Here is a 144,179-nt window from a genome sequence, read left to right as displayed (position 1 = left end):
ATATGATTAGTATGCATATCCTGAAGGTGGAATGTGAAAAATGGTGTATGAACAGCTGATGTTTAAGAACATCGTCCAATTAAAATATACTCAAAATAGTCTTAAGACAAAACTGTTTTGAATCCCAGCACTGTTACTCTGTAGCTGTGAGCTTGGTAAGTTTGCAAATTTTGCTGAACCTCAGTGTCTTCATTTTGTAATGTAAGGATGCTTTCTACCTTACAGAGTTGTTGAGAGGAACCGAGCTACTGGATTTAAGTGTATTTTTATAATAAGCATAGTGTGTGCTTATTAAATGGTAAACATTGTATCTGATTCCTCTCCACTCTGTTTATTGTTGTTTATCTTAAGTAAAAATCTTGTAGCCACAAAGCAAGTAATCAGCATTCCTGTTCAACATTAGTGTCAGAAAATACTGGCACCCTTGAGAAATAGGGAATCTAATGAATAGGGCACTGTTTCGAGAATCAGGAGATCTGGCTTTCACCCTGGACTTACTGCAGCAAGTGACTTAACTTACAAAGAGACCATGAAAACAAACCTTATGCCTGAATAAATAAACCATCTCAACTCTTTTCCTTGATGTGTTTGATTGTCATGAGGTTGTTTTCAGAACTAGGAGACCGTGACTCGAGTTCAGTTCAGGTCAGCAAGCATTTTTTTTCTTAGCACGCAGTCTGTGTCAGGCACTGTGAGTTCTCAGATATGATAATAAACAAGGCAAACTCCCTGAGCTTTCATTCACTCATTCAGTAAATGTTTCCGGAGTACCTAGTAGGTAATAAAAACCTTGCAAGGGTTGGGAAGTCAAAGAAAAACAGTTACTGCCCTCATGGAAATTATAGGGACAATTATAGAGTGATGTATTACTAATTGTTAAGAATTAGCTCTATAATAAAGAAATTAAAAAGGTAGATAAAGGGCCTTCCCTGGTGGTCCTGTGGTTAAGATTTTGCGCTCCCAGTGCAGGGGGTGCAGTTTCGATCCCTGGTCAGGGAACTAGATCCCTTATGCCAGAACTAAGAGTATGCATGCCTCAACAAGAGATCACACATCTAGGGCAGAAGGTATGTGCATGTGTGTATTAGATTTTGTTAAGACAAAGAATGTGTATCACACAATTTTTAAATAATATATATACCTTTTTGTAGAGTCATTATAACAAATTGATTCTCACAGAATGATTTTGAAGATTTTTGCAAAATTCTTTTATGCAGGGCCAACCTATGATTGCAATTGGCAAATGAGTGTGGTTCCACCTGAATGTTGGTTAATATTTTCATTTAAGTTAACAATATAAAAGTGAAACAAGAAAGAGAAATGTCAAAACGTCATTTGTTTGTCAAAACTGATTGCCTTGATCAATGAGATAATAGTTTTCAAATATTTTTGGAAGACTATATCCTCAATTATTTTGTACTGTTCACAATCTAACCATTACAGACACATTACAGACACAATCTAACCATTGCAGACACTATACACTATCTAACCATTACAACACACCCTTAAATTTAATTTTATTACAGCACATTTTTAATTTATTTATGTGATTGCAGCCATAAAATTAAAAGACGCTTACTCCTTGGAAGGAAAGTTATGACCAACCTAGATAGCATATTGAAAAGCAGAGACATTACTTTGCCAACAAAGGTCCGTCTAGTCAAGGCTATGGTTTTTCCAGTGGTCATGGATGGATGTGAGAGTTGGACTGTGAAGAAAGCTGAGCGCCAAAGAATTGATGCTTTTGAAGTGTGGTGTTGGAGAAGACTCTTGAGAGTCCCTTGGACTGCAAGGAGATCCAACCAGTCCATTCTAAAGGAGATCAGTCCTGGGTGTTCATTGGAAGGACTGATGCTGAAGCTGAAACTCCAATATTTTGGCCACCTCATGCGAAGAGTTGACTCATTGGAAAAGACCCTGATGCTGGGAGGGATTGGGGGCAGGAGGAGAAGGGACGACAGAGGATGAGATGGCTGGATGGCATCACCGACTCGATGGACATGAGTTTGAGTGAACTCCGGGAGTTGGTGGTGGACAGGGAGGCCTGGTGTGCTGTGATTCATGGGGTCGCAAAGAGTCGGACATGACTGAGTGACTGAACTGAACTGAACTGAACTGAATTAATTATTAATATTTTCTCTATCACTTAAGTCTAGACAATGAAAATAACAATATAAATTCCTTATTTGTATCATTTTCTGATTTCTATGCTATAAATACTCCCACTATGACCACTTTTAAGCTGCTAATATAACTTCACTGAATATGGAGTTGGGAAGCATCACTGCATGCGTGTGTACACAGTCGTGTCTGGCTCTTTGCGACTCCATGGACTGTAGTCTTCCAGGCTCTTCTGTCCATGGAATTTTTCAGGTAAGAATACTGGAGTGGGTTGCCACTTCCTCCTCCAGGAGATCTTCCTGACCCAGGGATTGAACCTGCATCTCCTGAATCTCCTGCATTGGCAGGCAGATTCTTAACCACTGAGCCACCTGAGAAGCACATCATTAAAATAGATGTAAGACCACAAATAATGTGGTCTTATTATCTAATAAAATAATGTCAAGACCACAGATAATAAAAATTCACTAAAATCATGAGGAACTGATAAATTTTGAGTATTATATACTTTTAGTATAAATTATTTAATTGTAAGTTGTAAACTACAAGAAACATTGTAAGCTTATTTAATTTTTAGTAGTGATTAACAACTGGCTCACAAATTCCTGAACATAAAACATCTATTCTTGCAAGCCAGTATGAACTAGCTCCAGTACTGTTGGAGATGTTATAATATCTTGAAATATTAATACTTGTGCTTTTTTTCCTATACTTTCTTGTAGCTGATTATTTCCCTGTAACAGCCATGCTGCCTTGAGAAGAAGCATGACAATCATAGTTCAAAGGAGACAAAGGTTTTGGCTGTATATGTTAGATTGAACACATGTATTCACCACAGATTTCTCCTGAAATCCCCATAAAGGCATAAACCAAGAAGGACCAAGAGAATGGGAGAGGAGACAATATAACAAAATTTGCAGCATGGAAGCAGATGAATAACTCACAGCTAATATCCTAGTCAAGGGAAAGCTCAAATCTAAACTTGCAGAAGGGAAGGTACTAACAAGCTGATTCATGCTGTGAACTCTCAAAAAGCTCAAGAATTGGAAAATAAACTTGGAAGGAAACCCTGAGAAAGTAGGATCAAAAAATAAAAGTTTAAATTTAAGAAGATGGAAAGTGGAAAATAGATGAAAATCAAGAATTTCAGAAAGAAAAACACAGAAAAAACAGAGGGGAGGAGATTATCAAAGTCATAATTCAAGCAAGTTTTCCACAACTAAAAAGACATGACTTTCAAGAGTTAGAGAACTCACTAAGTGCTGAGCACAATAGCTTTAGGAAGAACATATTGAGGCATCTCATGAGAAGTTTTATTTACCAGGGACAAAAAGAAGTTCCTAAACATTTCCGAAGGGAAAGAGAGGCCATAAAGAGCTAGAATTAGGAAGGAATTGACTCTTTCACAAAGCTTCATCCAAGAAGACAATGGAGCAATGTCTCCAGAATTACAAGGAAAATGGAGTCAATCTAAAATTCTATATTCAGCCAGATTGTCAAGTGTGAGGATAAAGACATTTGCAAATGTTCGTGTTCTTTTTTTTTTTTTTTTTTGGCCGCACCTCGGGCTACTTACCTGATCAGGGATCAAATCCATACCCCCTGCAGTGAGAGTGCAGAATCTTGACTACTGGACCACCAGGGAAGTTACAGATATTTGTGCTCATACGGATTGTACTTAGTATGTACCTTTTGTCAGAATAAGCATGAGGGAGATCCAAGAGCAATAACTGCATAGTATTTCTAGAGAACAAACTGTTCATTTGGAGGGAGCAGGAAAGCAGAGGGATCCACCAGGGATGTTGCTGTCTAATGAATAAAAATAAAAATAACCTGATGTACTTGAACATCATGAAAGGAAATGTATAATTCTGGAGGAATTTTAGAGGATGTGTCAGTTATAGGAATATAGAAAACTCAGACAATAATAAAGATAGTTTTTAATTGCAGGAAAAATTAAAAAATTGTACAAGAAAGGAAGTGTAATTGTTTTGCATTGCTTGGTCATGTTGAGTTAATCAAAAGTTACGTATAGTATAATCATATAGGTAGAAATGAAGGAGGAAAAGAATGCATGTGAAGGTGTGAAGTAGGGCATGGGTGGGCAGTGTTACAAGAGAGCCTAATCTTCACCCTCCATAGTAGGAAGCTAAAAGATATGAAACTGAGCAATCTCAAAATAGCAGCAATGCAGGGATGTCACTGAGAAAGACAGAAGCAAATACTAGAAGAATATTCAGCTAATATAATGGAAAAAAATGTTGTATTTGAGAAGTGGTACTCAGGGTAGAAAAAGAGGAACAGTATACCACTTTTTCCCATTATGAGTCTTACAGTATTATTTAACTTTTAGAACTCTGTTCAAAGATAAACTATTGTTTTAAATAAAAGAACAACAAATACCTACTTTATTTTTTCCAAATAGTCCTTTGAAAAACAAAGAGAATGAAATGAGGAAAGTGATAGTGGTATATGAGGGAAAACTTCAGCCCTGATGGTTATATAGTTCTGGACAGTGGTAATTAGTATCAACAATAATCACGTGCATGCTCAGTTGCTCAACTGTGTCTGACTCTTTGTCAACCCATGGACTGTAGCCCACAAGGCTCCTGTGTCCACGGAATTATCTCTACAAGAATGCTAGAGTGGGTTGCTATTTCCTTCTCCAGGGTATCTTCCCAACCCAGGGATTGTACCTGTGTCTCCTGCATTGGATTCTCCTCAGTGGTAAAGTGGATTCTTTACCACTGAGCCACCTGGGAAGCCTAAAATAATCACACCCTTAACTTTTATAAAAGAAAAATTATAGGGAATTGAGGACACATAATAGGGGAACTCAATCCCATCCGGAGTTTGTGGAAGGTTTCCATGTAGAAGCTTACAGTTCAGCTTCTACATGGAAAGAAGAAGCTACATGGCAGCTTCTACATAATCTGCCAAGGAGACAGATTATGAACAGATAATTTCAACACAAGGCAGAAGTAGAAAGGACAGAAGTACACGTAGATGGGTTTAGAGCACAGAGGAGGGGATATAGCCCAGTCTAGATAGGTCAGCAAAAACTTGCTAGAGTGAAGAATGACTAAAGATATGCAGGAGGGTAATGAAGGCTATAAAACAACAGTCAACCTGAGCAACTCAGCTCTTTTTGTGTTTTATTTTTTTAACTTCCGTGGCAATATTTTAACAAAGAACTCCTCAACAAAGACAAACAGTGCTTTTTTCAAATCACTGTACATTTAATATTTCATTTAATCCTCAAAACAACTCAGTATGGCTGACAGATCATTTTTCAAAATGCTACTTGAGAAATAAAGATATGAAAGAAACCAGACACTGACTGACTGAGCCGCTTTTATACAGCTAGTTAGCTTTATATCTGAGATGAGAATTCAAGGTCAGATGAAAATTGTCTGGGGAATTCAAGGTGGTAGTTTCTTATAGTTACTGAAGGGTGAGCCCCCAAATTAGATTTTTAATATCTACAACATTCGTATCTCTCCCTGAACCTGTTGGGGTCACCAATGCCGCATGACCCTACTGAAGGATTAATTGTTCCAACCCTAATACTTTGGTGAGTTTTATTTCTAAATTAAAAATCGAGGTTTGTAATCTAGCAAAAGATGTTTTACTAGAATGCGTGAATTTATTTATAGGAAAAATCTTCAAGAAACATAAGTTAAAATCCAACAAAGGAATGACCTTTGCTATGGAAAAACAAAAGAAAAATCAGGTCTTTTCTGAAAAATCTGGGACACTGAATCATTAGCAATATGCTTCCCCCCTAGGGATATAGGTCACTTTCAATATTTGCCAAAGTGTTAGATCAGCCAGGCAGTAGAAAACATTTTTAAGCTTAGTAACTGAGCTGCTTCGACGTCTTTTGGTAAAAGTTTAAAACGTCTCTGGCCCCATTTTATAGAACATATATCTTTGGTATATGACATGTCTCCCTAACTATATTTGTGAGAGAATAACCATCTATTTAACAATTTTTATTTTGTATCTAGGGGCTTCCCTGGTGGCTCAGTGGTAAATAAACTGCTTACTAATGCAGCAGACACAGGGTCAATTCCTCTAGAGAAGGAAATGGCAACCCACTCCAGAATTTTTGCCTGAGATATCCCATGGACAGAGGAGCCTGGCAGGCTGCTGCTGCTGCTGCTAAGTCACTTCAGTCGTATCCGACTCTGTGCGACCCCATAGATGGCAGCCCACCAGGCTCCCCCTTCTCTGGGACTCTCCAGGCAAGAATACTGAAGTGGGTTGCCATTTCCTTCTCCAATGCATGAAAGTGAAAAGTGAAAGTGAAGTCGTTCAGTTTTGTCCTACTCTTAGTGACTCCATGGACTGCAGCCTACCAGGCTTCTTGGCCATGGGATTTTCCAGGCAAAAGTACCGGAGTGGGTTGCCATTGCCTTCTCCAAGGCTACAGTCTAGGGGTCTCAAAAGAGTCAGACACGACTCAGAGACCAAACAACAATAATTGTTCTTCTAGTAAGTGTACCATGTATAAGGTTGTTTTGTTGCAAAACTGCAGTGATTACAGCTCTCTAAGAGGGTTTGGGGAAAGAGGAGGAATTTGTAATCTGAATAGGAAAATCTTAATTATTCAACTGACTAAAAGTATGTCAGTCTTCTCTGCTTTGCAAATAAACTAGAAATCAGGGGCAAACTTAGATCAAGAACAAAACCTCAGAGATCTCTAGGCAAGAATACTAGAGACTGTAGCCATTCCCTTCTCCAGGGGATCTTCCCAACCCAGGGATCAAACTTGGATCTTCTACATGAAGGCAGATTCTTTACTGTCTGAGCCACCGGGAAAACCCAGTAACTAAGAAGACAGGCATTAAAAAAGAAACTGAAGCAAATTTGTTGTAGGGTGGAAAATGAGAAAACACAGATACTTTCTTTTTAAGAATTAAAAGCTACCTGAAATCCCACCAACCAGAGATAAGGATTATTAAAATTTTAAGAAACATCCTTCCATACTTTATATGTATATATCCATCTGTACAATAAAAACTATATATTCTGTTTTATAACTTGGAATGGAAATTTTAAATTTTTTAAAAAAATTAATTAATATATCATAAGCATATTTCTATGTCAAGTGCTGCTGCGGCTGCTAAGTCACTTCAGTTGTGTCCGACTCTGTGTGACCCCATAGACGGCAGCCCACCAGGCTCCCCTGTCCCCAGGATTCTCCAGGCAAGAACACTGGAGTGGGTTGCCATTTCCTTCTCCAATGCATGAAAGTGAAAAGTGAAAGTGAAGTCACTCAGTTGTGTCCGACCCTAGGCGATCCCATGGACTGCAGCCTTCCAGGCTCCTCCATCCAAGGGATTTTCCAGGCAAGAGTACTGGAGTGGGGTGCCATTGCCTTCTCACTGTGTCAAGTGAGAAACTAAAATGTCCTGTTAGTTATTACATAGTGTGTTATTAGATTAATTTATCAAATTTCCATAGAAAGATCTTTATTTGGGAATATCAGAAAATCTGAGTTTTGATGTATATAAATATTAAAATGGTAGACATTCTTATAACCAAAGTCTTTGGAATTTCTTGTTAGTTTCTGAAGATAACCTCAGAAATGGAATTGTAAGTTATATTGGTGAAGATTCTTTGGGTGCAAGTAATAGAAACCCAGGTAGAACTAACTTAAGGAAAAAGGAAGAATGCATTGACTCACATTCATTCAAGAATCTTTATGAAGTAGCAGAGCTTTTGTTCATTGGAAACTATGAGGATACGTTATTTATTTTCCAAGTTGGAAAACAGATCTGCTCAAAGAAAGCTATAGGAAATGTTTTTGTGTTTTTACAGTTCCCACTTCAGACTGTTCCTCATTTCTATACTCTGATGAGTAGTCAGCTAAACAACAAAGAGGAGCCCTGCCGATCTGCAGTGCACTCTCTCAGTGCAGCAAGCTCCTCTCTAGTGTGTTGGCGCTGAGAGTTCTAGCTGCCTTGTCCTCCCAGGACCCCAACTCCATCTTCTCAACTCAGAGAGATCGTGAGGCTCTCTGAGTTCCCCCTCTTTGCAATGCGGTACGAAAACTCTCCCAGTGTTAAAATGGGGTAATCATAGAGCTAATTTTGTTTGTTACCTCTCTCAGAAATCACATCGTTCTGTACTGTCTGATGTCCAATATCTAAAAACTGTTTTTTTTTTTTTCCCCTCATGTATTTTCTCTGTCTTTTAAATTGTTTCAGAAGGAAGGTAAATGTGGTCCCTGTCACTTGATCTTGGTCCAAAGTGAAGTATCTGTCTCAACAATGATTCTTGGCATGCCTGTCATGTGCCAGTCACTTGCAATCCTTCCTTTTATAGAGCAGTGATCAAACTACAGGAAAGTCAGAAGTTGGGATAGCTCCAAGGACCTCAAGACCCAAGCATATAAATGCTACCAGATTTTAAGATCTCTGTTTCTCTGTCTCTTTTTCCATTTTTGTGTCTCTGTATTTTTTTGCACAGTGATGTTAATCTTTGCTTCTATAGATGAAGTGAATTCATGAAGAGTACACAGACAAAGCAGCTTGTAATTTTATTCTTTCAAGCTTATCTTTTTTAGAAGAAGATGAATCTTTTTCTCAACTTCAGTTTCACAAATCTCTGGGAAGGAATGATGAGCCCATTCCTTGAATGAATCAGCAGGGCTGGGGAATTAGGAATTTAAACTGACCCAGTCTGCATCATGTGCCTACCTTTGTGCGCAGAGATCTGGAATTTTCAAATCATATACAATCACAGAGGAATTAAGTGAGCAGCCACTCCAATTTGCATCTAAAGTTCTGGGCATACTATTTTTGATACTTAAAGAACTACTTTGAAATAGTTTTAAACTTCATGACATTCACCACTGGTTAGTGTTAAGGCTCAGATGCTTGCCTAATATGTTGTGTAAAGAAGCTAAAGTAGAAGTGCATTCTCAGTCGCTTCAGTCCTGTCTGACTCTTTGTGACCCCATATACCATAGCCCACCAGTCTCCTCTGTCTGTGGGATTTTCCCAGCAAGAATACTGGAGTGGGCTGCTATGCCTCCTCCAGGGGATCTTCCCAACCACAGGCAATACAGCTCCCATCTCTTGCATATCATGCGTTGCCCGAATTCCCTGGAGCTGCGAGCCACTGGGAAAGCCCTAAGGTAGAAGTAGCCTTAATATTTAATTAATGAATATGGTTCAGACTAGCAGTATGTTATTTAAAAAAGCATATGAGGATCCAAAAGAACAAGAGAGAACATTAAAACGGCCAAGGAGACATTTAGAAACTACCAAAAAGGAACTTAATAATAAGTTTGGGAAATATTTTCTCATTCATTGAGCCATGGTCGAGAAATTCTTAAAATATCAAGGGTAGCTATGTCTCAGTCTGGAAGAGAAAAAACTTTAACCTTGGAGTCATTTTTGATTTGTCTCCCCACTCTTTACATTTTCAGCCAATTATTTATCCAGTCCTGTCAACCTTCACGGGCCTCTCATTATCCAAGTCACTCTCATCTCTCACTTGGACACTGGAAAGATCTTTTAGCCTCCTTATAAAGGAGGCTTGTGCTTGCTGCCCAGCATCAATTTCTGGTTTTTCTTGGTAGCAGGACTCTAAAATTTCCTTTGGGGAAAAAGAAATCTCTATCTCATTCTCAATCATGTAATTTGGGTGGGATTAACCTCATCTTCAGTTCCAGAAGTGGATTTTGGTTAGTTTAGCTACTCAGTGAATTCCTAATGATGTAGTGAATTCACTAATTCACCTATTCTTCTGACTATACTGATTATTTTAGGCAAAATGAGACACAATGACATGTTTGTTGGGGGCTTCTGGGAGCTAACTTCTATTTTTCCTTTGTTTCTGTATAAAAATGTCACTTTCTCATGAAAATTTCCCTAATCTCACAATTTACATTGTTCTCTCATGCTGTACACACCTATAATTATTTTTTATGATAAATATTGCTTTTGTAATTACTTATTTAAAGTTTACCTCTTTTTAAAGAATATCCTCTCCCTGGGTGCAGATCTTCCTATCATTGAAATATTCTCAGAGTCCAACACAAGACCTGAGACCATATACACAGTGAACAAATCAAAAGACCAAGAATGAACATGGAGCTCAGAACCTATAGAGAAGGTAAAAAATGTATTTTAAGAAGGAATGGGCAATCCACCAAATCTAGCTTAAATGTCAAACTAATATTCATAAATCTGAGTATCTTGGTTTAAATTCCAACTTAGATTGGGCTAAGAGAGGAAATGTGAAATCTTATCATGCCTTGCAAGTCAACTTTTGACTATACGTTCCTTATCTAATGTGCTCTGTGAACTCATCTGTGTCTATGCCTGTGCGTGTCATCATTTTGGAATTTTCTTATTCACTAATTCAACAAGTTTGTATTCATTATCTCCCCTACTTACACCTGTTATAGATGCTAGAGAGACGATAAATAAAATAAGATCCCATAAGAAATTTACAGTTTAATTAGAAAGGTAGATGTGTAAAAAAATTATAATATGACATTGTAATTGCTGAAAGAAGAGAATAGTGATTATGACTTGCTTCAAACATGAGGTGTTATTCATCAGAGGTCTTTCAGTTAGAAGTGACAGAATCCCAACTTCAAATAGCCTAAGCAGAAAAATGCAATCTACTGGCTTATGTAACTAAAAACTCCAGGGTTGGAACTGAACTGAGGAACTCAAATAATATTAGGGTTGGGCCTTTCCATTTCTGTCCGGATTTATTTCTTGCTGTTTGGGCCTCATCTTCTTCTTCTGAAGATGGATTCTGAGGTGGATTCTGTGGTGTACCATTCAGAAGCCACTTTTAGGATGGAAGTACTGGTTTCCCCCAGCTATGGGGAGTGTTGGTGTTGACGGCTTAAGGTTAATTGTCTCTCTCTGGGAATTGCCCTTGCACAAAGGAGGAACCTCACTCAGAGCGAGGGCTATGCTTCCTCCCTGGGAGTAGCTTGCATCCAAAAACTGACCAATGAGGAATACCAAAGCCTGGCCTCTTTCCTTTACCGAAGATATATCTGAAGACGCTTTAGAATTATCCATGTGGGAGGCTGAGAAGTTTGAGGAACTGAGATCTGACTTCTGGCAGATCTGTTCTATAAAGAAGAGATACTGAGTTTATTTGTAAAATTCTGGATAATAGGGTAGTACTGGAGAGAAGAGAAGAGGAGCAAATACAAAGTGAAATCAAAGATTATTCCAACTAAGACAAGACCGTGCACTTTGCCTCTGACTCCTCTTTAGGACTTAGCAGATCTCCATCAAGTATTTGAGTGCAAGTGTGTGTGTGTGTGTGTGTGTGTGTGCGTGTGTATGAAAGCAGTGAAGAGACTAGGCATCCTCCTCGGACTGCCTAGGATGGGGTAGAATACAGGTATATTTGTAAGTTTACAGACATAATCTGAGGAAATAAGTTCTACAACTTTGCAGAAACAGTGGGTAGGGCTATGAACACTATAGGTTATAAGGTTTAACTAGTGAATATCTGGATATATCTGCTACAGCAACAAATATTAGAGAATAGAGTATAACTTTATTCTCCAAACATTTGTGCAGGAACTAACACTAAAACTAATAAATGACAATATAATAAAATAAAGATAAAATGCTATGGAAATAGAAAGGTCTTGAGTAGCTAACTGATATAGTAAAGACAAATTTTGAACATCATCATTTAGTTTTACAATACAGAGAAAGACTAAGGGAAGAGTTAACTTTAGAAATAACCAGATCTAAATTTATTATAAAGAAATGAGATATCAAGAAAAATGGGAAATTCATTCTCCATGAAAATTTAAGACATAAATTATGTTCATCCATCTATCATGACATATATAAAATAATCAAAATTCTAGGCTCCAAAAAATATTTCCAAAATGATTTTCTTAAAAAATAAAGAAAAAAGAACCCTCAGAAGTACCCACTGAAGAAGGACCTCTACAAATTAATTTACAACTGTGGATTATAAACCCTACCAGAAGATAGACAAATACATTAGACAACTCCTGGAGAGCCATTTCTACCCTGTTACTGGGGTTGTTTGATTGTGTGACTTTATGCATAAAAGCACAAAACTGAACTGAAATAAAATAGCAAATTAAGAGAGCCATCTACTGGTAGCTCATTGAAATCTGTTTAATTTATCAGGTTTCTCTGACAAATAAATTTCCATAGGTGATACTGTGATTAACTTTCTGGCTAAATTCAATCTGACCAATATTTTTGCCATACTTTTTATGGAGGATATATTTAAATAATATCGTAGTTATAACTCGAAGCACATATATTCACGTGGAGGAGTTATTCTTTTACTGTTAGCCAACTAAACTATTACAGTAAGAATGGTAACAACAGGATATACGATGTTTAGTGATCTGTACAACATAAGAACAGAAAATGTATGTCTAGTATGGCAGAAACCATCACAATATTGTAAATTAATTATCCTCCAATTAAATAAATTTTACAAAAAAGAAAGAAAATGTGTCTCTAGCACTGTTCCATGTATCTTACTTACATTAATTCTTAAAACCCCCACAAAATCTTATAAATTAAGAGCTATTATTATTCTCATTTTGCAGGTGAAGAAACTGAACATAGAGAAGCTAGATATCTCCACCAAAAGTCAAGCAGCTAAGAAATTTCAGAGAGTAGATTAGAACTCAAAAATGTGGAACAGACTGGTTCCAAATAGGGAAAGGAGTATATCAAGGCTATATATTGTCATCCTGCTTATTTAACCTATATGCAGAGTACGTCATGAGAAACACTGGGCTGGATGAAGCACAAGCTGGAATCAAGATTGCTGGGAGAAATATCAATAAACTCAGATGTGCAGATGACACCACCCTTATGGCAGAAAGTGAAGAGGAACTAAAGAGCCTCTTGATGAAAGTGAAGGAAGAGACTGAAAAAGCTGGCTTAAAACAACATTCAGAAAACTAAGATCATGGTATCTGGTCCCATCACTTCATGGCAAATAGATGGGAAAACAAGGAAAACAGTGACAGACTTTATTTTTTGTGGGTGGCTCCAAAATCATTGCAGATGGTGACTGCAGCCATGAAATTAAAAGACGCTTGCTCCTTGGAAGGAAAGTTATGACAAAGCTAGACACGTATGGATGTGAGAGTTGGACTATAAAGAAAGCTGAGTGGGGAAGAATTGATGCTTTTGAACTGTGGTATTGGAGAAGACGCTTGAAGGTCCCTTGGACTGCAAGGAGATCCATCCAGTCCATCCTGAAGGAAATCAGTCCTGAATGTTCATTGGAAGGACTGATGCTGAAGCTGAAACTCCAGTACTTTGGCCATCTGATGTGAAGAGCTGACTCATTTGAAAAGACCCTAATGCTGGGAAAGATTGAAGGTGGAAGGAGAAGGGGATGACAGAGGATGAGATGGTTGGATGGCATCACTATGGACATGAGTTCGAGTAAACTCCGGGGGTTGGTGAGGCATGAAAGGTCGCAAAGTAGTTGGACATGATTGAGCCACTGAACTGAACTGAATTTGGCTGCAAAGTGTATACTCAACCATTAGCGTTGTTATGGTTTATAGAGATACTAAGTCAAATTTGAGAAAGTTACATTTACTTAGGATCACAGATGCAAATGTAGATAATTGTAGCAAAAATAATGTGGTAAGTTAATTAAACTATGTAAAGGATGCTCTAAGACCACAATGAAAAGGCACTTAGCTCAACGGGATGGAGGAAGAATGGGATAGTGTCTTAGCTTGTTTTCTTAGTCATGGGACCAAGCACATTAAAATGTAACTACTTGCTTACCTTTCTAGAGTGCAAAGTCCCTGAAGTCAGGGGCTATGTCTGCTTTCCTCACTCCTTTATTCCTCATATTGGGCATTACATATTTGTTTAATGAATGAATGCAACTCATTACTGTTGAGAAAAAATTTTGAGACACAGAGTGATGAAAGATGAGGCTGGAAGAAGTGCAAAGGCCATTCCTAGAGGCCTTGATACATTACCCTGTGCTGCTGTGCTTAGTTGCTCAGTTGTGTCTGACTTTTTGAGACCCTGTGGACTGTAGACAGCCAGGCTCCTCTGTCCATGGGGATTCTCCAGGCAAGAATACTGAAGTGGGTTGCTACATCCTCCTCTTGATACACAATCAGGTCAGTTCAGTTCAATCGGTCAGTCACCTCTGACTCTTTGTGACCCCATGGACTGCAGCTCGCCAGGCTTCCTTGTCCATCACCAACTCCTGGAGCTTGCTCAAACTCATGTCCATTGGAGTCAGTGATGCCATCCAAACATCTCACCCTCTGTTGTCCCCTTCTCTTCCTGCCTTCATCTTTCCAGCATCAGGGACTTTTCCAATGAGTCACTTGTTTGCATCAGATGGCCAAACTATCGGAGCTTCAGCTTCAGCATCAGTCCTTCCAATGATGTTTGACTCCTCAGTCATGTTCGATTTTTTGCAACCCCAAGGACTATACCCCACAGTAGTCTGCCTGTCTCCTCCGTCCATGAAATTGTCCAGGCAAGTATACTGGAGTGGGTAAACATTCCTTTCTCCAGGGGATCTTCTCGACTCATGGATTGAACCTGGGTCTACTGCATTGCAGGAAGATTCTTTACCATCTGAGCCACCAAGACTTAACTTGTTAATTTCTTCAAACAGAACACATTTCTCCTCTATCACCAAATCTGTTCCATTATCTATAGTCTTTTGTTGTTGCTGAGTTATGGTTCATATATTATTAAATTCATGCTTTTGAAGTATACAATTCAGCATTTTTTAAGTATATTCACAAAATTGTGTAACCATCATCACTAATTTTAGAATATTTCATCACTGCTCCTCCCAAAGGAAATCCCATATCAGTAGGCATTTACCATCTTATCCTTCCCTCCAGAATCTGGCAACCACTGCTTCAGTTCAATCTATATGGATTTGCCTATTTTGTACACTTCATAGAAATGAAACTATGCAGTACATAGCCTTTTGTGTCTGGCTTCTTTAATATAGTATGATGTTTTTAAAGTTATTGTTTATTATAGTATAATGTTTTCTAAGTTCATCTGTGTTGAAGTTTATATCAGTACTTCCTTCTCTTTTTGATGACTAAATACCATTCCATTGTAAGGATAGGTCACATTTCTTTATGTATTCAGCAATTGACAGGCATTTGGACTGTTTCCACCTTTTGGCTGGTATGAATAATGCTGGGACAAATATTTGCATATAAGTTTTTGTGTTATATGATATATGTTCTCTTTCTCGAGTGTGTATGTACCTGGGAATGTTATTGCTGGTTATGTGGTAATTCTATGTTCAACTTTTAGAGGAATTTATTTTCCAAAGCAGCTGCACCATTTTATATCCCCACCAGTGATACATAAGAGTTCTGATTTTCCAAATGCTTGTCAACAGTTGCTATTATTTCATTCTTTTTCACAGCTGAGTATATACACCACATCTTCTTTATTCGTTCTTCTGTCAGGGGACACTTAGGTTGCTTTCATGTCTTGACGATTGTAAATACTGCTGCAGTGAATGTTGTCATGTGTGTATCTTTAAATTTTAGTTTTGATCCAGAATGGGATTTCTGGATCATAAAGTAACTCGATTTTTACTTTTTTTTAAAGAACCTGCAAATTGTCCTTCCGAGTGGCTGTACCAATTTACATTCCCACTAACAGTGTATGAGGGTTCCCTTTTCTACCCATCCTCTTCAGCATTTATTACTTGTAGATTTTTTTGATGATAGCCATTCTGACTGGTGTGAGGTGATACCTCATTGTAGTTTTGATTTTTATTTCTCTAATAATCAGCAATGTTGGGTGTCTTTTCCTATGCCTATTGGCCATCTGTATGCCTTGTTTGGAAAAATGTCTGTTTGGACATTTTGCCCATTTTTTTGATTGGGTTTTTTTTTTTGTTTGTTTGTTTCTTTTAGAATATTGAGCTATATGAGCTATTTGTAAACACTTTTTGTGGTTAGGGTTTGCATTTCTTTGATGCTAGTGATGTTGAACGTTTCTTTGGAGAAACATCAGTTCAAATTCTTTGCCCATTTTAGGTTGGTTTGTCTTTTTATTTTTTAGTTCTTTGGGACACGACTGAAGCAACTTACCAGCATACTCTGGAGATAAGTCTTTTATCAGCAACATAATATGCTTATTTTGTCACTTTCTTAATGAAAATAAAAAACTTTTGAAGCAAAATACATTTAATTTTGATAAAGTTAAATTTAAAATCTTTTTCTTTAATCATTTATGCTTCTGTTATTGTATCTGAGAAACTTTTGCCTAACTTACAATCATGAAGATTTACTCTTGGGTTTTCTTCTGACAAATGTATTGTTTTAGCTCTTACATTAAAGTCTATGATCTATTTTGAGTTGATATTTGTGTAAGGCATGAGGTACAGGTCTAAACTGATAGCTTTGCATTTGGTCCCAGAACCACTGAAAGGGAATCCATGGTGGCTCAGGGGTAAAGAATCCACCAACAAAGTTGGAGGACTCACATTTCCCAAATTCAAAAGTTACTGAAAAGCTACAGTAGTCAAAGGCAGAGGTACTGGCTTAAGGATATATATATATAGAATTGCAAGTCCAGAAATACACCCCTATATTTATGGGCAATTGATACTTGACAAGGATGCCACCACAATTTACTGGGGAAATAATAATCTTTTTTAAAAATGGTGATAGAAAAACTAAATGCACATGCAGAAAAATGAAGTCATATCATATACCAAAAAGAACTCCAAATGGATCAATCAAAGACCTAAGTGTAAGGGCTAACACTACAATATTCTATCTTCCTATCTTGCCAAAAAATACTTTTATAGCAACAAATTAAAAAATTGTTTAAATTTATGGTTTTATCTGACTGAACGTCATCAAAATAGGAAAGATGATTGAATTTAATTATTACTGTACATGTTTGTATATTTTGTCAATGGATTGGCAATGTCTGGATTAGTAACAAAAAAAGATACGTATAACCCATAAATTATTGTTCAATCACTAAGTTGTGTCTGACTCTTTGCGACCCCATGGACTGCAGCACACCAGGCTTCCCTGTCCTTCACTATCTCCCAGAGTTTGCTCAAACTCATGTCCATTGTGTCAGTGATGCCATTCAATCATCTCATCCTCTGTCACCCCTTCTCCTCCTGCATAAATTATTGCATGATTTATTAGCTTGCTAGGACTGCCATAACAAAGTACAACAAAAATTGTGAATTAAACATTAGAAATTTATTGCCCCACAGTTCTTGAGGTCCATGATCAATGTGTTGGCAGGGCTACGCTCTTGATGATGGTGCTAGGAAAGGATCTGTTCCAGGTTTTTCTCCCAGCTTCCAGTAGTTCCTTGGCTTGTGACAGTATAACTCAGTCTTCAAATGGTGTTCTCCCTGTGTGAGTGTCTCTTTGTCCAAATTTCCCCCTTTTAAAAGATCATCAGTCCTATTGGATTAGTGATCCACCCTACTCCAGTGTGACTTCAGCTTAATTAATTAGATCTACAAGGACTCTATTTTCAAGTAAGATCATATGATGAAGCAATGGGGATCAGGACTTCAACAAATGACTTTCAGGAGGGACACAGTTCCATCAATAACAGATTTTTTTTCATAAGTTAATATTCTTGCTTTCATTTCAGCAAAATAATTAGTGATACTCACCATCACCAATCATAAAAGAAAAAAAAAAGACAAGGCACAGCAGGGTAAATAGTTTAAGATTGACTACTTTGAATAATTCCAGTGGGCTCTGGACTATAGACTTGGTCTCTAGTTGCCTGATACCCAGCCCTGGGATGATTTAGAGCAGGGGAGATACTGGTTTAGTGTGAGAGTTAGATAAGGAGATGGTTGAGGGTATAGACTCAGGATTGATTGGTTTGCACATTAAAGGCATGCTCAGTAGACAAATAGTTATTATCTGTAGGAATTAGCTAGCCTTTGGAGGAGTATTCTCTCCCTGGGTCCCCAAGTGCCAGAGCATCAAAAATATAGAAAATAGGGCCTGGGCTCTGCACTCAAGCAAGGCGATTGTGGCATCAGCTGGTTCTAGGCCATTTGAGCTCCAGTCAGGATGATCAAGGTTGTGGCAGTGACTGTCTGGGGAAGAAAGTCTGCATTAAATGCAATACTGATGACACCACTGGGGACCTTAAGCTGATCACAGCTCAAACTGGCACCTGTTGGAAAAAGATGGTATTGAAAAAATGGTACATAATTTTTAGAGACCATGTGTCTCTGGGGGACTATGAAACCCATTATAGGATGAACCTGGAGCTTTATTATCAATAGAGGAGAATTCCTCTTCCCTGCCCTTCCCTCTTTTCCCACATTCCTCCCCCTACCCCAACTAATATGAATGCTTGTTTTTGGAAACTCATGTTGATAAAAACTTAGAGACTGAAAAAAAAAAAAAGAATACAAAAAAAAAAAAAAAAAAAGCTAATACAAGATTTGACCTGTAATGATTGGATGCCAAAGAGGCAAACACAGAATCTAATAAAATATAGCTAGAACAACTTCATCCCTACTGGGAAGCTATAATCAAAAAATGAAAAATATTAAGTGGTGTAATACGTGTTGGAAAAGATGCAGAGAAGTGGGAACCTTCACACATTGCTGATGGAATATAAAATAGTACAGGTGCTGTGAAAGAGTTCTGCAATTTATCAAAAAGTAAAACAGAGTTATCATATGATCTAGTAATTCCACGACCACATATACACCCAACATAATCAAAAACAGGGATGTAAACAGATACTGTGTGCTAGTGTTCATTGCAGCATTACTCACATATCCAAAGAGTGTAAATAACCCAAGTGTCCATCAACAGATGAATGGGTAAACAAGTGGCATATTCTTACAATAGAATATTATTCAGCCATAAAAGGGATATAGTACTTATAAATGCTACATCATAAATGAACCTTTAAAACTATAGGCTAAGAGAAAAAAGCCAGACAAAAAGACCATATGTTTATGATTCCATTTATATGAATTAACCAGAAATAGCAAATCCATAGAAAGAGAAAGTATACTACTAGTTTCCAGGAACTAGTGGAAGGAGTAAAAGAGAATGACTGCTTAATCAATATGAGGTTTCCTTCAAGGGTGATAAAAACATTTTAGGACAAGATAGTAGTGACAGTTGCCCAACATTGTGAATTTACTAAACGGCACTGAATTGTATAATTTGAAATGGTTGAAATGATGAATTTCATGTTATCTGTATTTTACAACAACAACAACAAACATCACACACACACAAAAAGCCCATCTTCTGTTGGGTACTTCAGGTTTGAATGTGACAGTGAGAACTTTCAGTTCAGTTCAGTTCAGTCACTCAGTCGTGTCCTACTCTTTGTGACCCCATGAATCACAGCATGCCAGGCCTCCCTGTCCATCACCAACTCCCGGAGTTCACTCAGACTAACGGCCATCGAGTCAGTGATGCCATCCAGCCATCTCATCCTCTGGCGTCCCCTTCTCCTCCTGCCCCCAATCCCTCCCAGCATCAGAGTCTTTTCCAATGAGTCAACTCTTTGCATGAGGTGGTCAAAGTACAGGAGTTTCAGCTTTAGCATCATTCCTTCCAAAGAAATCCCAGGGCTGATCTCCTTCAGAATGGACTGGTTGGATCTCCTTGCAGTCCAAGGGACTCTCAAGAGTCTTCTCCAACACCACACTTCAAAAGCATCAATTCTTCAGCGCTCAGCTTTCTTCACAGTCCAACACTCACATCCATACACAACCACTGGAAAAACCATAGCCTTGACTAGATGGACCTTTGTTGGCAAAGTAATGTCTCTGCTTTTCAATATGCTATCTAGGGTGGTCATAACTTTCCTTCCAAGGAGTAAGCGTCTTTTAATTTCATGGCTGCAGTCACCATCTGCAGTGATTTTGGAGCCCCCCCAAAAATAAAGTCTGACACTGTTTCCACTGTTTCCCCATCTGTTTCCTATGAAGTGATGGGACCAGATGCCATGATCTTCGTTTTCTGAATGTTGAGCTTTAAGCCAACTTTTTCACTATTCACTTTCACTTTCATCAAGAGGCTCTTTAGTTCCTCTTCACTTTCTGCCATATGGGTGGTGTCATCTGCATATCTGAGGTTATTGATATTTCTCCCGGCAATCTTGATTCCAGCTTGTGCTTCTTCCAGCCCAGTGTTTCTCATGATGTACTCTGCATATAAGTTAAATAAGCAGGGTGACAATATACAGCTTTGACATACTCCTTTTCCTATTTGGAACCAGTCTGTTTTTCCATGTCCAGTTCTAACTGTTACTTCCTGACCTGCATATAGGTTTCTCAAGAGGCAGGTCAGGTGGTCTGGTATTCTCATTTCTTTCAGAATTTTCCACAGTTTATTGTGATCCACACAGTCAAAGGCTTTGGCATAGTCAATAAAACAGAAATAGGTATTTTTCTGGAACTCTCTTGCTTTTTCGATGATCCAGTGGATGTTAGCAATTTGATCTCTGGTTCCTCTGCCTTTTGTAAAACCTCTTGAACATCTGGAAGTTCAGGATTCACGTAGTGCTGAAGCCTGGCTTGGAGAATTTTGACCATTACTTTACTAGCGTGTGAGATGAGTGCAATTGTGTGGTAGTTTGAGCATTCTTTGGCATTGCCTTTCTTTGGGATTGGAATGAAAACAGGCCTTTTCCAGTCCTGTGGCCGCTGCTGAGTTTTCCAAATTTGCTGACATATTGAGTGTAGCACTTTCACAGCATCATCTTTCAGGATTTGAAATAGCTCAACTGGAATTCCATCACCTCCACTAGCTTTGTTCGTGGTGATGCTTCCTAAGGCCCACTTGACTTCACATTCCAGGATGTCTGGCTCTAGGTGAGTGATCACACCATCGTGATTATAAAACTAGAGTAGACTCATTAAAAAACAGACTTTTGACATTCATCAGTAAAATTTGTGTACTTATTGAGTAAATAATAACCTTTAACTCTCTACTGAGACTTAATAAACAAAATCCTTCCCAGCTTCTGTGTTTCTATAGACAAGTCAAAAAGAATTAATACAAAGAAGAATTCTCTTTTGGCTGTCTTTTTACTTTAAAATGTATAAATAGAAAGTTTTTCTAATTTTATTTGAAAGCTACAGTTTAGTGATATTAACATTTAATATTAATATTAACTTAATATTCATCTTAAATTAGTAGTCTTTTCTGAACATTCTTCCAATTCGAAGTTTGAGTCCTGGCTTTGGTTCAAGTGACAAACCGTCAGTATTAGACTCCTTCCTCTTCCTCTAAGCTAACTGAATTCCTTGGTCTCCAAACATCCAAAATAGTTAATTTTCTATCAAAAGAAAGAGAGAGAGATTATTTTTATTATTTTATTTATCTATTTACTTATTTGGCTGTGCTTGGTCTTACATTAAGCAGGATCTTTGTTCTTTAATTGTAGCATGTGGGATCTAGTTCCTTGACCAGAGATCAAACCCAGACCCCCTGCACTGGGAGCATGGAGTCTTAGCCACTGAACCATCGGGAAAGTTCCACTTCATTTATTTTTATTGTAGTAAAATACACATAAAATACACAGTTTTAACCATTTTAAGTTACAGTTCAGTAACACCAAGTACATTCATATTGCTGTGCAACCATCACCATGTCTCTAACACCATTCATTCAGGGTCAAAGTTCTGGTCCACAAACACTTCCCTGTAGGAGGTTCAGTACTTGAGAAAGAATTTGTAATAAACCAAACCTCCTAGGATGGGTAGCTCCAGAAAAAAAAAAAAAAAAGAATCTTACAGAATCCATTCTATCTTGCAAAACTGAAACTATATCCATTAAATAATGACTGTTCCTTTCTCTCTCCCAGTCACTGGCAATCAGCATTCTACTTTCTATCACTGTGAATGTGACTACTCTAAATAAGTCAGGTAAGTGAAATTCTACAGTACAGTTGACCCCTAAACAACATGGGTTTAAACTGAATGGGTCCACTTATTCTCAGATTTTTTTTTAAATAGTAAATACTACAGTGATATATACTCCAAGGTTGGTTGAATCTGTGGATGCAGAACTGTGGTTATATAGGGCTGGCTACAAGTTACATGTGCAGATTTTCAACTGCATGGGGATGGGTGCCCTAACTCCCTCATTGTTCCAGGGTCAATTGTATTTGTTTTGTTGTTATGGCTGATTGGCTTATTTGACTCAGTACAAGGTCCTCAAGTTTCATCCATATTGTAGCATGTATTAGAATTTCCCATTTTTTAAAAAAGTAATAATGATACATTATGTCTGTACACCACATTTTGCTTACCCGTTCACCTGTTGATGGACCCTTGGCCTGCATCCACCTTTTACCTGTTGTGAATAATGCTACCCTGACGAGAGTACACAATAGGCACTGCTTTTTGTTAGAGAGAAAAACTTTTTCCAGAAGTTTTTCTTCCCTTCCAGCCCAGCAGATTTTCCCTCACATATTATTGCCTGAAATTATCTCACGTGTTCATGCTTAAACCAAGAGAAATAGGCCACAGTGTTTGCTTTAGAGTCTATATGTTAAGCAATTCACAATTTATGACTTGTAGGGTTTGGGTGGGGGTTATTTGTCTCCTGAAGCTCTTGGCTGTGAGGACTCTGAGTTCCATTATAAAAGAGAATGTGAGTGTAAGTCGGTGAATTACACTCTTGGCTGCCAAGACTAGTGAAGCCTACATATACAAATTCGGGTGAATGGCAGATTCATATAGGATTTCTATTTTTAAACCTTGAGGCTGGTGAATACTACCTCAGGTTCCTGGCTGGTCATCATTTTTTCTTTTTAAAATGTATTATTATTATTATTATTTTTGGCTGTGCTCACTTTTCATTGCTGTACACGGGCTTTCTCTAGTCAGGAGGTACTCGTTGCAGTACGTGGACTATGTCTTGCGGCGGCTTTTCTTATTGCAGAGCAGGGCCTCTAGGTGCGCAGGCTCGGTGGTTTCAGTTTGTAGGCTCAGTAGTTGTGGTGCACAGGTTTAGCTGCCTAGCAGCACATGGGATACTCCCAGATCACGGACTGAACCCGTGTTGGCAGGGGATTCTCAATCACTGGGCCACTAGGGAAGCCTGATCATCATCTCTTTTGTGTTTATTCTCACTCGTGCTTCCTTTCTTATGACCCAATCTCCCACTACTTTTCTCCATTTGAAATCTTTCCATTCTTTCTCTGATGCTCTAATTTCCTACTTCCCGATTCTTCTCACTGAATTCTTTAAAAAAAGTTTTTTTATTTATCTGGCTGACCTGGATCTTTGTTTCTGCGCATGAGCTTTCTCTCTAGTTGCGGTGTGCGGGCTTCTCACGATGGTGACTTCTCTTGCTGTGGAGCACAGGCTCTTGGTGCTGGGCTTCAGTAGATGTAGCTCACAGGCTCAGTTGCCCCGCGGCATATTGGAATCTTCCCAGATCAGGGATTGAATTCACGTCCCCCGCATTAGCAGGTAGGCTCCCAATCACTGGACCACTGGGAAAGTCCAACCCATGGAATTCTTCCTTTCCTTTCTGGTCTTAATAAATGCTGACTCTTCTCTGAAGATTCTGTATCCCTGCAATTTTTTTGAATTTATGCTTTTTTTGTCTTTCTGATCTCATTTACTCATGAACACCCAGTCCAGGTATTTGACCCTTTCATTTTTCAATGCTACACCTAAACCAGGAACCCTCTATTTTTATGTAAAACTCCTGTTCCTTTCAAAATTTCATGATATTTACTTATACTGTTCTCCACCTCCCTCATTTCTGTCACCTTTTGGCTTCCTGGTTACTAGCTCAGATCCCCACCCACCTGGTTCATAATTTGATCTATGCCCATGATTTCAACTCTCACCTAAAGCTAATGAGTCCCAAAGCTATGAAACAAAGTGAAAGTGAAGTCCCTCAGTCGTGTCTGACTCTTTGCAACCTGTGGACTGTAGCCCACCAAGCTCCTCTGTCCATGGGATTCTCCAGGCAAGAATACTGGAGTGGGTTGCCATTTCCTTCTTCAGGGGATCTTCCCGACCCAGGGATCGAACCCAGGTCTCCACATTGCAGGCAGATGCTTTAACCTCTGTGCCACCAGGGAAGCTCCTGTAGATATATAGCTATATCCCAAAGCTATATAGTCAGCTCAAATCTTCCTCTTAAGCTCGATAGCTAATTGCCTCCTGGGCACCACCCTCTGATGGTGCTAAAACATTCTTACTCAACAGGTAGAAAATTGAAAAAACAGAAACCTGGGAGTCTCCTTTGCTTTCTCCCCACCTTATCCCACCCTTCTCTGGGTTCGACTGTCTTAATATATCTGAGTAGTTTTTTTTTTTTTTTAAATCTTCTCTTATTACTATGTATTTCAGATCTCCCATTTTCTTCAAATCTGATTTATGAAAACAGTCTCCTAACTGTTCTTTTCATTCCAAGCCATTCTCTATAATCCTACAACCAGCAGTCAACAATGCAATCTGTCATTCCCTAAATGGTTTCCTTTATAACCAGTTTAAAGTTCAAGATTGTTACCATAGTATACAAGTGCATGTGTGTGTGTTAAGTTGCTTCAGTTGTGCCTGACTCTTTCTGACTCTATGGACTGTATGGGATTCTCCAGGCAAGAATACTGGAGTGGGTTGCCATGCCTGTTCCAGGGGAATCTTCCCAACCCAGGGATCAAACCTACCTCTCCTGCATGGCAGGAGGATTCTTTACTGCTGAGCCGCCAAGGAAGCACAGAATGTACAAGTCACACTTCCTAAAATTGTGTGATTCAAAAAAAGACTTCATCGCCTAGGCAGAGTGCTTTGCCCCAGCAGTACTTATGTATTTGTTGAATAAAAATGAACATCTTGTGCAGTTACTCCTATGCAGTTTGCAATTGGCTGAATAGGAGTCAATTTAGAGGAGAGAATATTGCTGAGTGCTGCATCTGTAAGAATCTCTTTTAAAAACCTAAAGTCTCTTACATAAATTGTGTACTCTTTAGACTCTTTCCCACGTTCATTTATACAATTGATCATTGAAACTGCTTTAGAAATATGTGTATCAAATATTTAGCATATTTCAAAGCTTCCTTAATAACATCCCTAATAAGTGGATCTAATTATGTGTTTATTTACTACAAACACCTATGAATAGCAGATAACCTAATTATAGTTTATTATTACCTCTGAATCATTCCAATGAAAATGTTTTCTCTCACAGAGTTCACATTGCTTTGGTGCATGAGTATAGAAAGCAGCAGATTGTTTTCCATGATAGTAGGTTTTAAATATTTACCTGCTTGTGCTGCATAATTTAGCACTCGGGAGTTGGATAGATGCCATGCCAAGGTTACAAATATATTTCCCCTCTGTGACTTCTATGTGAAGTTGTAAAAGCGGAAAGTATTCTACTGTTTTACTAACCAATTAAAATTTGTTTTGTACAAGTAAATCCACAGAATACCAATGTTTGTGGTATACACAGTTTTATTTTGTATAATTACCATGTAGTTTAATGAAGGAATCAAAGCATTGTTTCTCACATCCTGTTATTGTATATTAAAAATAAAATTTATTTGCTCTTGTAATCTAAGACTTTATGCAAGTAACAAAAAATCATCCAGAAAGCTTGTTAAATGTATATTATCTGTCCTAAAAAAGCAAAAGAGTTCTGTATTTTAAAATGTGGATCCACCAGCTGTCTAATCAGGCAAGAAAACAGTTCTTTTGTTCGCTCCCTCTAATAAATGTTACATCTTACTATATTCTTTGTGTGATTGGTTATTTGGTTGCCCTACTGCATAACAGAAAATAAATAGTTGTGCAGTTACCTGTTTTTGTGAGAATAATAATAAAAATAATTCAAACCATTAAACACATAAAAAAATGAAAACGTTTTCAAATCTAATTTTGAACTTTTCAACTCTGCATTCTGAAAGATTTTCTTTCCCATGTGGTTTCAGAGTCCGCTAGTACAGACTGTTAATTTTTCACTTCTAGCTCTTACTGTAATTCCCTACGCAATTCAGAAGCATGTCTCGTAGCCCTTGTTTCAGCAAAATCTTACAGCATTACACGTCGCAATAATTTAGTATTTCTCTCAACACACCTTATGAAAGAGGATAAAAATTTCCATTTCATAAAAAGCCTTCGCAGACTGTTCTGTTTCAATTCTGGAAAATAAACATGGAAAATGAAAGCACACATTCCTTGATATTTTATAAGCATTTACCTATAGTCCCTTCAGAATACTTTCACAAAAAGAAAAGAAATACTTGTATTTTATACCAAAGTGGAGCTCGGTAGAAAGGTCTATATTAATCTAAAGGATTTAGTGAGTCTTCAGAAAGCGCTTTTGGGGTCTGCGGGTGTTTCGGGGAGAGTGAGAAATAAACGGCACAGTGCATGCTGGATCTTGTAGTTCCCGCGTTAGAGGAGAGGGCGTGGTGTTCACGGCACGCTGGGAGTTGAAGTCTGTTCAACACGAACTCAAGGCAGGAATGATGTTTTGTCTATCAGAGACACCGCTTATAGGTGGATACTTTCCCTTGGTTCTGTGCTTGCTATATTGGTGGCTTGGAGCGAAAAAAGGATGGATGAAGTAAATAGATTAGGGGCCTGTCGCTATGGCTATTGCACATTTCAGTTCAGTTCAGTTGCTCAGTCGTGTCCGACTCTTTGCGACCGCTTGGACTGCAGCACGCCAGGCCTCCCTGTCCATCACCAACTCCCTGAGTTTACTCAAACTCATGTCCATCGAGTCGGTGATGCCATCCCACCATCTCATCCTCTGTCGTCCCCTTCTTCTCCCGCCTTCAATCTTTCCCAGCATCAGGGTCTTGCCATTGGTCTGGCTATTGCTGCCGCCAATCAATAGGCTTTAATGCCCCGGAAGTGGCTGACCTACTAGGTTTGAAGGGGGTGGGGTGGGGCGTTTCTCTGACTACGGTGGCCGGGGAGCTCGAGGTGCCTGTGGCTGCGTTGCTGAGGTCGGAGAGTCGGCTTGTATGCGCGCTGCTTTTGGGGAGGCTGCTGCTGGAGCTGGAATATTTCCCGGTTGGTGGCTCCTGCACATTGTTTACACTTCTTCAGTTCTCTTTTTGGTGAGGGAGCGACTTGAGGTTCTTCTCCTGACTCTGCTAGCCTCAGGAGAAGGTTGGGACTTAGAGTCTCTGGTCCCCTCGAAAGATCGGGTTCCTTGAGGAAGAGGCGGGTGTTGTCTTGCCCTCAGTGGAAACCCTGTGAACAACCTTTTCGGCTCTCTGAGGGTTTTGGCGTCACCCTCATCTCTCCTTTCTGGTACCATTTTTCTGACTCCTTGCCCTTCCTGGGCTCCAGCGCTAACTAACCGTAAGCCTTCCTGTGGGCAGCTGTTTCCCCTCCTCTAGAGGGTTTTCTTAGGTGTTTTTTAGGTGTTTCAGGCACGATCTCTTTTCTCCTCAGTTCTTGCATCTATTTAGCTCCTTCCCTATTTCTCTCCGATAAAAAAAAAGAAGAAGAAAAAACCCCCCCAAATCAGATCCTCAAGATCTTAATCTTCTCATTCCTCACTCCTTTATCCCTTTTTAGGCCTTTGTTACTGCTTCAGACACTTAATACATTTGCCTGAATATCTTAATGCTTTTCCATCCAGACCTTAACAGTTTACTCACTCTATTTGGTTCCTACTCATCCTCAACCCTTCCACCTCCATCCACATCTCAGGGCTTTTTTAGGTTGGAGGTTCAAATACATCGTTATGATGACTGGTGAATACGAGAGACGTCAACTATCAGCTAAACGTGACTCTATGGAGTTTATACTTAAGATCTCTTTGGCTTACGTTTTCGGTTTGTTTTGATTATTTTCCCACAAGGGGTTACTGCTACCCCATGGTTAGAGGAGAATACCTCCTCCTAGAGCTCCTTGTATCTGAAATACTTAGATGGGATCTTTTTCTCTTTTCCTACTCAAGACATACGTCCCCAGTGGAATTTTTGCGATGATTTTATGTCAATTAATAGCAGATAAACACAATTAATAGTAGATAGACACAATAGCTCTTTCCTCCTTTGTTGTTTATGATTGGTGATTAGATCGTGAGTCATTGAAAGTACCCAGAGGGATTGGAAAAGCTTTGAAAGGAAAAGTTTGTGTATATACCAATTTACAAAGTAATAAAGTGTCTTCCCTGAACAAGGGAGAGTTTCTAATTAGTTCAGTAATCTGATGCTATGTTGAATTAATAATCTCACTGTAAAATTCTGGGAACTGTTTAAAGTTAAAAAGTAGCCAATATAAGAAATATAGGTTTGTAAAAAGAGTTTAAAGCTCATTTTAACTGATCCTCTTTTTTCCCCTGTAAAATTGAATGCAAATATATTGAAGAGTTTATTTGTTGTGATTGTTTATCACATATTTATATATATTTTGATAGAGCTGGTAAAACTGCTTTATATAATTTATTACTCACTAGTGTTTTGTAGACAGAAACTTTTGTACTTCTCGGCTTTCTGGGGACCATGTAACTTCAGTAACTGCAGCTTTCTTTTATTCTCAGTATTTTACTACTCTAATAATAAAATTATTGTTCTTCTTTAGGAATCAAATATAATCTCTATGTGTCAGTAAAGTATAAATATTAATACTTGTACACTGTCTACTTGGTGGGGTTATTCCTAATTAATCAGAAATGGTTTCAACCATGCTTAAGATTGAGGGTGAATGTGCATATAATATTTCAGAATTAATTCACTCATGAATTCTTTATTGAATAAATGATGAGGTTAGACATTGCTCAAACTTAATATTTTTCCTGAGATTTTATTCATTTAATAGGCGTTTATTGAATGCTTCTTACTGTTTAACTGTTGTCACACTATCATCAAAACATTTACTGAGAGCATCCTCTTGTCCTCAGCTCTGTACTAGATGCTTTAAAGCATTATTGCATTGAATCATTATAACAACTCAGTGTGCTATTGAGTATTATTTACATTTAGCAGATGAAGAAGCTGAAGCCCAAGGAGTTCAACTCATTTAGTCCAGTTCCTTTTGACTCTTCCCTCTTACTACAGCTGCAAAGATTTGTTCTGTACCCTGGAGTATATTATTGTTGTTCAGTCGCCAAGTCGTATCCAACTCTGCGACCACGTGGTCTGCAACATGCCAGGCTTCCCCATCCTTCACTGTCTCCTGGAATTCACTCAAACTCATATCTATCGAGTCGGTGATGCCATCCAACCATCTCATCCTCTGGTGTCCTCTTCTCCTTCTGTCTTCAATCTTTCCCAGCCTCAGGGTCTTTTCCAATGAGTCAGTTCTTTGCTTCAGGTGGCCAAAGTAATGGAGCTTTGGCTGTACTTTGCATTTAAGTTAAATAAGCAGGCTGACAGTATACAGCCTTGACATACTCCTTTCCCAATTTTGTTTCATGTCTGATTCTAACTGTTGCTTCTTGACTGCATACTAGAGAGCATTAATTCAGTAGATACTAAGCAGCTATTATGTACCAGATACCTTTCTAGGTGCAGGGAATATAACAGTGAACAAAAGAGACAAAAATCCCTTCTTTTAGGGAGCTTACACTCTATCAAATTGTATGACATGTAAACCTTGCCTTCAGGAAACAGAAAATACAACCAATATGGGGGGCTTCCCTTGTGGCTCAAATGGTAAAGAAAATCCAACCAATATGCATTAGATTTCATCTGTTTTAAAATGTTAAGGTTGAAAGATTAACTAGGGGATATTTCATGAACATGAAATATGATTTAGAGCTAAAGTATTGAGTAGGAATTTTGTAGATAGAAATTGGGAGGAAAGTAGTTCCAGTTTGAGGCATAAAATGAGCAAAATTCTGAATTATAAGAGAGAGATTAGTGGAAAGCACATATAGCTGGACTGTTTGGTATCTTCAGTTCTTTGCATATAGGTGCACAGTGTTGGTTGAATTTGAAGCAAATATTTAAATGAATGAAGCTAGGGCAAGAACTCAGCAGGCAACGTGGAATTAGATAGGTGTTGTGTCATTATTCTGGGACTTAAGGAAAGGAATTGATTTGATAGCTGTTGGTGAAAGAACCAGTAGGCCCTGTTAATTATTGAATATGGCAGTAGCACAGTAGCCAATGGAAAAGGGAGGTTAGCCTACCAGGTTTGAACTGAGTGAGCCAGATTTACCTGTTTCATCAAATCATGAGGTTTTTTTCCCCCTTGTTTATTTTATTTCAAGATGTGCCATTATTTTATGAACTGCTATGAAAGAAAAAGATTGCCAATTAAGCATACAGAGATTGTTGACTATAAGATGTATCCAGTTTTGGAGTTAAAGATATAAAAATAAAAAAAATGAAATGTAACAATGTGTGATCTAGAAATGATGAAATAAAGTACTCCTTATAATGGTTAGTGAACCTTATAACTACTTAATTTTTTGGGACTATTTCTAAATAAGTTTGTAATCTTTGACATGCATTCAATCATTTAGCATTTATATATTTATTTACTAGGCACTTTTCTAGGCCATGGTGATATGGTGATGAGTAAGTAGTGTCTCTACCACACAAAATGTACGAGGGAAGGCAGACATAAATATTCCATCAAAAAAGGTACAGGTGCAGTTGTTTGTTAAGTTTTATGAAAAAAGACTAGATGTTATACAGAAGAAAAACTTAGAGAAGATAGTGTAGATGAGAAGAGGCCATATAAGAGACGATAATACCTTAGACAAAGTGATGGTGAAGATAAAACTGGAGGGGTTTTAGAGATGTTTAGGTGTGGAATTTGGTGATTAATTGGGTATGAGAAATGAGGGAGAGAAAGGTGCCACTGGCCACCACTAGATTTTTTGGCTTGTTTAACTAGATGGATTGTGGTACAATTCATGAAACAGAAAACAGTGTAAGATGACTGGGTTTGGGGGGGACATGCTTTGTTTTCACTGTGGCATTGGTGTTAAAGGTTAATGTCTTAATTATTCTTTTTTTCCTTTTATGTCATTGTTTAAGTATATTTGAGAAATAGTGTACCTGAAATAAGTTTTTTCAGTATTATTTTTCTTGAGTGGGCAGGGAGGAAGTTCTAGATGAAGGCCTTTGGAAAAATATTGGAATTTGTTTTGAATTTTTATGTAACATATTCAACCATATATATGAATAGATAACTGAGTAATAAAGCTATATATCATCTTTATTTTCACTTGGGGTTTGGCAATAAATTGGGCATCTGGTTAAATTCTAACTTCAGTTGGTGTATATATAAACATAAAAGTGTTTTAGGGAATGCTTTTGATTTTTTCTGAAATGACTCCTTTATGTAATTTTTGGTAGATATTGGATCAATACAGTTGGTTATTTAAAAGTTATATTTCATAGTAAAAAGCTGTAGAGAGTACAGAGCAAAAAGCTTGGGCTTGGAGTCAGGTTGCCTGGATTCAAGGTGTGTTTTGCTATTTTGTAGCAGTATAATCTTGCAGCATTTAGCCTTTGTTAGTTTTTAAATCTATAAAATGAGTATAACAATAATACCTGGCTTAAAGAGTTGTTGTGAAGATTAAATGAGATGGGATGTGTGCATAGGTTAACAAAATTCCCAGTACAGAGTTTGTTTTGTTATTGTTATGATTATCATTATAGTGATGTTGTGTCTGAGATCATCTGGATTTCTGAACAATGTTTTAATTTTAGAGTTCCTTTTTTAGATCTCTTGTTTGGTAGTCATATTTGGATTTGGGGAAAATATAAGAAAACTTTTGTTTATTCACCATTACTCATCCTAAATGAGTTAGCACATGTCATCTTTCCCAGAATTCTCACCAGAATCTGCCTGCCAATGCAGGAGACTCAGATTTGATCCCTGAGTTGGGAAGATCCCCTGGAGAAGGAAATGGCAACCCACTCCAGTATTCTTGCCTGAAGAATCCCATGGATAGAGGAGCCTGGTGGGCTATGGTCCATGGGGTTGCAAAAGAGTTGGATATGACTTAGTAACTAAATGACAACAGCAACAGCTATAATTGGAAATTAACGATGGATTGGCTTGTAATTACTTATTATTTGTTAAAATTACTACTTTTATTTTTAGTCCAACCTTTCTGAACTTTTATTGGCTTTTAGGTCTTATGGATAGGGTGAAGAAGTAGTTAAATGTTATAAAATCTGATCAGCTGCTCTAACGTCAGTTTAATTTCCATCCTTCTTTTTTCCCCCAACTTACTTTCTTTTGAAAGTTATAAACCTATAAAAAAAGTTGAAAGAGTAATACAATACCTATATATCCTTCACCTAGATTCACTTGTTGTTAGCATTATGGCTTGTTTGCTTTTTCTCTAGCATGTGCACACACACACACACACATACATGCACTTAGTCACTTTAGTGTATCCAACTCTTTGTCACCCCCTGGGCTATAGTCCACCAGGCTCCTCTGTCCATGGGTTTCTCCAGATGAGAATACTGGAGCAGGTTGCCATTTCTTCCTCCAGTGGATCTTCTCAACCCAGGGATGGAACTCACATCTTTTACGTCTGCTGGCATTGGCAGGTGAATTCTTTACCACTAGTGCCACCTGGAAGCACACACATAAATGCACACTTTTTTTTTCTTGTTGGACCATTTGGAAGTAAAGTAGAAACATCATGACACTGTCTTCCTAAATATTTTGTCATGCATCTCCTAAGATCTAGGACATCCTCTTAACATAACTATAATGCTATTTGATTTGATAATATTAACCTAATGTACAGGCCATATGAAAAAAATTGAAATTTATCCAAATGTTCCAGTAATTTCCCTTATAACTTTTCAGGAGAAAAATATTAAATTTAAGAGGAGATTATAAACTGTATTTAGTTGTCACATCTCTCTGTTTTATCTAGAACAATCCTCATCTTTTTCCTCCTGTCTTCCTTCCTTTTTCTTTTTTTGGTCTTTCAAGACTTTGACAGTTTTGAAAAGTCCAGGCCAGTTGTATGTAGAATGTCTCACAAAATAAATTTGATTGTTTCCTCACAGTTTCAGGCTATGTGTTTTTTTCCCCTAAGATTGTTATTATATGGTAGTTATTGTAAACTTTTCGTTTGATTACATCAAGAGTAATATAATGATAATTTGTAAGTTTTTGGTGATGTTAAGCTTGACCGCTTAGGTGAGACAGATTCCTACATTCTAAAGATATCTTTTCTGTTTTGTATTTAATAATTAATCTCTGGAGGTGTTACTTTATCATTGGATATTCTGTTTTCTATTAACTTTTTTCTGTAACAGTGGTTTTAGTAACCATAGATGAGCCTTTTCTGAATCAACCATGGCATGGTGGTTTGCAAATAATGGTTTTCCAGTTCTCTCATTCTATCTACATGTGTTGGTTGACTATCTCTCGAAAGAAGATATATTCCTTCTCCTTTTCTTTTTAGTTTCACTGTGTACCCAACAATTCCTTTTGAAAAAATTTATCCAGTGTGATGATCTGTTACCATTATTCTTTTAAAAAATAATTACATTACTTAGTTTATTTATGGCTGTGTTGGGTCTTCACTGCTGCGCAGGCTTTTCTGTAGTTTGCCAAGTGGGCTTCTCATTGCAGAGGCTTCTCTTGTTGTGGAACATGGGCCCTAGGGTGTACAGGTTTCAGTAGTTGTAGCACGTGGGCTCAGTAATTGCAGCTCCTGGGCTCTAGAGTACAGGCTCAGTAGTTGTGGTGTACAGGCCTAGTTACTCGCAGCATGTTGAGTCTTCCTGGATCAGGGATTGAACCCATGTCTCCTGCATCGACAGGTGGTTTCTTACCACTGAGCCACCAGGGAAGCCCATGTTAGCATTATTCTCTTTTGATGATTGAGTTATCTCAAATTTGATTAGTCCCTTCAAAGTAGTTCCTGTGACCTTTGTATATGTCCATATTGGTATTTGGGCACCTTCTTCCTTTTTTGTACAATAAATGTTGCAGGCTTACCTTATCTATTCTCTGCTTGAGGCTTGGAATCAACACTTTTACCACCCTTTTTACCTCCAGCACCCTTGTTCATTTTAGTGGAAAATGGTACTTAGAAACCAAAATTTGGGCATTGAAAAAACTCATTACTACTGGAGTATCGTTGCTTTTGGGCCCTTTAAATGGACACACACACACACACACGTTATAAAAAAAATCATGATTTTATAGGATACCTTCAAGTTCAAAACCACAGAGCTCAACTTTACCTTCCCTCAGTTTATATTTGTGTCTCCCTTTTCCTACAGGGAGAATTCTGATTCTTAGCCATATTAATATATTTACTCATTTATATTTACTCTGTCTTACACACATATATGCCTGGAGGAGGGCATGGCAACCCTCTCCAGTATTCTTGCCCTGGAGAATTCCATTGACAGAGGACTCAGGCAGGCTACAGTCCATGGGGTCGCAAAGTCAGACATGACTGAGAGACTAAGCATGCACGCACGAGTACACACACACATACCACACACACACACACTAGTTTTGGAATTACTATACTGATACTCCCTCCTACAACAGATTTACCAAGTAAAGATTTCTTTGCCAGTTTATGTCCTTGGAATATATCCCTCTAAAGATGTATAGTCAAAGTAGATGTTCAGAGTTATTTGAATTATTTTTTCTGTGATTATATTATCAATTTAAAATATAGTTAAGTTCTTACTAAACTACTTTTTAATAGATTTCCTGTAAAATTGGTTATCAGTAAAACTACTAAAGTAGACATAATAATTTAAAATGATATCATAATATATAGTAATAGGAAACTCTAGAATAGTTAGAGAATATACAGTTTTTATCTTTATAAGGCTTTAAACTCATAGCTCTATTTTCAAACTGGTGTTATTTTTTTATTATTTAAAATTAAAAATGTTGAGAAAAATGACATCAAACAATCCCAGTTGTAAGCCAGAACAATTGTGTTTGTGAACATTTTAAACAATGCTCTTCTTTTGACTGATAATACAATTCAAGCATTAATCTTTAACAATAGATATAATTGTTCAGGGTGCTTTAACTCACTCCTAAAAACTATGGCTAGTGTTTTCCTGTATTTATACCCAGAATAGAAAGATATTATATAAGTCCTTGTCCTTCATATTTAAAGAATGCCTTTTCATGTGTGAATATTCTCACTGGAAAGGGAAAAAATATTTCTCTTAATAATTGAGCATTTTATATTTCTAATGTGAGACATAACCGCCATATTCAGTCTTGCGTTCTGATTAGTTATAAACATCTTGCTGATTAAAATGCCGGGTTAATGGGGACAGGAACTGGGTTTTGTGCTTATTGTATTTCCTATAGTGCCTTACAGAAGTGAGCACTGCAATACTGGATGAATGAATAAATATGATGCTTTGTGTTTATATGATATGTAATTTCTAGTTTGAATAATATGGTTGCATCTTTTCCTTGACAAAAGCATCTAATGGAATGGGACTTAGAGGAGATCTTATCCAAATTTGTTTGTTACAAATCTCAAAATCACTGTGTCTCACACTGAATCCCCCATCTTTCTTTAGCTTTTTATCCCCGAGTTCCCCTTTTCTGTTAATAGTATCATTATCCTCTTAGACATCAGACCTGAAATCTCAGTCACTTTAGTCTCTCTCCTGTATGTGGGCATATAAATATTCATATACGATGTTGCTCATTCTGCCATCTCAGTTTCTTGCTTGTATCTCCTTATTCCTTATCCCCTTACCAGCGCCCTGATTGAGGCACTCGTTACCACTCATATAACAATCCTCTGACTAACTGAAGGAATTAAGAATATTGAAAGTGAAAAGAGATGATGGGGTGGGGTGAGGAACAAGAAGTATGTCTTTTTTTTCTTTAAGATTTATTTTTGGCTGCACTGGGTGTTCGCTGCTGCTCAAGGGCTTTCTCTAGTTGTGGAGAGCTGGGGCTACTCTCTAGCTGTGTTTCACCGGCCTCTCATTTGGTGGCTTGTCTCGTTGAGCAGCAGAGGATCTAGGTGCCCAGGTTTCAGTAGTTGTGGCATGCGGGCTCTAGAACGCACGCTCAGCAGTTGTGTTGCAGGGGCTTAGTTGCCTCCCAGCATGTGGGATCTCCCCAGAGCAGGGCTCGAACCTATGTCCTCTGCATTGGCAGGCTGATTCTTAACCACTCGACCATGAGGGGAGCCCAGGAAGTTTGTCTTAAACTTTCTGATGGGCTGTCAAATGGAAGAGGGATTGATTTCAGAAAACACAACTAGGAACTGTTAGTGGAAATTATCAGGACAGAGACTTTTGGTTTTATATGTCATTCAAACAAGTGTAGGTGTTTAGAATTGTTGTTGTTGTTCAGTCACTAAGTTGTCTCGACTCCTTGTGACTCCATGAACTCCAGCACGCCAGGCTTCCCTGTCCTTCATTATCTTCTGGAGTTGGCTCAAACTCATGTCCATTGAGTCAGTAATGCCATCCAACCATCTCATCCTTTGTTGTCCCCTTCTCCTCCTGTTCTCAATCATTCCCAGCATCAGGATTTTTTCCAGTGAATTGGCTCTTGGCTTCAGGTGGCCAAAGTATTGGAGCATCAGCTTGAGTATCAGCCATTCCAGTGAATGTTCAGGATTGATTTCCTTTAGGATTGATTTGTTTAATCTCCTTGCTGTCCAAGGAACTCATTATGTTAGTAGAGAATAGAGAATAGTTTAAAATATTATCAAACTTTTAAACTTATAGCTGTATATTCAGCTCAGTACAAAGCTCATTATATACTGAGTTCCCTGTCTTAGGAGTGTTCACTCAGAGACTGGTTGAATGCACTTGGCAAGGTTGTTCTAAAGGAAATTGTGCTGCTGTATGAGTGGATGAACCTGATTAGTGATTAATAAGTCCAAACCAGAGAGCAGATCAGATTCCTGGGAGAAGAGTGATTATTTTTTTTAACTTACACATTTTCTTTCACTGCTGCTGCTGCTGCTAAGTCGCTTCAGTCGTGTCCGACTCTGTGCGACCCCAGAGACGGCAGCCCACCAGGCTCCCCCGTCCCTGGGATTCTCCAGGCAAGAACACTGGAGTGGGTTGCCAATTCCTTTTCCAATGCATGAAAGTGAAAAGTGAAAGTGAAGTCGCTCTTTCGTGCCCGACTCTTAGTGACCCCATGGACTGCAGCCTACCAGGCTCCTCCGCCCATGGGATTTTCCAGGCAAGAGTACTGGATTGGGGGGTGCCATTGCCTTCTCCAACTGCTCCCACCCAAAATGTGGAAGATAGAATTAGGAGAAGCTACTGGTAGATTGGAGTGTATTGGGTGGGAAAATGCCCATGACTATTAATATTACTACTTAATAGTTCCTAGATGCTTTAAGTTCCCCTTTAATGCTAAGATTCTGACGTCCTTGAGTTTTTATAGCGGTTACGTTTATTTTGTTGATTAAATGACTTGACCGAAGTCAATGGCACCCCACTCCAGTACTCTTGCCTGGAAAATCCAATGGACGGAGGAACCTGGAAGGCTGCAGTCCATGGGGTTGCTGAGGGTTGGACATGACAGAGCGACTTGACTTTCACTTTTCACTTTCATGCATTGGAGAAGGAAATGGCAACCCACTCCAGTGTTCTTGCCTGGAGAATCCCAGGGACGGGGAAGCCTGGTGGGCTGCCGTCTCTGGGGTCGCACAGGGTCGGACATGACTGAGGCGACTTAGCAGCAGCAGCAGTATATTATTTCTTATATGTAGACTGTGTACTTAATAGCTGCAAAATTGCATTTTAAGTATGGAGGCTGCAAGCATTCATAGTTATCTTGGAGTCATCAGAGGTTACTGAGTTACTGACATAATGCAAAAGGAGAAGAGAGTAGCAGAGGATGAGAGGGTTAGATAGCATCACTGACTCAATGGACATGAATCTGAGCAAACTCCTGGAGATAGTGAAGGACAGGGAAGCCTGGCGCACTGCAGTCCATTGGGTCGAAAGAGTCAGACACAACTTAGCACCTGAACAGCAACAAATCAAACCATAGTCAATATTGTGTTCTTCTTAGATATAAGATCAAGGAATGCTTAAGACAGCCCAGATAACATTAAAAGTTCTTATTGTAGCCTTTAACCATCTAGGTTAGTTATCATGATGACTTTATAGTCTGTGAACAAGTAATACTCTATGCTGCACAGGTGAAGGCTTTTGCCTACTGGCACTTGATACAGCTCATTGCTGTCGTTCAGTCACTCAGTCGTGTCCGACTCTTTCTGACCCATGGACTGCAGCATGCCAGGCTTCCCTGTCCTTCACCACTTCCCGGAGCTTTCTCAACTCATGTCCATTGAGTCGGTGATGCCATCCAACCATTTCGTCCTCTGTCATCCTCTTCTCCTCCTGCCTTCAGTCCTCCCCAGAATCAGGTTCTTTTCTAAGGAGTTGGCTCTCCTGTATTCCAGGCAGATTCTTTACTGACTGAGCTGTGAGGGAAGCCCCTGTGCTTCACTGTCTCCCAAGAGTTTGCTTAAATTCATGGCCATCAAGTCAGTGATGCTACCTAACCATCTAATCCTCTGCCACCCCCTTCTCCTTTTGCCTTCAGTCTTTCTAGCATCAGGGTCTTTTCCAATAAGTTGGTGCTTTGCATCAGGTGGTCAAAGTATTGGAGTTTCAGCTTCAGCATCAGTCCTTCCAATGAATATTCAGGATTAATTTCCTTTAGGATTGGTTTGATCTCCTTGCAGTTCAAGGGGCTCTCAAGAGTTTTCTCTAACACCACAGTTAGAAAGCATCAATTCTTCAGCGCTCAACCTTCTTTATTGTCCAGCTCTCACATCCATACGTGATTACCTGAGACACCGTAGCTTTGACTAGACGGACTTTTGTTGGCAAAGTAATGTCTCTGGTTTTTAATATGCTGTCTAGGTTTGTCATGGCATTTCTTCCAATGAGCAAGCATCTTTTAATTTCATGGTTGCAGTCACCATCTGTAGTGATTTTAGAGCCCAAGAAAATAAAGTCTGTCACTGTTTCCACTTTATCCCTATCTATTTGCCATGAAGTGATGGGATGGGATGACATGATCTTATTTTTTTGAATGTTCAGTTTTAAGTCAGCTTTTTCACTCTCTTTCACTTTCATCAAGAGGCTTTTTAGTTCCTCTTCACTTTCTGCCATAAAGGTGGTGTCATCTGCATATCTGAGGTTATTGATATTTCTCTTGGCAGTCTTGATTCCAGCTTGTGCTTCCATCCAGCCTGGCATTTCGCATGATGTACTTTGCATGTAATTTAAGTAAGCAGCATGACAATATACAGCCTTGATGTGCTCCTTTCCTAATTTTGAGCCAGTCTGTTGTTCCGCGTCTGGTTCCTCTTGAGTTGCATACAGGTTTCTTAGGAGGTAAGATGGTCTGGTATTCACATCTCTTGAAGAGTTTTCCACAGTTTGTTGTGATCTACACAAAGTCTTTAGCAAAGTCAGTGATGCAGAAGTAGACGTTTTTCTGGAATTCTCTTGCTTTTTCTCTCACCCACTGGATGTTGGCAATTTGATCTCTGGCTCCTCTGCCTTTTCTAAATCCAGCTTATACATCTGGAAGTTCTCGGTTCATATATTGTTGAAGCTTAGCTTGGAGGATTTTGAGCATTACCTTGGTGACTCATGTGAAATGAGTGCAATTGTGCACTAGTTTGAACATTCTTTGGCATTGCCCTTCTTTGGGATGGGCTTCCCTTGTGGCTCAGCTGGAAATAATTGCCTGTAATACAGGAGACCTGGGTTTGATCCTTGGGTTGGGAAGATCCCCAACTTGGGGGAGAAGTTGGGGATCCCCAACCTTGGGAGAAGGTAAAGGCTACTCACTCCAGTATTCTGGCTTCGAAAATTGTATAGTCCATGGGGTCACAAAAAGTTGGACGCAACTGAGTGACTTGCACTTTTACTTTCTTTGGGATTGGAATGGAAATGGACCTTTTGCTGTCCTGAGGCCACTGCTGAGTTTTCCAAATTTGCTAGTATATTGAGTGTAGCACTTTCACAGCATCATCTTTTAGGATCTGAAATAGCTCAACTGGAATTCCATCACCTCCCCTAGCTTTGTTCGTAGTGATGCTTCCTAAGGCCCACTTGACTTTGCATTCTAGGATGTCTTGCTCTAGGTAAGTGATCACACCATCCTGGTTATCTGGGTCATGAAGATCTTTTTTGTACAGTTCTGTGTATTCTTGCCACTTCTTCTTAATATCTTCTGCTTCTGTTAGGTCCCTACCATTTCTGTCCTTTATTGTACCCATCTTTGCATGAAATATTCCCTTGGTATCTCTAGTTTCCTTGAAGAGATCTCTAGTCTTTCCCATTCTATTGTTTTCCTCTATTTCTCTGCATTGATCACTTAGGAAGGCTTTCTTATCTCTCCTTGCTATTCTTTGGAACTCTGTATTCAGATGGGTATAACTTTCCTTTTTTTCCCTTGCCTTTTGCTTCTTTTTTTTTCTCAGCTATTTGTGAGGCCTCCTCAGACAACCATTTTGCCTTTTTGCATTTCTTTTTCTTGAGGATAGTTTTGATCACCACCTCCTGTACACTATTACGAACCTCCGTCCATAGTTCTTCAGGCAGTCTATCAGATCTAATCCCTTAAATCTATTTATCACTTCCACTGTTTAATTGTAGGAAATTAGTCTCAGCTGAATGGCCTAGTGGTTTTCCCTACTTTCTAGAATTTAAGTCTGAATTTTGCAGTACAACTCATATGTGAGGGTAAATGTCTATTTAGTACTAAGTTTTTTTTTCATTTCAAATTTAAGAGAACACATAAATACTACATTTTACTTATATCATCATTACACAGTAGCTGTGCATTAATTTAGTGTCTTTAAATGGAGGATGCAATCCTGAAGAATTCTAAGAATGTTTGCAAGATGTATACTTGAGGGAAAACTACCAAATCAGCTTCTGGATATGCGTGCATGCTCAGTCACTAAGTCTCTTTGCAGGCCCATGGACTGTTGCCCATCAGGCTCCTCTGTCCATGGAATTTTCCAAGCAAGAATACTGGAGTGGGTTGCCACTTCCTCCTCCAGAGGATCTCCCCAACCCAGGGATCAAACCCACGTCTAATGTGTCTCCTAGGTTGGCAGGCGGATTGTTTACCACTGAGCCACCTGGGAAGCCGCTGAATATGCATATCCTACCCTATTAGTTGATGTTTCTGTTAACAAAGAACTGAGATGGAGATAAGAAATAACAGAGATGGCAGGCCAACATATTGAGAGACATTCAAGGTCAAACAAGGGATTGATATTTGTTACTAAAAAAGGAAGCAGGTAGAAAAGGTTGCTGCTGCTGCTGCTAAGTTGCTTCAGTTGTGTCTGACTCTGTGCGACCCCATAGACAGCAGCCCACCAAGCTCCTCTGTCCCTGGGATTCTCCAGGCAAGAACACTGGAGTGGGTTTCCATTTCCTTTTCCAATGCATGAAAGTGAAAAGTGAAAGTGAAGTCGCTCAGTCGTGTCCGACTCTTCACGACTCCATGGACTGCAGCCTACCAGGCTTCTCCGTCCATGGGATTTTCCAGGCAAGAGGACTGGAGTGGGTTGCCATTGCCTTTCTCCGGTAGAAAAGGTTACAGTAGATGAAAAACTTCCTCACAGCTCATTTTATTTGATGGTATAGCTAAATGCACATGAAAAATTCTAAATCAATATCTGTATTCCTTTTGCTGCAGAATACCATTTGGGAAAGATGCCCAAGCATACACAAATCCCAGAAGCCTGCAGTGTTTTCATTGGTTGTACTATGTGATTGAGATATATTCTGTAGAGTCAGTCCCTAAAGTTCTGTCAGGAGTTTTTACTGGCTTTAAATTCTCAATGGATAAAATATTCTATTTATTGCCATGTGAGAGAAGCTGATTACCTTCATCTGCCCTTCAAGGACATTGATTTGAGTATCTTTTACATTTATCAGTTTATAATTTATCGACTGTCTTAATGCATGGTTATGGTTAGAAAAGTGACTCTCTCAAACTGACGTTTAGGTCTCAATGGATATTTTCATATCAAATGTTGTAGTTCTGTCTTCCAAAATAGATCTATTTAGTCTTCACTGGCTTTTCAAATAATTGACAATAAAGTTTAGCAATAAACGTCATGTAGTAGCTTTATCTGTGTTTACTGAGTTACAGAGTTTTCTCATTTTGGTGATGGTGGTTTAGTTGCTAAGTCATGTCTGACTCTTGCGACACCATGGACTGTAGCCCACCAGGCTCCTCTGTCCATGGGATTTCCCAGGCAAGAATACTGGAGTGGGTTGCTATTTCCTTCTCAAGTGGATCTTCCTGACCCAGAGATTGAATCCACATCTCCTTCATTGCAGTCAGATTCTTTACTGCTGAGCCACCAGAATTCCCTTTCTCCTCTTTAATGCTATTAAAAAAAATATTTATTTATTTTTTGCTGCATTGGGTCTTACTTGCAGCATGTGGAATTTTTCGTTGTAGTTCATGGACTTTTGTCTGGCTGTGACCCGCAGGCTCCAGAGCGTGTGGATTCTGTAGTTGAGGCATGTGGGCTTACTTGCCCCGTGGCTGTGGGATTTTAGTTACCTGACCAGAGATTGAAGTTGTGACCAGAGATTGAACCTACGTCCCCTGCATTGGAAGGCAGTTCTTATCCACTGGACCACCAGGAAAATCCAAATGCTATTGTTTTTTAATTAAAAATGGATTTGTCAGAAGGTAAACAGCAAACAGAAATGTGGAAATGGTGGATGATAAGATTCATCGTAGTATGCATTAGTAAAGAAAGTTTATTTGAAAAAAAGGTTACTAATTTCTCTTAAGTGTTAAGAAATAAATCATGAATCTCTTGTGAGAAGTATTTGGAGATTGTGAAGAATGCTATTTGGATGGTTTTCCAGACTGAAGCTCTGACAGCACTACATAAAATTACCAGGAATTTTGGCATATTTTTCCCCCTGGGCAGTCCCACCAAGTATTTGAGGTACCACAGGAGATTGAAATATACTGGATAATGAGTAAATCATCTTTTCACTTCATACTTGATAAACATATGAATTTTAATTCATTTTTATTTATTTTTAAATCAGGAAAGCTTTTGGAAAGGAAATTAGTGGGTGGGGATAGTTTAGAATTGTGGTTTCTTCATTTTTTATTTTCTCGTTTGTATTTAAAGTGCTGTTTTGTCTTTCCCTGGCTTTCTTCATATAAATATGAAGAAAAAAATTGTTTTCTTCATTGATTTTTAAATAAATACATACTCTTTTTTGTCTAGGTTTCTTGAGATATAATTGACATACAGCACTATATAAGTTTAAGATGTACAACATAGTGATTTGACTTACATGCTGCTGCTAAGTCGCTTCAGTCGTGTCCGACTCTGTGTGACCCCATAGACGGCAGCCCACCATGCTCCGCCGTCCCTGGGATTCTCCAGGCAAGAACACTGGAGTGGGTTGCCATTTCCTTCTCCAGTGCATGAAAGTGAAAAGTGAAAGTGAAGTCGCTCAGTCGTGTCTGACTCTTAGCGACCCCATGGACTGCAGACCACCAGGCTCCTCTGTCCATGGGACTCTCCAGGCAAGAGTACTGGAGTGGGGTGCCATTGCCTTCTCCTTGACTTACATACATGATGAAAAAATGACTATCAATAAGTGGAGTGAACATCCATCATCTTGTATATACAAAACTAAAGAAATAGAACATTTTTTTTTCTTGTGGTGGGAATTCTTATGATTTACTCTCTTAACAGCTGTCATATATAACACACAGCAGGGTTAATTATATTTATCATGTTGTTAATTCCATTCCTAGTACTTATTTATAACTGGAAGTTTGTACCTTTTGACGGCCTTCATCCAATTCCTTCCTTCTGGTTGAGACTTCTTCCAATGCACAGGGTGCAGGTTCAATCTCCAGTTGGGGAGGCAAGTTCCCATAGGTCTCGTATCTGCCCCCCTCAAAAAAAAAATATCCAAAACATAAAACAGAAGCAGTATTACAACACAATTCAGTAAGGACTTAAAAACGGTCCACATCAAAAAAATCCTAAAAAAAAAATATATTTCGGTAGACTGAATGGCTGTGAGCATTAATTTATTCTTTTTCCCCTTTCCAGGTCTCATCCCCCTTTGTTTAAGGAAAAACAAAAAGTATCAATTAACAAGGAATATCCTCCAAGTCATTTTATTTAGCCAAAGCTGCTCTAGGAAACTAGATTGAGGAAGTTAAGTTTTGCAAGTGACTAAATAGCTGAATCTGAGGTCTTTAGGAACCACAAGAATAATGCTGTTTATCTTAAAAAGGAAAAAGCACTTCATCTTAGTATTTTTATATTTCTTATAGGCTGTTTAGAAATTTTGCAACAGTGTGTCTTCTCTGTAGATTTCTTAATTGAGAAGTTTCAGTTTTGTTAAGAGTTGAACATAGCCTGGACACATTTATAATTTGTGTATAGCCTGAACACATTTATAATTTGTGTATTAAGTTTTTCATTTGAGCAACTTATTTTTCAATAAATAATCTTGTTATTTTAAAAGAAGCTCAATGTAAATAATAAGAGAAGTACAAAAAAGGAAGAAATAACATTGCATAATATCAACATTTTTAAAATTAGTCTCACTGTTAATCATATCTTGTTATATAGAGCTTGTCCTAATGTTTAAAAAATGACCTCACATCTCTTAGAGTTTCCACTTTTAACATTATGGACTTCTAGACTTTTATTTTTTTTTTTTTTGGAGAAGGCAATGGCAACCCACTCCAGTGCTCTTGCCTGGAAACTCCCATGGATGGAGGAGCCTGGTAGGCTGCAGTCCATGGGGTCGTGAAGAGTCAGACACGACTGAGCGACTTCACTTTCACTTTTCACCTTTCACTTTCATGCATTGGAGAAGGAAATGGCAACCCACTCCAGTGTTCTTGCCTGGAGAATCCCAGGGACAGAGGAGCCTGGTGGGCTGCCGTCTGTGGGGTCACACAGAATCGGACACGACTGAAGTGACTTAGCAGCAGCAGCAGACATTTTTTTATGCATATGTATTTGTGTGTGTGTAAATGTATGTACATACATAACACATGTGTATGTAGATGCCTAAATTGTATTTATCCTGTTCTTTTTTTTCTTTCACTGCATGTCCTGGCGATATTTTAAAAAATTATTTAATAAACTATTTTTAGAGCAATTTTAGGTTTACAGCAAAACTGAACAGAAAGTATACAGAGTTTCTATATACCTCCTCCCCACAACACACATGACTTCCCCACTTACAAAATCCTGCACCAAAGTGGTATATTTGGAACAATTGAAGAATCTTTGACATGTAATTATCACCTAGAGACCATAGTTTACATTAGGGTTCACTTTTGGTGTTGTATATTCTGTGTTTGAAGAAGTGTATAATGATGTGTATAGACAATTACAGTATCATATAAAATAGTTTTTCTGCCCTAAAAATCCTCTATGTTCTGCCTACTCATTCTCTCCCTCTAACCCCCCAGCCCCTGGCAACCACTTCTTACTGTTTCCACAATTTTGCTTTTTCCAGAACACTATCTTGTTGGAATCATGTGGTATTTAGCTTTTTCAGATTGTCTTCTTTTACTTTACATTTAGTTTTCCTTGATATCATTTAATGGCTTGATAGCTCATTTTTTTGTAGTTCTGAATAATACTCCATTGTCTGTCTGTACTCTAGTTTATTTATCCATTCACTTACTGAAGGATATCTTGGTTGTCTCCAAGTTTTGGCAGTTATAAATAAAGCTGCTATAATATCTGTGGGCAAGATTTTGTGTGAGAATAAGTTTTCGTTTCATTTGGATATATACCAAGGAGCACAATTACTGGATCTTATGAGTATGTTTGGTTTTGTAAAAAAAAAAAAAAACAACAACAAAAAACCTACCAAACCATCTTCCAAATTAGCTGCATTCCCACCAGCAGTAAATGAGAGTACCTGTTCTTACCAGCATTTAGTGTTGTCAGTGTTTTGGATTTTGGTAATTCAAATCACTGCAGATGGTGACTGTAGCCATGAAATTAAAAGACGCTTACTCCTTGGAAGGAAAGTTATGACCAACCTAGATAGCATATTGAAAAGCAGAGACATTACTTTGCCAACAAAGGTCCGTCTAGTCAAGGCTATGGTTTTTCCTGTGGTCATGTATGGATGTGAGAGTTGGACTGTGAAGAAAGCTGAGTGCTGAAGAATTGATGCTTTTGAAGTGTGGTGTTGGAGAAGACTCTTGAGAGTCCCTTGGACTGCAAGGAGGTCCAGCCAGTCCATTCTGAAGGAGATCAGCCCTGGGATTTCTTTGGAAGCAATGATGCTAAAGCTGAAACTCCAGTACTTTGGCCACCTTTGCAAAGAGTTGACTCATTGGAAAAGTCTCTGATACTGGGGCGGATTGGGGCAGGAGGAGAAGGGGACGACAGGATGAGATGGCTGGATGGCATCACTGACTCAATGGACATGAGTCTTGGTGAACTCCGGGAGTTGGTGATGGACAGGGAGGCCTGGCGTGCTGCGATTCATGGGGTCGCAAAGAGTCGGACACGACTGAGTGACTGAACTGAACTGAACTGAACAAGTGTGTAGTGGGATCTCACTATTGTTTTGATTTCTCTGATGACATATGATGTGAAGCATTATTCATATGCTCACTTTCCATTTGTAGATCTTCTTTGGTGAGGTATCTATAAAGATCTTTAGCCCATTAAACAAATAATTTATTTATTTACTTTGGTCTGTGCTGGGTCTTTGATGCTGTGTGTGGGTTTTCTCTAGTTGCTGTGAGCCAAGGCTACTCTTTTGTTGCAGAGTACAAGCTCTAGGGTGCGAGGGCTTCCATAGTTGTGATGTGTGGGCTCAGTTGTTGTGATACATTGGCTTAGTTTCTCAGACCAGGGATTGAACCTGTGTCCCCTGCATTGGCAGGCAGATTCTTAACCACTGGACTACCAGGAAAGTCCTGGTCCATTTTTAAATTGGGTTGTTTGTTTTGTTATTGTTGAGTTTTAAAAGTTTGTTTTGTATTTTGGATAATGGTCCATTATTGAATATGTCTTTTGCAAATGTTTTCTCCTAGTCTGTGGCCTGATCTTTTCATTCTCCTGATATTGTCTTTTTTTAAGAAAACGTTGTTTATTTTTGGTGACACTATGTCTTCATTGCCGGGTGTGGGCTTTCTCTAGCTGCGGTGAGCGGGGACTATTCTGCACTTGGCAGTGCATGAGCTTCTCATTTCACTGCCTTCTCTTGTTGCTGAGCATGGGCTCTAAGGGTGCAAAGGCTTCAGTAGTTGTGACATGGGGGCTCAGTAGTCAGAGCGTGTGGGCTCTAGAGTGTGCTGGTTTCAGTAGTTGTGGTACATGGGCTTAGTTGCTCTGTGGCATGTGGAATCTTCCCAGACCAGGGATCAAACCTGTGTCCTCTACATTGGCAGGTGGGTTCTTATCCACTGCACCATCAGGGAAATCCTTGACCTTGTCTTTTGCAGAGCAGAAATTTTTAATTTTGATGAATCCAGCTTGCCAATTATTTATTTCAGGGATTATATCTTTGGTGTTAAATCTAAAAATTTATTGCCACATTGATGGTCCTTTGGATTTTCTTCTGTGTTATCTTCCATGACTTTTATAGTTTTGTGTTTCTCATTTAGGTCTATAATCCATTTAGAGTTAATTTTTTTTGTGAAGGATGTATGATCTGTGTCAAGATTTAATTTTTTGCATGAGGATGTCTAATTGTTACAGCATCATTTGTTGAAAAGACTATCTTTGCTGTGTTGTTTTGCTTTTTGCCTTTGTCAGAGACCAGTTGACTATATTTATGTGTATCTATTTCTGTTCCATTAATCAATTTGTCTGCTCTTTTGAAATGCCACACTGTTGTGATTGCTGTAGCTTTATAATGAATCTTGAGGTTGGGTAGATTCCATCTTCCAAAATTGTTCTTCAATATAACGTTGGCTACTTTGTGTCTTCTGCCTCTCCCTATAAACTTTAGCATCAGTTTGTCAATGTCCACGAAATGACTCACTGGAACTTTGATTGAGATTGTACTGAATCTATAGATCAGTTACAGAAGAGTGGACATATCGACAGCATTGAGTCTTCCTAGCCATGAATATTTTTCCGTTTGGTATTCTTCTTTGGTATTTCTCAGAGTTTTGTACTTTTCCTCATATTGGTATTGTATATATTTTGTTTGATTTATATCTATTTAATATTTTTTGAGTGCCAATATAAATGGTAATATCTTTTTTAATTCCAGTTGCTGCTTGTTCATTGCTGGTGTATAGGAAAGTGATTAACTTTTGTGCATTGACTTTGTATCCTACAGCCTTGCTGAAATCACTTATTAGTTCGAGGAGTTTTTGTTGTTGTTATTGTTGATGCTTTAAAATATCCACTGGAGATAATCATGTCATTTATGAAGAAAGACAGTTTTATTTCTTCTCAATCTATATACCTTTTACAGCCTTTTACTGCCTTATTACATTAGCTATGATTTCATGTACAGGCCTTTTGTCTCCTTAAGTACGTTTATCCCTAGGTATTTTATTCTTTTTGATTTGATGATAAGTGGGATTGTTTCCTTAATTTCTCTTTCTGATCTTTCATTTTTAATGTATAGAAATGCAACAGATTTCTTTGTATTAATTTTGTATCCTGCAACTCTTCTGAAATCATTGATAAGTTCTAGTAGCTTTTTAGTAGCATTTTGGAATTTTCTATGTTTAGTGTCATGTATCAATATAAATTTAATGTGTATAGTATAATGATGTGACTCATATGCATCATGAAATGATTGTCACAATAAGTTTAGTGACTAGTCATCATCTCCTATAGATACAAAATTAAAGAAATTTTTTTTCTTGGGATGAGAATTCTTAGGATTTATTCTGTTAATAATATTCATATATATCTGATGCTGTGAAAGTGCTGCACTCAATATGCCAGCAAATTTGGAAAACTCAGCAGTGGCCACAGGACTAGAAAAGGTCAGTTTTCATTCTAATCCCAAAGAAAGGCAATGCCAAAGAATGCTCAAACTATCACACAATTGCACGCATCTCACACACTAGTAAAGTAATGCTCAAAATTCTCCAAGCCAGGCTTCAGCAATACGTGAACCGTGAACTTCCTGATGTTCAAGCTGGTTTTAGAAAAGGCAGAGGAACCAGAGATCAAATTGCCAACATCCGCTGGATCATGGAAAAAGGAAGAGAGTTCCAGAAAAACATCTATTTCTGCTTTATTGACTATGTCAAAGCCTTTTGACTGTGTGGATCACAATAAACTGTGGAAAATTCTTCAAGAGATGGGAATACCAGACCACCTGATCTGCCTCTTGAGAAATGTGTATGCAGGTCAGGAAGCAACAGTTAGAACTGAACATGGAGCAACAGACTGGTTCCAAATAGGAAAAGGAGTACGTCAAGGCTGTATATTGTCACCCTGCTTATTTAACTTATATGCAGAATACATCATGAGAAACGCTGGACTGGAAGAAACACAAGCTGGAATCAAGATTGCCAGGAATTGAAATCTCAATAACCTCAGATATGCAGATGACACCACCCTTATGGCAGAAAGGGAAGAGGAACTAAAAAGCCTCTTGATGAAAGTGAAAGTGGAGAGTGAAAAAGTTGGCTTAAAGCTCAACATTCAGAAAACGAAGATCATGGCATCTGGTCCCATCACTTCATGGGAAATAGATGGGGAAACAGTGGAAACAGTGTCAGACTTTATTTTTCTGGGCTCCAAAATCACTGCAGATGGTGACTGTAGCCATGAAATTAAAAGACGCTTACTCCTTGGAAGGAAAGTTATGTCCAACCTGATAGCATATTGAAAAGCAGAGACATTACTTTGCCAACAAAGGTCCGTCTAGTCAAGGCTATGGTTTTTCCTGTGGTCATGTATGGATGTGAGAGTTGGACTGTGAAGAAGGCTGAGTGCCGAAGAATTGATGTTTTTGAACTGTGGTGTTGGAGAAGACTCTTGAGAGTCCCTTGGACTGCAAGGAGATCCAACCACTCCATTCTGAAGGAGATCAGCCTTGGGATTTCTTTAGAAGGAATGATGCTAAAGCTGAAACTCCAGTACTTTGGCCATCTCATGTGAAGAGTTGACTCATTGGAAAAGACTCTGATACTGGGAGGGATTGGGGGCAGGAGGAGAAGGGGACGACAGAGGATGAGATGGCTGGATGGCATCACTGACTCAATGGACGTGAGTCTTGGTGAACTCCAGGAGTTGGTGATGGACAGGGAGGCCTGGCGTGCTGTAATTCATGCGGTTGCAAAGAGTTGGACACGACTGAGCGACTGAAATGAACTGAACTGAACTGAATAACATGCAAAATTATATTTGTCATGTTGTGCATTACATCTCTAGTACTTTTAAATGGAAGTTTATATCTTTTGACTGTCTTCATCTAGTTTCTTCTCTCCTCACCCCTTGCCTCTGGTAAGCACAAATCTGATCTCTTTTCTTCGAGTTTGTTTTTGACATGTAATTGACTGACAACATTTGTTCCTGTTTTACAACACAGTATAAGCAATATCATGTGATATTTGTCTTTGTCTGGTTTACTTCACTTCATATGATATTCTCTAGGTCCATCTATTTTGCTGCAGATGGTATTATTTCATTCTTTTTTTTTTTTTTTTTTACAGCTGAGTAATATTCCGTTGTATATGTACCACATCTTTATCATTTATCTGTCAATGGACATTTAGGTTGCTTCCATGTCTTCAGTTCAGTTCAGTTCAGTTCAGTGTCTTGGCTATTGTAAATAGTGTTGCAATGAACATTGAACATCAGGTTGCATTTTGAATTGCGGTTTTGTCTGGATATATGTCCATGAGTGAGATTGCAGGATCATATGGGAGTTTTGTCTTCAGTAAGTAGTGTTGAGAAAACTGGACAGCTGTTTGTAAAAGAATGAAATTAGAACATTCTCTAACACCACACACAAAAATAAATTAAAAAATGGATTAAAGACCTAAATGTGAGACTGGACGCTATAAAACTCCTAGAGGAAAACAGAACACTCATTGAAATTAATCACAGCACTGTCTTTTTGGCTATGTCTTCTAGAGTGATGGAGGTAAAAAAAAAATAAATGGAATCTAATTAAACTTAAGAGCTTTTGCACAGTGATGGAAACCATAAACAAAACAAAAAGACAATGCACAGAGTGAGAGAAAATATTTCCAAATGACGTGACTGACAAAGGATTAACCTCTAAAATATGCAAAGCAGCTCATACAATTCAATATCAAAAACCCAAATACCACCACCAAAAAATGGGCAGAAGATCTAAATAGGCATTTCTCCAAAGAAGACATACAGATGGCCGATAGGCACATGAAAAGATGCTCAACATCGCTAATTATTAGAGAAATGCAATCAAAACTACAGTCAAGTATCACCCCACACTGGTCAGAATGGCCATCATCCAAAAGTTTAAAAATAGTAAATTCTGGAGAAGGTGTAGACAGAAGGGAACTTTCCTACATTGTTGGTGGGAGTGTAAATTGGTATAGCCATTATGGAGAACAGTATAGTGGTTCCTTACATTCTCTTAAACATTTTTGATTTAGAAGATTCATGGTTAGTGGCTTTTTAAAGCTAAACTTTTAAAATTCTAAACATTACATATATTCTCTGTATAAGATTTGGAAAATGTGGGCAATAGCGATATAAAAATAATCAGTCACAGTTTGTTAGGGAAACTGTTGTCAGCATTTTGGTATATATTTTTTTAAAACTTCCTCGCTTCCCCCTCAGATCCCAACCAGTAAATGTTATATGATACGTAAAGTTTTAGGTTTTGTATATTGTTTCTCCATTTTCACAGACTCTTCAGGGGCATTTTAAATGGATATATTGCCCATCACATAGATTCACTATGTATAATTCACACATTTTATAAACTTTACTCCTACTTTTCCAAATTTTGTTAAATACACTTTGGGAGGAAATTTTTTTCCTTTATTCTCATTGTCAATTAAAGAATTCTAAATATGACAGGTAAAATACTGCTACTTTTCATTATCAGTTTGTGATTCCCTTAAACCTTTTGAGGACCAATTGTGTGTCAGGCACAATTTAAGGACACTTAGAAAGTTTACTGGCTAGTGTAAGAGAATGTAAGAAACAAATGATTATAACATGTGTGATGAGTACTGTGATAGAGGAAGACATAGGACCCTAAGGGACTAAAAAGAGGGACTTCTGTATTGGTTTGAGGTTGGGACAAGGGTAGAAAATTTACTGATCTTACCAGAGGAGGAGAAACTTTTTTTTCTTTTTTTAAAAAAATTAATGTATTTATTTTAATTGAGGATAATTACTTTACTCTCTTGTAATGATTTTTTGCCATACATAAGCATAAATTGGCCATAGGTGTACATGTATCCCCCTATCCTGAACCCCCTATCCCAATGCCCTCGCTGCACCATGCCTCTAGGTTGTCCTAGAGCACCGGCTTCGGGTGCCCTGCTTCATGCATCAAACTCACACTGGTCATCTGTTTTATATATGGTAATGTATATGTTTCAATACTATTCTCTCAAATCTTCCCACCCTTTCCTTCTCCCACTGAGTCCAAAAATGTTCTTTACGTCTGTGTCTCCTTTGCTGCCCTGCATGTAGGATCGTTGGTACCATCTTTCTAAATTCCATACATATGTGTTAATATACAGTATTTGTCTTTCTCTTTCTGACTTACTTCACTCTTATGGACCCTGGGTTCATCCACCTCATTAGAACTGACTCAAATGCATTCTTTTTTTTTATAGCTGAGTAATATTTTATTGTGTAGATGTACCAAAACTTCCTTATCCATCCATCTGCCGATGGACATCCGGGTTGTTTCCATCTCCTAGCTATTGTAAATAGTGCTGCAGTGAACATTGGGGTACATGTGTCTCTTTCAATTCTGGTTTCCTTGGGGAATATGCCCAGCAGTGGGATTGCTGGGTCGTATGGCAATTTTATTCCCAGTTTTTTAAGGAATCTGAGGAGGAGAAACTTAAACGTACTCATGATATAAGGCTGTCAAAAAGTGAGGGTAAGCCAAAAGGCATTCTAGATGGAGGGAGTGGCACATGCAAAGGCAAGGAGGTATTAGCATGTCAAGTTTAGGAAGCTTTAATATTAATATTAAAAATGGCTTCTGTCTATGGTGCATGTGAGGGAGTGGCAAGAGAGAAAGCTTAGTAAGTGGGCAGATGTAATTTCATGAAGGGCTTTGAATATCATCCTTAAGGCTGGGGTGTCATCATGAATGAGGCAGAATCGTTGAGAAACATGTTTATAGCTCTGACTCTTCCATTTGTACATCAGCAATTCTCAACAGCTCTAGCCCAAACCTCACCTTTGAGTTCCAGATCTATATATCCAACCGCCTTGATGGCCTCTTCAGAATGTCTAGAAAGTAAACTCCACGAAAGCAAGAATTTTACTCCTTTTGTCCTAAGCTGTATCTGCATTTCTTAGAACAGTGCCTGGCAATAAGTTACCCCGAGTGATTCAATTCAAAAGGGAACGATTCCTTACTATATCTCAGAGGTGTCTTGAACTCCACATAAATCCAGGTCATGATCTTATCCCTCGAATCTGCCCTGCTCCTGATGTTGCTTGTTTAAGGGATTGGCACCATCTATTTAATTTCACAAGGTAGAAACCTGAGTGTATCTTTGACATATTTCTCTTTTTCACCTTTCACATTCATTTTATCACCAAGACCAAATGCATTTTTGACACATTTCTTCATGTGCCCATTTGTCTCCATCTCCACTTCTCTAGTCCAGGCTACCATCTTTCTCCTCACCCAATACAATAATAGTAAACTCTCACCCTTTACTTTTGTCCCTTTTCAATCTGTTTTCTCTGTGTTGGAGTGTTAAAAAAAAAAAAAAATTACACAAACCCACAGAATTGGATTCTCATATTCCTGTTTGCATCCTTTGCTCTTTGCATAAAGAACAAAATTCTTAACACAGGATGCAGGGCCCTGTGTGCTCTGGCCGATGTCTAACCCAGTAGCCACACACATGTCACTTTTTTGGACTCTGCTCCTTAGTCACATTGACTTTTTAAATTCTTCTAGTGGACCATGCTTTCTTCTGCCACAATTATAATGTTTAATTAGTTACTTCTAATACATATTATAAAATGGAATATCTATTGTTAGAGAAGCAAATGTACCAATCCTGTTGAGTTGATATTTATAATTCTGAAAGGATAATATTGTGTGGCATTCCTTTTCTTTTATAATTTTTTTTGTTATTGTTGTTGTACTGGATCTTCATTGCTGCATGCAGGTTTTCTCTAGTTGTGGAGAGTGGGGGCTACTCTTTTTTACAGTATGTGGACTTCTCACTGTGGTGACTTCTCTCGTTGTGGAGCATGGGCTCTATGGTCTGCAGGCTTTAGTAACTGTGGCATGTGAACTCAGTGAATGCAGCTCCTGAGCTCCAGAGCACAGTAGTGCTCTAGCACAGTATGCCAAGTAGTTGTGGCATACGGGCTTGGTTGCTCCTTGGTATGTGGGATCTTCCCGGACCAGGGATCAAACCTGTGTCTCCTGCTTTGGCAGGCAGATTCTTTACCACTGAGTACTAGGGAAGCCCCTGCATTCTTTTCTTGAAAAGAAAACTGTCTGTGAATTATGACAAATAAACTGGAGTATTTTCAGTAATAATTTGTTGCTCTTTCAGATTACATATAACATATCTCAATTTTCCATCAAGTCATTTAAAAAACAAAGGCCTATAAGCTACATTTATTCTTGTTTTAGAGTAAGAAAGCATTGTCTGTTGTAAATTTAAGCCTTTCTATTTTTTTAAAAAAATGTGGCTGTAAGAAGGATATATAGGAAATATAGGAAATGCCTTAATTAAAAAAAAATGATTAGGCTTTATATGAAAGCAGTGACTTAATACTAGAAAAGGCAATAGCAAGCCACTCCAGTACTCTTGCCTGGAAAATCCCATGGATGGAGGAGCCTGATAGGCTGCAGTCCATGGGGTTGCTAAGCGTTGGACATGACTGAGTGACTTCACTTTCACTTTTCACTTTCATGCATTGGAGAAGGAAATGGCAACCCACTCCAGTGTTCTTGCCTGGAGAATCCCAGGGACGGGGGAGCCTGGTGGGCTGCCGTCTATGGGGTCGCACAGAGTTGGACATGACTGAAGTGACTTAGCAGCAGCAGCAGCAGCAGCAGTGACTTAATACAAGTGGAAGTCTCCATTATGAATATAGTTATCATTTCTTATGATTTCAGATCACTGTGTCTAATTACAAAGAAACAAATCTTGGATAGTCTCACCAAAACTGAGTTGTGTTACTGTTACTGTTTTTAATTGTGTGTATCTGTGGGGAGTTATTGTTTGGATTTGTGTGATAACTTTTTAAAACATTTATTTATTATTATTTATTTTGACTGTGCCTGGTCTTAGTTGTGGCATGCAGATCATAGATCTTCATTGTGGCATGCAAACTGTTGTTTGTGGCATGTGGAATCTAGTTCCCTGACCAGGGATTGCACCTGGGCCCCATGCATTGGGAGCACAAAGTCTTAGTCACTGGACCCCCAGGGAAGTCTCTTGTGTGATAATTTTTATTGTTGTATATTTGGTATTAAATATATTTTGTAATTTAAATATATATAGAGTGTATTATATTTTATTCTGTAAAATGAAAAATTTGTTTGCTCATTTCCAGTTCAAATTGTATTTAATCGCTTAAGTAACTTTAGCAGGTATTATACCATAGAATATATACTCATTACTTATTTTTCTTTAACTTTTTCTTTACGTCAGAGCAAAAGACTAAACTTACAGAAGAATGCAATCAAGTGATGGCTTTTTCTTTAGAATCTGAATATGGAGGCCACAGGAACAGATGATGTCGATAAGCTGAAAACTAAATTTATATCTGCTTGGAACAACATGAAATATAGTAAGTATCATGATTTGAAAATTATATAATCCAAAGAAATATTTGAAGATATGTATTATCTCCCTTATTCAGTCAGTAACAATTGCTGAGGTTTTCCTTGAATGAAATATTTCTGTAAGGAATAAAATATAATATATTCTCTATATATGTCAGTTACAAAGTATATAAGAATACTTCCTAAAGAAAGAGCCAAATATCCTCATAAATATTGCTTAGAAACTCAGGCATATCACGTGGTCCTTTAAAAAGGAAAATGCCAAAGCAGATATAATTTATTCAGGTAATGGATACTACCTCAGTTTTTCAGACTCAGTTTCAGGCAGCCTCATGTCTGAACCAGGAACCAAGCAAAATAGATGTCTGAACACACAAAGCAGACCATTTAAAGTTCATACTCTGATACATATAACTTTCTTCTAGGAGCACACTCAGACACTTAATTATAACTTAGTTATTCTTGGTTTGCATACAAATCTGGTAAGGATCATATAGTTGTTTTGAAGCATACTTCAGACTGGAAACAAACTGTCGATGAAGAATCTTTCAAAGGTGGAGAAATATGGAGAATTATTGTCAACAGGAAGAAGTTCATATCCATAAAATAGGAATGGAAAAATTTAATAAAACCCATAGGCAGTGCAAACTCAAGTAAAACACAGTTGGCTGTTGGCTCCTGATTCACTGGAAATCACGGCCAGCTAGCTATTTAGACAGTTAAAACTTGGTAATAACTTAACATTAATAGCTTAACATTGCATTTTGAAGATTATAGGCATTAATTTTTTGAAAATTTGAGATAAATCATTTGCTACTAAAATTCACCCTTTCAAAGTGTATAATTCAGTGGCCTTTTAGTATATTTGCAGAAATGTACAACCATCGTGACTAACTCCAGAACATTTTTATCACATCTCAAAGTTGCCCTGTACCCATTAGCAGTATAAGAATACTCCCTATTCTTCCCCATCTCTCTCCAATCCCTGACAGCCACCATGCTACTTTATGCCTCTGTCAGTTCAGTTCAGTTCAGTTGCTCAGTCGTGTCCAACTCTTTGTGACCTCATGAATCGCAGCATACCAGGCCTCCCTGTCCATCACCATCTCCCGTCCATCACCATCTCCCAGAGTTCACTCAAACTCATGTCCATCGAGTCGGTGATGCCATCTGGCCATCTCGTCCTCTGTCATGCCCTTTTCCTCCTGCCTCCAATTCCTCCCAGCATCAGAGTTTTTTTCCAGTGAGTCAACTCTTTGCATGAGGTGGCCAAAGTACTGGAGTTTCTACAGATTTGCCTATTCTGGACTTTTCATATAAATGCTATCATATAACTTGTGGTCTTTTGTTTTTGACTCCTTTCACTTAAAACAGTGTTTTCAAAGTTCATCCATATTGTTGCATGTATGTATCAATACCTCATTCTCTTATATGGTTGAGTACTATTTCACTGTATGGATATATGCCATTTTCTTTACTCATTAGTTGATGGACATTTGGGTTATTTCTACTTCTTGGCTATATGAATAGTACTGCTGTGAATATTGTGCACAAGTTTTTGTGTAAACTTAGTTTCAGTTCTCTTGGGTATGTACCTAGGAGTAAAATTACTGGATCATATATTAACTCTAAGTTTAACTTTTTAAGGAACTACCAAACTGTTTGGACCATTATACATTCCTGCAGCAATGTTGGAAGGTTTAAATTTCTCCATATCCTCAGCAGTACTTGTTAATGTCCATCTTTTTAATTAGATCCCTTTTAGCGAGTGTGAAATATCTCACTGTAAGTTTGATTTGCATTTCCCTGATGACTGTATGAAGGTAAGTGTCTTGTCATGTGTTCATTAGCCATTTGTATGTATTCTTTGAAGATATGTCCATTTAATTTTTTACACATCTTAAGATTGGGTTGTCTTTTTATTATTGGGTTCTAAGTGTTCTTTATATATTCTAGATGAAAATCCCTCAGCAAAAATATGATTTGCAGATATTCTTTCTCATTCTTCAGTTGTCTTTTCACTTTCTTAATAATGTCCACTGAAGCATAAAACTTTGATTTTGATGAGGTCCACTTTGCCTATTTTTTTCTTTGTTGCTTATGCTTTTGAAGCTGTATTTAAGAAATGTTGATTAAATCAAGATCATGAAGATTTACACCTATTTTTAAAGATATTTTTTCTTTTTAGCTCTTCTGTTTAGGTCCTTGATCCATTTTGAGTTAATTTTTGTGTGTGATGTGAGGTAGAAGTTGCACTTCATTCTTTGTATATGGCTTTCTAGTTGTCACAGCACCATTTGTTTAAAAGAATATTCTTTTCCCATTGAATGGTCTTGCCACCCTTATGTAGAATCAGTTGACCATAGATGTAAAGAGTTTATTTCTGGACACTCAATTCTATTCCGTTAATCTGTATGTTTGTTCTTAATGCCAATACAACATTCTCTTGATTAGTTTAGCTGTTTGTGAAATCTGAAACTGGAAAGTATGATTCCTTCAATTTTGCTCTTCTTTTCCAAGGTTGTTTTAACTGTTTTGGATCTCATGCATTTTTCCTATGAATTTTTGATCATCTTATCAATTCTGCAAGAAATTCAGCTAGGATTTTTATATAGATTTTAGTGAATCTGTAGATCAGAGTATTGACATATTAACAGAATATTTCCATATTAAGTTTTCCAATTCATAGACATGGGATGTCTTTACACTTATTTAGATTTTAATTTCTTGCCATGACATTTTGTAGTTTTCTGTGTGTAAGTCTTATACTTCTTTTGTTAAAGTTATTCCTGTTTTATTCTTTTCAATGCTATTTTATTTTTAATTTTTTTCCAATTTTTGGCCACACCTTGCAGCATGTGGGATCTTACTTCCCTGAACAGGGATTGAATCCTCACCCCTTGCTTTGGAAAGTAGAGTCATAACCACTGGACCACTGGAGAAGTCCTTCAATGCTATTTTAAAGTGAATTGTCTTCTTAATTTCTTTTCATATTCTTTGTTAGTATGCTGCTGCTGCTGCTAAGTTGCTTCAGTCGTGTCCGACTCTGTGCGACCCCATAGACGGCAGCCCACCAGGCCCCGCCGTCCCTGGGATTCTCCAGGCAAGAACACTGGAGTGGGTTGCCATTTCCTCCTCCAATGCGTGAAAGTGAAGTTGCTCACTTGTGTCCGACTCTTAGCGACCCCATGGACAGCAGCCTACCAGGCTCCTCCGTCCATGGGATTTTCCAGGCAAGAGTACTGGAGTGGGGTGCCATTGTTAGTATAGAGAAATACAACTTATTTTTTTGTGATTTGATCAAGTGTCTTGTAAACTTGATCTCCTTTATTAGTTCTAATAGGTTTTTGTGGATTCTAGAGGATTTTCTGTGTAAGCTCATGTCATCTGAAAATAGAGACTTACATTCTTTTCAGTCATTTAATCTGATGGATAGGTTATGTGATGAAGATTTCATTTATAAGGTCTGGAAATTATCATACTGGTACTAACACATTTTAGCAGTATCCTGCTGCTGCTACCGTTAAGTCGCTTCAGTCGTGTCCGACTCTGTGCAACCCCATAGACGGCAGCCCACCAGCCTCCCCCGTCCCTGGGATACTCCAGCAAGAACACTGGAGTGGGTTGTCGTTTCCTTCTCCAATGCATGAAAGTGAAAAGTGAAAGTGAAGTCCCTCAGTTGTGTCCAACTCTTCGCTACCCCATGGACTGCAGCCCACCAGGCTCCTCCATCCATGGGATTTTCCAGGCAAGAGTACTGGAGTGGGGTGCCAGAATCCCTAATCTCTGAAGAACAGAATGTTCAGGGTAACTACATGTTACCCTGAAGAAGAGTACCCTCCAGAAGGTACCTTCTGGAGAAGGACATGGCAACTCACCCCAGTATTCTTGCTTGGGAAATCCCATGGACAGAGGACCCTGGCAGGCTACAGTCCATGGGGTCTCAAAGAGTTGGACACCACTTAGTGACTGAGCAGTCACATGTTCTAGATAGTTTTGAGTTATAGAATAGTATTTTGCTGCTAAGTCACTTCAGTCATGTCCGACTCTGTGTGACCCCATAGACGGCAGCCCACAAGGCTCCCCCGTCCCTGGGATTCTCCAGGCAAGAACACTGGAGTGGGTTGCCATTTCCTTCTCCAATGCATGAAAGTGAAAAGTGAAAGTCAAGTCGCTCAGTCGTATCCGACTCTTAGCGACCCCATGGACTGCAGCCTACCAGGCTTCTCTGTCCATAGGATTTTCCAGGCAAAAGTACTGGAGTGGGGTGCCATTGCCTTCTCCGATAGAATAGTATTTTAGTTTGATTTTATTGATGAAAATTATTCTAAAATGTTTAATATGTATTCCTGGCTTAGAGTTTGTATTGTATGGGTGGTTTGTGTGCATGCTAAGTCACTTCAGTCATGTCCAACTCTGTGATCCTGTGGACTATAGCCCACCAGCCTTCTCTGTCTATGGGATTCTCCAGGCAAGAATACTGGAGTGGGTTGCCATGCTCTCCTCCAGGGGATCTTCCTGACCCAGGGATTGAACCTGTGTCTCATAGGTCTCCTGCACTGGCATGTGGGTTCTTTACCATGTGTGGTTTAAGAAGTACTAAAACATTTTTTTGAATTTATTTGCTTTTAATTGAAGGATAATTGCTTTACTGTATTATGTTGGTTTCTGCCATACATCACCATGAATCAGCCATAGGTGTCCCCTCCTTCTTGAACCTCTCTCCTACCTCCCTTCCCATCTCATCCCTCTAGGTTGTCACAGAGCACCTGTTTGAGCTCCCCGAGTCATACAGCAAATTCCCACTGGCTATCTGTTTCATGTATGGTAGTGTATGTGTTTCCATGCTACTCTCTCCGTTCATCCCACCCTCTTCATTCCCATGCTGTGACTATTAGTCTATTTTCTATGTCTGTGTCTCCACTGCTGCCCTAGATCTAATAGGTTCATTGGTACCATCTTTCTAGATACTGTATATATGTGTTAATATATGATATTTGTTTTTCTCTTTCTGACTTCCACCTGATTAGAACTGACTCACATGTATTCCTTTTTATGGCCGAGTAATATTCCATTGTATATATGTACCATAGCTTCTTTGTCCATGCCTCTGTCATTGGAAAGGGCTTTCCTGGTGGCTCAGACAGTAAAGTGTCTGCCTGTAATGAGGGAGACCCAGGTTTGATCCCTGGGTCAGGAAGATCCCCTGGAGAAGGAAATGGCAACCCACTCCAGTACTCTAGCCTGGAGAATCCCATAGATGGAGGAGCTTGGTAGGCTACAGTCCACGGGGTCGCAAAGAGTCGGATATGACTGAGCGACTTCGCTTTACTTCGCTTCTGTCAGGGGATATCTAGGGTGCTTCCGTGTCCTAGCTATTGTAAATAGTGCTGCAATGAACATGTGTAGATGGGGTTCAGTTCAGTTCAGTTGCTCAGCCGTGTCCGACTCTTTGCGACCCCAAATCGCAGCGCGCCAGGCCTCCCTGTCCATCACCAACTCCTGGAGTTCACCCACACTCATGTCCATCGAGTTGGTGATGCCATCCAGCCATCTCATCCTCTGTCATCCCCTTCTCCTCCTGCCCCCAATCCCTCCCAGCATCAGAGTCTTTTCCAATGAGTCAACTCTTTGCATGAGGTGGCCAAAGTACTAGAGTTTCAGCTTTAGCGTCAGTCCTTCCAATGAACACCCAGGACTAATCTCCTTTAGAATGGACTGGTTAGATCTCCTTGCAGTCCAAGGGACTCTCAAGAGTCTTCTCCAACACCACAGTTCAAAAGCATCAATTCTTCAGCGTTCAGCTTTCTTCACAGTCCAACTCTCACATCCATACATGACCACTGAGAAAATCATAGCCTTGACTAGACGGACCTTTGTTGCCAAAGTAATGTCTCTGCTTTTTAATATGCTGTCTAGGGTGGTCATAACTTTCCTTCCAAGGAGTAAGCATCTTAATTTCATGGCTGCAATCACCATCTACAGTGATTCTGGAGCCCAGAAAAATAAAGTCTGACACTGTTTCCACTGTTTCCCTATTTCCCATGAAGTGATGGGACCAGATGTGAATGTCGAGCTTTAAGCCAACTTTTTCACTCTCCTCTTTCACTTTCATCAAAAGGCTTTTTAGTTCCTCTTCACTTTCTGCCATAAGGGTGGTGTCATCTGCATATCTGAGGTTATTGATTCCAGCTTGTGCTTCTTCCAGCCCAGCATTTCTCATGATGTACTCTGCATATAAGTTAAATAAGCAGGGTGACAATATACAGCTTTGATGTACTTCTTTTCCTATTTGGAACCAGTGTGTTGTTCCATGTCCAGTTCTAACTGTTGCTTCCTGACCTGCATACACATTTCTCAAGAGGCAGGTCAGGTGGTCTGGTATTCCCACCTTTTTCAGAATTTTCCACAGTTTTTTTGTGATCCACACAGTCAAAGGCTTTGGCATAGTCAATAAAGCAGAAATAGATGTTTTTCTGGAACTCTCTTGCTTTTCCTGTGATCCAGCGGATGTTGGCAATTTGATCTCTGGTTCCTCTACCTTTTCTAAAACCAGCTTGGACATTTGGAATTTCACGGTTCACATATTGCTGAAGCCTGGCTTGAAGAATTTTGAGCATTACTTTACTAGCGTGTGAGATGGGGTACATGTGTCTTTTTCGGTTCTGGTTTCCTCCAGGCATATACCCAATAGTAGGATTATTGGGTCATATGGTAGTTTTAGTCCTAGTTTTTAAGGAGTCTCGTATTATCCTCCATAGTGGCTGTATTAATTTACATTCCCACCAACAATGCAAGAAGGTTCCCTTTTCTCCACACCCTCTCCAGCATTTATTGTTGATTTTTTGATGATGGCCATTCTGAACAGTGTGAGATGATACCTCATTGTAGTTTTGATTTACATTTCTCTAATAATGAGCGATATTGAGCATTTTTTCATGTGCTTATTAGCCATCTGTATGTCTTTGTAGAAATGTGTGTTTAGGTCTCTTCCCCACTTTTTGATTGGGTTGTTTGTTTCTCTGGTATTGAGTGGCACAAGCTGCTTGTATATTTTGGAAATTAATTTTTTGTCAGTTGTTTCATTTGCTATTGTTTTCTTCCATTCTGAGGATTAGCTTTTCAGCTTGTTTATAGCTTCCTTTGCTGTGCAAATGTTTTTATGTTTAATTAGGTCCCACTTGTTTATTTTTGTTTTAATTTCCATTCTACTCAAGGGAGGTGGGTCATAGAGGACCTTTCTGTGATTTGTGTCATACAGTGTTCTGCCTATGTTTTCCTCTAAGAGTTTTATAGTTTCTGGTCTTACATTTAGGTCTTTAATCCATTTTGAGTTTATCTTTGTATATGGTATTAGGAAATGTTCTAATTTCATTTTTTTACATGTAACTATCCAGTTTTCCCAGCACCACTTATTGGAGACCCTATCTTTTCTCCATTGTATATTCTTGCCTTCTTTGTCAAAGATAATGTGCCCATAGGTGCATGAGTTTATCTCTGGGCTTTTATCTTGTTCCATTGGTCTATATTTCTTTTTATTTTGTGCCAGTACCATACTGGCTTGATGACTGAAGCTTTGCTGTATAGTCTGAAGTTAGGAAGGTTGATTACTTGAACTTCATTCTTATTTCTCAAGATTGCTTTGGCTATTCGGGGTCTTTTGTATTTCCATATGAATTATGCCTTTTTTTTTGTTTTAGTTCTGTGAGAAATGCCATCAGTAATATGATAGGGATTGTTTTTGGTAATATAGTCATTTTCACAATATTGATTCTTCAAACCCAGGAACATGAAATATCTCTTCATTGTTTATGTCATCTTAGATTTCTTTCATCAGTGTCTTATACTTTTCTGTATACAGCTCTTTTGTCTCCTTAGTTAGGTTTATTCCTAGGTATTTTATTCTTTTGGTTACAGTAGTAAATGGAATTGCTTCCTTAATTTCTCTTTCTGACTTTTCATTGTTAGTGTATAGGAACACAAGTGATTTCTGGGTATTGATTTTGTTTCCTGTGAATTTACTGAATTCACTGATTAGCTCTAGCAATTTTCTGACACTATTTTAGGGTTTTCTATGTGTAGTTCATGTTATCTGCAAACAGTGAGAGTTTTACTTCTTTTCCAGTCTGGATTACTTTTATTTCTTTCTCTTTTCTGATTGCTGTGGCTAGGACTTCCAAACCTATGTTGAATAATACTGGCAAGAGTGGGCACCCTTGTCTTATTTCTGATCTAGGTGAAATGCCTTCAGTTTTTCACCATTGAGATTAATGTGTGCTCTGGGTTTATCATATATGGCCTTTATTGTGTTGAGGTAGATTCCTTCTGTGCCCATTTTTTGAAAAATTTTTATCAAAATTATTTTGTGCTGAATTTTGTCAAAAGCTTTTTCTGCAAATATTGAGATTATCATATTATTTTTATCTTTCAGTTTGTTAATATGGTGTATCATATTGATAGATTTGAATATATTGAAGAATCCTTGCATCCCTAGGATAAACCCAACTTGGTCATGGTGTATGATCTTTTGAATGTGTTGTGTTTTATGATGTTTGAATATGTTGAGGATTTTTGCATCTATGTTCATCAGTGATATTGGCCTATAATTTTCTCTTTTTTTGTGATGTCTTTATCTGGTTTTGGTATCAGGGTGATGGTAGCCTTGTAGAATGAGTTTCGAAGTGTTCCTTTCTCTGCAATTTTTTGGAAGTTTGAGAAGGAAGGCATCAGCTCTTCTCTGAATGTTTCATAGAATTCAGCTGTGAAGCCATCTGGCCCTGGGCTTTTGTTTTTTGGGAGATTTTTGATCACAGTTTCAATTTCAGTGCTTGTGATTGGCTTGTTCATAATTTCTGCTTCTTTGTGGTTCAGTCTTGGAAGGTTGAACTTGTCTAAGAATCTGTCCATTTCGTTCAGATTGTCCATTTTATTGACATAAAATTGCTTAAAATAGGCTCCTTTGAGCCTTTGTATTGTTGTGTTGTCTGTTGTAACCTCTCCTTTTTAATTTCTAATTTTGTTAATTTGATTCTTCTCCCTTTTTTTCTTGATAAGTTTGGCTAATGATTTGTCAATTTTATTTATCTTCTTGAATAAACAGCTTTTAGTTTCATTAATCTTTGTTATTGTTTTCTGCATTTCTTTTTCATTTATTTCTTCTCTAATCTTTATAATTTTTTTCCTTCTACTAACTTTGGGGTTTTTTTGTTCTTCTTCCAGTGTCAAGTTAGGTTGTCTGTTTGGTGTTTTTCTTGTTTCTTAAATTGGATTGTATTGCTATAAATTTCCCTCTTAGAACTGCTTTTGCTGCATCCCATAGGTTTTGAGTCACTGTGTTTTCATTGTCATTTGTTTCTAGGAATTTTTTGATTTCCCTTTTTATTTCTTCAGTGACTGGTTGATTATTTGGAAATGTGTTGTTTAATCTCCATGTGTTTGTGTTTTTAAGTGTTTTTTTTTTCTGTAATTTTTATCTAGGCATTGTGGTCAGAAAAGATGATTGATTTCAGTTTTCTTAAGTTTACTGAGACTTGATTTGTAACCCACAATGTGGTCTGTCTTGGAGAATGTGCACTTGAGAAGTACATATTGAGAAGAAAGTGCGCTTGAGATGCACTTGAGAAAAAAGTGTATTTTTCTGCATTTGGATGGAATGTCCTGAAGATATCAGTTAGGTTCATCTGGTTGAATGTGTCATTTTAAAGCTTGTATTTCCTTATTAATTTTCTGTTTTGATGATCTGTCCATTGGTATAAGTGAGGTGTTAAAGTCCCCTACTATTATTGTGTTACTGTAGTTTCCCCTTTTATGTTTGTCAGTGTTTGCCTTGTGTATTGAGGTGCTCTTATGTTGGATGCATAAATATTTACAATTGTTATGTCTTCTTCTTGGATTGATCCCTTGATCATTATGTAGTGAAGAAGGACTGAAATTGATTGAGCACCCACTAGTATATTATACCTTATGTACCTTATCAATTAAATCTCATATCTTTCTGAGTTAGAGATCTTTCTGAGATTTAAATCTCCTATCTTTTTAAGGTTTTCTTTTTTTGTAAATTAGAAAACTGACATTGACATGTTCAAGGTCACATATCTAGATAAGTCTTGAAACATATTCAAGTCCAGCCTCCCTTGGCTCCCTATTCTTGCTGTTCTCTGGATACACTGAACGTAATTTAGAATTATTTTTTTATCAATGTCAGTATTATGATATGAAGACAGAACTAGAAATGGCATAACACTTAAATTTTAAAAGAGACTGGAGCTTACTTTCTTGAAAAAATGTTTAATTTTTGCTTTCCTCTCCCACTTATTTACATGACTTTATGAGGTATATAAACTTGATTTCCTTTTTAAAATATTAAATAATTCATCCTTCTTCTAAATTATCCTTCATGATTTCTGTTCCTGCAGAAAATTGTTATCATCTCTACTGTTTCTATGTTCTTTGACTTGTTTACACTTTTAAAGCTTTATTTGTGATTTTATAATTGCTAACTTAATGGACTGTAGGTTTTGGGGTAACACTTTGTTTATGGTGACTCTCCTAAGACAGTCCTCAGTGAATCACATTTTGTGTTGTTTTTTTTTCTCATTTGAATCTGGGCTGGACTGTGTCTTACGTCAACCAATAGAATGAGAAAGGAGGCTATGTCAATTCTAGGCCTAACTCTTAAAAGACAACTTCTACTCTCTTTGTGCACGATAATTTATTGCTTATGTAAAATGTAGATCATTGCAGAGCCTCAGACTCGGACTCAGATTCACTTTTCTTTCTTTTGGAAGGACTGGTGACTGGTAAGAGGGTGTAGGTTGAAGGTAAAGTGTAGGGACAGAGAAGTCCTCCTTAAAGGCTTTTTGTTTGCTTTTAAGGTTGTGTTTATGAAGTTCTTAGGGCTTACTTTGGAAATATTGCCTTTTGGGGAGGGGGGAATTGTTACTGGGTTGGGGGTTAAAATCATTCTAGCATGGTACTAATAACACTCGTAAATTGGGAACAAGAACAACTGCATGTGTGAATTAGAAGAAGATTTAAATGGATTGAAATGGGCTGATATTGGGGAGGATAGTTTTGTCATGGAATAATATGAACCAAATAGTAAAGCCCACTTGAGTATAGATGAAAATTAGTGGAAAAGATAGCTCTAAAGGTAATTTGTATCATATTGAGGAAAGTCTTTAGTATTACAGAGAAGTTCATTATAAATCTGTTAGGTTAATGAGTCATTGAGGTTGGTTTTTGAGCAGATGAGTAGATGAATTACCTAATCAAAGCTGAGCCACAGGGAGATTAATTTGGCAGGGATAAGTGGCATATGCTAGCATGGGGAAAGACTGATGACAAAGAAGCCATTTGGGGGAGTACTGCAAATTAGACTTTGGAGTAATCCAAAGTCTAATCAGTATATTTAACTTTCCATTCTCTCTGTTTCAGTATCAAACTCAGATACTTGTATGATTTTTATTATAAATACATATTTTAATGTACTTGTTCTTTGTACTTATTTGTATTATAGTCTTTAAGGAAGCACTTTCATAAAAGTCACTCATTTAAACTTTGTAACAACTCTGTTAAATATAAATGCTGGTCTGCTTAAGACTAGACCTAGTCTTGATTCCCAGTTTCAGATTCTGTTTCTATGTTCTTACATTTTAGGAGCTGCTTTTTAAGGCTACATTAGCACGTAGGAATTTCATATACTTGGGAATATTCAGGAATGTAATGAGCAAGTGCTTTTCTTAGGAAATTGAGAATATTAATGGCATCATAAAAAGCCAAAAGGGTAGTACCTTTTAGATATAGACAGTTTAGTAGGAAGAAAATTGAAAGAGTTAGAGTTTGCAGCTAAAAGTTGAGGATTGAGGATTTGGTTTGGGAGGTGGAAAATTGAGATGAAAATGTCTGAAAGCTTTGTATATCACTTTCAGAAATCCTTATTAAGCCGAAATGATGGGGTTAAAACAGATTTCCCTAGGAAACTTCAGAGATCTGCTCTTATCATAAGCACCAGTATACTCTGGGAGAAGGAAATGGCAACCCACAGTACTCTTGCCTGGAAGATCCCATGGACAGGGGAGCCTGGTAGGCTACAGTCCATGAGGTTGCTAAGAGTCAGACACGACTGAGCGATTTCACTTTCACATTTCACTTTTATGCATTCGAGAAGAAAATGGCAACCCACTCCAGTATTCTCGCCTGAAGAATTCCAAAGACAGAGGAGCCTGGTGGGCTGCCGTCTACGGGGTCGCACAGAGTTGGACACGACTGGAGTGACTTAGCGGCAGCAGCAGCAGTATACTCTGTGATCTTATCCCTAAATTACTTAATTGGAATGTTCAAATATTTTTAACTTTTAAGTTATCTAAAATGGAAGGAAATACAATAAATTGGTAATACTTATTGCCTTTTGGAAGATGGTTGGTGTCAAGAAAACTGGAGTAGAATTTTTAACTTTTAATTTGTATACCGTGAAAACATTGTGCTCTATTGGAAAATAAATTAAAACTAAAATGTTTTCTCTGTTAAGTAGATAGAATGTGGTTAAAATACTTAGCTTTATTTTAAAATATTTAATGTAAGTGCCCTGTATTTTCAGTTCATTGTCAACATATTTTTGCTCCACTTCTAAAAGATGTACATCTGTATTGAGAATTAGTGATTTGAAATGAAATAAAAGAAAATGCTGCTAAACTTTTAGTCTGAAATCCCTTAATTGCAAAACTGTCTTTCTCTTTGTCTCATTTAGGTTGGGTGTTGAAAACGAAGACATATTTTAGTAGAAATTCTCCTGTATTATTACTTGGAAAGTGTTACCATTTTAAATATGAAGGTAAGTGCTAAATTTGTAATCCATTTAAAAATCTTTGTAGAAACTCACTGTTTTGTTTTCATTATTTTATTTCTAGATTAATCTACATTTGACATATTTCTTTTGTTTTTCACTTCCAGTTATTTTTATGTATTTAAGTGGTAAAATACACATAACACAAAATTTGCCATCTTTGTCATTTTTAAGTGTACAGTTCAGTGGTATTAAATACATTCATAATGTTGTGTTACTATCATTACCATTCATCTATAGAACTCTTTCTCTTGTAACACTGAATTCGGTACCCATTAAACAGTAACTCCTCATTCCTCTCTTCCTTTCATCCCCTGGCAATCTGCATTCTACTTTTTATGCATATGTTTTGGCATGTATCTTTTAAGAACCTGTATTTTATGTAACACATAAAATATGGATAGAAGGTTAACTATGCTAATTCCTAACACATAAAATATGTTACATAAAATACTGCCATGTGGTTTGAGTTTCTTGTAAATTCCTTGAAATTAAAGTTCATACCATTGTACTCCATTTATTATATTCCCTCATAGTTTTGGACTTACAGTATGAGTGCTAAATAAATATTATTTGAATTGATATCTTAATATTTTTATCAAATTCTCTGATAATTTTAAAGTGTATGATAATAATTAAAAGTATACCTTCTAGTTAACCTAAAAATGGTAAGTTTTCCAGTTCATAAGGATGCTCCAATTTCTGAAATTGTTTACTGTATTTGATGTTTCTGAATTCTCACATATACTCATCCTTTCTGTTATTATTGTATATTTTCTTTTAATAATTTATACCCTTTATTGAGTGCCTACTATGTGTCAAGCATCATGCTAAACTCTTTGAGAAATGTCTTTAATTCTCATAACAAGCCTACAAGGTAGATTTAAGTAGGCTTAATAGTAATATAATATTCTGTTGATCACATTTGAAATATTTTAATGCTAATCTTTTCTTTCTTTGTATGTCTATAAGGACTCATAGGTTTTTAGGTTCTATACTGTGCATTGGTCAGTCTCCACCAGTAATCGTCTTATGGTACTCAAATTGTTAGCCAGTGGAGATTTCTTTCAGATTGGCTTATCTTTCAACAAATGCTAAGTAATTTTTGGAAATTTTCTATTTTCTTCTATAAGTAGATGTGCCATGCCCACTTTATACTTTTCAGCCTCAGATATAAAATCAGCCATTCCCAATGAACTCTGGTTTCTCGTGTAGAAAAAGGTTTCATTGTGGAGATAACATTTCCCCAGGCCACTTGAGTGGACAGAGCCAGAGAAGATAAATATTTTTTTCTTTTTTTTTCTTATAGAGCCATCAGTGTATAATAGTTGTTTTCAATCTAGTTCTGATGGATCACATTCCCACTTAAATTCTTGATTTTTAATTATTTTTTTCTATTATGTAAATATTTTCTAATAGTTTTTTCGTTTTGCTAAGGATTTTAGTCAAATTACTTTAACCAGAGTCACTTATCTCTCATTATTTATTGACATTTATCTGGTGGATAGTTTGTTCAGTTGTTTCGATTCCCTTTCAGTTTGAAGGTGTTGGCAATCTGTTTCACAGATCTAAGTGCTTCCAATCACAATGGTTTTATTTTGCCTCCCTCTGAGTTATCTACAATGAATTAATGATGATAAATAAGTATAAGATTCTTGTAAGGTTATAATCTTAATATGATTATATTACTTTATGCAAAGTCTGATCTGCTTTTTCAAGGTTTAAATTTATCTTGCTACCTTTCTTGAACTACAAACTTATATTATGCAATTTTTCTTTCCCAGAGTTTGATATCATGCTGTGCATTGTTAAGTCAATGTTCATGGTATGTAAATCCAAATGGTCCTTCCAATCGGTATTATTTTGATCAAGTACCAAAATTTAATAAAAAATTAAGGTATCTCTAAGAGAAGCAGTTAAGGATTTTATCTTATTTTAAGAAAGCCTCATTTCCCCTTAGATACCATGCCCCAATCTGGCTAGGATTTTTTTAGATTTTCTCTTAGATGGTTCAGGACACGATGGGTCCAGAGACCATTAAGGAAAAAATTTATGTGTGGTTATCTCTAGCATACCAGTTCTTTCTTAGGGACCCAAAGGATTTAACAAGAATAACCGGAGATAAGGCTCTCTCCCTCCTAATTTTGTGGCTAAGGAACGCCTATAGACAATCATTCTAACCTATGGACAAAAAAAAAAAAGTACATGGAAAAAAGGGTAAAAAAGTTTTTAAGAAGTAGAGAGGGTAGCACAGAGGCTAGAAAATAATAAAAGTTTTTTTCTGAGCTGAAGCCAGCCCAGGGTGGAGCTTTGCCTAGGGATCTCTTTATAGAACAGAAGAAAGGGCATGAAATTAACATATCAAAGGGTCTTCTTGGATATGGTCTTGGTTCTTGTGCTATCTCTGCTATTTTCATGGATCTCTCTTATTCCAGATATTGCCAAGATTATGCCCAAATGTTATGGAAATAAGATCCCACAGTGTGGAATTTTTTGAAACATGACTTTTTGCCATTTACTAAGAAAGGGTATGTAGGAAGAAATTAATTATTTAGAAGTACATTGCTCAATTTGGACATTTTCCAGATCTTGTTCTGTTATTGATTTTTAATTCCATTGTGTTCAAAGAAAACACTTTTATGATTCTAATCTCTTTAAAGTTATTGAGACTTGCTTTATGGTCTAAATATGGTATAATGTTCTAAATATGGTAAATGTTCTTTGTGTGCTTGACAAGAATGTGTATTCTATTACTGAAATGTTCTAAAAGGACAGTTAAGTCAAGTTGGTTGAGTTCAAATCTTTATTCTTGCACTGTCCTACTTGTTGAGAGGGATATTGAAATCTCAGACTGTAATTGTGGATTTGTCTATTTCTCCTTGCAGTTGTATTAGTTTTCACTTCACTGATTTTGAAGCTCTGTTATTAGATGCATAAACATTTAAAATTGTTTTGGTCTGTTAACGAATTGACCCCTTTATAATTATAAAACCCTTCTTTATCCCTGGTGATATTTTTTGGTCTGAAATATACTTGTCTAGCAGCAGCAGCATACTTGTCTTATATTAAGCTTTCTTTTGCTTAGGTATGGTATATGGTATATATGGTATACCTTATATGGTATATCTTTTTAAATATTCTAAAACATTTAATTTGTTTGTCTTTATGTTTAAAGTTTGTTTCCTGTAGGAAGTGAATAGTTGAATCTTGCTTTTTTATCCAATCTGATAATCCTTGCCTTTTAATTAAGTTGTTTAGACTATAGGCATACTTTGGAGATAATGTGGGTTTGGTTCCAGACCATTGCAATAAACCAAATATTGCCATAAAATAAGTTGCACAAATTTTTTGGTTTCCCAGTACATATAAAGGTTGTATTTACACAGTATAATAGTGTAGTAAGCATGCAATAGCATTATATCTAAAAAATAATATTGCTGTTTAGTTACTCAATTATGTCCAACTCTTTGTGCCTCCAAAGACTGCAGCACGTCAGGCTTCCCTATCCTTTACTATCTCCCAGAGTTTGCTCAAACTCGTATCCATTGAGTCAGTGATGCCATCCAACCATCTCATCCTCTTTCACTCCCTGTCCTCCTGCCCTCAATCTTTCCCAACATCAGGGTGTTTTCTAATGAGGTGGCCAAAGTATTGGAACTTCAGCTTCAGCATCAGTCCTTTCAGTGGATATTCAGGATTGATTTCCTTTAGAACTGACTGGTTAGATCCCCTTACAGTCCAAGGGACTCTCAAGAGTCTTCTTCAACATCACAGTTAGAAAGCATCAATTCATCAGCCCTCAGCCTTCTTTATGGTCCAACTCTCACATCTGTACATGACTACTGGAAAAATCATAACTTTAACTATATAGACCTTTGTTGCCAAAGTGATGTGTCTGCTTTTAATACACTGTCTAAGTTTGTCATAGCTTTTCTTAAGGAGCAAGTGTCTTTTGAGTTTCATGGCTGCAATCACCAATGCAGTGATTTTGGAGCCCAACAACATAGAATCTGTCACTGTTTCCATTTTTTCCCCATCTATTTGCTATGAGGTGATGGGAACAGATACTATGATCTTTGCTTTTTTAAATGCTGAGTTTAAATGCTAAGCCAGCTTTTTCACTCTCTTCTTTCAGTTTCATCAAGAGGCTCTTTAGTTCCTCTTTGCTTTCTACCTTTGGTGTCATCTACATATCTGAGATTATTGATATTTCTTCTGAGAATCTTGATTCCAGCTTGAGCTTCATCCAGCTTGGCATTTTGCATGCTGTACTCTGCATATAAATTAAGTAAGCAGAGTGACAGCATACAGCCTTGATGTGCTCCTTTCCCAATTTTGAACCAGTCCGTTGTTCCGTGTCCGGTTCTAACAGTTGCTTCTACATACCTTAATTAAAGATTACTTTATGGCTAAAAAGTGCTAATCATCATCTGACAATGCAGGGTTGTCAACAAAGCTTCAGGTATAAAAAATTCACTATTTGCAAAGCACAATAAAGTGAAGAATAGTTAAACAAGATATGCCTGTGTTCACCTTTTATATGGTTATTGATAAAGTAAAGTTTGTCATCTCATTGTTTACTTTCTATTTGTTAAATCTGCTTTGTTCCCTTTTCCTCTTTTCTACCTTCTTTCAGAATATTTGACTATTTCTGGTTTCTATTTTATCTCTTTGCTGGCTGATTAGCTATAACTTTTTATTATGTTATTTTGCTGGTTACTTTAAGGTTTTGGTATACATCTTTAACTTATCACTGTCTACCTTCAAGTGGTATTATATCAACTTACATATAGTATAAGAACCTTGGAGTGGTGTATTGCACTTCCCTCCTCCTGGTCTTTATTATGCTATTAGTGTCATATATTTTATTTATTTGTGTCTAATACATGCCACAATACATTGTTATTGTTTTTGTTTCAACAGTCAATATCCTTCAAGAGATTTAAGTGGTAAGAAAACTTACATATTTGCTCATGTAGTTATTTCTGGTATTTCTCATTCCTTTGTAGGAATCCATATTTCTGTCTGCTAAATTTCATTCTTTTTCTGCTTGGAGGACTTATTTTAACATTTCTTACAATGCAGGGGTGCTGGTGATGTATTCTTTCAGCTTTTGTATCTCTGAAAGAGTCTTGCTTTCATTTTCAAAAGGTTTTTTTGCTGGGTATAGAATTTTGGGTTAATGATTTTTTTCTTTCTGTGGCTTTAAAGATATTGCCCTTTTATCTTTTACAGTTCAGTTCAGTTCTGTTCAGTCGCTCAGTCGTGTCCAACTCTTTGTGACCCCGTGAATCACAGCATGCCAGTGGAAACAGTGTCAGACTTTATTTTTCTGGGCTCCAAAATCACTGCAGATGGTGATTGCAGCCGTGAAATTAAAAGACGCTTACTCCTTGGAAGGAAAGTTATGACCAACCTAGATAGCATGTTGAAAAGCAGAGACATTACTTTGCCAACAAAGGTCCATCTAGTCAAGGCTATGGTTTTTCCAGTGGTCATGTATGGATGTGAAAGTTGGACTGTGAAGAAGGCTGAGCGCCGAAGAATTGATGCTTTTGAAGTGTGGTGCTGGAGAAGACTCTTGAGAGTCCCTTGGACTGCAAGAAGACCCAACCAGTCCATCCTAAAGGAGATCAGGCTTGGGTGTTCATTGGAAGGACTGATGCTGAAGCTGAAACTCCAATACTTTGGCCACCTCATGCGAAGAGTTGACTCATTGGAAAAGACTCTGATGCTGGGAGGGATTGGGGGCAGGAGGAGAAGGGGACAACAGAGGATGAGATGGCTGGATGGCATCACCGACTCAATGGACATGAGTCTGAGTGGACTCCGGGAGTTGGTGATGGACAGGGAGGCCTGGCGTGCTGTGATTCATTTATCTTCTTGCTTGTTTTGTTTACTGTGAGAAACCTGATGTTATCCTTATCTTTCTTTGTACATAATGTCTTTTTTACTCTTGACTGCTTTTAAGATTTTTTACTTTATCGCTAGTTTGGAATAGTTTGACTATGATGTCGAAGTGGTGTCGTTTTCTTCATGATTGCTTGGGTTTTGGTGAATTTCTTGAAACTGTTGTCTCATAGCTTTCACCAGTTCTGAATTTTTTCAGCCATTTTGTCTTCAGATATTTTTTTCTATCCTCCCCTCTCTTCCCTCTCCTTCTGGATCTCCAGTTGGACACATATTAGCACGAATGAAATTGTGCCACATCTCACTGATGTGCTTTTATTTTTTAAAAAAATTCTTTTTCTTCTCTGTTTTAATTTGTATAGTTCCTATTGCTTTGTCCTCAAGTTCACCAGTCTTTTGATCTTTTCCTCAGCAATAGCTGTCATAAATCCCAGTCAGTATATCTTTTATGTTGGACATTGTAGTTTGTATGTCTAAAATTCCAGTAAAAAGACTTGTTTCTACTTATCTTTTTGAACATATGTAATACTGTTGTGAGGTTTTCCAGGTGGTGCTAGTGGTAAAGAACCTGCCTGCCAGTGCAGGAGATGTAAGAGGCATGAGTTCAATCCTTGCCTGGAAAGATCCCCTGGAGGCGGGCATGGCAACCCACTCCGACTCTTGCAGCATGGCAGGCTGTATATAGTGAATCTCATGGACAGAGCAGCATGGCAGGCTATAGTCTGTAGGATTGCAAAAAGTTGGACATGATGGAAATGACTTAGCACAGCACAGCACAATATTATAATATTAATAACTCTTTTAATGTTCTTGTTTGCTAATTCTAGCACTTTTGTAAGTTTGGGTTCAGTTTTGATTGACTGAGTATTCTCTTTTTGGCTTGTGTTTTCCTGCCTATTTGTATGCTCGACTGATTGCCAGACATTGTATTATTTACCTTTTTGGGTGCTGGATATTTTGTATTCTGAGTATTGCATTGTGTGAATATGCCACTTTATTAATCCATTTTACTTGTGGTGGAGATTTGGATAGTTTTCAGTTTTTGGCAATCAGTAAGAGCCCTCCTGTGAATATTTTTGTACATGTGCTTTAATGGACATGTATATGGATTTTCGTACAGTGTGTATACCTGGGGATGTAATTGCTGAGTCACAGGGTATTCATATGTTTAGTCTCAGTATATACTACCGGATAATTTTACAAACCAGTTGTGCTAATTTATATTTCTGCTAGATGCGTATGAGAATTCTGCTTGCTCTCAGCTCACCAGTACTTGGTATTTTTTCATATTTATTAAAGAAACATTTTATCTTAATTTGCGTTTGTTTGATAACTGATGAAACTGAGCATATTTTCATAGATATTTTTCCATTTAAACATGTCTTCTATTAAATTGTCTCTCTAGATTGTCTTCATATATTTTGGGTATGAATCCATTTTTGAATATATCTACAGGAAATGTTGTCTCCTACTCCCTTAGTTACTTTTTCATCATTTATCTTTTGAAGAGCTCATAATTTTAAAGAGTTCATAATTTTAATATAATCTGGTTGACTTTTTTACTTTCTTAAATGGTTAGTAGTTTTTGGATTCTGTTTAATAAATTTTTGCTCACTTTAGGACATGATTTTCTCTCTCTAGTGTTTTAAAGCTGTCATTTTGTGTGTGTGTGTTTTCTCTCTGGTTGTTTTTAAGATCAGCTCTTTGTCTTTTGTGTGGGCTTCACTTTATTCTACTCAGAATTCATATATTTCTTAAAATCTGAGAAAATTTCAGTCACTTTTAATTATAGTTTTTCTCCATTTTTCCTGTTCTCCTGTACATCTTTGACAAGCTTTTCTGTTATTAGTTTTTTTTAATGTCTCTTAAATTCTTTGGTTTTTAGATATTAGTTATTTTGCGTCTCTGTGCTGTGTTCTAAGTAATTTCTTTAGTTTTTCTGGTTCCTTGATTATCTTCTGAGCTATGTGTAGTTTTCTGTTTAATCTATACCAAATTTCTATTTTCTGTTATTATTATTATTTATTTCTAGTAGTTCCTTTTGGTTTTCTTTTACATGTGCCTGGTCAATTTTAATAGTCTATTTTATGTTATTTGTCCAACTTTTTTTGTTGGTGAGAGGCAGACTTTCACTGAGCTCTCAATATTGCTAGCGATTCTCTTCTCTTTCCTCTATCAGCTTTCTATCTCACTCTTTTAGTGGTTCTTTTAGGTATTCTCATTTTTTATAAACCTCTGCTCAGAAATCTGTTCCATCATGGGAAACAAAAGCAAAGCAAAACAAAATTTAAAAAACATCTCTTCCTTTGATTCCATTTATCTTACATTCACCTGACAAATGTTTATTGTGCATCTCCTATGGACTGAACTCTGTGTTAGGCACTGAACATTCAGAGGTCCAGAAGATAAACACATTTCTTCCTCTCTGGTATACTTGAAATCTGGATGGAAAGCAGATGTAAATAAAAAAAATATTCTTGATATAATTAATACTGTAAAAAGGAAAGCCAGTCAAAGAGTGGAATAGAAGGAACAGTATTATAGTGGAAAGTGAACAGGACCACAAAGTTCATTTAGTACTAGGAGTTTTCCAATAATATTTAGAGTAAATATTAAGAGGGACACTAGATCTTAAAAGGATAAGGAATTAGTCACTTTGTCAAGGTAGGAAATTAGGAACTATGTGTTTGGCAAGCCACAGGATAAGGTGTGATAGTTATGTGTTATTGTATTCAATTTAAAACAAATTTAAATGTCTCCTAAAGTAGAAACTTTTGACATATTTATAGTGCCATATTCAGTTTCCAGGCATTTTAATTTTTATTTATAATTAGATTCAAGGTTTAGTATTAAGAGAAATTCATTGATAAAAGAGGATTGGCATGTATTCTTTTAATTATTAAAACTATATGCTACAATTTAGCTCCATTAAACTGAATATTATGAAGTTTGGGTGATTGTAATTTTTTTCAGAATGAGCTTGAAGAGGGATAGATGCAGAAAACATGAGGAATAAAAGCATGATAAAACTGCTTTAACATCTTGCATAATGGCATTAAAAATTAAACTCCTTGGAGTTGAGAGTTATAGGCAGATTTATTTACCTATCCATCCATTCACCCAAACCAGCCAACATTTATTAGGATCTGTTTGTGCTAGGTACTGTATGCATGCAGAAGCTGAAAAGATGACTAAGACTTTCTCTCTGGAAAGATCAGGGAATGTTAGTTCATTCTGAGCACTGGTGTTTTATAAATTATTGGGCAAATAGTGACCATAGTTTTCACATAGAAATTGTATTCAGTTCAGTTCAGTTTAGTCACTCAGTTGTGTCTGACTCTTTGTGACCACATGAATCGCAGCACGCCAGGCCTCCCTGTCCATCACCAACTCCTGGAGTTCACTCAGTGAGTTCACTCAGTTCCATTGAGTCAGTGATGCCATCCAGCCATCTCATCCTCTGTCGTCCCCTTCTCCTCCTGCCCCCAATCCCTCCCAGCATCAGAGTCCTTTCCAATGAGTCAGCTCTTCACATGAGGTGGCCAAAGTACTGGAGTTTCAGCTTTAGCATCATTCCTTCCAAAGAAATCCCAGGGCTGACCTCCTTCAGAATAGACTGGTTGGATCTCCTTGCAGTAGAGAGAATCAATTTGTAAAGGCTTTTAAAAATTACATATGTGAGTGGCAACAATTAAAAAATATATTTTAACATGATTGGGTAACAACATATTTAATAATTTTATTTGTTGTTGTTGTTCAGTTGCTCAGTCATGTCTGACTCTTTGCTACCTGATGATGGACTGCAGCACTCCAGGCTTTCCCATCCTTTACTGTCACCTGGAGTTTACTCAGACTCATACCCATTGAGTTGATGATGCCATTAGCTTATTAGTTTTGGTTTTATAATTTGAGTATAAATGTTCCTAACAATAAATACATCTATATTTTATTTGAGCTAGTTATCATATGATATAGTTATCATATGATTATATACATTTTTTACATATTGGCAAATCATGATATTTTATTTGTTAATCTCATTTTAGAGAGTACTAATACCTGTATATTGAGCCAAGTGAGGCAAAAAGGAAACATTTTTATATTATCTCATTAGAGTTGATTATATTTGGAATATAGAATGTTATTGTTAACAGAATTACTGATAATATCTTATATTAGTTAGTACCAAAGTGTACAAATCATTTCTGCATTCATTCTTATTTGATTTTCATAACAGCCTTAACAGAATGTAAGATTTATCTTCGTTTAAATCTGAAGAAAGAATTGGATTGTGCCATACTCCATATGAACAGTAATGGGAATATATTACCATTACTGACATTTTTTTGTATATATTTATATATTACTTTGTATATATTTTTTTATAATTTTATTTTGTAGATGAAAATGAACTCTTACCTGCAAGATCAGGGTGTACAATAGAAGATCATGTGATTGCAGGAAATGTAGAAGAATTTCGTAAAGATTTCATTTCAAGAATATGGCTTACCTACAGGGAAGAATTTCCTCAAATAGAAGGCTCAGCTTTGACAACAGACTGTGGTTGGGGGTGTACATTAAGAACTGGCCAGATGCTACTGGCTCAAGGGCTCATACTACACTTTCTTGGTAGAGGTAAATCAAATTTTTGGTTTGGGGGGTTTTATTGCTGTTGTTTAAATTTTAAGTCTAGCTTGCAAACTGAATGAAATTCCCTGATGTTAACTTTCTTGACTCTCTGATGTCTTCTGAAGTTGTAACTTATTTAGCAAGTAACATAACATCTTTGTTGAATTGGGCCAGTATGACTTTAACTTTCATGATTCACCTTTCCAAAATACAGGTTGAATGTAAATATTATTCATGGCTACCACTATGAATTAAGTTCAAGTTTTAGTAGTCTTTGGATTTTTTTGTTTTTGTTATTATTTAGTTCTTTTCAATTGGACTCTCTGGATTATCTGCAGTTTGTAAATTCTGGCAGCAATAACTGAGCAGATAATTATTGTGCAGTTAATATTTTTACATTAAAATATTTTTATATTATTTAAATCTTAAGAAGTTTTATATTGGTTTCTTTATTTTTCACTCTACATATCATCAGTAATGCTTTAATATTATTTTTATTTTTATAAATATGGCTGCTACTGCTACTGCTAAGTCACTTCAGTCGTGTCCAAGTCTGTGCGACCCCATAGACGGCAGCCCACTTGGCACCCCTGTTCCTGGGAGTCTCCAGGCAAGAACACTGGAGTGGGTTGCCATTTCCTTCTCCAGTGCATGAAAGTGAAAAGTGAAAGTGAAGTCGCTCAGTCGTGTGGCTATAATCAGTTAAATTGATTGTTATTTTCTATTAATAAATAAAGTCATCATACTTTTAGACTCTAAAAAATGTCATTGATACCTGACTTACATATATCTATTTTTTCTGATGTGCCACCTTTCTTAACATTTCCACTAGTTTATTTTTACGTAATATGTACGTTTGTAGGAAGATTTTAGTTTACCGTTTTAGGCTATTGTATCTGGTTGCTACTAAGTATCATTATATTTTTTTAGGTGTTGGATAATTTTCTGCAATGCCCAGCAAATATTTAATAACCTTTCTGTAGGTATTATTGATGAGATCATTTAGAGAGAATATTTATTCCAGAATGGTGTAGATATTGCAAGGAAAGGAACTTTTCAGCTTTTCCTGGGATGATTCATTTGTAGTCTCCTGCAATCATGGACACAAATTGGAACACTTTTCACAGTCCTGACTTGGCCTCTGAACCTGTGACTCATTTGGCTAACTTAAAATTGCATGAATGTTTGGGGACTGTCTTATTATTAAAAAGAATGAGGTAGTGATATAGTTGATTTTGTGTGGGGGGATCTTTGATCTCTAATGACTTTATTAACTTCACTTACTAGAGAATTGATATTATTCCCCAAAGAATAATTAAATTATTTTGAAAGGAGTATATGAGGAAAAAAAAACCTTGAAAAGAAATATTAAACTTCCATGGTCAAACTTTTATTTTAATGTATAACCAAAACAAAACACATTTTCTGAAGTGAATCTCTCATGAATACTGTGAATGATATTCAATATATTTATTGTGCCTTTGGGTAGTCAAGATCTGGTGAGCAGTATTGGTAATGGAATGTAAAAGTCTTTATCCCATCTTAGTACTATAAAAAAAAAGAAAAGAAAGAGAAACATATTGAATTGTCCATTTGTACCTAAGTTTACTATTTTTTTCTCTTTCATTTTGGTAATTTTTTCCTGATTATATGTAATATATTCCCATTTAAAAATTTTTAGAAACTACAGAAAAGTGTGGAGAATATTATTTCAACTCTAAATAAAGCATCATTGATAAATTAGCATGTTTTCTCTGCTTGTACCTTTATTTTTTTAAGCACCTTTATTAATCTACATACTATAAATTCACTTATTTAAAGTGAACAATATTTCAGTGGTTTTTAGTATATTTACAAAATTTTAATATTATCCCCTTAGGACATTTTCATCTTCCCCCAAAGAAACCGCATGCTGATAGTGCTGTGCTGTGCTTAGTTGCTTAATTGTGTCCAACTCTTTGCAACCCCATGGACTATAGCCTGCCAGGCTCCTCTGGATTTTTCCAGGCAAGGATACTGGAGTGGGTAGCCATTCCCTTCTCCAGGGGATCTTCCTGACCCAGGTATTGAACTGGGGTCTCCTGCATTGTAGGCAGATTCTTTACCAGCTGAGCTATATGCTATGCTATGCTAAGTAAGGGAAGCCCATACTAATAGTGGTCATTCCCAGTATTCCTCCTTCCCCATATACAACCATTAATCTACTTTCTGACTTTATTATTTTAGTTTAGTAACTCATGTAACTTTAAATGCTGCATACTTATTTTAGTAGAATTGTTAAAGTCTAACTATTTAAAAGATCTGAATAATTTGCTTTGTAACTACTATAGCTTGGACCTGGCCAGATGCTTTGAACATTGAAAATTCAGACTCTGAATCATGGACTTCCAACACTGTAAAAAAATTTACTGCATCATTTGAAGCATCGCTTTCAGGGGAGAGAGAACTCAAAACCCCAACAATTTCTCTGAAGGAAAAAATCGAGAGATATTCTGATGATCGTGAGATGCAAAATGAAATTTATCACCGGAAAATCATCTCTTGGTTTGGTGATTCCCCCTTGGCTCTCTTTGGTTTACATCAGCTAATAGAATATGGAAAGAAGTCTGGGAAAAAAGCTGGAGATTGGTATGGACCGGCTGTTGTTGCTCACATTTTAAGGTAAAAGTGTTTTAAAGTCTTCCATCTCATGACAGAGGTCCTCAGGCTCAGAGATACTGATTTTTGCAGTGCATATATCTTATTAGAACTTTTAAAATCTAACTGTATGAGAATATTTATAAAGGAACTTTCATTTGCTATTAGGGAAAAGATAAGACATATTGTGATTCTAGTCACATTTAATTTATCTACTGACAAATTTTTCTTCTTTTGCTCATAGGTATGGATATCCAAGGTCTCTTTCTAACCAGGTTTTCACTAGACTACCTTATTGAAATGTTCTTAAAACTAACAACTCTTTCAACCTTGGAACATGCATGACATTATAGTTTTTTTTTTTAAACAGTGTAACCTGGGGGCTATAATGTACTGATAGTGTAATGAAATGTCAAGAGCTAAAATTGATGTTTCCAGCATTTCTTTGCACACATCAAATTCTTGTGAATTGTAAATGTATGGGATTATTAATATAATTATATCATAGTAAAAGTAAAGGGTATGTGATATTCAGAGTACTTAGAAAAAAGTTGAAAGTCAAATTTCACTATACCCCAGGTTTATAGTGCCATTTACTACTGAAGTTTTAAAAAAATTATCTTATTTGTTATATTTCCCATTATTATTAACTGAACCATTAATAATATCATCAAATTACAGCATGTTATAGTAAATTTAGTCCATTTAGAATAATATAAAAAATCCAAATTATTACAGTGTTTTTTTGCATATTAAAAGATTTATATTTTATAGGCCAAATGCTTCCAGTTGAAAAAATATTTGCCTAATGTTATTAAATGAATTATTAAGAATAATATCAAGTCCAGTTTAGTATGACATTTATAAAAACATAATCATAAAAGCATAGTTTCTGCTCTTCAAGATGTTACATTCTATATCCCCGGGGATCAGGGCACTTTTTCTGTAAAAGACTTGATAGTAAATAGTTGAGGCTTTTCAGGCTCTATAAGGGCTCTATTGCTCATTTTTCTTATTTAAAAAAATTTTTTTTGTTTTACAGTCTGAAAACTAAAACCCATTTTTTAGCCTCAGGTTGTACAGAAACAGGCCTCAGCTCATGTTTGAACTGTGGGCCATAATTTTCCATCCCTCTTTTATACTAGCACATAAAAACATGCAAAATAAGGGATATTAAAGTAAAAAAAATATAAAGATACAGTTAAATAAAAGTATCTATTTTTCTACAATTTGTGTAATTTCCTTTTACAGATATTATGATTTTTTTTCATATCTTGTGAACCATTGAGAGCATTATATTCACTTGGAAAAAATTTTCAATTTGCAGTTTTACTTACAGAATTCTAAGACTTGAAAGTAGGAAATTCATCTGTTCAGGTCCTATAGGTTTTTGAATGAAGGAAAGAAGTCATGCTATTGTTTAAAGAAAAGATAAAAAACTTCCTTAAATGTACTAGAGAACAATCATATTTTGCTAATCAGTAATGTAATGGGCTTCCCTCATAGCTCAGTTGGTAAAGAATCCACCTGCAATGCAGGAGACTTGGGTTTGATCCCTGGATTGGAAAGATCCCCTGGAGAAGGGAAAGGCTGCCCACTCCAGTATTCTCCCTGGATTGGAAAGATCCCCTGGAGAAGGGAAAGGCTACCCACTCCAGTATTCTGACCTGGAGAATTCCTTGGACTATACAGTCCAGGGGGTCGCAAAAGTTGGACACAACTGACTGACTTTCTTTCATTTAATGTAAGTTAATATGAAGCAAACCTTGAAGCGTATTGTAATAGCACTTTTTAGAAAGCATTTAATATAGCCAGGGGAGTTTGAGAGAAATTCTTTTGCGAGGACTGGGTAGGGTTCATGCTTTTATACCCAAGAATTTAAAATTTTAAACTTATGTTTTTATGTTCTTTGAGTAATTTAGAGTAATATTCTACTTTGAAAAAATTGACGTGATTTTTTAAAAATACCATTCAGGTAATAGTTTTGAAAGCAGGCACTAAAGGTTAAATAGGAAAGTCTAGAAAATGTTGGCTTTCTTTTTCTTTAAATGAAATCTTTAGTTATTAACTGGAAATGTTAGGATTTTAAAAGATAATCCTTATTATTTTCTTAGAAAAGCAGTTGAAGAAGCAAGACACCCAGACTTAAAAGGAATCACTATTTATGTTGCACAAGATTGTACAGGTGAGGAATCTATTATATGATTTTACTTTTCATCCACTTATTTGGTTAGACCTTTTTAAAAATTTAGGTATAATTGATATATAGCATTACATTAGTTTCAGATGTACAGCATAATTTGTATTTGTATATACAAATTTGTATGTTGCATTGGTTTCAGATGTACAACAGTATTTGTATATATTGTGAAATGATCACAATAAGTCCAGTTAGCATCCATCACCATCCATTCTGTCCATTCCGTTCTCATTGTCCAGTTGTGTCTGACTCTTTGCGATCCCAGGGACTGCAGCTTGCCAGGCCTATCTGTCCCTTACCATCTCCTGGAGTTTGCCCAAGTTCATGTTCATTGCATCGGTGATGCCGTCCAGTCATCTCATTCTCTGATGCACCATACATAGTTAAAAATTTTTTTGTGTGTGATGAAAACTTTTAAATATACAATATTATTAACTATAGTCCCCTTCCTGTACATTATATCCTTGTAATTTATCTTATAGCTAGGAGTTGTACCTTTTAACCCCCTTCACTCTTTTTGTCCTCCCACTCTACCTCTGCCAACCATCAGTCTGTTCTCTGTATCTATGAGCTTGGTGTTTTATTCATTTTGTTTTGCTTTTTAAGAGTCTTCATATAAGTGAGATGATACAGTATTTGTGTTTCTCAGTCTGACTTATTATACTTAGTATAATGCTCTCAGAATCTATCCATGTTGTCACAAATGGCAAGATTTCATTCTTTTTTATGGCTAAATAATATTCTTATATATTTATAAACACATATACATACACCACATTTTCTTTATTCATTATTGATGGACACTTAGGTGGTTTCCATATCTTGGCTATTGTAAATAATGCTGCAGAAAACAAGGGGATGCATTTATCTTTTTGACATAGTGGTTTTGTTTTCTTCAGATAAATACCTAGAAGTAGAATTGTCAGATCATATTGTAGTTCTATTTTTATTTTTTTTAAGAACCACTATAGTGTTTTCCATAGTGGCCATGTTAATTTACATTCTCACCAGCAGTGTGCAAGGGTTCCTTTTGCTCCACATCCTCAACATTTGTTGTTTTTTGTCTTTTTTGATAATAACCATTCTAACAGGTGTGAGATGGTATCTCATTGTGGTTTGATTTGCATTCTCAGATGGTTAGTGATGTTGAGCACTTTTTCATGTGTGTGTTGGCCATTTATATGGCTTCTTTGGAAAAATGTCTCTTCAGGTCTTCTGCCCATTTTAAAATTAGATTGCTTGTTTTTTTTTGATGCTGAATTGTATGAGTCTTTTTATATGTTTTATATACAAATATTTTTGTATATTTTGTATATTAACCCCTTATCATATATGTGATTGCAAATATTTTCTTGTATTCAGTAAGTTATCCTTTGATTTTGTTGACATTTTCTTCTACTGTAACAGAAGCTTTTCAGTTTGATGTATTGCCATTGTTTATTTTTGCTTTTGTTGCCTTATGATGCCCAGTTAAAAACATTATCACCAAAACCAATATCAAGGAGCTTTCTGCCTGTTTTCTTCTAGGAGTTTATGGTTTCAGGTCTTAACGTTCAAATCTTTGATGATCCATTTTGATTTAATTTTTGTGCATGGTATAAGATGGTGGTCCAGTTTTATTCTTTTGCATGTGGCTGTACAGTTGTCTCAACACCATTTATAATTAGATTTTTCAAAAGTATTTAGCTTATTCCAATTATACTGTAAATGATTATGAAGGTGGGGACCATGCTTTCACATTTTTGTTCCAACATGGCACCCTATGTAGGCACTTATTAAATAGTTCTGGATTGAATGTATACTATGACTTATAAGTTGCAATATTAAAATAAATTCTTGAGGAAAATTTCAGTATTTAAAATGACTACTTAAAAAAAGATAGGTGGGAAAATTTAACATAAGTATATACTTGGTCTGCATGTCTGCCAAGTACCTCCTCATTGGTGGATTTGTTTCAAGGGAGGAAAATTCTCAGTTTGATTTGTCTCTTACTAGTCCATCAGTAAATCATCTGATCATGATGCAGGTATTGTCCTGAATGTAGCTTTGTTTTATTGTTTTGGGTCTTCTGTTTAATGACCAGTATTTATAGTAATTTTGAAACTCTGTTGTGGATAAAATAGAACCTTAATTTCCTGATAAAATAAAGTGCCTTCAAAATAAACCACCTCATATTGTTTATTTTTTACAGAAATGCTTTCAACAGGACAAAGTATGTTAATGTTGGGGAAAGTTAAGTTATACTCTAATTATGTTTAATATAATGGTGTTTATAAGAGGTTTGAGAGTACCTTGGTAACTGACTAGTGCTGATAGTGTGGAAATAATGGTTAGTAAATACACATGCATTTTGTTTGGGCTTTTGTTAAGGTTAATTGGATTTTTAAGAAAGGCTGATAAGCCATGATTATAACCATATGAACATGAAAGTTTTAAGTTTTCAGACAAGTGCATAAATTTTCCAGATACTATATTTGTTTTTCAGGTAGGAAATCTTACAAATAAAATATACTGTATTAAGAGTTCTAATTAAGCCAAAGGATGTACGTAAACAATTAGTCATTAAATAATTTATGAATTTGCCTTTTGCATTTTGGTTGATATCAATCAGCTTTGGTCTTTAGTGTCACATACTGTTAATTAAAGAACACAAAGCTACTCAATATCTACGTGGTTTGTGTAATTTGAAGTAGATATTTAAAATTTTGAACACTGATATTTAAAATTATAAAGGGAGAATTTATATTACTGTAGTGCATTTTGATAGATTGTGATGTTAGAAATTAGGTGAAGCCAGAGTCAATTAATAATTAATTCCCCACCATTCCGCCATCTTTGTTAGTGCTTTTTTTTATTAGTGTTTTTAGAAGCTCCACTTTCTATTATTTTCTCTTCCTCTCATTCTGTATTCTTTTCCTTTGTAATTACATATTTTTCCATGGCTTTAAATAGTTAGGACTATGCTCTATATACTAGGACTTTAAAACTGCACTTCTAGTGCTGCTGCTGCTGCGAAGTCGCTTCAGTTGTATCCTACTCTGTGCGACTCCATAGACGGCGGCAGCCCACCAGGCTCCCTCATCCCTGGGACTCTCCAGGCAAGAACACTGGAGTGGGTTGCCATTTCCTTCTCCAATGCATGAAAGCGAAAAGTGAAAGGGAAGTCGCTCAGTCGTGTCTGACTCTTAGCGACCCCATGGACTGCAGCCCACCAGGCTCCTCCATCCATGGGATTTTCCAGGCAAGAGTACTGCAGTGGGGTGCCATTGCTATTTGTGTTAATATGAGGTAACTTGTATTTTCTGCCATCCTTAACTATTTCCATGTAGATGTTCTACAAGCACTTCAAATTCAGCACATTTAAAATTAAACCTATCATTTCTCTCTGTACACGGCTCCTTTCTTGCTTTCTATTTTCTGTTCACTCATAGTATCATGTCCACATGCATGCTTACTTATTCTTGACTCCTTTCTTGTTGCTAATATCTAGTTAGTCAACCAAGGCTTAACAAATTATACTTAAAAACAAACATGGCTCTGAAATCTGTCTCTTCTTCACTCTCATTGATACAGATCAGACCCTTATCTCTAACTAGGACTTGGACATGATTTCCCTATCTTTCTTTTCTATTTCTCATTCATTTTGTCAAAAGAAATTGATCATGTCCCTTAATTTGAAAACCTATGAATGTCTGTTAACTCCAGTCTCAAGTTATTGTAGCATTTAAAATACAGCACATGAAGTCCTTTACCAATTGTTTTGACCTACATTTCCAGCATCGCCTGTCAACTGTCTTGCATGCTAGTACACCAAAGTACCATCAACCTGCACACCATTCCTTGGATATACTATCATTACCTTTCTTCCATGTCTTTGTTGATATTATTGCCTCTGCTTAAAATGCCCCTTATTATTAAAATGCTTTGTATTAACTTTTACTCATTCTTTAAGAACATGCTGTGAAGCCTTTTCCAGCTTCTATCAGGTAGAACTAGTATTCTGTGTTCTGTAACATTGTGGAAATACTTATATTAAATATTGTACTTGTAATTCACTTTTAATAATACTTGTGCTTATCTGTAAGTCCTTGTAGATCAGTGTTGGGGGAAAGTACCAGAACTGTCTGGTTGGGAATCACTACTGTAGTGAGCCTCTGTTATGGAATTGGACTGTTTTATAGCCCTTCCATTGTGTTGAAAGTGGAGGAAAAATACCAAAACATTGAGGCAGACACTGTGAATTAAGGATCTTATTTGCTTTTATATTTCCCTGGCATAGAAAGCTTCAATAAATAGTTGGCCCTCAATAAATGTGTGTTGAATGAAATACAAGAGTAAGAAGAAATTGAAGAGTAAGAAGCACTTAATAAGGAAGAAATTGTTGTATATGCCAAGGGAATATTATTACTTTGTCTTTTTGCAACAATATTTGTTTCTGAAGGAAGTAGTCCTTTGGAAAAACCCATTTGATTGGAGTATGTATTAGTTCAGAAAAGTCAAAGATAGAAATGGTCATGTGTGTACTGTCTCAGAAAAGTGAGAGAATTTAAAGATTTATAATTAGAAGTTTTACTGAGTAGCTTGGCAAAAGTAAGATGAATTGAAACATGGAAAGAACTATTTTTCCATTTTTGTAGCTTTGGTGTAGACTGACCATGGGAGGTACACAGTTCCTGTGTACATATTTGGATTTACTCAATCTCGTGGCTTTCCAGTACCATCTGTCTCCTGTCAGTTCCCAGATTTTTAGCTCCATCTCAGACCTGTCCGCAGATAGAGACTTTTTATGTCCTTAACTGCCTACTCATCATCCCTGCTTGCATATTTAGTAGATATCTCAAGTTTAGCATGTCTAAAACTGAATTCCCGTTTCTCCTTCCTGTATTTTCCCTTCCTACAGTCTTCTATGTCTTTGTAAATGGCAGCTCGCCTACTCTGTTTGCTTATATCAAAACTACGCCAAGCATCTATGACTCCTTTTTCCTCTCGTATATTATTTTTAATGTATCACTTTTCACCACCTCATGATCATCTTGTGACCATTCTGCATCTTGACAGTTATTGCCTTTGTTCAGGCTACCATCATCTGTTGCTGGATTCTTGCAGTGCCTTCCTAACTTCTTTGTGTTTCAGCCCTTGCCCTCTGCAGTCCTGTGTTAATAAACACAGGAACCACACTGATAAAATATAAATCCAGATCAGGACATTTGTTTCCTAAAAAACTCTTCAGTGGCTTCCCATCTTACTCAAAGTAAAAACTGAAGTCTATAATGGCTTTTAAAATTTCCTACCATCTGTCTTTGTTCTCTCTCAATTTGTAACCTTATCTCCTAACCTCATTATCTACTATTGTACCCTTACTCACAGTCCCTCCAGAGGCACTGGCCTCTTGGTCCTGGAACAAGCTGTCCATGCTTCTGCCCTAAGACATTTGCACTTGCTCATCTTTCTATCTGGAATCTCTTCCCCCAGGTATCTGTACTTCTTGGTTTATTACTTTCTTTAGTCTTGAGTTCCCTACCAGCTTATTTTAAATTGTGCTCCATTTCAACATTTCCTATCCATCTTTCTTCCCCTCTGTTTTCCTTCAGAGCAGCTATCACCATCTGTCTTATCTTATATTTTACTCATTTATTGTCTCCTTCTCTGTGTTAGAGGATATGCTATATGAGGTCAGGGGTTTTTCTCCATTTTGCTCACTGCTGAAGACTCAGTGCCATATAATAGTTATTTGATAAATACCTATTGAATGCATAAAGGATGTGGGTAATTTTTAACTCATTAAGACCTTGTTAATGATGTTAGAAATTGCATGACTGGCCATTGTTGGGAGAAAAATTAGGGTACAAGTGTTTCTGAAAATTATTTTTATAAAATTTAATATGTATTAATTGTATTTTTTCTCAGTTTACAGTTCTGATGTAATTGATAAACAGTGCACTTCCATGGCCTCTGATAATACAAATGACAAAGCTGTTATTATTCTAGTTCCTGTTAGACTTGGTGGAGAAAGAACCAATGCCGACTATTTAGATTTTGTAAAGGTATGAAATAAGAACTAAAAATTTTTGAAGGCAATGCTAGCTAACATGAAAAATACAGAAGGTTTGCAGTCTTTTTTCTATGAAATGGAATGATTTTATAGTTGTAGATTGATGATTTTATAGTTGTAGGTTGTAAAATTTGACATTATAGATTTTAAATTTCAGTATTACAAGATCAGATGTGATTTGAAGAGTAAGGTGTTCAATGACAAAATAAAAAGCCTTTTAGTCTTTGCAGCTAATCAAGGGGATACAGTGCAGCAATAATCATAATCTGAAATATGTCTATAGTTCCCATTATTCTTATGTGTGATTTTTAAATGTATGTACCTTTATTTATTCATAAACCCACATTAAACTATATCTAGGTAACTATTTTAAAAATTACTGCTGCATTATCTTCTACTTTGTTTCATGTGCTATCATAAGGTCCATAAGTAGGAAGAATACTTATTTATGTAGACAGAGATGATGAAGATAATGTTGGGGAAGTTCCAATTTTGTTTTCCTTATATTAACCAGTTACAAATCTGTTCTATTTCAGGACACATAATTTTTTTTTTTTTTTTTTCAAAAGAACCTAATTAGGTTATCTTGTCACAAAACTTGACCTTTTGAAATAGTCTGTTTGAAAGTTAGTATTTATATTATTTGCATAGTTTTAATAAAATCAAGGCCAGAGATGCAATTCCTCTTCAAATGGACTGTCATGGCATATACTAATCTTGAAATAAAGTTTAGATTTCTACCTCACGTGAAACACAATAATAGTCCCATACTGTGATCCCAGTGTGTATAGGTGGAACATGTATCCTCACTCTAGATTGTACTGATTCTAAAAATCTAGAGCAGTTCATTTCAATATATGGTATATGCAAGTCTTCTAGCTGATATCTTGGCTTTTTCTAATAGTTAATAAAAATTTGCAGGCTACTTATTACTAATAATAGCAGTGTGTACATGCTGAGTTGCTTCAGTCGTATCTGACTCTTTGCAACCCTGTGGACTGTGGTCCACCAGGCTCCTCTATCTATGGAATTCTCCAGGCAAGAATACTGGAGTGGGTTGCCATGCCCTTCTCCAGGGGATCTTCCTGACCCAGCGGTGAACCCATATCTCTTATGGTCTCCTGCATTGGCAGGGGGGCTCTTTACCATTGGTGCCACTGTAACCAATAGCTTATGAATCCACTAGATAAAAGTGGGGCTTTGATTTCTAACATGTGGACTCTTCAGTAGAATTTTGGGTGCAATATGAGAAGTTATGAACCATTTCATGGGGGCTTTGAGATTTCGGGCATGCTCTTATGTCTCTGTTGTAACCAAATCTAAAATGGATTGCCTGCCTTCTCTACTACCATGAGAAGATCAGAAACTGAGGCATTTTTGGAATCGACTTGCTAAAACCCCATTTCTGGTGAAAAGGGCTGCAGATAGCTTCATCTGGCTGAGGGCTTCACTGTTTGGCGGCATTGAGAACAGTTATCAGATGGCAGGGCTGTGTAATCCTCTTGAGTGATTCATTGGAGTCTGCATTGTAGTGAAACAAACCACGGTTAGCTGTTAAAGTGATCCTTAGTACCTAGCATACAGGAGTTGCTTGACAGGTATTTGTATAACACTTGTAATACAGATTTATCTCATTTTGCCCTCACACTAGCTGGGAACTCAACTGCCTTTATAAAAAAAACAGAAATGACAAAAGTTAAGTGATATGTTCAACTTCAGATAATAAAACTATTGACAGAGACCTGACCTTTTTTCATATGTTCCCATAGAATCTGGACTTCCTAACATGTAACATTTCTTTGAACTCCTACTAATTTAATTTATGCTACAGTCCACTTTTAGAATAGTATTAATAACTATTAATATGTTTAAGATTTTTGATTATCAGGTAAAAATGTCTAAAATGGCTGAGTGAAGTGGGTGTTATGTTAGGTGTGGTGCTTGGTCACAGGATGGTTGGGTCAAAAGCCATAATGAGATCATGTAGAGAGCTATTCATTTAGGAGTGAAAAAAATAGTGTGTCTAATAGACCTAAAAGAAAAATAATCATCCTCTTCTTCCTCTTTGGTTTCTGCTCACTTTTCTTCTGTGTTTCCTCCTCCTCCACTTCTACCCCCACCTCCCCACGCACTCCCTCTCCCTCTTCTCCTCTCTCTATGCTTCTTCCTCTTCCTTTGTCAGCGTTGTATTTTTTTCTGCCAAACTACTGTACATTATACTCTCTAAAATTCACCATTCAATTCTATTATCTAAATTTATTAACCAAGGTAATTCCATGGTATTTCAGAGATGGTACCATTGCCTGCTACATTCTGTGAGGAGAAAAATTTGGTGTGGTGCTTTATCAGTCCCTACCACAAGAAGTTTACTTATTTATTTATTTTTAAAAGAACCTGAAATGAGGAAAATCCAATATGTTCTCTTTGTTCAGCAAGACAAATTAGGACTTTCCTTCTTTGACTGATTACTTCAGTCTTATTTATTGCTTCATGGATACAGCTCAATCAATGCTCACCACTAGGTAACTGTGGAAAAGCTTTTTTAGGAACTGAAAAGTGTTTCAAGTTTCCAGATACGGCTTCTTATGTGTAATGACATTTTAGCTCCTAATCTGCTTCTAAGTGTTTATTGCTAAATCTGCTCTATTTTGTTGAAAAGGAAATATAGATGTCAAGAACCAAAGTCTTTCTTCCATTACCCAAAATCATTCTTTTTTCTGATAGTCTGTGATGATTCCTGCTATGCGTTTTTTTCTTCTTTCTCTCGATTTTGAGGGACTTAGAACTTTTACTTTCTCCTGGTTCCCTGTATCAGAAACATTGTGTTTCAGCTGATAGATTGCCTCAGGTTGAAGGCACTCTCTAATTGTGTTAAAGATCTTTATTTTGGGGGAATGCAGTAGAATAATAGTACTGTAAATAGAATGATAATAACATAGAATAATAATAACTTATTATCAAGATTTTTGGTATAATTGCATCTTAATTAATTTTTGTTGTTGTTGTTATTTAGTCACTTATTTGTGTCCAGTCCATCTGTTTTGTGACCCCATGGACTGTAGCCTACCAGATTCCTCTGTCCTTGGGATTTTCCAGGCAAGAATACTGGAGTGGGTTGTCATTTCCTTCTCCAGAGGACCTTCCGGACCCAAGGATTGAACCTGCGTCTCCTGCATTGGCAGGCAGATTGCTTACCACTGAGCCACCTGGGAAGCCCCAATTGATTTTTCTCTGTTTAATTTTTTCAGTTGCAGTTCTCCTTACCCCACAAAAAACACCTCTATGATATTTTCACAAAGTATACAGAGTTTGCAGCCATTAAACATTGTAATATAGATCTATAGTTATTGATAGGAAAATGTTTAAGAGATCATGAATGACAAACGTTACAGTGGCATTTGTTATATAATGCCATGTATATATAATTGTATTTATAAATCTATATGTGAATATATGTAATATAGACAGATGTCAAGAAGGTATTCCCTTAAGTGTGGTTAATGATGAAATCTGAGTGTTGGTGTTTTGAGAAATTTTTGCTTTTTGATTTATTTTCTGTGTGTGTTTTTCAGTAAACCACATTACTATTTTTAAGAAAATCATTAAGTTTAAACAAAACTGTTTTGTTTACTTGTTAAAAGAAAAAAGCATTTGATCACACAGTCTATTTTTGTGTCTTCTAGATTTTGAAACATCCTCTCATTTAAGAGAAGGGAAGTTTATTGTTTAATACTTTGGGGGTTTATAGCATAAACTTTATCATCATTAGTGTTTTCTACCATAATATATGCTAAAATTAATATAGAAGCTATTGACTGTTTCTACATTAATAGAATATGGATATTAATTGATTCCACTGGGCATATTTTTAAATGACTCTACTCCATGGACATGATTTTTTTTTTAAAGTATAGAATTATTTAGGCCAGAATTATTCTCTGTTGGTCCAGTGGTTAAGGATCTGCCTTGCAAGGCAGGTGACGCAGGTTTGATCCCTGATCAGGGAACTAAGGGGGCTTCGGCTTCCCTGGTGGCTCAGCAATAAAGAATCCTCCTGCAATGCAGGAGATGGGGTTTGATCCCTGGGTTGGGAAGATCCCCTGGAGAAGGAAACTCACTCCAGGATTCTTGCCTGGGAAATATCATGGACAGAGGAGCCTGGTGGGCTGCAGTCCATTGGGTTGCAAAGAGTCCCACATGACTTAGTGACTAAACAACAACAGGGGAACTAAGATCCTACATGCCTTGGGGCAACTAAGCCCACACAAGCACGATTGAGCTGGTGGGATGCAACAAAAGGTCCCCCGCGCTGCAAGTAAGACTCCACACAGCCAAAATAATAAATGAATTAATTAATTAAAAAAGAAATTGTTTGACCCACCTTAAGCAGCTGCTTAGGGAACTACTAAATGATTTATTGAGGTATCATTGATATTTATGATTAGTAAAGTAAACTGACTTTAAATACAATAATAATTATTCTTTTCCTTGGATTAGATTGTTTTCATTAGTCTGATTTTATTCCAAATGAAGTAGCACAAAATTTTTGTCAAGTGAACGCCATTGATTAAAAATGATTTTTAGTTTGTTGTTTTAAGACAAGTTTCAGTGAAAACAAGAACAATGTCTAATAATTATGTATCACATTTCAAAAAGTGTGATGAAAATATTACATTGATCACAGCAAAGTTGCACCAACAACTGACTGGCCATGTGTTTTGACTTTGGCAGAAATGGCTTATTGCTTTTCCATAGTTAATGTTGTTTATAACCGGCATGTAGTGATTGTTTAATATTGTTAAATGGAAGATAGTTTGGTAGACAGAAGGGTTTCAGAACATGGGGGAAAATGTAATAAAAATAAAACTGATGGTGAAAAATTTGCGGACTACTACTAGTAATACAAATTTAGTTGTTTTGAATAATTATCATTTGTCTCTTGACCCTAAATCTGAATTAATTTATTTTGGCAGGGAATTTTAAGCCTTGAATATTGTGTGGGTATTATCGGTGGCAAACCTAAACAGTCATATTACTTTGCTGGATTTCAAGGTTAGTAGTTTAGTAAAGTATATTTCTTCTTTGTTTTCTTTTAAAAGTCAGAAAGTTAACATAGGATCATCCAGAAACAGGATGAATAACGGAGCAAAATGAGTACCTTATAAATTCATCAGTCCTGCCATAGCCATTCATTTGTCATTTGGTCCATAGTATAATTGGATTCTGTAAAATGTATATTTAATTTTTCTTATTGCATAAACAAGGCATAATTTATTGATTTTTACTAAACTTTAGAAGACATTGCTGCCATATTCTGGCAGTTGCTATTTACATATTTACCTTATACCAGTTTTAGTGGTGCTAGTTGATGATAAAATGACAAGCAATATGTTCTTCCTGTCAGGATAAAGTAGTGCAATGCATTTTTCATATGCAAACTGTAGAATATAATTGTGTGTTTGTGAAAGTAATTTTATCACCAAAAATTAAATGACAGTCTCATCACTTTATAAAAATTCTGCTTATACAAGCATATTTGATTATGCAAAAGTTAATCTGTCCTGTGCAAACCTATGTTTCAGTCAATGAATATCAGTCTGGCAAGCTGTTACTCCCAGATTTTTTTCAGCTATTCTACATAGAAATTGGATTGTAAGCAGTGTAATAATAAGGTGTTTTTTGAATTACTTGTCTTCTGTTTTGTCCTTGTAGATGACAGTTTGATTTACATGGATCCTCATTACTGCCAATCTTTTGTAGATGTCAGCATAAAGGATTTCCCTCTTGAGGTACTGTGGTTAAAGAGCTGGTACTGTTTTCTTACCATATGAAGCAAACTCTTAATTATTCAGAGATATGCTAAGCAGCTATGCTTTTATGGTATTCCAAGTTAATAATAAATATTTTACTAATTTACAAGTCCATAATACATACAGTGGTCAAAGGTTAGATAATTTTTGTTGCTGAATTTTAATTTATAATACACTGTCTTCATTTATCTTTGTCTCTAACTTGTTAGATATCCTAGCCCTACCAAAATAAATGATCAAGCTTCCATGTAATTTTGTACATATACAGCTGAACAGTACTGACGAATTTAAAATGTTAGACATGTTTAAAGAAAGAAAGGGGGTGAAAAGAAAAAGAAGACAATGGAGTTGGGTTAGAATGACAAAATGATTGAAGGGGAGTGTGACATTATTTTGCTTTAAGTATGTAATTAAGACAAGTTTCAGTGACAATAAGAGCAATGTCTAATAATTATTTCTAGCATTTCAGTAATTAAGTCTTAGCCTCTAGTTAAGTTTCCATGAATTTTAGTTGGGTTTCTAATATTTATTTTAGCTTTGATTTCTTAAAGTCTTCTTTTCCTTCCTGTTGATCATTTTCTGAGCCAGCATTTACAAAATTTTTAAATGGATTTACAATGTTTTGTTAGTTTAAGCTGTACAGCAAAGTGAATCAATTATACTTGTATAGGATTATATTTCAGAAAATTTTGAGAGTGCATAAATGAGAAATGTAACTGTTACATGGTATCAGTTCTTATTTTCCCAGTTGATGCTTTTAAAGACTTTTAAAGTCATCTTAATCACTTGAGTGGCACATAGATCACTAATTCTCCAGGGCTTGACAAATTGGAAATGTGGTTTAGTACTTTGTTTTAGTAATAGCTTGTTAGCTAATATTAATACCTAATTATGAAGATGGATAAAGCACAAGATTAAAATCTGGTACTAAGTGATACATTATAAAACAGCCTAGCATTTTTTGTAGACTATTACCTCAACTAAAGTACGGGCCAGAGAACAGCTTTGCTTTCTACTTTCTTCCTTCACTATACTTTGCATATAAACTTTAATAAGTATTTCCAGTTGACTGATTAATACAGTGGGAGGCACTCTAGAATTGTGCTATGTGAACCACACTGTAAATCTGTTTCTGCTGCGTTGTGATCTTGTGGCACTGATTCCCGTGTCTTCAGTTACATTTCCCATGTGTCAAATTGACTCCTTAAAAAAAAATAAATACTTGAGATTTAGATGGAAACTTGTTCATAGTGTTCTAAGCATTATCTAAAATAGGCAAATTAAAAGATTATTAGTGTCGGCTGTTTTGACCAGTAGAAAGAGATTATTCATCTGATATTTTGAGAGACTCTACAAAGATGCCAGGTCAGTGAATATCCATGTTATCCACACTGTTATTAATGAATGCCTACACAATCAATATTAGGAAGGTTGTAGCTCATTGGGGGAGAAGGCAATGGCAACCCACTCCAGTACTCTTGCCTGGAGAATCCCATGGACGCAGGAGCCTGGTGGGCTGCCGTCTACAGGGTCGCACAGAGTCGGACATGGCTGAAGCGACTTAGCAGCAGCAGCAGCAGCAGCTCATTGGGAGAATGTTGCAACACTTCACAGGCGAGTCAATAGAAGCTTGAAGTGGGTGGTAGTGGGAATGGAAAATAATTTCATTTTAAGAGACTTTGTAAGTAAAATTTGGTGAAATTAGATAACTTCTTAAAAGCACAGAAGCATTTATTTTTTATATATTGAGATGCCAGAAAGTGAGTTTAAGATGAGATTTAGCAGTGAGGCCATGTTAAACTGTGGATTCTCATTGTTAGTAGTTAGGACAGGGCAGAGTTTCAATTGTTCGGATGAGAGGACTAGTGGATATACATTATCTTATACACATTTATAATGTATATGTGTATGTATGCAGGCATGTATCTGTGTGTGTGTGCATATATTTAAGGTAAGATTTCTTAAACCAGAAACTATTGCTTCATGCTATTTCTGATATACTTTCAGAGTGACTTGATTCTATCTCTTTACAAATACTGAGAATATTTTATTATTCAGGTATTGTTGTACTGTTTGTTGTTTTGTCGCCAAGTCATGTCTGACTCTTTTGTGACCTAGGCTCCTCTGTCTGTGTCCCAGGCAAGAATACTAGAGTGGCTTGCCATTTCCTTCTCCAAATATTGTGTTACCTTAATATTAACATTCTACTAATAAGATTAAAAAAACCTCCTTATTACAGAAATGTTAGTCTCTTCTGATTGCTAGGCCCCCAATTCCAAGTTTCAGGTTTTAGGAGGTGTATACAGTGGTGATTATTTTAATATATCCTTGTAAATTCAAAGCTTAGTGGCACTAAAGCTATTAGAATGATGTAATGTGATTATGTTGATAGATAAGTGAATTTCTCAGTGAAAGATGTACTCTTTTTGAATTACACATGTGAACTGCAGTAAGTAGGAGGTGCTTTTTAGTAAAGATGTATTCTCTAATTAATTATATTAGGAAGTTTTATATAAATCACTAAAATAACAGAGCTACATCTAAAATTATTTGTTTCAGTATTATTTGTATGTTCAGGTAGTAGAACCCACTCTTTGATATAATAAGTCTGGAAGAGTGCGTACCATTTGGTAGGTGCCTAATAACTATTTTTTGAGGCAATGAATAAATATTGTACCAGAAAAATGAAATAAATGGGAATTGACTCACTCCGGCCAGTTTTTTCAAAAACGTAAGTGCAGAAGTGTATCTAGTGATACTTGCTAAAATGTGCTTCAGTAGAAGCTGCTACTCTTACCAAATCATCAGAATTTTAAAAACTAAAAAAGAAATCTAAGTGCATGCTGCTGCTGCTGCTGCTAAGTTGCTTCAGTCGTGTCCGACTCTGTGCGACCCCATAGATGGCAGCCCACTAGGCTCCCCTGTCCCTGGGATTCTCTAGGCAAGAACACTGGAGTGGGTTGCCATTTCCTTCTCCAGTGCATGAAAGTGAAAAGTGAAAGTGAAGTCGCTAAGTCATGTCCGACTCTTAATAACCCCATGGACTGCAGCCTACCAGGCTCCTCCGTCCATGGGATTTTCCAGGCAAGAGTACTGGAGTGGGGTGCCATTGCCTTCTCCTCTAAATGCATAGCGCAGAGAATTATCACAGAGTGAACAGAGCTGTGTAATGCCACTTGGGAAAAATACCATAAAGTCTAAGTTGTTCTACAATAAACAGAATTGATTCTGAATTATAAATTAATCTTGGTTTGATTAATCTTGGTTCAGAATATTCTTGGGTGAACAAACAATATGATTTAAATGGTATAAAATGCCTCTCTGTAATATGAGTCCTAGTACTCATGTAGGAACACCAGATAGCAATTTTCAGTTTTCAATCATCAGAGATTTATATTTGTGTTTTTGTGAATAATTTTAAAAGTTTTCTATAGATATGATAATAACTATGCTTAACTAGTGTTTGTCATTATTATCTATGGTGATGGAGACAATACAATGAAATAGCACTAAGCCTATATTGGTTTAGTCTTAATGATTCTTAATGAAAACTTTAATCAATGCTTTAATATAATTTAGGGCATCCATATAGACAAGTTAAGAAAATACTTTGTTGGACCATACAAACTTTTGACTCTTCTTTCTTATCCCCAAGTAGTAAAAGCTAAACAAGCATTTCTTATTACTGGCTTTTGGAAAGAGGAGTAAATGACTATTGTTAGATATCTTGTATGTCAAATAATTTTTGTTTTGTAAATATGACCTAGAACTGTCTGAGCCTTAAATAGTAATACTCCTGTATATTGTTAACTACCAAATTTACCTAGCTCTTCTATACCTTTCCAGATCTGTTTTTTAATATCTTTTTATAAACAAAATCGGTAAAACAATGTTAGAAAAGTCCAGCTAAGGCAGTACTCATATTGATTAGAAAGATGGACGTTCCAGTTTGGCTGGGTTGAGTCTTACTGTACAGTAAGTGTTAGCTAAGGGTTTCATAGTAGTCATAGTTTTAAAAACACATTTGTTTGGTTATTTACTAGCATGATGTTGGATTTGAAGCTAATACATGACTGAACTATTGGTAAGGGGAAAAAAACAGTTTGAATGTATTCGTTTTGCTTAACCGCTGGTGATAATATGGAATATTAATTGGATCACAGGATATATGTAGGGGGAGAGAAAAGAGTGGTTTTGATTGATCTACCATGAACATAAATACGAAAGTCTATATTCTTCTGCTTTTTTATAGATAATTCCAAGTTTAAATCCCTTAGTTTTAGGCATTAAATGTAGGGAAATCTTAAGTTTATGGATTTATATCCAGCCTAGATTATTTCTTGAGCAGCTTATTCTTTAATTAAAAAATATAAAATGAAGAATTTCTCATACCTGTCTCCCATCTGCCAAGTTTTCTCCCTTTTCTCTAAATTTGTTAATTTTTGTATATCCTATGCAAATATGAATATATATTTTATGGCCCTCCTTTTTAACATAAACATCCTTTTCCTTATACATACAAGAAAAAGATTTGGTAGCATCAGTGATTTTTAAGGAAAAGTATCTGAGCATTTATGCAGTTAAAAAATGTTTTAAACCACTAGAGTGTCGTGGTGAAGAAAAAAGATTGGAATGATTAGCTTTATATTCTACCCTTTTCCTACTTTTGCATTCTCTAAAGATAACCAGATTCTACTAATAGCCACAGCCTGCTATCAAAAGTAGAGTCTAGAGCAGTATTTTTGGCCCATTTGCATCTTTAACACTGTGACTACTGGAGAAGAGTGAACTAAGGGAAGAGGGCAGGGACCATAGTAGAACAATTTTCACCTTATCCTGTGTGGGACTAAACAAGAACTTGAGGTAAAGCTCAGTAGAAGAGTGGGTTAGGACAGTGTGCAATTATGTGCTGATTGTGTCAGTTGCTAAAACTCTCACGTTGACCTCTTCATATCATCATGGAACATTTTCATAAACCTGCATATTTGTTTACAAAGTCTTGGTTTTTTTATTCCAAGGTTTATAAATATTTTAAAAATCTCTAACTGAACAGACTTAATTGCACTTCAATAGAAATAGCTAACTCGATTCTAAACATTGTACTAGCTTATTCATGTCTTTTTCAGAGATACATTTTTTTCCCTTCTGCAAGTGTTAGAAATGCACCCTGCTTTTGACACACTTCTTTTCTTTTGCAGAATGGCCCTAATGTGTAAAGTGGAGATTTGGTAAACTGAATATACACAATGTTGGCTCTTATGTTTTACAGCTTTGGAGACTGGGAGGGATCATCTGCATAGGATATACTAAAACACCATTTGAAAGCATGTTTATAGTTTGAAGAATAGCTATATAGCAAATTTTAAATGAAGTGATATTTTTGTATATAAAGTCCATTAAATAAAACTAAATTAATCCTAAAGAACTTTTAAAATTACAGACATTCCACTGCCCTTCTCCCAAAAAGATGTCATTTCGAAAAATGGATCCTAGCTGTACAATAGGATTTTACTGTCAAAATGTTCAGGACTTCAAACGAGCTTCTGAAGAAATCACTAAGGTACTTTTATTTTAAATATTACAATAATATTTGTAAATGATCTAATTTTTATTAGAGATAGCCTATCAGAAGATAAAAATCCATAATTTATAATATGGTTATAAAATTTCCCCTTGAATGTTAATATTATTAGGAATATTGTGAACCAGAAAATACAACTATTTGGGGATTCCTAGCCTTTGAGAGTGATGAAACTTTTTGACCAGTTGAAAGTATTGACTGATCCACTAGGTGGCACTGTTGAAATAAAAATCTCTGCAAACTGTAGCCATGTGCAAGCAATTAGGTTATATTTTATTTGAAGATTTTAAAAGGGCAATACCTTAGGGGGTAGAAAAAAATTAATGAAGTATTTGATCAAGCCAAATTGTGCATTATTTCTTGTTAGTCCAAGTGCTTCTTTGATTTTTTTTTTAAAGAGAAATGGTATTTTTGGATTTCTCAGAACTGCTTTATCAAATGAGCTGTGTTGTTACCTTCCAATAAGCTTGTTTAATCTGATCTATTCTACTTATAGGGTCTCTGAAATAGGTTTATTTGACTCCTCTTATTACCTTTAAACTTCTGCATTTTTCTGGCCATTGAGTACTGCTAAAATATTTATAGAGCCTTAAGGTCTGTGTATATTTAGTAGTTTGGAAAGATGACTTATTTAGGAAGTAAGCATAATTGGATGGCTCTCTTTATTAGTATCAATAGTTACAGATTATCATTTATGGTAAGTAAAACCAGTACTAGAATCATTTTTAGGAATTCTTAACTTGAGCTCAGTTATAATAGTATGCCTTATAACTGCTTTATTTCCAGTTAATTTTATTCAGGAAAATGGACATACTGGGTTAAAATTTTATTTTTGTAATGTAAAAATAGAATGAAAAAGTTAAACAAAAAGTTTCATTTGAGTTAGGTTTAGTTTACTTGACTTGCCATGTAAAAGGAAATTTAACAGAAATATGACAGAAAAATGAATGAGAAGAGGAGAAAATGAGATATGTGAGAACATTTTCTTATTCCTCATTTCTCACAGTTGTCGTCTTTTCACTCTCCTTTTCAACCTGAAGGGCCAAGTGAACATAAGGAAATATGTTTTATCCATTTTCTCTTTTTTATTACTTGAAATTAGTATATACATTTGTATATTTCATTTTGACAATGCTCTGTCTTTATAAGGTGTTATGTACATACTAAAATATACAGATGCAGATGATGCTGTAATATAGATTGATGTTGATGAACATTTTTCCATTAAAAAGTTCCATTTCTATTTCCGTTAGTTTATTTTCTATCTAGGTTGAAATAAGTATATTTAGAACAGTGAAGTAATTACCTTTGGAATAGAAAACAGCCCAAATTACTATTATCAAATTGAAAAACAATTATATTCATAAATGAGTTGCATGTTGATATTTTCTGATTAAAAGCATAGTTTAGTGGGTTTTATACTAATAATTATAGTTTTTATGCTGGAAAACTACTTCAGAGTTATTGCACATGATGTATCCTAGTGATATGCAATGTTAAAGCAAAGAGAAAACATGCTGAAATATTATGGAAGTATTGAGGATTTTGCTAGACTCTATTAACTTTGGTTTAATTATACTGTTGCTCTTAAGTTCATAGTGTTTTGTAGCAATATCAGAAGCTCACTTTGTCAATTAATAGTTCAGTCATTTACTTTTGCTTGGAAGATTGTAAGTTAAGCAGCTTTCCTTCTTAACAGCTGAATTTGGCATTTTTAAACTGTAATTTTTTTCTTTGAAAATTAAAACTTCTTAAATTATTTGTTTCTATATAGGATATGTTTTCAGTTTTCTCATTTTGAAAATGAGGCCAGATAATCTAGATTCTCATGTTTAATTTGTAATGCTATATGAATGAATATTCTAATGCTTTTGCCACATGAATTTTAAATGTTAATAAAACTTGTTAAATTAATCCGGTGTTTAGCAGAGCTCAGTCCAGCAAGTATCTGAATAACTATCATGTTGAAATCATAAAATGACCAAGCCATAATCCCTGCTTTTGCCCTCAAGTGGCATTTATAGTTCAGGAGGCAGAATAAGAGAAGATATGCATTACATTGAATGTGATAAGCATTCATACAGAAATAGAAATAAATTGATAGGGGAAGGAAGAAGGTTAAAATGAGAGAGATGTCACGTCCAAGTCAAAGTTCTTTATTGTGATGGTGATATTTAATATGGGCCTTAAAGTGTAGGCTTAATTTCTATTGGCTCAGGGAGAAGGGAGTGTGCTTCAAGCAGAGGAAATAACAAAAGGAAAGGTACCGGAAAAGAAAAATATAGTTTCTTTAGAAAATAGCAGATAGTCCAATTTCTTAGGGGCCATGGATACATGTAGGGCAGGCCTTCTGTCTTCTAACGGCCTGAATCAGAAGTCTTAGAGATTTGGCCTGGGACCTTTCATTTCTAACAAACCTCCCAAGTAACCTTGTACATCAAATTTGAGAACCACTGATGCACAACCCAAGGTGTAATACTTGATGTTTTTAGGTGACAGCAGGACAAATACTCTAATACTTATATATATGTGTATTCATAATAGAAAAGTATAGCTGCCTTGTTAAACATGTGATTTCCTCCTTATCATTGACCTGTACAAGGCTATTTGAGTCAAAATTCTGAAAAGAGTCACTTCCTTGGTGGTCTAGTGGCTAAGACTCTGCACGCTCCCATTGCAGGGGTCCTGAGTTCAATGTCTGGTTGGAGAACTAGATCCCACATGCCACACCTAAGACTAAGCGCAGCCAAATTAATTAATTAATTAAAAAAATAAAATTCTGAAAAGAAAAATGTTCATTAATTGTAATAGAGATGACCTATATAGTGAAAATAAGGAAACACTATAGTAAATAGTAAAGGATGAGGCTAGAAAAGGAGGTTGGAATAATATTGTAGAGAGTTTTAAATGCCAGGCTGAAGAAGTTTGTACTTTTACAATATGTTGACATTATTAGACTAGTTTTTAAAAATGTCAAGCATACAGAAATATAGAGGATAGCATAATAAATACCCATGTGCTATCATTAAGCTTATGGAAAAATAAAGCCTTCATATATTATTGAAGTGTATTACCCTTCCCCAATCTTATTCCCTTATTTCCTTCCAAGTGGCAGCCACTATCCTAAATTAGTGTAAATTAGTATACTTGATATATCCATAAACAAAATACAGTTTTCTATGTTCTTAAACTTGTCATTAATTATATATTTATATAAAAAATATATATCCTTTTGCAACTTGCTTTTTCATTTGACTGACTTGGAGATTTTATCTGTTCATGTTGGTCTAGCTGATTCATTTAAACTGCAAAAGAGTAATACTTCTTACAAATCTGTCACTTCAGTCACTCAGTTGTCTGATTCTTTGCAACCCCATGGACTGCAACACCCCAGGCTTCCCTGTCTATCACCAACTCCTGGAACTTGCTCAAACTCATGTCCATCAAGTCGGTGATACCATCCAACCATCTCATCCTCTGTTGTCCCCTTCTCCTCCTGACTTCAGTCTTTCCCAGCATCAGGGGTCTTTTCCAATGTGTCAGTTTTTTGCGTCAGGTGGCCAAAGTATTGGAGTTCCAGCTTCAGGATCAGTCCTTCCAATGAATATTCAGGTCTGATTTCCTCTAGGATGGACTGGTTGGATCTCCTTGCAGTCCAAGGGACTCTCAAGAGTCTTCTCCAAAGCCACAGTTCAAAAGCATCAATTCTTCGGCACTCAGCTTTCTTTACAGTCCAACTCTCACATCCATACATTCTGTTGCTGCTGCTGCTAAGTCGCTTCAGTCGTGTGTGACTCTGTGCGACCCCATAGACGGCAGCCCACCAGGCTCCGCCGTCCCGGAGATTCTCCAGGCAAGAAACTGGAGTGGGTTCCATTTCCTTCTCCAGTGCATGAAAGTGAAAAGTGAAGTTGCTCAGTCGTATCCGACTCTTAGTGACCCCATGGACTGCAGCCTACCAGGCACCTCCGTCCATGGGATCTGCCAGGCAAGAGTACTGGATTGGGTTGCCATTGCCTTCTCCACATCCATACATGACTACTGGAAAAATCATAGCTTTGACTAGATGGACCTTTGTTGGCAAAGTGATGTCTCTTCTTTTTAATATGCTTTCTAGGTTGGTCATAGCATTTCTTTTAAGGAGCAAGCATCTTTTAATTTCATGGCTGCAGTCACCATCTGCAGTGATTTTGGAGCCCAAAAAATTAAAGTCTGTCACTGTTTCCATTGTTTCCCCATATATTTGCCATGAAGTGATGGGACCAGATGCCATGGTCTTTGTTTTTTGAATATTGAGTTTTAAGCCAACTTTTTCACTCCCCTCTTTCACTTTCATCAAGAGGCTCTTAGTTTTTCTTTGCTTTCTGCCATAGGGTGATGTCATCTGTGTATCTGAGGTTATTGATATTTCTCCTGGCAATCTCGATTCCAGCTTGTACTTCATCCAGGCTGGCATTTCGCATGATGTACTCTGCATATAAGTTAAATAAACTGGGCGACAATAGATAGCCTTGATGAACTCCTTTTCCTATTTGGAACCAGTCTGTTGTTCCATATCTAGTTCTAACTGTTGCTTCCTGACCTGCATACAGATTTCTCAGGAGGCAGGTCAGGTGGTCTGGTATTCCCATCTCTTTAAGAATTTTCCATTTTGTTATGATCCACACAGTCAAAGGCTTTGGCATAGTCAATAAAGCAGAAGTAAATGTTTTTCTAGAACTCTCTTGCTTTTCCTGTGATCCAACGGATGTTAGCAATTTGATCTCTGGTTCCTCTGCTTTTTCTAAATCCAGCTTGAATATCTGGAAGTTCACGGTTCAGGTACTGTTGAAGCCTGGCTTAGAATTTTGAGCATTACTCAGAATTACATTTTACAATATAATACATAAAAAAATTTTTTTTTTTAATTTTTGAAGTATAGTTGATTTACACTTAGGTTAATTTCTGCTGTATAGTTATAAATATATATTCTCAGTTATATGTTCATTTTCATGTTATTTTCTATTGTTTTATCATGATATATTGAATATAGTTTCCTATACTATTCAATAGGACCTTGTTGCTTCAGATCAGATCAGATCAGTTGCTCAGTCGTGTCCGAGTCTTTGTGACCCCATGAATCGCAGCACACCAGGCCTCCCTGTCCATCACCAACTCCCGGAGTTCACCCAGACTCACGTCCATTGAATCAGTGATGCCATCCAGTCATCTCCTCCTCTGTCATCCCCTTCTCCTCTTGCCCCCAATCCCTCCCAGCATCAGAGTCTTTTCCAATGAGTCAACTCTTCGCATGAGGTGGCCAAAGTACTGGAGTTTCAGCTTTAGCATCATTCCTTCCAAAGAAATCCCAGGGCTGATCTCCTTCAGAATGGACTGGTTGGATCTCCTTGCAGTCCAAGGGACTCTCAAGAGTCTTCTCCAACACCACAGTTCAAAAGCATCAATGCTTCGGCGCTTAGCCTTCTTCACAGTTGCTTATCTATTTATTTAAGTATAGATGTTGAATGTCTTTTCACATGCCTATTGGCCATCTGTATGTCTTTAAAGAAGTAACTATTTAGGTCTCTTTCCCATTTTTTGATTGGGTGTTTGTTTTTTTTTTAATATGGAGTTATATGAGCTGTATGTATATTTTAGATATTAATCCGTTGTCAGTTGCATCATTTGCAAATATTTTCTCCCATTCTGTAGGTTGTCTTTTCTTTTTCTTGATGGTTTCCTTTGATGTGCAAAAGTTTGTAAGTTTGTTTAGGTCCCATTTGTTTATTTTTGCTTTTCTTTCTTTTTCCTTGGGAAATTGATCTAAGAAAATACTACTATGATTTATGTCCAAGAAGGTTTTGCCTGTATTTTCTTCCAGGATTTTATGTTTTCATGTTTTATATTTAAGTCTTTAAGACATTTTGAGTTTATTTTGTATATGGTATGAGGGAATATTATAATTTCATTGATTTATATGAGGCTGTCCAGCTTTCCCAACACTACCTGCTGAAGAGACCATCTTTTTCCCATTCTTGCTTCCTTTGTTGTAGATTAATTGATTGTAGCTGTGTGGATTTATTTCTGGGTTCTTGCTTCTGTTTCATTCATCTATATGTCTGTGTTTTTTCTTCCCCCAAGTACTATGCTGTTCTGATTACTGTAGCTTTGCAGTGTTGTCTGAGTTCTGGGAGAATTTTTCTCCAGCTCTGTTCTTTTCCCTGAGGATTGCTTTTACGGGGGTCCCTTGTTGTTCCATATAAATGTTAGGATTATTTGTTATAGTTCTGTGGTAAATGTCTTGGGTAATTTGATAAGGATTACATTAAGTTTGTCAATTCTTTTGGGTAGTATGCTGATTTTAACAATATTAATTCTTCGAATCCAAGAGCATGAGATCAGTTTGTTCTTTGTATCTATGAATCTGTTTCTGTTTTGTCTGTTCATTTGTTTAGTTTTATAGATTCCACATATAAGTGAAATCATGCAGATACTGGTTTTCTCTGACTGACTTATTTCACTTAGTATAATACCCTCTAGGTCCATGTTGTCTCAAATGGCAAGATTTGATTCTTTTTTTTTTGTGACTGAGTAGTATTCAACTGTGTGTGTTTGTGTGTAAAACATCTACTTTATTCAGTCATCTATCAGTGGACATCTAGGTTGCCTTCATATCTTGGGTATTGTAAATAGTGCTGTGATGAATATAGGGGTACCTATATCTTTTTAAATTAGTGTTTTCATTTTCTTTGAGTAAATAACTTAATTAGAATTGCTGGATTGTGTAGCAGTTTGAGTTTTAGTTTTTTGAGGAACTTCATAACTTTTTCATACTGCCTGCAGCAATTTACATTCCCATCATTAGTGCACGTGCTTTTCTCCACATCTTCACTAGCACTTATTTTTTGTCCTTTTGGTAACAGCCATTCTGATGGGTATGAAGTAATAGCTCATTATGGTTTGCTTTGCATTTCCCCAGTGATTGGAGAAGTTAAGTGTCTTTTCATGTGCTTGTTGGGCATCTGTGTGTTACCTTTGGGAAAATGTATATTCTCATCTTCTGCTCATCTTCTAATCAGGTTGTCTGTATTTTGATATTGAGTTATATGAGTCTTTTTTATATAATTTGGATTTTAACCCCTTATCAGGCATGTAATTTGCAAATATTTTCTCCCATTTAGTAGATTGTCTTTTAATTTTTTTTTTGATGGTTTCCTTTGCTGTGCAGAAGCTTTTTAGTTTGTTATAGTTCCACTTTTTAAATTTTTGCTTTTGTTGCCTTGGGGTGTTAAAGTTTAAAAAATCATCACCAAGACTAATGTCAAGGAGCTTACTACCTGTTTTCTTCTAGATGTTTATGGTTTCATTTAAGTCTTTCATCCATTTTCAGTTTATATTTGCATATGGTGTGAGAAAGTAGTCTGATTCTTTTACATGTGGCTGTCCAGTATTCCCAATACCATTTATTGAAGAGGACTTTTTTCTGCCATTGTGTATTGTTGTTTTCCTTTGTCTTAGATTAATGAAGCATATGAATGTGAGTTTATTTCTGGGCTCTTTATTCTGTTCCATTGATCTGTTTTTGTGCCAGTACCATACTGGTTTGATTACTATAGCTTTGTAGTATAGTTTGAAATAAGAGAGCTTGAAACTTCCAGCTTTGTTCTTCATTCTCAATAATCTCTCTGGATATTTGGGGTCTTTTGTGATTTCATACAAATTTTAGAATTATTTGTTTCCTTTATGCAAAAAATGCTATGGTATTTTGATAGAGATTACATTGACTGCAGATTGCTTTCAGTAGTATTTTAATAATATTGAGTCTTCCAGTTCAGTTGTCTTCTTTAGTTTCTTTTGTCATGTTTTCAGAGTACAGGTCTTTCACCTTCTTGGTTAAATTTATTCCTAGGTATATTGTTCTTTTTGATGCAGTTGTAAATGAGATTTTCTTCATTTCTCTTTTTGATAGTTTATTATTAGTGTACAAAAATGCAAAAAAAAAAAGAAAAGAAAACTGGAAAAACGCAAATATTTGGAGGTTAAACAGTGTGCTACTAAACAATCAAGAAGTCAGTGAAGATATCAAAGAGAAAGTTTTTTTAAGAACCTTGAGACAAATAAAAATGAGAACACAACTTTCCAGAATCTGTAGACACAGCAAAAGCAGTTCTAAGAGGGAAGTTCATAGTTATAGAGGCCTACCTCAAGAAATAAGAAAAATCTCAAATAAAAAAATCTTATTTTATATTTTAGGGAACTAGGAAAAAAAGAACTAACAAAACCCAAAGTAGTAGAATGTAGGAAATAAATAAGGATGAGAACAGAAATAAATGAAAGAGATTTTAAAAGCAATAGAAAAAAGATTAATGAAACTAAATGTTGGTTCTTTGAAATGATAAACAAATTTGACAATGTGCAGCCAGACTCATCAAGAAAAGAGAACCCAAATAAATAAAATTGGAAATGAAGAGGAAAAATTGCAATCAATACCATAGTAATACAAAAGAGCATAAGAGGATACTATGAACAATTATATGTCAACAAATTGGACAACCTAAAGGAAATGGATAAATTTCTATAAACATACAATCTTCTAAGACCAAATCACAAAGAAATAGGAAATCTGAATAGATCAATTGCTAGTAATGAAGTTGAATCATTAATTAAAAAAAAAACACTCCTAGCAAACTCTAGTTCCAGCTGGCTTAACAGATGAATTCTACCAAACATTTAGAGAAGCATTAATTCCTGTCCCTCTCAAATTATTCCAAAAAATTGAAGAGAAAGGAACATTGGCTAGCATTAACCTAATACCAAATCCAGACAAAGACACTACAAAAAGAGAAAGGGGTGCGTATAGGCCAGTATCCCTGATGAACTCCTCAAATAAAACAGACAGCAAGCACTTGCTGTTAGTCTTAGCAATGTTTTTTTAAAATATATCTCCTCAGGCAAGGGCAACAGAAGCAAAAATAAACAAATGAGACTACATTAAACTAAAAAGTTAATGCACAGCAAAACCATCAGCAAAATGAAAAGGCAACTATGGAATGGGAGAAAATATTTGCAAATGATATATCTGATAAGTGGTTGATATCTAAATATTTAAAGAACTCGTACAACTAAACAGCAAACAAAACAAAAAGCTCTATTTAAAAATGGACAGGAGACCTGAATAAACATTTTTCTAAAGAAGACATACGGATGGCTAACAAGCATATGAAAAGATGCTTAACATCACAAATTATCAGGGAAATCAAAATTACAATAATTTACTGTCTTACACACACACACTAGGTGGTTAAAATTACAAAGACAATAACAAGGGTTGGTGAAGATGTGGAGAAAAGGAAACTGTCATGCACTGGTGATGGTAATATAAAGTAGTACAGCTGCTATGAGAAATAGCATGAAGATTCCTCAAAAAACTAAAAATAGAACCACAATACAATCCAGCAGTACCACTTCTGGGTATTTATCTGAACAAAATGTAAACCCTAATTTGAGAAGATATATGTTGACTTACAATATTGTGTTCATTTTGGGTATATAGTGTATTCAATTTTCTTCTTGTAATTGATTTCTTGTTTTATACTGTTGTTGGTTGTGGTTGAAAATGATGTTTGGTATGATTTTAATCTTCTTAAATTTATTGAGACTTGTTTTCTGACCTAACGTGTGATCTATCTTATAGAATGGTCCATGTGCATTTGAAAAGAATGAGTGTTCTGCTGTTTCTGACTGGAATGTCCTATATATATTTATATTGAGTCCATCTGGTCTAATGTGCCATTTAAGGCTGATGTTTCTTTATTGATTTTTCTGTCTGGATCATCTGTCCTTTGATATAAGTGGAGTATAAAAGTCTCCTACTATTCTTGTATTGCTGTCTATTTCTTCCTTTATTTACGTTAATATTTGCTTTATATATTTTGGTGGTCCTGTGTTGGGTGCATGGGCTTCCCAGGTGGCTCATTGGTAAGGAATCCACCTGCCAATGCAGGAGACTCAGAAATGGGTTCAATCCCTGGTTTGGGAAGATCCCTGGAGGGGGAAATGGCAACCCACTCCCATATTCTTGCCCGGATAATCCCATGGACAGAGAAGCCTGGTGGGCTACTGTCCATGGGGTCATGAAGTGTCACACGACTGTGCGACTGAGTGTGCACACACCATGTTGGTGCTTAAATGTTTACAAAATGTTGTATCCTCTTATAGGATTGAACCTTTTATTGTTATAATACCCTTCTTTGCGTTTTGTTAATAGTTTTTGTTTTAAAGTTTAATTTGTCTGAATATTGCTGCTGCTGCTGCTGCTGCTAAGTCGCATCAGTCGTGTCCGACTCTGTGCAACCCCAGAGACGGCAGCCCACCAGGCTCCCCCGTCCCTGGGATTCTCCAGGCAAGAACACTGGAGTGGGTTGCCATTTCCTTCTCCAATGCATGAAAGTGAAAAGTGAAAGTGAAGTCGCTCAGTCGAGTCCAACTCTTAGCGATCCCATGGACTACAGCCTACCAGGCTCCTCCGTCCATGGGATTTTCCAGGCAAGAGTACTGGAGTGGGGTGCCATTGCCTTAGCCTAGCTTTTTTGTTTCTGTTTTCATGGTATATCTTTTTCATCTCTTCACTTCAATCAGTGTCTTTAGGTTTGAAGTGAGTGTCTTGTAGGTGGCATATGTATTTGCATTTCTTTTGTATATTTACTTTTTTTCCTTTGTGCTTACTGTGAGATTCACATATAACATTCTCTGTACATAGCAATCTCTTTTAAGTTGATAGTAACTTAATTTTGAACACATTCATTTTGACTCCATGTTTGATATTTTTGCTGACATATTTTACATCTTTTTATTTTATGTATCCCTTGACTAATTATTACATTTTTAAAGTTTTTGTACTGCTTTTGTCTTTTACCATTTGTACTTGCTTTATAAATGACTGATTTACTACCTTTATCATTTATTTACCTTTTCCACTGAGATTTTTACGTTTATATGCTTTCTTATTAATTAGTGCTTTTCTTTTTAACTTAGAGAAGTCCCTTTAGCATTTTTTATAGCGTTTTAGTGGTAATAAACTTTTTAGCTTTATTTATTTGTAAAACTCTTAATCTGTCCTTCAATTTTGAACGATAAGTTTGCTGGGTAGAGAATTCTTGGTTGGCAGTTTTTTCCTCTATGCACTTTGAATATGTCGTACCACTCCTTTCCTGGCCTGTGAAGTTTCTGCTGAAAATCTGCTCATAGCATTATTGGCTTTCCCTGGTACAAAATAAGTTGCTGTTCTCTTTCTGCTTTTAAGATTCTCCTTTTATCCTTAACTTTTACCATTATAATGTGGCTGGTATGTTTTCCTTTGGGTCCATCTTACTTGGAATTCTCTGGGCTTCTTAGACCTGGGTATCTGTGTCCTTTCCCCAATTATGGAAATTTTCAGACATTATTCAAATAACTGTTTGGTCCTTTCTCTCTGTCTTCTCCTTCTGAGATCACTATAATTGAAACAGTATTCTGCTTGATATTGTCCTGTCTTCTTTTATTTTTTCATATTGCCACTCTGTTTGGATGTTTTCCATTGCTTTGTCTTCTGGATTCATGTTTCTATTTTAAAGCCATTCTGCTCTTGAACCCCTCTAGTGTATTTTTCAGTTGTTCCACCTTCTGTTTGGTACTTTCTTATATTTTCTGTCTTTTTTTGAAATTCTCATTTTGCTCATCCATTTTTCTCCTGAGATCATAGGATCTTTATGATCATTGTTTTGAACTCTTTATCAGATAGGTTGCTTATCTCTGTTTAATTAAGGTTTTGGGGGAGGGATTTGCTTTGTTCTTTGGTTTGGAACATATTCCTGTGTCTCCTCCTTTTGCCTGTTTGTCTGTATGTATTAGCTACAATGGCTGCCTCTGTCTTAAGGAGTGATCTTATATAGGAGCTGTACCATGTGGCTCAGAAACGCACTCTCCCCTGGTCACCAATGTCAGGTACTCGATGGGAGTCCTTTGTGTGGGCTGTGTGCCTACCAGCTGTGAAAGGACTGAGGCTGCTGTGTGGGGAGGGTTGGGCTCAGGGCCTTGCGTGGCCTGATTGTGACTTGGCCATTGTGCAGGGAGGGCAGAACTTAAATTGCTTACCTACCCCAGTTGTGGCTCAATGTCTGCATGGTGTAGGTAAGGATTAGTTAAAGTTTTGTATTTGTGAGGGGTGGGTGGAATTCAAGGCACTTGCCTGGCCCTTTTGTGGGTCAACTGCTGCATGGGTATGGTGGGGCTGGGGGGTTTGCCTAGCCATCTTGTGCCTTGACTGCTGTGCACCAGGGCAGGACTCAGGGTGCTCACCCATCCTGGCTCTTTTTGGAGTATCTCCTGGTTTATTCTTGATATACCTGTGTTGTTGAGAGCCTACTGAGACCTGTCAGTGTTTCAAGGGGAGGAACCTCATTTAACACCTAATTTCAGGCTGACGGGGTGCTAAACCCTCAGTCAGCAGCTTTTAAAATATGCAGCTAAATGCAGTTTTGGGTCTGGATCTTGTTCTGATGGGTGGGGCCATGCTCAGTAAATCTTTAATCCAGTTTTCTGTTGATGGGCAGGGGTGTGTTCCCTCCCTGTTGTTTGAGCTGAGGCCAAACTATAAAGTGAAAAGTGAAGTCGCTCAGTCATGTCCGACTCTTTGCAATCCCATGGACTGTAGTCTACCAGGCTTCTCTGTCCATGGGATTTTCCAGGCAAGAGTACTGGAGTGGGTTGCTGTTTCCTTCTCCAGGGGATCTTCCTGACCCAGGGATCAAACCCAAGTCTCCTGCATTGTAGGCAGATGCTTTACCCTCTGAACCACCAGGGGCCAAACTATAGTGGAGGTAATGAAGATAATGGCAACCTCCTTCAAGAGGTCCCATGCATGCACTGCTGCACTCAGTGCCCCCCACCCTTCAGCAGTTCACCGCTGATCCATGCCTCTGCTGGAGACTCCTGGACACTCACAGGCAAGTCTGGGTCAGTCTCTTGTGGGGACACTGCTTCTTTCTCCTGGATCAATCTCTCCCATCAGGAAGCTTCCGTAAGCCTCTTACCCTTATCCATCAGAGGGCAGACAGAATGAAAACCACAATCAAAGAAAAGTAACCCCACATTGATTACATGGACCACAGCCTTATCTAACTCAGTGAAACTAAGCCATGCCATGTAGGGCCACCCAAGACAGATGGGTCATGGTGGAGAGTTCTGACAAAACGAGGTACACTGGAGAAGGGAATGGCAAACCACTTCAGTATTCTTGCCTTGAGAACCCCATGAACAGTATGAAAAGGCAAAAAGATAAGACACTGAAAGATGAACTCCCCAGGTCAGTAGGTGCCCCATATGCCACTGGAGATCAGTGGAGAAACAACTCCAGAAAGAATGAAGAGATGGAGCCAAAGCAAAAACACCCAGTTATAGATGTGACTGGTGATGGAAGTAAAGTCCAATGCTATAAAGAGCAATATTGCATAGGAACCTAGAATGTTAGGTCCATGAATCAAAGCAAACTGGAAGTGGTCAAACAGGAGATGGCAGGAGTGAACATTGACATTTTAGGAATCGGTGAACTAAAATGGACTGAAATGGGTGAATTTAACTCAGATGACTGTTATATCTACTACTATGGGCAATAATCGCTTAGAAGAAATGGAGGAGCCATCATTGTCAACAAAATAGTCCAAAATGCAGTTCTTGGATGCAGTCTCAAAAACAACAGAATATCTGTTCATTTCCAAGGCAAATCATTCAATATCATAGTAATCCAAGTCTATGCCCTGACCAGTAATGCTGAAGAAGCTGAAGTTGAATGGGTCTGTGAAGACCTACAAGACCTTCTAGAACTAACACCCCCAAAAGATGTCCTTTTCATTATAGGGGACTGGAATGCAAAAGGAGGAAGTCAAGAGATACCTGGAGTAACAGGCAAATTTGGCCTTGAGGTACAAAATGAAGCAGATCAAAGGCTAACAGTTTTGCCAAAAGAACACACTGGTCATAGCAAACACCCTCTTCCAACAACACAAGAAAGACTCTACACATGGACATCACCAGGTGGTTGATACCGAAATCAGATTGATTATATTCTTTATAGCCAAAGATGGGGAATCTCTATACAGTCAGCAAAAACAAGACCAGAAGCTGACTGTGGCTCAGATCATGAACTCCATATTGCCAAATTCAGACTTAAATTGAAGAAAGTGAGGAAAACCACTAGATCATTCAGGTATGACCTAAATCAAGTCCGTTACGATTATACAGTGAAAGTGACACGTAGATTCAAGGGTTTAGATCTGATAGAGTGCCTAAAGAACTATGGATGGAAGTTCATGACATTGTACAGGAGGCAGTGATCAAGACCATCCCCAAGAAAAAGAAATGCAAAAAAACAAAATGGTTGTCTGAGGAGGCCTTGCAAATAAGTGAGAAAAGAAGAGAAGCTAAAGGCAAAGGAGAAAAGGATGAATGCCTCTTTGAATGTAGAGTTCCAACGAATAGCAAGGAGAGACAAGAAAGCCTTCCTCAGTGATCAATGTAAAGAAATGGAGGAAAACACTAGAATAGGAACAATTAGAGATCTCTTCAAGAAAATTAGAGGTACCAGGGAAGCATTTCATGCAAAGATGGGCTCAATGAAGGACAGAAATGGTATGGACTAACAGAAGCAGAAGATATTAAGAAGAGGTGGCAAGAATACACAGAAGAATTATCCAAAAAAGATCTTCATGACCCAGATAACCATGATGGTGTGATCACTCACCTAGAGTCAGACATCCTGGAATATGAAGTCAAGTGGGCCTTAGAAAGCATCACTACGAGCAAAGCTAGTGGAGGTAATGGAATTCCAGTTGATCTATTTCAAATCCTAAAAGATGTTGCTGTGAAAGTGCTGCACTCAGTATGCCAGCAAATTTGGAAAACTCAGCAATATCTCCAGAACTGGAAAAGGTCAGTTTTCTTTCCAATCCCAAAGAAAGGCAATGCCAAAGAATGTTCAAACTACTGCACAATTGCACTCATCTCGCATGCTAGCAAAGTAATGCTCAAAATCCTCCAAGCCAGGCTTCAACAATACATGAACTGTGAACTTCCAGATGTTCAAGCTGAATTTAGAAAAGGCAGAGGAACCAGAAATCAAATTGCCAGCATCCATTGAAAAAGCAAGAGACTTCCAGAAAAACATCTACTTCTGCTTTATTGATTATGCCAAAGCCTTTGACTGTGTGGATCACAACAAACTGTGAAAAATTTTTAAAGAGATGGAAATGCTAGACCACCTGATCTGCCTCCTGAGAAATCTGTATGCTGGTTGAGAAGCAACAGTTAGAACTGGATATGGAACAACAGACTGGTTCCAAATTGGGAAAGGAGTACATCAAGGCTGTATACTGTCACCCTGCTTATTTAACTTATATGCAGAGTACATCATGAGAAATGCCAGCCCAGATGAAGCACAAGCTGGAATCAAGATTGAGGGAATCAGTAACCTCAGATGCACAGATGACACGACCTTTATGGCAGAAAGCAAAGAAGTAAAGAGCCTCTGGATGAAAGTGAAAGAGGAAAGTGAAAAAGTTGGCTTAAAACTTAACATTCAGAAAACTAAGATCATGGCATCTGGTCCCATCACTTCATGGCAAATAGATGGGGAAACAATGGAAAGTGACAGACTTTATTCTTTTAGGCTCCAAAATCACTGCAGATGGTGACTGCAGCCATGAAATTAAAAGACGCTTGCTCCTTGGAAGAAAAGTTATGGCCAACCTAGACAGCATATTAAAAAGCAGAGACATCACGTTGCCAACAAAGGTCAAAGCTATGGTTTTTCCAGTAGTCATGCATGGATGTGAGAGTCAGACTATAAAGATAGTGAGTGCTGAAGAATTGATGCTTTTGAACTGTGGCTTTGGAGAAGACTCTTGAGAGTCCCTTGGACTGCAAGGACATCCAACCAGTCAATCCTAAAGGAAATCAGGCCTGAATATTCATTGGAAGGACTGATGCTGAAGCTGATTCTCCAAAACTTTGGCCACCTGGTGCGAAGAGCTGACTCATTTGAAAAGACCCTGATGCTGGGAAAGATTGAAGGCAGAAGGAGAAGGGGATGACAGAGAATGAGATGGTTGGATGGCATCACTGACTTGATGGACGTGTATTTGAGCAAGCTCCGGGAGTTGGTGATGGACAGGGAAGCCTGGTGTGCTGCAGTCCATGGGGTTGCAAAGAGTCCATCATAACTGAGCGACTGAACTGATGCAGTTTTGTAGGGCCATAGTCAGTAACTGCTGGACTCCAGACCAGGAGGTTTGATGGTGTCCCCTGGATGACAGTTACAAAAAATGGGGCTCTTGACAGTGTCTAAGCTCCATCATGGGAAGTCTTGCTGAACTGTAGTGAGGCTACAGGAGTGCTCAGGGATGGTGTCTCCCTGCCTAATTGCCATGGGAGTGCCTCCTTTGCCTGTATATTTGAGGGTTACTAAAGCCTGTCCCTTGGGATGAAACTCTAGTTAAGTAAATAGGCCTTTTTACAGGAAGACAGGGTAGTGTTTCAGTCTCCTCTCTATGTAGTACTCTGGTGGTGGTGGCCTGTGAAGAACTGTGTGCGTGTGTGTTAGTTGCTCAGTCATGTCCGACTCTTTGTGACCCCATGAACTGTAGCCCACGAGGCTTCTCTGTTCATGGAATTCTCCAGGCAAGAATACTAGAGTGGATTTGCATTCCTTTCTCCAGAGGATCTTCTTGACCCAGGGATCAAACCCTGGTCTCCTGCATTGCAAGCAGATTCTTTACCATTTGAGCTACAGGGATGTGTCTAGTAATATTTATTTCCTTGAAGCCTGTTTTTGTGTTTTATTGTTATATAATTTAACCCTATACATATTTTAAATTCCACAAGGTGTTATTTTTTAAATAGTCAGTGTTATCCTTTGTGATGCCCTTCAATCTTTCCTGTATTACTTTATTTCCCTCTGGGATCATTTTAACTTCTTTCTGAACAATTCCTTTACTGTTTCTTTTGTGCTATTTGCTGGTGATAAATTCACTCAGTTCTTGTTTAATACATTTTATTTTGTCTTTATTAAAAATTGGAATAATTGCATCCTTATAGAAAAGTTGTAAATATAATACAAATAATTTTTTTCTGAGCTGTTTGAGAGTAAGTTACCAACATGATGCCCCATACTCTTGAATAATTGTGCAGTTCCTACATTCTCTTATCAGACTACTGTGAAAATGTAAGTGTTTGTCAATCGTATCTGACTCTTTCTGACCCCATTGACTGTAGCCACCGGGCTCCTCTGTCCATGGAATTCTCCAGGCAAAAATACTGGAGTAGGTTGCTCTTTTCTTCTCCAGGGGAATCTTCCTGACCTAGGAATTGAACCCAGGTCTCTTGCTTTGCAGGCAGATTCTTTACTGACTGAGCCACCGACCAAACAACAGCAGCAACATAATGTTGTTCACTAATCACATGGTATACTATGATCACATTTCTTTTTTCTCTAAATTTTATTTTCTTGGAGTAAATACTACCTCTCCCCTTTTTATTTCCTTTGCACGTACTGAGTTGTTGTTTGGGGTTCTTTAGTCACTAAGTCGTGACCGACTCTTTGTGACCCCATGGACTGTAGCCCACCAGGCTCCTCTGTCCATGGGATTTCCCAGACAAGAATTCTGAAGTGGGTTGCCATTTCCTTCTCCAGGGGATATTCCTGGTCCAGGATTGAACCCATGTCTTCAGCATTGTAGATGAATTTTTTTACCACTGAGCCACCTGGGAATCCCATACTGACTGATATTTATTTTAATTTTTTACTCATATCTGTCAAGTACCTAGCAGCAAATTTTTCATGAATATAAATGTAAGAAAATACATCATTTTCTTCTTTCCTTCTTTTTTCTGGAGACTTTTCTCTCTCAGTTTTCTCTTGGCTGCAGTCTTCTTTCTTTTCTAGACTTGATGCAGAATTGTCTGTTTGGAACTCCCTAATGCTGCCTTTCTGCTTTGGATCCCCTAACTTCTGAATCTTTATTTAGTTTAATCCCTTGTTTTGCTGAAGCATGGGCTTCCCTCATAGCTCAGTTGGTAAAGAATCTGCCTGCAACACAGGAGGCCTCGGTTTGATTCCTGGGTTGGGAAGATCCACTAGAGAAGGGATAGGCTACCCATTCCAGTATTCTTGGGCTTCCCTTGTGGCTCAGCTGTTAAAGAATCCACAATGTGGGAGACCTGGGTTCGATCCCTGGGTTGGGAAGATCCCCTGGAGAAGGGAAAGGCTACCTACTCCAGTATTCTGGCCTGGAGAATTCCATGGACTATACAGTCCATGGGATCACAAAGAGTCAGACACGAACGGGCGACTTTCACTTTCATTTTGCTGAAGCATAGTTTCTAGTATGAAAGCATACTTTCAAAGAAAAGTATGAGTAGTTTATAAAGTTTTTGAATGCTTACATGTCTGATCATCTTTATCTTTTCATTTATTGATATTATATAGAATTGTAGAATGGAATAATCCCTTGCCTCCTGTCCCACCAAACGTTAGAAACATTGCTCTGCTCCCGTCTAACGTCCAGTGTTGCTGTTGAGAAGCTTAATGTCACTGTGGATTATTTTCCTCTGAATGTAAACATTTTTTTCTCTCTGAAAGTTTTCAGATTTGAATCCTGACTCTACCATCTCATGACTGTATACCTCTGGCCTCACTGGTTAACCTCTCTGTGCATCAATGTTCTCATTGGAATGAAAATAATAATAGCTACCTCTCTCAGTAGCATAATTATGAAGATTAAATGATTACTAGATTAGTACTCTGTAGGTACTATATAATGTGTTAGCTATTACTAATTATCCCTAGTATTCTAAAACTTCATTATGTGTCCTGGTTTATTCCTTTTCCTTGAGTCTTGTTTCCTTCCAGTCTGAGAAGAAAAAAAATTTTAAATAGATATAACATTATTTCCTATCTTTTGTTTTCTTCATTCTTTCTCTCTGGAATTTTTATTATATGGTTGTTGGACCCTCTGAATTGTCCTCTGATTTTCCTGTATTTTTTTCCTTTTATTTTCCTTATCTTTATCTTTTTTTATTAGGAGATTTTCTCCATCTTTTAATGCTTTTGTTCTCAAATTAAAAGTCATGATATTTACATTTCTGGGAGTTATTTATGTTTTTCTATTACTCATTCTTCATAGCATTCTTTCATTTTTTTAATGGGTGTATTATCTTCTCTTCTCCCCCAAGGAAATTAATTATAGTAATTTTGAAATTTTCCTCCATTTCCTTTGCTTTTTATGTTCCCTTCCTGTTGGATCCTTTTTGTTTGGTTGGTTTTCTATTTTTTGTTTTAATCTTCCAATTTTCCATTTGATGCTTTCCTCCAAATGGCTGGTGATCTTCTGTGTCTGTTTATACTTGAAAGTGGGGCACTAAAGAGCTGAGTAGATGTTCCCTGTGTTTGAGTATGGCTTTTTAGCTGGTGACCTTCATACTAAGGTGATCAGGTGATGAGCCTTCCTTTTTACTAGGTGACCCTCAAGTGTTATTAAGTGGTAATCTTTTCTCTAGGGTTGTTTTATTTTTTTTCAGAGAAAAAAATCTACCATCTCTCTGTAGAATGTATGTTGCCTCTCTGTGCTCCCAGAGCAGGAAGTGAAGAATGCTGAGGTCCCTATGGTTTAGTATTTTAGACTGTCACTTAATCCCTCAACTTTTATATTCATCACTCAGCTGGGTATATTAGAGTACATGTATTTATTTGAGTTTTCTAATATAAGTCTTTATTTTCTTGTATGTAGATGGTTAGTTCCTGGTGGCTCAGATGGTAAAGAATCTGCCTGCAGTGTGGGAGACCTGGGTTTGATCCCTGGATTGGGAACATCCCCTGGAGGAGGACATGGCAACCCACTCCAGTATTCTTGCCTTGGGAATCCCCATGGACAGAGGAGCCTGGCAGGCTGCAGTTCATGGGGTTGCAAAGAGTCAGACATGACTGAGTGACTGAACACAGTAAGGGCTAAAAGTTCAACTACAGGGATTTAAGATTGAGTAGGAGGGAACAGAATGGAATTATCATCACATGCGCATTTAACTTCGGTTCAATGATACGTATTTGTGCATGTGTACTTTTTATTTCATACTGTGCATTGCTGTGTGCCACACTGTATTGTACACTTATACATGTTACTAAACATGGTTGTGTACACAGAATTATGCACAACACCCTTTAAGTAATTTAAAGACTTTATGAAGGTAATTTTTTTACTATATTTGATTTTCATATTAAGACCTGACTTTAGAACCTATCCCCTACATAATATGTACCTCCATCATGGTCAGCATGGACCACATAGGTACAGACTGCTGTGTGCTGGGTCTGATTTGACATGTGTGGTGGCAGAGACTTGCAGAAAAAGTTCTAGGGCTGGGGGGAAGGAGTCATCTTGTTCTCTTTCTGTTCTTACTTTACAACTGCTAGCTTTATGATGGAAGAAATTACTTGATTTTTGTCCTCCAGGTTTTTCCTTTGTAAATTCTGAAACCCATTAATTTAGCACATAGGAAAAATTATATAAAATATTTGACCTCTTAAAAAGACATTTATGATTTGCCTTTTCGACAATCAAGCCTCTTCAGTGTATCTTTAGATGTCTTATTAAACTAGAACAGAAGACTTGCCTGTTCTAAAGTTATTGTTGAGTAAACTAATGAACTGCTTTAGAAATATAGCTATGGGATAGTAAATCCAGTTAGCTTAAATTAAAAACAAACAAACAAACTTGGTTTTCTCCTCACTGTATAAGAAATACATATTAGAAATTTTGGAAGATAAAAGTATAAAAAAAATAACCATTAAGTCTTTCATTCAGAGATAACTGTTAATATTTTGTTGTATTTTCTTCAAACTTCTTAAAGTACGTGTTTAAAATTATTTTAACAAAACTGAGATTAAATTTTATATCTAGTGTTATATGCTGTTTTTCCTTTACCATTATATAATAGTTATTTCTCTAAGTTATTAAATAACTTTCATTATCTTTATTTTGTATATTATCTCAATTGATATAATACCCCAAGTCATATAGGTAACCTAATGTGGAATTTTTTTGGTGTAGATTTTATATTATCCATTATGGAGGGACCTTAGTGTTTTGACAGTGCATCCTATTTTGTAGTATAAAAAAGAAAACTAAACTTTTCCCTTCTGATAGATGTTTAAATCAATGATTATTCTTAAAAAAAATCTGAAAGATTCTTGATATGGTACTTAGAACTTTGAAAGGCTTGTTGATAAGGCAGTGTCTCAGTAATTCATTTTCAGTTTATCTCTTTTTGCTGTTATGTCATCTTGGAAAAGCAATTTAAATCCTTTGGGTCTCAATTTTCCCATTTATAAAATGAGAATAAGCTAGATAATTTAAATCTCCATTGGCATTTTTATTTTTATTTGTCCTAAATTTACTTCTTCCTATCATATCATGTTTATATTTGTCAGTTTATCACTTAACATTGCTCAACTCAATTGTGTGTGTGTGTGTGTGTATGTAAAAATGCGTGTGTGTGTGTCTGTGTATATATAGAGAGAATCACACAGTATATAGTGTATATAGTAATTTTCTCCTGTCTGGGTGTACCACAGTTTATCCACTCATCTATTGAAGGACATCTTTGTTGTTTCCAAGTTTTGGCAATTATGGATAAAGCCACCAAAAACATTGTGTGCAAGTTTTTTTTATGGTATAAGATTTAAACTTATCTAAATAAACCAAATTTCCATTTACACACTGTTTTCCATTTATTTTTCATCTTCTAGTCTTTAAAAATGTTTAAACCTAGAAAAGTTAGAAAATATAATTCTCAAAGCCTGAACCAATAAATATGTATAATGAGGCTTTATAAAATTTGATTAATTTTAGGATGCTATCAGTTTTATACCATAATTTATGTGTCACTGAAGAACAAAGAAAACAACCCATGATAAAGAAAAAGGGACCCAATTAAAAAGCTAGGACACTGAAAGTCTACAACTTAGGTAAATATAAAATTAGAAGGGAAATAAACTTTCCCACAGAAAAGGACAGAAAAGAAGCTTCCACTTCTCAACCTTGGCACTGAGTGGAGGGAGTTAAAAAGAACTTCCCTGAGAATTTGAACTGTAAGCCAGTACTGATTCAGGTTTTCAGGCTGCATTCATGCTGCAGTATTGTACAAAACCGAAGAAGGCAATGGCACCCACCCCAGTACTCTTGCCTGGAAAATCCCGTGGACGGAGGAGCCTGGTGGGCTGCAGTCCATGGGGACGCTAAGAGTCAGGCACGACTGAGCGACTTCACTTTCACTTCTCACTTTCATGCATTGGAGAAGGAAATGGCAACCCACTCCAGTGTTCTTGCCTGAAGAGTCCCAGGCACGGGGGAGCCTGGTGGGCTGCTGTCTATGGCATCACACACAGTCAGACACGACTGAAGCGACTTAGCAGCAGCAGCAATGAGGGCTTATATTGCAAGTGGGTTTGCAAAAGTAGGTGCATTTTATAATTAAAGGACTGGGAGTTCCTTTCTAACATTTTGCCTTGGGGCACAGATTTGAATTTTAGTTAATGTACAACTAATAAACCTAAATGACTTAATTCTTGATTTTGAAAGAAACGATGAAGAGATGATAATGTTAGCTCTGTTATGTTGAATTAAAAATGATGCAAAGATACCTGCCTATTAGATACTGGACTTTTACAAGTGACATTAAATGAATATAAAATGATAACAATTTTGGCTTGTATTCCAACCATTGGCTGGAGGTGAAAGATGCCAGCTCCCTCTGTCTCTTTTTCATTTCCACATTTTTGCCCTTCTCTCTCCCATTTTTTTAGAATATAAATTAAATTTGAAAATAAAACGTAGGGGCACAATATGAATTTATAGGATCAAGTTTTCATCACATCTGGCTTTTTAAGTACTTGATTGTTTTTAAATGGTTCATTTTCACTGTTAGAAAATGTATTTCATATTAACTGTCTGATTGAAATATTTTAAATTTAACATTGTATCATATCCTAGGGCTACATATTTATTTTAGCCTTGTTTCAAGAGAATCTGTAAATGTAATATATAAGAATTTGATGAGCCTTCATTTGAATATCAACATTTGAGAGAATTTAGTTTTTGCTCCTAAAATTATCCTTCAACAAGTTATATTTAATTGATTGTGATTAATGATGTATAAATACTATTGATATTTTTTCAGCATTCTTTGTAACTCACATAAATTTTTCAGAATCTTTCTTATAAGCCCCAATTACCTATAGAAATGTTTATTTCTATAAAAACATTCTTCACTCAAAAATTTTTATTCACTTTGAAATTTAAATTGTTTTAATTTTTAAATAGACTGTTTAACAGAAAGACTTAAATGGCTTAGAATGAGTTAATTGACTTGTCAGTGAATCCCAAATTAACAGAGGTTATATAAAGGTTGTTGGTGTTCCCACAAAATTTCAGGTATTACTTATTTTACTTCCATATTATATAACATAACTTTAGAAGGTAATATGTAAAGTGTGGATTATTGCAGTATATACAAACACTGTTTTTGTATTGACTAGATTATTGCAGAAGTATATTTTTTAAAATGGAAGTCTTTGAAAAGACCAAACTTATTATTTTGGTCTTTTAAATAAAACTTGTTTATTTTAAAAAATAACTTTTCATTGCTTTTTGTCATCCTCTTTTCTCTGAGGTAAGGAGATTGGATATCTTTTGCCCACTTTTATAAATGAGGTATGGGGAGGGAGGTGGGAGAGGGGTTCAGGATGGGGAACATGTGTACACCCGTGGTGGATTCATGTTGATGTATGGCAAAACCAATACAATATTGTAAAGTAATTAGCCTCCAATTAAAATAAATAAATTTATGTTTTTTAAAAAAAGAAAAAAAAAATGAATACCTAAAAAAAAAAATAGATGAGGTAGAGTGATTTGTCAAAAGTCACATCAAAGTAAGTTGTAGAATTGAGATTAGAGTGGATATTTTTGACTTAGTTTAATTTTTTTTTTCTGCATTATGGTACTAAACAGTCATTCACAGTATTTTGCCATAATCAGTGATACCATTTTGTTTCACTGTCTATTACAGGAGATAAATCTTAACTCACTAGTAACTCTTCAAACAATGTGACCAGAAAACTTTACTTTGGGGGGCTTGGGGTAGGAATGATAATATACTTAATTTTTGGTGGTCTAATCCTAATGAGGAAGTAGATATTTAGCTGGAAATAAACTGTATAGTAAGCACTGGTCAACTTTTGTCTTTTAGCCAGAACAGGAAAGCAGTAGCACTGGGTAAATGTCACTGGGAGAAGCTAACAGGAGCAGTTCAGGGCTAGAACTTTAGATTTCATCGTGTGGTCCTGCTGTGCACTATTGCATCCAATAAGGGATTCTTCTGTACTTTCTGTTACAGATGCTGAAAATTTCTTCTAAGGAGAAATATCCCTTATTTACTTTTGTAAATGGTCATTCCAGAGACTATGATTTTACATCTACTACAACCAACGAAGAAGACCTTTTCTCAGAGGATGAAAAGAAAAGAATAAAAAGATTTAGCACAGAAGAGTTTGTCTTGCTGTAAAGAATAGCACATTTGTGCTTGATGAGAAGAAATCCTTTGAAGGTGGAAAAATGAAGAGAAACAAGTACATTCAAAACTGGTTTATTTTCACCAGTATCTTAATTTTATATGTTCTTTTAAACAAAAGAGCATTTGAAAATGTACACATTTTAAAGATATTTTTCTGAAAGAGAAATGATTTACTGAATCCTGATTTCTAATAAATATTAAGTGATTCTGACCACATTCCTATTTCCCTGAAGTTCTGCTAATGATAAATCTACCTTAACTGCAAATCTTCTAGTCTTCAAATTCTTGCACTGGGGCCCACTATTCTCCTGGAGGGTTTGTGGTATTGGGCCCCCCAAATGGCATCACCCAATAGTTTAAAAAGCTTCAGTTTATACTAATCACCAGAAGACCAGAGAATGAATCTTAAGTGCTGCCTAAGCCCCCTGATATTAATGCAACCAAAGGACACTTTTGGATATATCTTGATATATTAAATAGTAATTTTTAGCTGTGATATGATACAATTATATGAGAAGTTTGAGTTAAGGTAATACTTAACAGTACAATTCTATAACGGTTCTTTATTTTGCTTGCCTGTTAGCCTTCTCTGAGGAATAAAGGTAAAGTACTGGTTTCCCCACAGATTTAAAGGTTATATTATTAATAACAACTACATCTAATCAAAGCAGATAAAGGCAAAATTGTTTGTTTCCTATCTCGAAAATGAAATTTATGGGAACTTGACTTATTATACAGTTTTGAAATCTAAAGATAAGTACCAAGAAAGCTATCATTAGATGTTCTTCTATGTGATTTTCGCTATTTGTATAAATCAGTGTAGTGGTGTTTAGAACTGAGACCATCTATAAGGTAAATCTGCCTTAAGTGTATTATGTATTATTAAAGGCAAATTTGTAATAATAAAAATATGAGTTACTATTGAGTCAGGTTTACAAAGTAAGTACTTTAATAAAGATATAAGAACATAAAATACCTTTGTTTTGGTTTTAATGGGATTATTTTAATCCTTTCACTTGAAAAATCATTGTCTCAGATGAATCCTGTTTATTTATAATGAAGGCAAATATTGTTGCTTTGAAAGCAAAATATTAACTTATTTTATGAAGCTTCCATGTTTTAGTGTGAAAAAGTGACTCATAAAGACATAAAATTCTGTATCATTTAAACTCATTGATTTTTTTTTCTCCATCAGGAAGCCTGTTGTTAGGTTTAGAGTTGCATGCAAAACAGAAACAGAGAGTGGGCAGATAGATTGCTTTGGTATGCCCGATGAGAGAGATCAGGTTTGGCATTTCCCAGTGAAGATAGTTACTGAATTGAAAAAACAATCAAAAATCTAAAATTTTCCTTTATCCTAGATGAAATCTGGACAAGTTAAGTCTAGTACTGATTTTCCTAGTATGCAAAAGTAGTATAGGTACAAGAAGCCAGTGGTACACCCGATTTTATACAATGCAGCTTTATACACGATTTTTTACACTACAGTTCCTTCATCTAAAGTATTACAGTTGGTTATTCCTACATACCTGCAGTAGTCACAGGACTCTACCAATATAACAAACACATCAGATGAGAGCACCATATCTTCAAATGAATCAGAACTGATTGTAAGTGTCCTCTTACAATAACTATATACAAGCTTAGAATTAGAGAATAGCATTCTGTTATTGTCACAGCATATTTGGGGATCATTTTTAAGTAGGAATTGGAATGAGACAAAACTGCACCTGGACAAAGTTGAGGTGAGAGGAGGCAGAAACTTCTTTTCCATTGAATATATATTGAGGATACTCAGAATATTGCAGAGACAAGACAGATCTTAAAACACAATCATTCCCACGTCTGAGAATAAATGGTTAGGATCAGCAATTATCAGAATAATAAATGCATGAAAAGCATTCAGCCAATATGCATGAATGAATGCATGCGTTCTTGGCAGTTGAGAGATACACTGATGGATATATCTTACTTATTAATAATAGAGAAATCAGCTTCAGCCAAGGACCAGCCAAAAGTTGTGCTAATCGTTTATTGGAAAGGCAGCAACAAGACTACATTATTAGAATAGATGTTTCAGACTTTGAACACAGATTTCATTTCAAGTTCTGACAGCCAGTAAACTCAGTCAATAAAGCTATTGGATGATCTCTTTCAGCCTGGAATAAAAGGAAAGTAAAAAAAGACAAAATTCTAAGATGGGTGTTCTCTTAGAATTATGATAGAAGGATCCTCCATTTGGACCTCAATATTAAGATACTAGATTTTACCATTAACATTTCAGAAATGAATTTTTAAAATATTTGATGTGACTTTTTGGTGGTGAAGGTTTCTTTACTCTCTTTTTCATAAAATTTGACACTTTGAATCCCCTTTTGTCAGTATATTAACTGGCAACAGGCAATCTTGAGAGTCATCATTTGTTGAATGACTGAATGGAAAGATCCTTTATAGTGTAAGTCTATCCAAAAGAATTTCCCTGAGGTATCCATTTTTCTGTTTTTACATTAAACCAACCCCATTAAATTTGTATTAGTGAGAAGACAGCTTCAGAGAATTAAAAGTTAGGTCACTTTTCTATTCTGTTAACCTGTGTGCTTAGTCGCTTCGGTCGTGTCCAACTCTTTGGGACCCCATGGGCTGTAGCCTGCCAGGCTCTTCTGTCCATGGGGATTCTCCAGGCAAGAATCCTGGAGTGGATTGCCATACCCTCCTTCAGGGGAACTTCCAGACCCAGGGATTGAACCCAGGTCTTCTGCCTTGCAGGCAGATTCTTTAACAGCTGAGCCACCAAGGAAGCCCAAGAGTCCTGGAGTGGGTAGCCCATCCCTTCTCCAGGAGAACTTCTGGACCCAGGAATTGAACTGGAGTCCCCTGCATTGCAGGTGGATTCTTTACCAGCTGAGCTACCAGGGAAGCCCGTTAACTTGAGGGTTTAGCATTGTCCAAGGACAAACATATCTAAAATATGTATATGTCAATTTTCTCTTATTTTTAGAAGAGTGGAGACAAAAGAGTAAAAATAACTTATCTGTATAGTCTGTCTAATTTTAAGTCAAAAATCTCTATTTTTTAGAGATCTCTAGTTACTTTTTATTATTCCATGCCAGAAAGTGCTGTATTTCTGGTAAAATCATACTAATTCAGTCTTTTTTTCTTTTCCTTTTCTCCACTGATTTCTTTGCTACTAGGAGAAAGTTTTATTTTCATGGTTTATCACAGTTCACTTTCAGTAGCTTGCATTGTACATCTGTGTCTTGACTATTTTCATACACCGTCATAAAAACACTGAAGGATTTTTTCCAAAAGCGGGAGACAGGAGGAAGAACAGATAATGAAAAAATGCTTTGAAAATATTAAATCACTATATGAACTTCTATTGAAATACAGACAAGATAAGGAGGATACTGAGAATTTAAAATAATAGTGAAATAGAAGCAAGATATCCAGAATATATTGATAGAGGTAATTTCTTAGAAAGGATGATGGATTATTATTTTCTATAAAAAAGAAGAGCAATGTCTTTCAAAAAATTTTAGGAGAATAAATACTTAGCCAGTGATATTTATTATAGCCTCAGTATTGTCAATTAACCATACTTTAATAGTACTATATTGTTCAACATTTAAACTGAATATTTTGAGGTACCAAATTGAAAAGTTCAAACATCAAACCAGGAAAAACTGGAAACATCCTGGAGATCAAACCCAGTCAATCCTAAAGGAAATCAACCCTGAATAATCAGTCATTGAAAGGACTGATGCTGAAGCTGAAGCCCCAATACTTTGGCCACCTGATGTGAAGAGCCAACTCATTGGAGAAAACCCTGATGCTGGGGAAGATTGAAAGCAGGAAGAGAAGGGGACAACAGAGGATGAGATGGTTGGATGGCATCACCAACTCAATGGACATGTTTGGGCAAACTCTGGGAAATAGTGAAGAACTGGGAAGCCTGGCATGCTACAGTCCTTGGGGGTCACAGAGTCAGACATGATTGAGCGACTGAACAACAACAAGTTGATTCTAAAATGTAAATTTTCTATTATTTTATAGTTTGAATCTTAGGTCAGTTTAGAAATCTTTAGCATTTTTGTGTGATTTTCATGATTATACAAAAGTCTTCCTCATTGTCTATAAACTCTGGAAAATATATTTAGAATCAGTATTGTAGACACATTTTTGAATTAGCATTTTCCTCTCTCTTTCTTACAGTCCTCCTCAACTTTACTGGGGGCAAGCAATGGCCCAAAACATTCACAACTACTATAAAATTTCACTTATCCTCTCACAGTAAGAAAACTTTGCTAAAAGTGGAGAATACCTATTTGTGTTAGGTAGAAAAATTATTGTGCCACCCTCTAACCAATTCCTCCAGAAATTGAGAAGCTCAGTCTTCCCCTATTTTAAGTCAATAGTCATTAGATACTGGTGTCATTCAAGAATGAATCACAAAAAATTCTACAGAGAATTATCTTTCATTTAAGTTAATAAAAAATATAAATACAATACATATTTATATTTTATACTCAGATTATATAATAAGAATTGGGAATTCATGGGTTTTAAAAGAAGTAATAAGCAAGAAAGGTAAACAAAGGAAAATAAGTCCAATAGTAGTCTGATAATAGAAAGGATGAATTATTGATGGCAAGTTAGCATGTCTAGGCAAATACACCATACCAAACTGATACAGATAAAAAGTATGAAATAAAAAGGCTTGAAGGCTGGTGCTGGGATGATTTAAAATTTGGTATAGACATTGGAAGAAAATAAATACTGATCCCAAAGGGTAGATATGTAGCTTCCATGTTGCACAACTAATGAATGGCACTTCCTGGAATTGTTCAGTGTGGCATTCTTGTAGCTAACATCTACACGCATGCCTGCATGCTCAGTCATGTCCAACTCTTGGCAACCCTGTGGACTGTAGCCTGCTGGACTCCTCTGTCCATGGGATTATCCCAGCAAGAATACTGGAGTTGATTGCTATTTCCTACTCCAGGGGATCTTCCTGACCCAGGGATCAAACCTGTGTCTTCTGTGGCTCCTACATTGACAAGTGGATTCTTTACCACTGAGCCACCGGGGAAGCTCTAATATCTACATACTACTTGCTAATTTACTCAGCACTGTTTTGATCTATTATGTTGTATTAAATTGAACCTAAGATGGGGAATTAGACCTGGGATTAAAGAGACAATTAAGCAGTCCTGAGACTTGGATGATCTCATAATGGCACAAGTCAGGAGAGTCCACAGTTAGGACTGTCATTAGTTATCAAAGTTTTAATGGAGAGATACCTGGGTCAGGAAGATCCTCTAGGGAAGGGAATGGCAACACACTCCAGTATTCTTGCCAGGACAATCCCATGGACAGAGGAGCCTGGTGGGCTACAGTCCATGGGGTCGCAAAGAGTTGGATACGACTGGGCAACTGAGTACACATGCAGGCACACATCAATTATTTCCAAGAAACTTTAAGTAGATGTCATAGGAAAAAAATCCACCTACTCTTCTGGTACCTCAACTTCACTTGTCTATATTCCTCTTCTTTTTTTTGTGTTTAATAAGTTGAATTTTGATACTTATTTTTAAAATTTAACTGCATTCTATTTGATGGAGAGAGCCACCAGTCTTTCAACTTTTTATTTGTGCAGTGACGTCGTTTCTCTGACTTTTTTTGTAGTCCTACCTGTGTCTTGTGACTGGTTCCTAAACCTGACCCACTGACTTAGCAACTAAACAACAGCAATGATTATTTATGTATTAATTATATGAAATTTGACACCTACATTTCTTACCATGTGCACTTTCATTTTTGTATTTTCCTGTCATGTTTACAAAATAAGGGGAAATGGAATGTTAAACTAATATTGTGTAAGCTTCTACACAAAGATCATGCTGTTAACTGGCACACAGCATCAGCTCAGAGCTCATAGTGCTTCTTTGTCAGCTGATGTTCCAAAGTCTAACTTTTATATTTAAGGTCATTTAGGAGACAAGAACAGGTGTTTCAAAAGTAAGACTTTACATATTCACTTAATACTACTAGTTTGGAAAAAATTATGAATCCTTATATTTAGGGAAAAACAGATACTTAATTTCTCTGTTGAGCTCCAGTGGTACACCGTGGAGATGGCACTAATGAACTGGTTAAACTAGAGTCAGACTGGCTTTCTTCAAATTGAGACTTTAGCACTTACTAGCTACATGTGTGTGTGCTAAGTTGCTTCAGTTGTGTCTGACCTTTTGCAGCCCTGTGGACTGTAGCCCGCCAGGCTCCTCTAGTATCCAGGCAAGAATACTGGAGTGGGTTGCCATGCCCTTTTCCAGGGGATCTTCCTGACCCAGGGATTGAACCTGTGTCTCTTGCATCCTTTGTATTGACAAGTGGGTTCTTTGCCACGAGCGCCACCTGGGAAGCCCTACTAGCTACATGGCCTTGAGCAAATAATTTAATCTCATCTATTAACTATGAATAATGGTAACTATCACAGTTGGGCTATTGTGAGGATTAAGTGGAGAGGAAACATGCAAAAACACTTAGTGAGTACTCAGTAAGTGTTAACCTTTAAAACTATTGTCAAGATTTCATTCATCTCTGTCTTAAGATTTGGAAAGGCTTTAAGAGTATGCTTTTTTTAAAACTGGCATTGAAGACCAAGAGTTAGAAAAGAAAAAAAAAAAAACAACCTAAAACTTCTTAATTCCATTCCAGTATTGAGTGTCAGGCTCTGCAGAATACCTTGAGGTAATAAAAGTGACATTGCTTCTGTCAGGAAGCTTAGAGATTTACCTAAGCGTAAGGGAAATACACACAAAGAAATGGCCACACTTTGTAGAGGAAGAGAAAACTTAAAATAGAAATTCTCTAACATAGAATTGTATTTTGTTTCATAAGAGTGCTCACAACTGGTTATGGAAATTAGGAACATCTTCATGGAAGCGGCAGCATTTGAGATGAGCCCTAAAAGTCTGATATATAGGCAGGGATGAAGTAAGTATTGGGGCTAATAAGGAAACAGCAGAAATCCCTTGGGGCACATTTGAGGTACATGTGGCCAGTTTTGGTTGTTCTACTAACCAGGGAGCACTAGTGGCATTTAGTAAGGGGATAATGATAATAAACATTCTGCAATGATGTGGGTAGAAGAATAAGTGATAAGAATGAAACATATGTCAAAGCTATATTACTGAAGGTCCTGAGGGTCATGCTGAAATTTACATGTAAGTAGGTAGATGCCTTCGAGTAGGAAATGGCAACCCACTCCAGTATTCTTGCCTGGAAAATTCCATGGACAGAGGGCTTGGTGGGCTTCAGTCCATGGGCTCGCAAAGAGTGGGACACAACTGAGCACGTGTGAGTGAGGTAGATGCCTGGGAGAGAGCCACAGGGGGAAGGGTGCTATGATGGAAGAAAAAACGGGCATAGAAGTCAGAAGAACTGGGGTTTAGCTCTAACACTTTAAAACATGAAGATTTAAAATTGGAATATGATTTCTCAAGCCCTACCCTTGGAGACTGTTTTACTTTGATTAATTCTATAGTCTATGGATGAAATTAGTAAATTTAAATGGGGCTGAGGAAAGGTCAGTCATTTAATGTAGAGGTTCTTAACCTGATGAACCCATGAGTAGAATTCAAGGGTCTGTGAACTTGGATGTGAAAAAAAATTACATCTTTATTTTCACTATCATCTAACTAAAATAGCATTTTCTTCCACATTCTTCCAGAATGTAGGCAAAAATATATAGTAATATCAGCAGTACCCAGGACATTGTCACTAATAGAAATCATACATTCCTTCATGATCATTGTTGATATGGTTATCTTGAAATATTTATACTGCTCTGAAATTACAGTTAGGACTTGCTGCTAGGACTTATTAATGTATTGATAAAGACACAAATCAATTATTTTATGTCACGAATTTTAAAATATTTTAATAATAATTCCCCTGATAACTATGTAAGTTTCATTTCTGTTTAAAAATATTTTATTGAGAATGGGTCCATAGACTTTACCAGACTCCCAAAGGATTTAAAGTGAGGAAGTGGAACAAACAGAAAGATAGAAGATTGTGTGGATCATAGGCAAGGCTTGAAAAATGGAGCATTTTGGTGTTGAAGTAAATGGATGCACATCAGGAGGAGCGGGGTGAGAGATGAAGATAGAGCAGCACCTGGAGGCAGGAATGCAAAGTCAACCCCACCCCAATGGGAGATATTCAGATGGAAGGAGGAGTTTCTGTTCAGTTCAGTTCAGTCGCTCAGTCGAGTCTGACTCTTTTCGACCCCATGAATCGCAGCACGCCAGGCCTCCCTGTCCATCACCAGCTCCTGGAGTCTACCCAAACCCACATCCATCAAGTCGGTGATGCCATCCAACCATCTCATCCTTATGGTCCCCTTCTCCTCCTGCCCTCAATCTTTCCCAGCATCACGGTCTTTTCCAATGAGTCAGCTCTTTGCATCAGGTGGCCAAAGTATTGGAGTTTCAGCTTCAACATCAGTCCTTCCAATGAACACCCAGGACTGATCTCCTTTAGGATGGACTGGTTGGATCTCCTTGCAGTCCAAGAGACTCTCAAGAGTCTTCTCGAACACCACAGTTCAAAAGCATCAATTCTTCTGCTTTCAGCTTTATTCACAGTCCAACTCTCACATCCATACATGACCACTGGAAAAACCATAGCCTTGACTAGATGGACCTTTGTTTACAAAGTGATGTCTCTGCTTTTTAATATGCTGTCTAGGCTGGTCATAACTTTCCTTCCAAGGAGCAAGCGTCTTTTAATTTCATGGCTGCAATCAAAATCTGCAGTGATTTTGGAGCCCCAAAAAATAAATTCAGCCACTCTTTCTACTGTTTCCCCATCTATTTTCCATGAAGTGATGGGACTGGATGCCATGATCTTAGTTTTCTGAATGTTGAGCTTTAAGCCAACTTTTTCACTCTGTTGGTTGAATTTAAAGGAGAATTTAGTATTGCCAATTGATGCTTTCGAACTGTGGAGAAAGCATCCACAGTTTTGGAGAAGACTCTTGAGAGTCCCTTGGACAGCAAGGAGATCAAACCAGTCAATCCTAAAGGAAATTAACTCTGAATGTTCAATGAAGGACTGATGCTGAAGCTCCAATACTTTGGCCACCTGAAATGAAGAGATGACTCATTGTAAAATACTCTGATGCTGGGAAAGACTGAAGGCAAAAGGAGAAGAGAGCGGTAGAGGATGAGATGTTTGGATGGCATCACCAACTCAATGAACAGGAACTTGAGCACACTCCGAGAGGGTGAAAGACAGGGAAGCTTAGTGTGCAGCAGTTGGTGGGGTGGAAAAGAGTCAGACACAACTTCGTGACTGAACAACAAGTATTGCCAAAGAAAAATTTGAGTCAGTGTGAAGAGAAGACTCAATGGACATGAACTTGAGCAAGCTCCAGGAATTGGTGAAGGACAGGGAAGCCTGGCATGCTGCAGTCCAAGGGGTCGCAAAGAGTCGGGTATGACTGAGGGACTGAACTGAACTGAAGAAAAAAATTAATGAATGCAATGATGATAACAATAGCAACGGCTGCCATTTATTGGGTACTTTACTAAGTATTTTATTAAAATGTATTATTTCCTTAAATCTACACAAAAATCCTGGGAAGTTAATTATTTTTATTACCATCATTTTACAGATGAAGAAACTGATGTGTCAGATATGGTAGCTTGCCAAGTTAGCACAGCTGATAATTTTCAGGGCTGGGGTTTAAACCTCTCGTGATTCCGAAGGCTTTCTAGTTTTCCCTGGAAGGTAGTGAGTTAGTGGCTCAAAAGAACCTAGAAGTGGATGCTAGTGAAAATGGCCCAGAGAAGGAAGGATAGCTGAGCTGGATGGAGATAAAAGTGGGGCTGCCCGTGGAAGAGAAGCCTCTGACCTAACGTAGCAGCATTGTGGAAAACTGGGATTAAAGACATGGACAGTTTGAGGAGGTTGAATAAGAGATGAGATGACACGCGACAGATTGGCTTACATTTTACTGGCTTTGCGAATCAGATTCTGTTTTTTCAGGAACTGCTAAATAGATGGGAAGTTTATGTAAGATGCTTCTTTTCTCTCTTCCCTTCACGTAGTACATCCTGCTCACCCTGAGGTGAAGAGTCTGATCTTAGTAGCCTTATGAAGCGAGCCTTCTCTTCTTTGCCTGGCCTTCAGACCCCAATTTTCCAGAGACCACAATTGAGAAAGACCTTTTGTTACTATACAATAGAGGGAAAACTCCCAGTGGTAGAAAGCAGACTGAGGACTTTGCAAAATATAGCAAGTTCATGTCTGCTAATATGTTAAGTTATTTGGCCTCCCTAGTTTAAGCAGTGATTTGTTGTTTTCATGCTAATACAAATTCTTGTATTAATAGGAGCATGGCCCTGGGTTTCTTCATCCGCCTGGGAAAAAATTACTTGTTTGATGGTAAACAAAGAACAGAAGAATTGATTCACTGTCCTCGTTTTAAAAAAAGATGGTATGAAGCAATAGTGGAATAATTTTAATTGTAACCCTCTAACACATGCAATCAGTAAGATCATTTGTGTTCTGTTTTTAGGAAATGGAGTATTAAAGAGTACATAGTGCATTAGAAATGCAAAACATGACCGCATGTTCTCAGGATTTTGTCAGTGTTACATGAAAGAGCACTTGTATTGGGATGCTCAGCTCTGAGGGTATTCTCTGTTCAGTGTGTATTTACAGAGATGTATGAATATTTGATTAATGAGTCATGGTCTCTGGAGAAATTTAATAACTGTATTGCTGTACAAAGCCAGGCCCTTAACTGTTAACACAGCTGCCAATAATGTCATTGACACTGCAACCCTTTCTGAATCTAATATATTCTGTGGAGTAAATTCCTTGGTCAAAAAAAGATCTCTGAGAGACATTATTCAGTTATCTGTTTTGAACTTTACTCAATTTACAGGCTCTGATTTGTAAAGATTTTTCCAGTGAAAACAAGCAGTGATATGGAAACTTTAAAATGACCTATTTTAAATGGTTACTTTTCCCAGAAATTAGTTGAAAAATTATTGATAAACAAAAAGCAATTGATAATTCTCTTCAAGATCATCTGTCAGGAATTTAGCAGTAATGTTGCCTTGCTTATCATACAAGGAATACCTATGAGAACTAGAAACATGAGATACATTTATGATATAGATCTCAGATCTATTTGCATGCCATAATCTACATTCATTATTAAACATAATTTAATGCTTTTTCAGGAATTATGGAAGACTAATTTATCCCTTCTTCATCTATTTTTCTGTTTTTAATATCTGTGGAGAAATCAATTCTAACTTTTGAAGTTAGGTAGGTATTTTACTATTGTTACCTCATTTAACTGCTTGGGTAACAGGGAGAAATGTCAAAAAAAGATAAATTTAGTGCAGAAGCTTTTGCTGGAAGCTGTAACTGCAGGTGAGAATTATCCATGCTATGCAGAATTTCCTGCAACACTTCTCCTTAGGGCCACAATGCATTATAGCAGACGTATAATGAAGCTGCTATAAAATCTCTGGTAATTAAGGGGGATTTGACAGTAATTGCAACAGTGAATCAACTTAATTATTACCTGCTTCAAAGAGAGCTAACCTGATGTTATAATCTAACCTTTTCTACTTTTAAAATGGGAGATTACACAAGTATATGTAGCATTTAAGAATTAAATCTGTTGAGATGGAATTGCATTAATATACTTCTAATATACATTTTATGCACATGTACACATCAGCCTCTCAAGGAGAACTAGAATTAGGCTCTCTGTCATCCTCTGAAGTTATCTGGTATGCTCTGAAAATTGAACCAAATCCACACCTCTGATTCAAGTCTGCTTCTCCTCAAGCCCAGACAGATTTACTTTGATTATGCTTTACCTGACTTCCCCAATATAAAGGATGCTTTCTTAATATTAACATGTAAAGAAAAGAAACACCATTATTATTATTACTGTTTGCATTTAGATGACTAACTCTTAGAATCTCAAATCTCATCAAGAGCTACAAGCAAGCTGGTATGAAAGTGAAGATGTAGAATCATCTGAAAACTCTTGCATAACTTCGTATATTCAACCCTGGGTACAAAGAACAAGACACCCGAATCTCAACCCAAGTTCTGTCAGTGGTAAAGCTTCTTATAAAGTATATTCTCCTGTTTCCTGTGGACTGCTGTCTTCTTTCTCACAGGAGTGGGAATGGAGAAAGATGAAAGAAGTCAGTGCAATTTTTCGAGTTCATGTTATATACCATGTACTATTAAGGACTTAGAACAATTAATACCTGGTTCCATGATTATGATTTGACCCCCCCCTCCCCCACATACACTGGCAAACTGCCCCTCTTTTCTGCTTTTAAGTCATGTCTTCATCATCTTTAGCTTTACCTCTAGCCATATGAATTCTCTATAATTATAGAACTTTAGGACTGTTGTTTGGGAGCGTGAATCTTTTTGTATGGTTTTGTGTTTGCCATAATTATATGGAGACCCAATGATAGGCTGACTCATTTCATAAGAAACGATCCATGAGGCATAGATTTGGTACAGTTTGGGATGGAACAGTCTTACCTCCACTCTGTTTGCCAATGAACCAGAATTGATTCTCTATCTCAGGCAGCAGGTCTTCTGGGCAGGCTTTGATCATTGATCTTTGTAAGATTCTTCCGGTATGTTGCAAATTCAGCCTGGATTCCCTGAAGGAAGATTGAGAACATGTGTTATATACCTTGTTTTCTAATGTTGCTTCATACCACTAACCAGATTCCCAATATGGGAACCAAATATGTATGGCTAATAATGAATAACTTATTAGGAAAATTAAGCAAAGTGAGTTTTTTAATTTCAATTTGGTTACTGATTTGGGAAAAATTGTCTAGAACTTATTTTCCCTTTATTCCTTTACTTGACTGAATTTCAGCTATTCCACGGGATTTCCTAAAACCCAGTCCACTTGTTTGTCTGTTGGAAAACTTTTACCCAAGCGGAAGCTCACCCTTTAAGGAGTGGCCTTTGTTAAGGTAGTACAACTTTCCAGGATTCATGTTGATATATGGCAAAACCAATACAATATTGTAAAGTAAATAATAATAAATAAATGATTAAAAAAGTACCTATTTTGTGATCAGGTATCCTCCTGTTCCATGTGAGCCATGGTTGTCTTTAGTTCATGCTCATAACTTTTAATTTGCCAGGGATCAGTGATTTATGTAGGGTTTATCCCTCTGAGTTTTGTCTTTTAGATGATTCATTCTTTGTTAGTAATGAGCAGAGGAGGTCAAAGGGCATGAAACTCAAACTAAATGATGTCTACTTGATAAAAAATGTAACAAGCCATGGAAAGAAGTTGGAATTGTTGGTCAGATAAATAATCTTTGACTTACACATCTTGTCTATACACTTGATATAGAAAGGTAAACAAAAGAGACAAAATCTCTGCTCTCATGGAACTCACATTTAGGTGTAACTTCCATTTACTAAGTGCTTGCTATTCTAGGCACTTTATTTGCATTATCTCATTTTTATGCCATAGACAGAAATCTACACTTTATAGGGAAGAAACTTGAGACTCAGAGAGATTAGTCAGATTGCCCAAGGCTACCCAGCTGGAAAATGATTCATTCAGGATTCCACCCCAGATCTATTTGATTCCATAAATGGTTGAAACTGCTCAATTTGGGGATTGTATATGGAATTAATGAACCATATTTTTCTTTTCCTAGATATAAGTGAAAACTAACTTTACCATATTTACCAGGCCAAATATTTACCATATTTTTACTATAATAATGTAATAGAGAGACCTAAGCTTTTATTTTTGCTTATTTGTTTTTTACATATAGACACATATGACACATTAATACCTGTTTCTGACAAAACCCAGAAGTTAGCAAGGTTTCATGAAGACACCTGAAATACAACAGAATCTTCAGTGTTAACATTTTCACTATCAGATATAACATAAGCACCAGTGAATTTTGAAGCTATTGTTGTTGTTGTTTAGTTGCTAAGTTGTGTCTGACTCTTTATGACCTCATGAACTGTAGCCAATCAGGCTCCTCTATCCATGGAATTTCACAGGCAAGAATATTGGAGTGGGTTGCCATTTCCTTCTCCAGGGGATCTTCTCAACCTAGGGATCAAACCTGCATCTCCTGCATCGCAGGAAGATTCTTTTACCACTGAGCCAACTGGGAAGAACTTTGAAGCTGTTACCTTCCATGCAAAAGCTATTACCTTCTCTCAGTTCCTCTCACATCTTTCCCATAAGCTAAACATGTACTAAGTTCTTTTGAACTTTATGAAGAATGGGTGTCCTGCATGGTAAAGACAAATTATCTTACTTCTTTGTTCTTATAGAATGATGGAGTGAAAAAAATTAGGATTATGCTTTCTGAGAGAAAGTTAGTTATACAATCACCTCAATTATTCAAGGATAGAATATTAGATTAAGAATATATTCATTCCTGACTTGGGCAATAGAGAAGGATTTTTTAGTTGACAATAACAAGATTGCAATAAGGGATTATGAGTGATCTGGCATGACCTAAAAAATGATGTATGTCTTTGAAACGTGGCCAAGTTTTAGGAAATTTAAAGATTATCTAGTCCACTGTCTTCATTTTACACATGAGGAAACTGAGGCCCACAAAGATAAAATTACTTGCCCAAGTTACACAGCTAACAGGACAGAGCTCTAATTAGAATCCAGTTTTTTCTTTTAGCTGAGAGAGAATTCGTTTTAGAGTTAATGTTAGGCAATTTGAATATAAAGAGCAGAACATCTACTGATGTCATTTCAAAAGTCTACTCTTATTTAAGTAAATTGGATTGTTCAATTGACTTTCAAAACTAGAGTCTGGAAAAGAGATGGAATTCTTCTTACAGAAGTTGCCTTTCTTCTGGTGTCCGGCTTGAGTGTTGATGTAAACTTGGGATAGTGAGTGAATGAAACCATGAAGAGAGAAAATAGAAAACTATTTTCCCTGGTGGTCCAGTGGCTAAGACTCTGTGCTCCCAATGCAGAGGGTGCCGGTTTAATCCCTGATCAGGGAACTAGATCCCACATACCACAATTAAAGATCCCACATGCTGCAATGAAGATCTTAGATCCCATGTGCCACATCTAAGACCTGGAGCAGCCAAATAAATAAATATTTTAAAGAGTTCCTCTTAAAAAAAAAAACCTAATAGCAGAGGGAATCAATCTGAGCTCCTTTGAAAAATTCTACCCCCTCCTCCCAATTCATATCTTGGCTTTTTGTGTTATTGTTATTGAGTCACTTCTGCAAGAGGCATAGGAATACAGGTGATAACTACCAGTTGCCATAACTTCAAAAGGAGGGTAAGATATGAGAAAAAAATGAATGGAGATCTTTAATGTAAAATCTGTTTCAGTTATCTATTGCCATGTAACATATCACCTGAATATATCATGCCTTAACCTAAAAATGATGTTATTCCTGATGGTTCTGCAGGTGGATTGAGCTCAGCTACAAGGTTCTTCTGCTCCTCATGGTGAAGCTGCAGTCAGCTATGTCTTGGACTAGAACATCCAAAATGGTCTCTTACTTCTAAGACCACTCTCAATTTATCTCTTATTATTCTAACCTGAACTTTTTAGTGCCTGGCAACACTTAAGAGAGCACAAATGTGGTAGCTTCTGGACCTTCTCAAAGCTCATACCAGAATCTTGCAAGAATCACTTCTGCTAAGTTTTATTGAGCAAAAGCAACTCAAAAGACCAGCTCAGATTCACAGCTAGAGGAAATACATTCCATTTACTGAGAGAAAAATGGCAAAGAATTTTGTGACCATCTTTAATCCATTATAATCTCGTGTCTATATCTCAGTTTTTGTTTCTCAATCTTATATCTTAACTTTTTTACCATCTTAATGTCCATATCAAACACTCAACAAGTGCCAATATTTCCTTAGCGCAGGCAATAATCTGCCTCTTTTCTCAGTTTCCCCCAAAGACAAAGAAATTCACAGACATACACGACTTAGGAAAATGCTAGGTTTATGATGTGAAAGCCTAGATTTCAGAGATTACAAAAAGATCCCTAATGATCTGCATGAGAATGGAAGTGAATTTTCCAGCCCCCTGTACTCTCTAGGGGTATAAAAACAAGGCCTCAAATCCTAGGAAAGTTAAGTTTTGGAATGAAAAGAAATATGAACATGTAAGAGTGAGCCAGAGAGAGAATTTTGGCTGGGAATTTAGATGTGTAATTTGGTTCAGCAAGAAGACCCAATCCATTTTCCCTTTGGCTGCTGCATTGTGATTTCTCTAATAGAGTCTGAATTTAGAGAATCATCTCTTCTGACCAGGTACTCCTCTGCCAGAACAACGGAAAGTGCCAAACTACCGCGGTAGTGATGGCCAACTTGACATAGAGACATTGGAAAAATAGGAATAAGGGATCCGCTTTGATTTCCCTAAACTTTATTAAAAAAAAAAAAATACTTACAAAGGCACTACACACAAGCACTCAGTCTGCTTTTCTGCTGAAAAGGCAGAGATCGCACTGCCAGCAGGACCCTCTTAGTGAAGCATGTAGACAATGGTGGGAATGAGTGTTATGGAGTGGATTACACTGCAAAGACAGCAATGTGATTTTGAATCCTCTTTTCCCTGAAGGTACCAGCAGAATCACCAAGAGGCCGCCTCTTCCCCTCAAATGAGATACAGCAGTTTATCATGTCAGATTACACCATGGAGGGTTAAAGCATAGAGGGCTTCTGGCTGTCAGGAACAGGATTTCATATTGGGGCCCCTTGGGCCATATGGAGGAAGACTAAGAAATTCATTCTCCTTTTCCCATTGTCTAGCATCTTGTCCCCTTTTCCCATCCCAGTCTCCTCTTGACCAACCTTATAGCCCAAGTTCAAATCATGTCTTTGAAATAAGCATTGTAAGATTTTCCTCTTATCCATCAAGAGAAGCTTCCCAATCATGTCTGAATAAATTTAGTAAAAAGAAATATAAAGGAATGGGATTTTATCTTAATTTGTAAATTTTCATAAGCTTTCACAAACTTAGGAAACTGTCTTTTAACATTTGGAACAATTCTATGAAAAGAATTTCAAATTATTTCTGCCTAATAAAGAATAATCTATAGAGGCAGCATCATGAGAGAAAAATATACATATGGAATTCTTTTGTAAGCTACTATATTAAGATTCCCTTCACCGCTCCTATTAGAGTTCATCACCACCTATTTCAGATTTTGCTCATAGTAATTATTTCATTGTAAAAATCTTTTGTATCTATTTTCTGAATTGCTATGTTGTCTATAAATATTTAGTGATAATTCATGATTGGGTTGTATTTACCCCTGTAGTTATGTATTACAAATGAAAAGGCAGCATCTGCTGAGATTAAAAGTGGCCGCATTTTCACTGGAGCTTAATTAAATGCCAAAATTTATCTACATTAACAACAAAGTAGTGAAATTTATTGATCAATTCACATGATATAAGTTGACAAATGGCTTAAGCAATTTCCATAATTTTCTACACGTGTTAAAATTTGTAATGAAAAAGAACACTATATTAACATTAAATGAGAAATGAAAGGGGGGTTTTGTACTGGGGCCAGTGCCCTGGAGCAGTGTACTTTGTTTTCCGGGCCCTGTCCAGGCTTGCTGTTTGAGCTGTGTACAGATGGGTCTCTGACAGTCCTACAGCTGTTCTCCTAATTGTCCATTAAGTGTTCTATTGATTCTCTGATTCAAAGTACATGTCTTTCAGCTCAAGCTATCGTGTGAAGTGGCAGACACATTCCTTGTAGAATGACAGAGCTGCTTAAAACCTAAAAAT

General features: G+C 36.9%; 2 protein-coding genes across 6 annotated transcripts; both read left to right on the top strand.

Moving 5' to 3' along the window:
• Window positions 1-17,202: 17,202 nt before the first annotated feature.
• On the top strand, window positions 17,203-18,432 carry LOC102393703 (ubiquitin-like protein 5). Its single transcript, XM_006055935.4, has 2 exons — window positions 17,203-17,540; window positions 18,234-18,432. The coding sequence occupies exons 1-2, from the start codon at window positions 17,521-17,523 to the stop codon at window positions 18,430-18,432; spliced, it is 219 nt and encodes a 72-aa protein (XP_006055997.1). The 5' UTR covers window positions 17,203-17,520.
• An 8,595-nt stretch (window positions 18,433-27,027) lies between these two features.
• On the top strand, window positions 27,028-127,302 carry ATG4C (autophagy related 4C cysteine peptidase). Of its 5 annotated transcripts, none has more exons than XM_025288567.3 (11): window positions 27,028-27,171; window positions 55,897-56,035; window positions 68,779-68,862; window positions 79,186-79,419; window positions 81,744-82,074; window positions 84,165-84,235; window positions 90,158-90,294; window positions 95,276-95,354; window positions 96,015-96,091; window positions 101,553-101,672; window positions 126,150-127,302. In XM_025288567.3, the coding sequence occupies exons 2-11, from the start codon at window positions 55,960-55,962 to the stop codon at window positions 126,315-126,317; spliced, it is 1,377 nt and encodes a 458-aa protein (XP_025144352.1). In that variant the 5' UTR covers window positions 27,028-27,171; window positions 55,897-55,959; the 3' UTR covers window positions 126,318-127,302. The 5 variants fall into 5 exon arrangements, with proteins under 5 accessions (XP_025144352.1, XP_025144353.1, XP_025144351.1 ...); XM_025288566.3 differs by having other exon boundaries at window positions 27,068-27,218; XM_025288570.3 differs by lacking the exon at window positions 27,028-27,171 and adding an exon at window positions 71,310-71,402 and having other exon boundaries at window positions 55,978-56,035.
• The last annotated feature ends 16,877 nt before the right edge of the window (window positions 127,303-144,179 follow it).

The sequence above is a fragment of the Bubalus bubalis genome, chromosome 6, assembly GCF_019923935.1.
Source record: "Bubalus bubalis isolate 160015118507 breed Murrah chromosome 6, NDDB_SH_1, whole genome shotgun sequence".
Classification (NCBI taxonomy): domain Eukaryota; kingdom Metazoa; phylum Chordata; class Mammalia; order Artiodactyla; family Bovidae; genus Bubalus; species Bubalus bubalis.
This window is presented reverse-complemented; position numbering and strand designations above follow the sequence as displayed.

Excerpts from the sequence above, each read along its gene's own strand:
- LOC102393703 (XM_006055935.4), top strand. The coding sequence starts at position 17,521 with ATGGTGTTCTCCCTGTGTGA. Across the intron at positions 17,541-18,233 it reads ATGGTGTTCTCCCTGTGTGA|TGACTGTCTGGGGAAGAAAG; the intron begins GTGTCTCTTTGT and ends AGGTTGTGGCAG.
- ATG4C (XM_025288567.3), top strand. The coding sequence starts at position 55,960 with ATGGAGGCCACAGGAACAGATGATGTCGATAAGCTGAAAACTAAATTT. Across the intron at positions 82,075-84,164 it reads GTTGTTGCTCACATTTTAAG|AAAAGCAGTTGAAGAAGCAA; the intron begins GTAAAAGTGTTT and ends TTATTTTCTTAG. Across the intron at positions 84,236-90,157 it reads TGTTGCACAAGATTGTACAG|TTTACAGTTCTGATGTAATT; the intron begins GTGAGGAATCTA and ends ATTTTTTCTCAG.